Source organism: Diceros bicornis, chromosome 19 (genome assembly GCF_020826845.1).
Source record: "Diceros bicornis minor isolate mBicDic1 chromosome 19, mDicBic1.mat.cur, whole genome shotgun sequence".
Taxonomy (NCBI): Eukaryota; Metazoa; Chordata; class Mammalia; order Perissodactyla; family Rhinocerotidae; genus Diceros; species Diceros bicornis.
Window position 1 is genome coordinate 28,968,768 of NC_080758.1, and position 141,286 is coordinate 29,110,053.

The 141,286-nt window shown below is 53.4% G+C and overlaps 2 protein-coding genes and 1 long non-coding RNA gene across 4 annotated transcripts; all 3 read right to left on the reverse strand.

Annotated features, from left to right (window-relative positions):
* Window positions 1-3,416: 3,416 nt before the first annotated feature.
* ANGPT4 (angiopoietin 4) lies at window positions 3,417-45,545 on the reverse strand. The gene is made up of 9 exons (XM_058563020.1): window positions 45,096-45,545; window positions 23,932-24,087; window positions 22,318-22,439; window positions 19,168-19,400; window positions 15,388-15,503; window positions 13,187-13,288; window positions 11,327-11,493; window positions 5,810-5,940; window positions 3,417-4,846 (listed from the first exon to the last, which is right to left on the reverse strand). Exons 1-9 carry the CDS (start codon window positions 45,402-45,404, stop codon window positions 4,686-4,688), a joined length of 1,497 nt encoding a protein of 498 aa, XP_058419003.1. The 5' UTR covers window positions 45,405-45,545; the 3' UTR covers window positions 3,417-4,685.
* Window positions 45,546-60,976: 15,431 nt separating this feature from the next.
* LOC131418576 (uncharacterized) lies at window positions 60,977-66,810 on the reverse strand. Its single transcript, XR_009222921.1, has 4 exons — window positions 66,700-66,810; window positions 65,434-65,747; window positions 61,518-61,585; window positions 60,977-61,418 (listed from the first exon to the last, which is right to left on the reverse strand). It is a non-coding gene; the product is annotated as an uncharacterized LOC131418576 (long non-coding RNA).
* A 14,012-nt stretch (window positions 66,811-80,822) lies between these two features.
* On the reverse strand, window positions 80,823-121,222 carry RSPO4 (R-spondin 4). 2 transcript variants are annotated; one of them, XM_058563031.1, is made up of 5 exons: window positions 121,027-121,222; window positions 90,676-90,864; window positions 89,823-89,963; window positions 86,309-86,494; window positions 80,823-82,599 (listed from the first exon to the last, which is right to left on the reverse strand). In XM_058563031.1, the coding sequence occupies exons 1-5, from the start codon at window positions 121,103-121,105 to the stop codon at window positions 82,496-82,498; spliced, it is 699 nt and encodes a 232-aa protein (XP_058419014.1). In that variant the 5' UTR covers window positions 121,106-121,222; the 3' UTR covers window positions 80,823-82,495. The 2 variants fall into 2 exon arrangements, with proteins under 2 accessions (XP_058419014.1, XP_058419013.1); XM_058563030.1 differs by lacking the exon at window positions 86,309-86,494.
* Window positions 121,223-141,286: the final 20,064 nt, after the last annotated feature.

The following is a 141,286-nucleotide window of genomic DNA, read 5'->3' on the forward strand; positions in this document are numbered from 1 at the left end:
GCTCTTCACCTGGCTGCCTCTTTCTCACCTTATTCATCCTCCATTTATGTATCACCTCTTCAGAGAGGCTGTCCCTGATCATTCTAAATTGGACCCTCTCTAATCTCTTATCTCTACCTCCTGTTTATTTTCTTCACTTGCAATATATTAATTTGTTAATTTCGTTAAAAAAATTTTTTTTAAAAATTTGGTTTTGGGGGCCGGCCCAGTGGCGCAAGCAGTTAAGTGTGCGTGCTCCGCTGCGGCAGCCCGGGGTTCGCGGGTTCAGATCCCGGGCGCGCACTGACGCACTGCTTGGCAAGCCATGCTGTGGCAGCGTCCCATATAAAGTGGAGGAAGATGGGCACAGATGTTAGCCCAGCGCCAGTCTTCCTCAGGAAAAAAAGAGGAGGATTGGCAGATGTTAGCACAGGGCTGATCTCCTCACAAAAAAAAAAAAAAAAAAAAAAAAAATTTGGTTTTGGCCAGTCTCTCCCTCTAGCCTGTTAAGCTCTATGAGAACAGGACCATGGATGTCTGTCCTGTTCACTGCTCCATCCCCATCACCCAGCCAGGCCTTGGTCCAGGCAGGTCCTCACTACATACCTGCCACGTGAATGAACGAATGCACGCGTGAACGAATAAATACATGAATGAACGTGCCCGGCCTGGATGTCCATCATCACCCTGAGCTCACACCACTTCCTCGTGAACTGGATTCCAGCCTCCCCACTGTGCAGACGTGGAAAGAGGCTCAGAGAGGTCTCACGGGGTAGTGCAGGAGTGTGTCGGGTGCTAAACACCATTCGATTCCCCTGCCCTCGGGGAACCTCAGCTACGCGACCCCACGTTACTGTGGCACAAGAAAGGAACACATTTACGCCGGATGTGGCCTGGACCACACTCCATTCTCTGACGGACTGCTCCATCAAAAGATGCTGATGCTGGTGTTGCCAAGGCAACGCTGTTAGCTTTCTGAAGCATCTTTAAAGGGGAGAGGTGAAGGCTCACACAGACACTGAGGGGGAAGAAAATCTGGAAAAAGGGATCAAATACCCAGCCAAAGAGACAAACCACTCTGATGCTGGTTGCTCCCCTACCCCCTGCAAAGGGCCACCTTCTACCTCACCACGGTTGTCCTCCCTGGAGTGTGCACAGTGACCTCTCTCCCCAGGGTGGAAATTGTTTTTGCTGGGAACATGCAGACATCTTGGGAACAATATGTTCTGCCCATCTAGTTCCATCGGGACCTATCAGGTGCCAATGGGAAAGACACACTGGTCTTGGAGAGCTTTCCAGAATGTTCCTTCAGCCCTTGTTATAGGTGGAGGGGACATCACATCAGCATTTTTATGGTCAGTGCCAAGATGCCTCCAGAGAGCTCTGGATGAGGGAGGCAGCTCATAGATGCAAGTGCCCTGGAGGTGGTGATGAGCTGTGCCGTTTTGGATGAAACCCTTTCCCTCTCTGAGCTCTAATTTCTTCATCACTAAAATGGGGAGAACGCTGGTCTGATGGAAAGAGAGGTGACAAGGATTCTGCATAGGAACCTGCAGATGCAGATATCCCAGAAGCCAGTTCCTGTGAGCAGCAGCTCCCAAGAGACCCTGCCAAGGCCACAGCCACGTCCTCCACAGGGCCTTGTGCTGCGCAGGGTCCTCCAGCTGGTCTTGTCTGTAGCCATCGTGAGTCAGCCTCACCGTCAGAGGGGCTTTAGAGGCCTGCAGGTGCTCCATCCTTACTGCACAGATGGGAAACGGAGGCTCAGAGAGGGCCAGGGGCTCTGCTCCAGGGACTGAGGCAGGACTGTGGACCAGGGGCTGACAGCTCTGGGCAGGACACAGCTGTGTCCCTGATAGTTGGGGGAACCCAGGGATGAGCTGGACCCCGGGGCCAGGCCTTGGGGCCAGGCGCAGTGAGAAGGGGCAGAGATGGAGAGATGAGAGATGGGAGTCAGAGAGACGGAAGGAGAAAACTGATCACCGGTTCTTACCTGCCCAGCATCACTGCTTCCTGAAACAGCGCCTCAGTGTCCCCACTGCTAGTCCACATGACTTGGTTGGGACTGACCCCACCCCCTGGTTCCAGGCATGATCATGTGACACAGGTCTGGTCAATCAGAATCAGTGACAAGTGCAGGGATAGGCACAGGACCAGTCCTGGCCGGAGAGAACCATGCCTTTGCTAGAACCACGGGGACAGGGGAGCTTTCTGTCCTAGAGATGCTGAGCTGGGAGGACATGAGCCTGGGGCTTGTGGGGCCACAGGGGTGGACAGGGGACGTCGTTTGAGTCCCTGGATCTAACTGTGCCTGAATCCACCCCTAGACCTCCTGGTATGTGAGTCAATCAATTCCTTAGGAGAGTTTCTATCCCCTGCGCTGGGGAGTCCTGGCATGGAGGAGGATGGAAGTGAGAAGGAAGGATGACTATTTAAGAACAGGTGTCTGAGGGTGCCCCAAATCAGCTTCTTAGCCTTTTTTAGGAAACTGGAGTGCAGTCAGGGATTTGGGGCTTCGCCGCAGGCAGAGGAGTCTGTCCCGGGGCCCACACCTTTGCCCTCACCTCTCCAGCATCCAGGCAGCCTACAAACTCTGCAGCACAAACATAAACGCTGGGGATACAAAAGTAAATGCTTACCTTACCTGGGTCCAGGAGAAGGGGTGAGGCGCACCCCACTCGCCTCTCTGGGAACTAACATTTATTAGGCACCTGCTTCACGCCAGGCTCTGTTAAGAGTTGACATACGGGTCTCATTTCCTCCTCGCCACAGCCCAGTGAGGAGGGAGTGGCATCATCCCCACTTCACAGACAAGACAATCGAGGCCTCGAGAGGCTGAGCCACTGGCCTTGAGTCCAAGAGCCGGAGCAGGTCTGTTTGACTGCAAAGGCCCCGCAGTACCATATTGCACACAGCAGGTGCTAAATAAAGGCCTGTCAGCAAATACTGTGTAAGGCTGGGTGAGCCCTCTGGGCCAACCTGCCCCTACGTACTTCCCCCTCCTGCCTGAAATGCCACCATCAGCAGCCACATCCCTCAGTTTTCCCGACGGAACTCAGCGTTAACCTGCGCTGGCTCTACTCGGGATTGGCGGAGGTGACTCAGGGGCTGGGCAGAGCCGGGGCGGGGGGGGGGACACGAAGGGGCCTTGTTCCCACCGCCCCAGCCTAATCCAGGAGAAAAGCTTCTGAAGCCAGAGGTGCATCCTAGCCATCCTGGCAGGGCCCAGGTGTTAGCTGAAGATGCCGGGACTGTGGTGGCCTCATCAGGGCTGAGGAGGGTGACACAGTGAGGGGTGGTGCCAGCGTGGCTGTGGCCCCTGTCTGACCCCGCGCTCTGAGAGAAGCTCACGAGGAGCCCCTGGTCTCACGAAAAGGCCCAGTCTCCCCCACACTCCCTCCTCCCGCGGACCCCCAGCTGCAGCATCGCTGCTGGACGAGGCTGGAGGAGGGGCTGGGGTTCCAGCTTGGAGGGGAAAGATCTAGACTGGAGAGTGGTGTTCTGCACAAGGCAGAGTGGACAGTCCCCAACAGTGCCTGAACTTGAGCCAGGGTGAGCCAGGGTTACAGGGAGAGCTGAGGGGCAGCCCCAAGCAGAGATCCGGCTTCCTAGGGCCAGAAGGAGTCCGGGAGGACACCAGCCCACAGCACAGACAGGGAACTTAGTCCTAGACCCTTCTTCAGGGATGGTGTGTGTCTGCTTTAACCCAAAGCTTCCTTCAAGCTGTTTTTAGAGGCTGTTTGAGACCTTCATTGTAGCCAGAAAGGGTGAGTGCAGATGGGGGTAGGGGAGGGGGCCCTGGACCTCCTCTTCAGGACGTGCGAGGACCAGCTTTTCCAAGGGCATCCACAGCCCTGAGAGATGCTCTGGGATGAACAGGGCCCATTTTCAAATAAGTATATTTGGAGAAAGCTGCCCACTCTAGCTCCTTCCCGGGCGGTCACAAGGCACATGACCACATTAAAGGCTCTGACAAGTCCTGCAGCCAAGACGGCCTGTTCACATTGATTTAACCTGGTGTTTCCCTCTCTCACTTGATCATAGGTACTTCTAGAGGGGAGCCTGAGTTCTTCTTTCTGGAACACATTCGAGGACACGCTAGGGGTAAAGGAATCCCTCTTAGATCTCCTGAAGCCCCTGAGAGACCAGATCTGAGCTCCAGATGCTGGGGCCGCAGAGGGGTGGACAGTGTGGGGGGAAATAGTGATGCCCATTCTGGGGTGGACGCTGCCCTTTCAGCCGTGAACAGAAGTTCAAGGACGTCACAAGGCTGAGAAAGCTTGGAATAGATGACCTTCCTACTAACCCCAGGGACAGACTCTGGGCCTCCAGCTCTGCAGTCTCCTGCCTGTAAATACCTTCCCACCTCCTGAAATTCCACCATTAGTCATGTGTTCCTTTGAGGAGCCAAGTTAAGTCTGTTCTCAGCTCATGCAGGGTACTGTGAGCCTCAGCAGGCAGGAGACGGGAGGGAAGAGGAGAGAGGCACACCGCAGAGGCAGGATCCCCCAGCACCTGCCATTTCACAATGAGGGGCACAGGGAGGTGGCTGACTCCTCTGGACTCCTGGGGCGAGGAGGGCTGGCTCAGGAGACCCAGGGGGTCCCGGACAAGCCCTGGCCTCGTGTCCTGTGTTTGTCCAGCTCGTCTGGGCGGTTCCGAGCCCCAGCTCTGCCTGTGGTCAAGCCTCCAGGCGCGGTTGCCCGTCAGATGCCCGCGGGACGCACCATCATGCGAGTGGCGCGCAGTGAGTAGCTGGGGCCCTGGAAGTAGTGCCAGCGGACGCCGTTGAGCTTGCGCACGTGGTGGTGGGCCGGGTAGTAGATGCCATTGAGGTTGGAGAGGCCGCAGGCGTCAAACCACCACCCTGAGGGGGGGGAGGAAGAGGCTCTGGGGAGGTGGGGGCCCAGTGGGGTGAGGGCAGTCCCCCACCCGAAAGACTAATCAGGGCTGTTGCCTCCTCCAGGAAGCCAGCCCCTGGATCCGAGGCTGAGTGGGAGAGGGCATGGGGGGCAGGAGACTCCTCTGCTCAGCCTGGGGCCTTGGAGTGCAGCTCTCTGATGGTCTCCGTGCTTGTGTCTGTCTCTGTGTGTGTCTCTCTCTGATGTCTCTGTCTCTCTCTTTGATCTCTGTTGTCCTGCCTTTCCGGGTCTCTGTCTCTCACACACTGTGTCCACCTGTCTTTTGGTGGTCTGCATTTCTCTCTCCATCTTTCCCTCTGTACTCCTGTCCCCGTGTAGCTCTCTATCTTCACTGCCCTATGTTTGGTGTCTGGTGTCTCCCTCGACTCCATCTGTCTCCATCTCTCTTGTCTCCGTCTGTGTCTCAAGAGGTCTCTCTTCCTATCTCTGTCTCTCCCACTCTGTCTGTCTCTGATTCATTCTCATCTTCCACTCTCTGACCTCTGTTCCCCCCAAAGAACACTGCCTGAGCCTGAGTTGGCGGGGAGCCGCCCCTCTGCCCCTGCCTGGTGTCCCCCATGTTGGTCCTGCTTGGCCTGGGGGGTGGGAATTCTCAGGCCTGGGGTTGGGACTCATGGGGCATGGTGCCTCCTGGGCCGCACCCTCAGTGTTCCTCTGGCCTGGTCTCAGGGGAAAACTGGTGGTGCCCGTTCTAGGAGGAGGTGAGACCCTGGAAGGGACCTCAAGGACTCGGTGGGGGAAGGTATGGATGGGGCACAGCCAGGCCAGCCCGTGGGTGGGGGAGACCCCGACCTGCACCCCATCCCGAGAAGCACCGGGCTGCACAAGAACCTCAGTCGGGAGGGAATGGGGGTGTCCAGCCAGGCGAGCCTGTGGGTAGGCGGGGCTCTCCCCCACCGCGCACCCACCTCCAGACAGCATCTGGGCGCACTTGCAGAGACAGTTGTCGTTGTCTGCGTCACGAGTGCTGAAGTTGGTGCCTTGCAGGACCAGGCTGCTCTGGCGCCCTGCTGAGCCGCTGTACCCGCTCAGAGAAAGCCTGGAGGCCACCCGGAGGCGGTGATAGGAGAGGGGCCCAGAGTCAGGTTGGGGCTGGTGCAGGAAGGGCCTGCCCAGGAGGCTCTGTCCCAGGCTGGGGCTCCCCTCTGGTTGTTAAGGGAGGGGGAGGCCCCAGCCTGGGGTGCCTGGGCTGTCTCTTCTCTGGAATTGCCCTCCCTGCCTGCTGCCTCCCAGGGACAGAGCACCTGCTGTGTGCCAGGCCTCTCATCTCACTGAACTTGAGGCATGGACAGGAGTGAGAAGATCATGATAATACTAATAATGAGGCCAACGTCTAACATTTTTAAAAACACCTACTATGTGCCAGGCATTGTTCAAAGTGCTTTACATGGGGGTTAACTCATTCTCATTTAATCCTCACAACACCCTTATTCCCATTTTACAGATGAGGAAATTGAGATCCCAAGAGCCACAGGAGCCTGCCCAAGGTCACAGAACGAACGAGAGTGAGAGCCAGATCCCAGCCCAGTGTGGCCTGACTTGGGAGCTGTGTGCATTTCCCTCCCCAGCCCCGTCACACCTCCTCACATCCACCCACCTCCGGGAAGCCTTCCCTGACCACACTAGTCCTCATGGATCTGTGCCCCGGGGCACCCCTGGCCCTGCGACTTCCACATCTGCTGCCAGCTGGGGAGGGTTTGTATTTCTCTGCCAGGCTGTGAGGCGTGGTGGGCACGTCCAAGCCTGTGTGATGACTATGACCACGAACTCTGGGGGCAGAACACCTGGATTCAAGTCCCAGTTCTGCCACTCGTCAGCTGCACGACCTTCGGTAGACTGCTTCGCCTCTTGGCGTCAGCTTCTTCATCTATTAAAATGGTAACGATAGTAATATTGACAGGGACAACCTCATTCAGCTCCTGTGATTGGATGAGCTCAGTGTGTGATGAGTCAGAGCAGGGCAGGCCCATGGTAAACGCTCAGCACATTTAGTGCTGGTTGTTATTCGTCTGTCCTGTGTTCCCAGCCCTTGGCACACGCTGGCACAGGCTTCCGCTGAGCCTGGCTGGAGAGCGTGTTGGGTGCCTGTAGCAGGGGAGGGGCGGCCCTGGCAGCTGAGGTGGGAAGACGGTTTAGGAGCAATTAAGAAGGTCCTACGGGTGGAGGCAAGTGGAGCCCAGATGCAGCCTGGGCAGCTCAGGGCAGCACAGGGCAGCTGCTGTTCCCCAGGGCAGGGCCCGGGGGGATGCCCCATGGGATCCAGAGGGTGGGGCCCGGGCATGTGGCCTGGCTCAGTCCCTGCACCTCCCACTCATGGGCTCTGTATGTCTGTGGTGAGGCAGGGGCATGGCCTTCAGGGTCCAGAGGGCTGTGGCCAGCCGTGAAGCCCCAACTATGTCCTTAAACGTGCCACCCTGGGCTCGCTTGACTGGTATTACAAATCCGCCTGCCAAGAGGCCCGCCTGGCCAGGGGCTTCCCGGGGTGGGGACCGGCAGGCTGGCCCACCCGTAATGAGGTCCTGGCTTCTCCTTGTGGCCATTGAGGGCCCCTGGAGGTTTCTGTGACGTCAGTTCAAGGCCAGGCTCGGGGCTCAGGCTGAGGTTTGGGCTCACATTAAGTCTGGGGCTGCGAGCTCCCAGGGCTGGACAGAGCTGACGGGTCTCACGAGGCCACTCCAGCAGCACCGGCCCCTCTACTGTCCCCAGGGCCTCAGCTCAGACTCTGCCTCTCCTCCCCTCCCCCCTGGGAGCCAGAAAGGGGATGTGAGACCTCTGACAGACCCTCAAGTCAGGCACCAGGAAACCCACTGGATCTGCTGATCAGATGCACCTGGAACATGTTCACGGCTCAGGCCCGGGGAACCCAAACACACAAAGGAGTCTCTGGGGTTCCCCAAGTTAGACACACGGCTGTGTTTTCCACATGTCCATATATCTGTGCGTGGGTCTGTGTGTCTGCAGTGGTGAGCATCCGGACACGATTCTTCACACCTGCACGCCCCTCTGTGTCTGTTTTGAGTTTGTGCAACAATATCGACAGTGGGTCTGAGTGTGTTCTAGAATCTGCTCCATGCCTGGGATTGTGTGTGTGTTGATCTTCGAGGGCTTCTGTGAGGCACATTTGCACATGTGTCTGGGTGTGTGTTTGTGCTTGTTTGTACAGCTATGCACTTCTGTGAGTCTGTGTGCTCTGTAGGCCAAGTGTGTACCCCAGGGGTGTGGTGAGCCCTCCACATGTGCATGTGTGCTGTGTGTGTCCCTGTGTATCTGCGTGTATCTCGCACTTGTCATTGGGTCTGGGGGTGTGGGCGCCCCTGGGAGGCAGATGCCCTGTGTCTGTGTGTGCCTGTGCCGTGCTTGTGCCTCCCCCGTCCTCCCCATGGGCTGCCTCCTCTGCAGGCTTATGCATGCACCCCAGCTGGGCTCCAGAAGTCCCCCAATATTGTGTCTGACAAATGTGGCGCCCCTGCTGCTGACTGCCCCTGCTTCGCCGCCTCTGGGCTTCCCTGTGGGGATTCTCCTCGCTTCACCAACCGGCTGACTCTGTACAGTGGGGGCACAGGGACTAGCGTCTATCCTGTCACTCTCCTCTTGGTCTTCTCCGGCATTTTCCAGGCCCTCCTGTGCTTTCCAGGATCTCCACCTTCAGTCTCCCAAGCTTTTCCTGAATGAGCGGAGACTCTTCTTATGATCCCAGCAGCCCTTGAAAAAGTCTTGCTCAGGTTGGGGTATCTGTGGCCAGCTGGCTGTCAACTCTCTCTCTGCCTTTTTTCAGAACATCCCCACTGCCTGAGATGCCCTTCCTATCCTCTCTTCGTCTGGAGAATGCCCACCTTCTATAGGTGTCACCTCCTCCAGGGAGCCCTCCCTGATTGCACAAGCATCTCTGTGCCTCTGTGCTTTCCCCTTAAGCAGCTCCTCTCTCCCGGGGGTATAGGATTGTCTGTGGACTCGTCACCCCCAGACACACACAACACACTGGGCTGTGAACAACTTTGAGGGGTGGGGCCCAGGTCTGATTCTTCCTCAAATGACTAGTTCCAGCTCATGCCTGGCACAAGGCGAGTGTTCAATATACTGTTATTATTTAGGGCTCTGCAGTCGGTCAAGTAGATGTGGGCCCTTAGAGGCCTGGGCGTAGTAGTCTGGAACCACGGGCAGGGAGCTCACATAAAAAGCCAGAGGCAGTGCGTCAAATTCACATATGAGAGTGTGGCAGGGAATTCCAAATTTAACATACATATGTATGTTTGTCTAGATGGACAAAAGAGATATACATAGATGCAGAAATATTATATTTCTGTCTCTGAATATATTAGTTGTATATCTCCAACATTTATTTAACACTTACCATATGCTAGATGTCTTTCAACAGATTATCTCAATTATGAAATAGATATTATATTTTACAGATGAGGAAACTAAGGCACAGAGAGGTTAAGTAACTTGTCTAAGGTCACGATGCCAATAAGTGGTAGAGTCGGGATTCATACCCAGACAGTCTGGCTCCAGGGCTGGGTTCTTTTTTTTTTCCCTTGTGAAGAAGATTAGCCCTGAGCTAACATCTGTCGCCAATTCTCCTCATTTTTGCTGAGGAAGACTGGCCCTGGGCTAACATCTGCGCCCATCTTCCTCCACTTTATATGGGATGCCGACACAGCATGGCTTGACAAGCAGTGTGTTGGTGCGTGCTCAGGATCCGAACCCTGGGCCGCCTCAGCAGGGCACGCGCACTTAACTGCCACCAGGCCGGCCCCAAGGGCTGTGTTCTTTAGTGCAATGAAATACTTCTCTGGATATTTCTTTCCCAAGACAAACGGCAGATCCTGGACTTAGGGCCACAGAAGCTGCTGCCCAAGAATTGGGTCAAGGAGATGAGGCTGAACTGCTACATGTACAGGAGAGATTTAAGAGGCTCCTCTAGCTTCCTGCTATGCACAGTACCAGGCACTGGGGACGGGAGCTGAAGTGACCTCACACAGAGCAGGCCAGCCACGTGTGTGAAGGGCTGCTCGGAGACGCGATTATAATATTATCTGCAGAGCATTTACTAAGGGCCAGGCACTGTGCCAGTGCCCCAAGTGCAGCATCTCATGCAAGCTTCTAGCACTGTGAATATGGGAGGTATACACAGGGTACCCATTTACCAGATGTGAAGGTGGAGGGACCTGTTCAGGTCACTCAGGGAGAAAGGGACAGAGTCAGGACTTAAGCCTCGGCTTTGGTGGTCAGTGGCTTAAATAGGAGTCAGCAGGGCGTTGTGGCTACTCACTGGTCAGCTTGAGGAGTAGGGGGCATCTGGCTCAGCCCAGACCCAGGGGATGTTTCATTCAGCTCTGAGCCTTGCAGTTTAAGGAGGAATATTATCAGATTGGGGTGGGTCCCGTAAGGAGGGATGTCAGAACCACCTCGCTGGAGGAACCAGGGGCACTTAATAGAAGAGAGTGGGGTGGAGACCCATCATTGAAAAGCCCCCAGAGGAGGAATTAGGCATAAGGTGCAGGGGGACAGAGTCATCAGGGATTCCTTGGGAGGAAGTGACCTCCCCATCAGTGGAGGGATTCCAGCATGGCTGGATGGTGACTGATTCTAGCATCACATGAAGAACCAGATGACATGTAAGTCCTTCACAGCCCAGTGAGTGTGAGCCTGTGAATTCAATTCTGTCCTGGTTCAAAGATAACCAGGACCAAGGCTTATCTTCAAGATCCTTGAGTTTCTCAGAGGGGCAACATCATGTAAACGCCGTGAATTTTGGCAGCAGGGAGACCTGAGCTCGGTGCCTCAGTCTCTACATCACTACAAGAGGTACAGTAATGCTTACCTTGGAGTGTTGTGGGGAGGATTAAATGGAGTAATGTGCCTGGGACACAGTAGGTGCTCCATAAATGCTCCTTCCTTCTCGGGAACAGAGCCAAGAGCCAGGCTGGGGGGCGGGGTGAAGACCTTGATGATTTTACAATATACTTATATTTAAGCCCGTCCTGCAGCTAAGAAGCAGAGGTGCGGAGAAGCCAGAACCTTGACTCGCCCAAGTTCACAGAGTGAGCTGGAGAAGAGCCAGAATGAGCCCAGGTCCCCCGATTCCCAGCCCAGGGACCTTTCCACCTCACCCCACAGCACAGGACAGGCTGGGCAAGTCCCCTCCCCCCTTCTGGGCTTCTATAAAATGACTGACTCAGGGTGATGACCTTGGACGGCCCCTTCCTGCTCCTGGGATGGTGGCGTCAGTGACCTCCTCTCCACCCCACCCAGTGGCCGGACGTGCTGAGTGCTAGCCAACCAGCTCCAGATCCCATGACGTGCACCCAAACGGGGGACAGATGGTAGGAACAGGAGACGCCCAGGGACTGCCCTTTGGTGCAGACTCTGTAGCCCTAGCCCAGGGGCCCCAGCCCGCCCACCAGCATGGGCCCCGAGCCCACCTGTACAGCTGCCCCTCGCTGCCCAGCTGGAAATGCTCATACTGCGCGTAGGCTTCGTTGCCCTCCCAGTCTTGCAGCTCCACGCGCAGAGAGTAGGCTGCCCTGCTGGTGAGCTGGTGCACCACTTCATTCCCCAGCCAGTGCTCCCCGGCTGGGTCACCAAAGCCCTAAGGGGAGGAGAGGATGACGTGGGCTGCATGCCCAGGAGGGAGGCTACATCCCTGGCTGAGGAGCTGGGCTGGGCCAGGCTCCGGGGCTACTTATCCAAAACCACCTTGCCTAATGACCAAGCTCATGAAGTACAGTGTGGGCAGGCCTGGGGGTGGGAGTGCCCCATCTCCTAGAGCAAAAAGACTACGACTTTTGTCAGTGTAAAGTCCTGTTAAAAATAATCGAAATCACATTTCTATGAAGCTCAAGAATAGGCAAAATGAATCGGTGGTGATAGAAGTCAGAATAGTGACTACTTTTGGGGAGTATTGACTTGGAGGGGGCACAAGAAGGGCTTCTGGGGTGCTGGAAGTGTGTGCTTGTATATCCAGCTTCGAATGGTGGTCACATGGGTAATACATATGTAAGAATTCATTGAGTTTACACTTAAGATTTGTGCACTTAGCTGCATGTATTTTAAATCTCAATAAAAAATTGAAGATTTTAATCAGATGCATAAATCGTAGAGCAAACTTTGTTCAGTGACATGGCAGGTACTGCAAAATTTCAGCAACATAGACTGGGAAAGCTAAGAGCATTGGGAGTCACCATTGTCCCAGGGTGATGGGAAACCAATGCCCTTGGCCAGAACAATTATTCAGCACCAAGGACAGCAGCACACCTAAGACGCCCCACTTCCCATTTCAGTCATGCTGTGCCGCTGGTTTCCTAATGGTTAATGTTCAGCACTCTTTTGTGTATTTCTGCATCTGACCACCCTATTTCTCTTTGCCATTTTATAATTTTATTTATTTATTTTTTCCCCCAAAGCCCCAGTAGATAGTTGTATGTCATAGCTGCACATCCTTCTAGTTGCTGTATGTGGGACGCAGCCTCAGCATGGCCGGAGAAGCGGTGCGTCGGTGCGCACCCAGGATTGAACCCAGGCCGCCAGCAGCGGAGCGCGTGCACTCAACCGCCAAGCCACGGGGCCGGCCCTGTTTGCCATTTTAATGATGGTTTAAAACCCAACTGGTTTAAGAATACTCATAGCTTAACTTGGTATTTATTTTAAAGCATTTATCAAATGAACAGCAGGCAGACACAAATAATAATATTGTTGTATTTCTGTGTATCTTTTTCTATTTCTCTTGCTTTTGAAAACTTTAAGAGCTTTTAAGTCAGCTTGCCAAAATTCCTGTATTCAAAATTTAATTAAAAAATTGGAAGACAATCGGGCACTATTGCTCATCTTGTAAAACGCATGGGGTCTTTGAGCCAACAATTCTGCATTAAAGAATCGCCCTTGCAGATGTGGTCACATACGTGTCCAAAGACAAGGACATTCATTTAAGCGCTGCCGCCAGGGGTGGGCGGGGGAGACGACTTTTTTTCTGTTCCCTTTTTTTGTGTTCTTTAAAACTTTTTAGCAATGTACATGTATTATCTTTCCAAAAATTAAGACAAAAATGAAGTTAAACTTTCATTCTTAGGATATATATCAGAACCTGCAAAAAGAAGGTTCAGTTCCAGGTGATAGGGTCTCCTGACAGGGAATGTGCCTGGGCAAATCTATTTGAAGGTGGTTGGTTTTAGGTGGGCTGAGTTTTTTCTGGGAAGGGTTGAGGGCAAACCAGTCCCCTGCCTACAACCCCCCTCCTGCCCCAGGTTTTAGGGCCGAAAAGCCCCTCCCCAGGGCAGCAGCGTTACCTGTTTGTAATCCTTCCAGTTCCGCTGGAAATTCACGCTGCCATTCTCACGGCGCTGGATGAGGGTCCACCCACCCCCATTGGCCTCCATGTCACAGAACACCTAGAGAGAATTGGGTGAGAGGGAGTTGGAAGCACTTGGAGGCAGCCAGAAGCCAGGTCTGGGCTGGCCCAAGTGTAGATTTGGCTGACAGAACCTCACAGAGCAAAAGGTGAACCTGGAGGTCAAGGGCATCAGAAAGATCCAGGTTCAAATTCCCCACCTGTTGTCATCATGTTTCTAAAATGGTAGGCAAGTGATGCCCTCTCAGAGCCTTCCTTTCCTCATTTGTCAAATTACCATCTTAATACCTTCACCTTGTTGTGCCTCAGTTCGTCATCTGCAAACTGGGGTTGCTGTGAGAATTAAACGAGATGAGTCATCTAGAGAAGTGAGCCTGGCACTTTCTAGGAACTAAATAAATGGAGGCTCTTCACTCACTATTATTGCAAGGTTGCTGTAGGGATTAAATGCTGAGAGGTGTAAAGTGCTCGGCACACAGTGTAGATTCAGGAAATGCTCTTACATTCAGTGGACAAATGTTTTCTGAGCACCTACTGTGTGCCAGGCTCCATTCAAAGCACTGTGGATGCCGATATGGAAAAGACACAAAGAGTTCTCTCTCTCAAAGAGCTTCCTTCCATCACAATCACATCTTTCAGTCTAAGCTTTGTTCACTTTGTATTACTTTTCCAGCCAGTTCAGTACATGTTCAATGTTCAGTGAGGACAGACTTGGTGGCTGGCCCTGGACTAGATGAATCAGAGATAAATCAACACTTGGGGCTGGCTTGGTCTGGAGGAGGCTATGATGGGGAAGGCAGACTATGGATTATGAACAGCTATTTGGGCAGCTACAAGGAGAACCCCCAAGAAGGAGTCACTGGGCAACCCTGGAAAGCTTCCCAGAGGAGGTGGCACTGGAACAGGGCCTTGGATGATGATGTGCCTGCCAGGTAGAGATGAGTGGGAATGGCATTTCCAGTGGGGACAGCAGCAGGAGTAGAGGCTCTAAGATGGTAAAGGCCTGCTCAGGGAGACAAGACAGTGGTATCTATTGTGGGGGTAGCTGAGGGTACAGGAAGGGAAACTGAGGCCCAGAGACGGGAAGGGACTTGTTCAAGGCAAGTGAGAAAAGTAAAGCTGAGGTTTGAGCCCAGATCTCTTGCCTCCCAGGCTAGCTCTTCCCTCTCTATCAGTGTTCCCAAATTTCAGCCATTCATAGTTTCCCGAATTCCACCATAGCTGAATTTACTTAATTTAATATAGCCTATTTACTTAAAAAAATGGTGTCCTTTTTTTCAACTTAAATAAATACTCTGATTAAGTATATTTTAAAAGGAAATCTTATCAGTACCACAAAGGGAAAACTAGTAATATTTGCTTTTATTCAGATAATTGTAAAAATGAATATAATGAAAACAAACTAGTGTTGCAAAATTCCGGCTAGAAATTGAGGGCCTGATCTCTCTTTGTTACAAGGGGAGTTTAGCAGGTGTGCAAGGAGTGTTAAAGAAATTCTGGAAACAAATGGAGCCATTCTCCTCGATATATTGAGACAGTTGAAAGGAAACTGAAAGGGAATTATGAGGTGGGAAGACTGGCTACTTGTTCTCCATGCTCATCCACTTCTGGGCCTGGCCCCCAAACCCACCCTCCTGACATCCGCACTTTCCCTTGACCTCGCCCCCCATCTGACAACTGCATCTCAAAGCTCAGAGCAACCTTGGGAGCCACTCACTGAAGATGGTGGGGCCTCCATCAGGCCCGGTCCCTGATTTCCCACGTGGAGCAGAGCCCCCATACCTGCCTCCAACTGGACTATAGGTAAACTAGAGATAAACTTCTCTGTGTTAAGCCCCTGGCATTTCAGGATTTATTTGTTATTGCAGCTAGCATTACCTGAACCAACATAGAACTATTTCCTGCTATTCCAACTAAAGGCATCTCTGGAGAAGATGCAGAAGGATGTACTTCCAACTTTGGGAACTTTTGCTTTAACCCCACGATCTGACCCCTCACTGAGTTGGGGCACCAGAACGGCCACCCCATGTGCTCTGGTATCTCAGATGTTGGACAAAGCCTGAGCTGATGGGGGATCTGTCTGGGAGGCCCTTGGCTCAGCACCCTCTGATAGGCTCAGCCCCCGGGAAGCCCCCTAACCTTCCTGGGCCCCGTCACATTGGCCACATGGATGGTGTAGATGCCACTGGCATTGGCCCCGAAGCGCTGGATCTCTGCACAGTCCTGGAACACCTGCTCGGCTGCCCTCATGGAGGCTGCAATGGGACAAAGCAAAAGGGATTGGAGGTGAGCTAAGGAGAGAGGGAAGGGGCCAGGTGGGAACTCCTGCCTGCTCTGTGCCAGGTGCTGGGCAAAGGGAGATGAATCAGACCTGGGAAGGTTTCCTAGAGGGGGTGACAGTGAGCTGGGACCCGGATAAGGAGCAGGAGTCACCCAGGTGGAGAAGGGGAGGGTGTTCCAGGCAGAGGGAAGAGCATATGCAAAGGCTCTGGGGCGGGAACAGTCCTGGTGTGTGCACGGAACAGGGTGCAGTGAGGGGAACTGACTGAGGCCAGGGAGGGGAAATGACTTACACCGTGGGAGCGGAGCTGAGGCCCGAGAGCTCCAGCTGTTTGATGAACCTGGAGGAGCAGGGCGAGGCTGGGACAGAGAGGCTGGGACAGCAAGGAAGGAGAGAGGAGGCTGAGATTTCAGCCTTGGACGCCAGGCCAAGGAGCCCAGACTGTGCCGAGGAAGAGCACGCTGGCCAGAGTGTGGAACAGAGACTGGAGAGGATGAGACCCAAAGCAGGGAGGCCAGAGATGAGGCTGCTAGAATCTTCTGGGGGAGGGTAATTGGGGCCAGAATTCCAACGAGGTACTTCCCCATTTCACAGACCAGGAAACTGAGGTCCAAGAGTGAGGTAACTGGCCCAAGGGCACACAGCTTGGGGACAGAGCCTTCCCACTCTCCAGGCCTTTGTCTTTGGAGCTCCCTTGGGTGGGAGGCCCTGGTCCCCTCCACAGCCCATCCCTCCAGCTGGATATCCTGGCAGCCCAGGAGGTGGTCCCGCTCATTATGCCCTCGCTGGGAGCTGACCACTGGCCTTAAAGGCCCATGGTTCTTCCCTCTAGAGAATATTAACCTAATGACAGAATCCCACCAGGGCCCTGGAAGCCTCCAGGCCTGGCCTGAAAAACATGACCGCTGATAAATCAACTACAGGGTATTCACATCCCCTCTCTGGCTCCCTTAGTGGGATCCAATCAGAGGGTTGGGCTGTAATTCCACCAGAATCCAATCTCTGGGTAGGTGGGTATCCAGGGATAGGGCTAAAGTTCCAGATGGATAGGTATCCTCACCAACGAGGAACCAGGAGGCTACCAAGGGGCGGGACTTCCTGTTTTGGCTTCACACTTGCGCCTGGATCCTGGGTCCTGGAGCTGGGGCACCTGTGCGAAGGAGGCTGTTATTCTCAGATTACAAATGAAGTGACTAAGGACCCAAATCCAGCCCCGCCTGTGCACAAATGTTCCCTGGGCAGGGTCTCCATGGCCCCACCTGTCAGCCCCTGGTCTGTGGGGAATGGGAGTCTAGCCAAGCACAGGAAGGTGCTGGCCTCAGGCGAGCAGGGACAGGCCCAGCTTTACCCAGGCGGGCGAGGGCAGAGCTGGGAGTTGGCCTCACATCCCAGCCTCCCTTCCCAAGGCTCTGTGCACTACTGTTTTCCTTAGTCAACAACATAGCAATGACGACAACAACAATAACAATAACAGTGAAGTACCCACCATGCATTGTAGTGTGTCTCAGCCAAGTACTGCCGGGGCAGTTTGGGGCCAGGAAAAATATTTTCAGGGAGCATAAGAGTAAGGATGGACTGGTACTGATATGCAACATCGTTTGGCCCCAGCCTGGGCCCCCTCTGAGTCTCTGGGCTGGTATTTTGTACCAGATTTTTCCCCCTTTTGGCCCTAGGCACTGTGCTCAGCCCCTCCCTGTGCACAAACGCATCTGATCCTCTGTGAGATGGGTGCTATTATTATTCCCATTTTATAGGTGAGGAAAATTGAGGCTTTGAGACGTTAAATGACTTGTGCAAAGTCCCACAGCTAGTAAGTGATGGGGCCAGAGCTTGAACTCTGGTCCATCTGAATGCAAAGCCAGTGTCCTTCCTACCACCCACCCCCTGGGTCTCCAACACCGAGCCTGTGTAAGGCCGGCAAACAGACCACGTTAACTGATGCTGCTTCTGATACTGTGCACGGGTTAGGTCTTTTCTCCCCATGTCCCTGTCCATCTAACCTTCCGAATGCCCTGAGTTCTCCACTCTTGGCCAGCCTCCACCAGCCTAGGACAAAGCTATGCAGAGAGGGGTGTAGCCTTCCTGCTGGCTTCACGGATGCCTGGTTCCTGGGCTTGTCTCTGTTTGGTGACCAATCCTCTTTCAGTTTCTCCATTTACACAGGGCGGGAAACACGACTTGGGAGTGCCCTTCCCTGGAGACAGTGGGGCAGGAGGACAGGGCGTTCGGGCAAAGGGTGCCCAAGGCGAGGTGCGCGGGACAGCCTCCCACCCAGACTGGTGAGCAGACATTTGACCACAGCTGGGACTGGGTGAGCGGTCAGCCTATGGGGAGGCCTTGGGCCCAGGCCCCATGCCTTGGGCTGAGCGACAAGAATCCCACATGTGGAATGGATGTAGGGAGCCTCACCGCCAGGGCTCTGCACAGGATGGTGACGGGGTCAGGTCTCTCCCCATCTCACAGTTTGGAAAGTATCCGGCTCTCCCACCTCATGCCTCACACCTCTACCCAGCAGGGCTTGCCCAACTTAGATGGAACCATGGTGCCATCCTCTGTCCCCAGATTGCTGCCAGCCACAGGGCCCGGAAGCCATCACTACTGCTTGAGTCCTAGTGCCTTTCCAGCTCCTCCTATGGCGACCTGGCAGCAGGCAGAACCCTTTCCTCCGTCTTGCTCTCTCACCAAGCCATTCTCCACTCCCTGCTTCCAATCAGGCTTCCTAAAACACAGCCCCACCCTGCTCGACACCCTCCTGCGGCTCCCCACTGCCTCAGGTTAAAGCCCCCTCTCCTTAGCCCAGCCTTTTAGGCCTTTCACGGTCTGGAAACTTCAGGAACACTGCAAGCAGAGCAGCTGGCACATAGTAGGCACTCAGCAAATGTGCATTTCCTCCTCCTTCCCTCAGAGACCCACAGACCGCAGGTGGGGCACTTTTGCAAGAGACCATGCGGCACCACTGTGCTATTCACAACTGTGTCCCCAGCACCAGCACTGGGCTGGCACACAGTGGGTGCTCAGTAAGTGTTTGTTGTCTGACTGATTGAAGCTGGAACCCGGAATGCCTTGGCCACCCCCAGTGGGCCCCATTAGAAGGAGCCAGGGAAGGCTGGGAGCTGCCAGGGCCGGGGATGCCTCCTCACTTCTGTTTGGCCCTCTTGGGCGTAGAGGCAGGGGCGTTAGGGTGAGAGAAGTCCTCGGGGAGCATGGAGTCCGACCTCCCCATTCTATAGATAGGGAAACTGAGGCCGGGAGGGGTGGGGTGAGCGCAAGCAAGTGGAAATGAAGGGTGGATCCTGGAACTCAAACCTGTCAGTCTGGTCTAGTGGTGTCCTTGTTACCACCATCACCTCCATTAAACAGATGGGGAAACTGAGGCCAAGAGAGGGACGGCGCATGCCGGAGGTCAGTCATGGAGTCAGCCAGTAGAGTCTGGATTGGTTCCTCTCAGGACTGTTGTCGTCACCATTATTATTATTGTTTGTGGTTATTTCTACTTCACAGTCGGTGGGAGAGGGGCGAAGGCTTCCCCCCGGTGGCCTCCAGGCCCTGGAGTGACCCCGGGCGGGCGGTGAGCAGGGCCTCTCCTCTCCCGCCCTTCTCCCGCCCTCCTCCCGCCCGGGGCGCGCCCGCTCGCTCACCCGGGCCCTGGCCCACGACGCGCACCAGGCGCTGCACCGACTCCAGCAGCTGGTGCTGCTGGCGCTGCAGGAGACTCGAGTTGCTGCTGGCGGCGCGCAGGCTGCGCTCGAGGCCGGCGAGGGCGCCGTTCTGGCGGCCCAGCAGGCGCCGCAGCCGCTCCTTCTCGCCGCGGAGGCTGGCCAGCTCCGCCTGCTGCTGCGTCTCCAGGGCCTGCACCCGCGTCTCCAGCGCGCTGCGGGGCGGGGGCGCACAGAGGTAAGCCCGCCGTCCCCACCGTGCAGTCACACTCGCGCGCTGTCCCCTGCGTCCCGGGCTGACTCCGCGGTCAGACCCGCACTGAGGCTCAGAAGGGTAGAGCGTTCCGCCCGGGCTACACAGCCCGGAGGGCCGTGCCTACCCACGGCACAGAGTAAGGAGGGGAGGAAAGAGAGACCAGGCCCTGGAGTAAGATGGGTTGGAATCCAGTAGGGGAAAGAGGTGGAGGTGGGAGGGACATGCCAGCAACCAGGTAGCCATTATTAAATCCCAAATATGCTTGCCCTTTGACGTAGCGGCCACTCTCAGAAGATAACCTCCAGGGAGCATGGGCAAGAACGCCCCATGCTAGATTGGTTGTAATAGGGAAAAATGAAACAGTCTAAATGCCCAACAGCCAGGACTGGCTGAGCCTGTTCTGTTTTGGTGTCCCTGGAAATGTTCTGGAGCCGTGAAGAGGAAGGAGGCAGAGCACGTTTGCACAGAGTTGGAAGGATGCCCAGGACTTGGAGTGGAAAGCCCTGGCACATGAACACCTCTAGTCTAACCCCACATGTGGGAAGATAAAACAGAGAGAAAGAAAAAAGATATTAATGTAGGGACGGCCCGGTGGCGCAGCGGTTAAGTGCGTGCACTCCACTTTGTTGGCCCGGGGTTTGCAGGTTCGGACCCCGGACGCGCACCGATGCACCGCTTGTTAAGCCATGCTGTGGCAGCGTCCCATATAAAGTGGAGGAAGATGGGCATGGATGTTAGTCCAGGGCCAGTCTTCCTCAGAAAAAAAAAGAGGAGGCTTGGCAGATGTTAGCTCAGCGCCGAACTTCCTCACAAAAAAACAAAAAAAAGAAAAAAGAAAAAAAGATATTAATGTAAATGGAGAGGGATATGGGTGAACTTCTAGGAAAAGATGTGAAAAGACACGTGGAAGGACACAGTGGTGCCTGTGTTTATAGAGAAAGTGAAGAAAACCTGCAAAGTCGGTTACTTCTGCAGAGCAGGTCGGAGTGATGGCGATGGAGAGGAGGCTGGGGGAGGGGACCGACTTTCCCTTTCATCTTGTATAGGCCTCTATTGTCTGATGATGTAACAAGCATGAGGCATTTTTGTAATGACTTGGGGACAAAAAGGGGAAAAGTTTTAAAAGAGAAAGAAGCTTTTGACTCAGATCTTCCACTTTAGGCGTTTTACCGTCCAGATTTGCTCACACGTGTGTGCAATGAGCTATGGGAACGTTATTGTCACATCACTGGGTGGAGTGGTAAAAGACTGGAAGCGTCCTCAATACCCACTAATTGGGAACTGGGGAGATAAATTCGGGGACAGCCATACAGCGGAACATGATGCAGTGGGAGAAAAGAATGAGCAAGTGTGTCATGCAGGTATAGAACCATTTCCAGGACAACTGAAAAAAAGACAAGGTGCAGAAGAGCGGCATGCTACATTTGGGCTTAAAAAGGCCCAAAAAGGGCCTATACATACCTGTGTGTTTGCATATTCATAAGAAACCCTGGAATATGAGCTTATAGATGTCAGCTCCGCGAGGAGAGGGATTTTTGTGTATTCGTTCACTTCTGTAACCCCAGCGTCTATAATAGTGCCTGACACATGGTAAGAGCTCAAAAAATAATCATGGATTGAATAACCGAAGGACATACGAGAACTAGGAACAGGGTGACCTCTGCTTGGGGGGGGCGGTGGCTGAGGGAGAGGGGCAGGAGGGAGACATTCCCCTATGCATGGGGTTATGCCGACCCCTTCTCCAGACTAAGAAAATGAGTCCAGCCAGGGCAGAAGAAACTCCCCCTGGGCCGCACATTATGCCGCAGGAAGAGAGAGATTTTGGGCACACTCGGATTCTAGAATTCTGGCTGTCTCCATGGGCCAAAAGCTTACTGTCGACACCCTCCATCTTCACTGATTTCTAGGCACCTGGTGCCAATTCAGAGTGAGTGCCTTGGGATGAGGGAACCAGAATACGAAGGTGGACAAGCTATTATTAACTGCAGCCAGATCAGAGGGAGCTGGTGATCCTCAGAGCCTTATCTGGACCCAGCACGTGAGCAGCAATAACACCTCGCCCCGTGCACAGGCCTGTGGCTGCTTCAGTGTGTGGACAGGCCTCCCCCGGCACCCTGACCTTGGCAGATTTTTCTCCACTCAGCTGGAAACCGAGATGAAATCAGCCTCGGATGTCTGTTTCTCCACCTTATCTGTACCCCATGACTCTTTTTCCCTTTGTAATTTAAAGGGTGTTCCCGTCACGCGTATTTGCTCATAGATGCAGAGCCTCTCTGGTGCAGGCCAGAAACTGGTAACTGCGGTTGCTTCTGGCAAGAGGACTTGGTGGATGAGATCAGATTTGTTGATTTACAAATAAGGGGATCAAATTAAAATTTACAAGGTGAATTGTATGGCATGTAAATTGTAGCTCAATAAAGCTATTAAAAATTTATAAAATAAATAAAGAAAGGAAGAAACGAAGAAAGAAAAGAAAGAGAAAGACAGAAAGAAAGAACGGAGAAAGAATCAGGGTGTCCTGAGCCCCAGGAAAATGCCTGTCCCTTGTCCCCGCCTGGGGGCGGGTAGCCAGGCCCTGTGCCTGCCTGGCCCCCAGCCCCAGCCTCAGTCCAGCCCCCGTGGCCACCTTCACTCCCAGCTTCAGTCTGGTCTCCCACCCTGGCCTCAGCCCTCACCTCAGCTCTGACCCAGTCCCCGCTCCCGCTCCAGCCCCGGCCCCCGCAGATGCTCGCTCGCTCCAGCAGCCGGGCCTGTCGCTCTGGCCCCAGCCCCTGTCCCGGGCACTAGCCCAAGTCCAGCTTCCAACACTGGCCCTGCCGCAGCCCAGCCCGGCTCCGGTGCTCACTCTGGGTCCCAACCAGGGTGCCGGCGCCCACCTGTTTTGGCCCTGCAGCCGGTGGAGCTCACGGCCCTGCAGCAGCAGCTGCTTCTCCAGCTTGTTAGTGGACAGCGAGGTCTCCAGCAGCTGGATCTCCATGCGCGATGTCTGGTTCAGGACCTGCCCCAGCAAACAGGAGGGGGAGGGGCCCACGTAAGCCCCGCGGGAGTCCTGCCCAGCAGCTGCCCACCTGCCCGTGGGCCCTGCATTCCAGACGCTTGCTGACCTATTTCCACCCTCCCGGGAGTTAGTTCCCATGGTCGTTCATTCATTCATTCGTTCGTTCGTTCACTCACTCACTGAGTTTGTAATCTCTCCCTAAATGTGCTCTTCCCCATCACTGCACGCAGTAGTTCCACTCTTCTTCCTGCTCAGGCCCCAGAGGAGTCACCCTCGACCCCCACAGCCAGTCCATCAGCAAGTCCCGTCAGCTCCGCCTTCCATATGGGGACCTGACCATTGCCCCCCACTCCGCGGCCCCCGCTCTGGCCCTGGCCTCGGTCATCTCTGGCCCCGTGTCCTCTCCAGCCTCCTCACAGGGCTCCCTGTTCCCACCTTGTCCCCTAGAGCCCATTCTCTGCTCAGCAGCCTGAGGCAGCCTTTTAAATGTGGCCTCTCTGCTTGGAATCTTCCTGTGGCTCCCACGTCACGCGGTGGACAAGCCCCAGGCCTGACCATGGCCCACAAGGCCCTGTGATGCCACCTGTCCCCATCGCCCCTCGACCCCCTGCCCCCCACTCTCCCCCAGTCACTCCAGCCACACTGGCTTCCTGGTGCGCCTAGAGCTTGCCAGTACGGTCCCACCTCTGGGCCTTTGCACGTGCTGTCCTCCCTGTCTGGAAGGCTCTCCCAGGAAGCCTGGCTCCAATCCTACTTCTCAGTGGTCCCTTCCTGGCCTCACTGTCTGAACTTGCAGCTCATGCCTTCACCCATCCCAGCACACATCCGTGTCGCTCTCTTGTCCGTGCTGTTTTGTCCGAGCACTGTCACTATCTCACATGCGTATGTTATTCATCCTGGTCGTTTTCCGGGTGCTCATTAGGAAGGAAGCTCTGTAGGGGAGGGATGTGTGCCTGTTTTGTTTACTGCTGTAAACTGGACGAGGGCACCTCCAACGGTGCCAGGCACATAGCAGGGGTTCAACACAACGTGCCCACTTGTCGGTCGTCTTTCATCCATTCACTCACTCACTCTCCCACGTACACACCTGTTCCCGCCCTCCCTCTCTCTGCTCCCAGTGCCTCCTCTCTCAGCATTGTTGGCCCCCTGAGGTCTAATGGCTTGTTTATTACCATCTTCCCCAGGAGCACTGTGAGCCGCCTGAGAGTAGGGGTGGGGGCTCTGCCACTACCCTCTCACCCCCGTGCCCAGCACAGTCCTGGCGCTGGAGTCACAGAGGCAGAAGAGCCAACCCAGTGTCCGCCTCCAGGGCTTGGGACGTGGCGGGAGACAGTTCTGTGACAGGCTCATCAGGGAGGGGCCCCAGGGGGCTATAGGCCCAGAGGAGGCCCTGACCTCACCCAGGGACAGAGGTCAAGGCGAGATGACCCGGGCTGTGAGCCAGCCTGGCCTGCCACAGGCCCCTCCAGGGCCGCCGCTCACCCTCGGGTACCTGAGCCTCCACGTCGGTCAGCTTGCGGGTCTGGGCGGTGGTCTGGTTCAGGAGGCTGGTGCCCAGCTCCAGCATGGTGGCCGTCTGGTTCTGGACCATGTGCTGCTGGGCCTGCGCCAGCTCCGACCTCAAGTTCATCTGGATGTACCTTTCTAGCTGTGGGGAGACCATGGGCTGGGGTCATGGGTAGGGCCTGGGGGAAGGCTCCTGTCCCTTCCATGTGTCCCCATGGAAGTACACAGAGCAACCAGGGAGGTTCCCTGCCAGGCCAGGCCACGGTTACCTCTTGCCTGGACTATTCCAGTAGCTTTCTCCCTGGCCTCTCTGCCTCCATCCTTGTCCTATACAAGTCCATCCTCCACTGGGCAGCCAGAGGGCTCCTGTTAAACCTAAGTCAAATCACGTTCCTTCTCTGTTCAAAACCCTCCCAGGGTCCCTATCTTACTCAGAGGAAAAGCCAAAGTCTCCTTACAACTGCAGCTTCCTCCATGACCTGGTCCCTGCTACCACGCTGATTCCCTCTTCTAGTCCTCTCTCCCTCATTCTGTGGCAGATGCACTGGTCTCTATGACATCCCTCCAACACAGCAAGCATGTGCCTACCTCAGGGCCTTTGCACATGCAGTGCCCTCTGCCTGGAAGCCTCCCCCCCACCCCCATGTGCATGGCTCACCCTCTCATGTCATTTCAGGTTGCTTCCCACCACTTATTGCTCCCCGACTTTATATCGCATGTTTATCTGTCTGTTGCCTGGTTCACCTTCTGGAACGTCAATTCCATGAAGCCAGGGGCTTGGTCTTGCTCACCACTTTATCTCCATGTCTAGCTCAATGCTTAGCACACAGTAGGTGCTCAATAGATACCTGTTCGATGAGTTGATGGAAGAGGGGGAGCAGCAAGGGTCAGAGCAGAGCCCCCAATATCACGCCTGTTACCCAGTTTCCCAGGGGGAGCCAGCCATCAGGGAGTGGGGACGCATCTTTCCCTGTACAAGGGTTTTCAGATCCATCTGCCAAGCTGAACTTTCTATTTTCTGGCCCCCTTCCTCTGCCAAACGGGGCTGACCCGGCCAGTCTCCAGGGGTCCTCCTGGCTCGGATGTTCTGGGATCCGACAAGCTAACATTCATTTCTCTGACAGGGTTTCTCTCTTTCCCAGGAGCAGGAGAAGCTTGTCTGGCGCGAGACCAGGATCAAGCTGCAAAGGTGAACAGCGTGTTCTCAGGGCTCAGTGCCCGCGGGCAGGGAGCTGGCGCCCCCCCTCCGCTCCCTTCCCTTCCGCACACAGGCTGGCTCTCACCAGCGTCCCTACCCCCGGCCCTGGCTCCTTTGCTCACCCTCTGGCTCAGTCTTCCCGGAGGTCTGACAGGGCAGCTCCCAGGCTCCCTGGGAGGACTGGTGCTCCCCGGGGAGAGGTGGTGACCTTGGCTGGGGGGGCCAGGGTCCAGCTGTTTCCTCCTTGGTCTCTTCTCCCCTCTTCCATGTCAACTGTCTGCTCCCATCCCTTCCTCCCCATCCCTTCCTCCCCGCGAATGCTTATGAAGGAGCACGTACGACTGTAGTGCAACGTCAAATCCTGAAGGGGGCGCACGTGGGCGACGCTGGTATTGAGAGCAGTGGTTCTCAGATTGCGGTCCTTGGAGCAGCGTCACTCCGGAGCTTGCTGGAAGTGCAAATTTCTAGGTCCCACCCTAGACCTACTGAATCAGAAATTCTGGGGTGGCTTCCGGCCCTCCAGGTGAAGCTGATGCTCGCTCAGATGTGAGAACCTGGGGTGTACGGGTCACAAGGGACTGAGCACCGTGGAGACCAGCACATCCGAGTTTCTCAAGCCTTTGTCCCCTTGGCCCTTTCCTTCCTCCCCGGCATCACCCCCCACCCCCAACTGTCCCCTGCAACACACAACGTGCTCCAATAGCTCCTGTCTAAGAATTCAAAAATATATATATATCCTGAGCCCACAGCGCCCTCCAGCTGTCTCTAATTTCTCTGCTCCCCTCAGTGACGAAACTTGGACAAGTTGTCTCCATATTCTCACCTCCATGCCCACCTTCACCTTTGAAAAAAATTTAATAATATTATCATGGTGTACTTCACACAGACAGAAAAGCGTAAAGAACAATATAATGAAATCTGTGTATTTACCACACTCAAGAAAAAATATAAACCAGACTGTTGAATCCTATGCCCCACTCCCCCGGCCTGTCTCCCCAGCCCCAGGAGCCCCTTCACTCTTTAACTCGCCTCGTGGTGGCCTCCTTGACAAGGGAGGGCCAGGGGACACTTCTATGTCCCCTCTTCCTCTCCATCTCAGCGCAGGAACCCAGATGGCCACGCCCTTTTTCTGGAAGCACTTCCCAGATGCAGCCTCTCCTAGTTTTCCTCCTACCCGCTCCCCTGGTCACACCCTTCTGACTCCCCCTTCGCCAGGCTCCCACATGTTGGGGGGCTCTCCTGGCCCAGTCCTGAGCTCTCGTCTCTCTGTACATTCTCTCCCTAGGTCAAGAGTCCTTCATGGGGGCCCACAGGGTCTGTGAGGAGAATTCAGGTTGTCTGTGGACTTGGATGAGGAAAAAATTACATTTTTATTCACTAACCTGTAATTAAAATTTGATATTTCCTTCAATTATGAGCATAGGCCACAAACCATAGCTCTATTACGTGATCCTGCAACTTTATTACCAATAGAAATCACAAATATTTCCATATCACAACACAGGTGTTATAGTATCTTTAAATGCTGGGTTTTTAAATTTTTTTTTTAACTCATCATGACTTCAGAATTATGGACATTCTCAAACCCATCACTGGATAACGCTAGCATTATAGCACACATTTAATTTTTAATACTTTGATTACAATTGCAATATCACTGGGGATTCTTATACTTTTATTTTATGCATTTTAAAGTATTATTCTGAAAAGGGATCCATAAGCTTCACCCAGGACCAGACAGAGGCCAAAGCGTCCGAGGCCCCAAATGCGTGAGGGCCCTGTTGGAGGTGCTGCGGCCGGTCCTAGGACTTTCACATCCCTGCATGCTGACGGCACCATCTCCGTCTGCCACCCAGACTGCTCCCCCGAATGTCCCCCCAACTCGCCATCTCCACACAGGTTTCCAGCAAGCGTCTCAAGCGAAAACATCCGACATGGAACCCTGGCTCCTCAGCCCCCACCGCCGCCCTCCCTGCATGCCCACCCCATCCTCCTCTCGTCTTTCCATCTCAGTAAATGGACGCAATCTTAGTCCCCAGCCCAGACCTCATCCTTGACTCTTCTCTTTTCCTCAACTGCCACCACTCGATCCACTAGTAAGTTCTGGCCACTATGATCCTAGTGTGAGTTTCAAATCTGTCCACTTCCCTCCACTCCGGGCCAGGCTACCATCATCCCCCCAGGGCAGCTTCTCATGCTCTCCCTACCAGACCTCTATCAGCCCCCGGGGATTCTAACATGTGGCTGGCTGGGGGGCACCGGGGTGGATAAGGGTAAGTAGACCTATTCTGAGGCTGCCCTCGGACTTTCCTGTGAGTCAAGAACCTTCTGGAACCTAGTTTAAAATGCAGACTCCTAGGCCCTGAGCTTCTGCTCCACGCAGTCAAACAGCAAGTTCATTCCTGCTGTGAGACCTTCTCAGGCATCTCCTCCAAGCTTCTTATCTGTAGATGGACCGACTGAGGCCCAGAAGACTTGCCCAAGGTCACCACCTGGTGGGCTAGGTTCCAAGACTCCTTGCCCAGGGGCTTCCTCAGGTCTGCAGAGCTGGGCTGGGGCCTCAGGGTAGCTTGGGGTCATCTTGAGTGATGGGAGCTCCCTAAGCACCCTCACTGGTCCCCCACTTGTCCAGCGGCTTCAAGTGGCTGGGCGGGGCAAAGGCCTCCCATAGCTGGGGCCCATCACCCAATTTGCCACCCCCGCCCACCAGCATGACCCTGGGATGGGTAAGCTGGGCCAGACGGGCCTGGTTGGGCCAGGCTAGGGCTCTGGTGACTACTGTCGGCTTGTGTAGTAGGGGTTGGGTCTGGCCTAGGGCTCAGGTACCAGCTGGAAGGGTGAAGGAAGGATCCCAATGGAGAAACTGACGCAGGATGGGATCTGCCAGAGATGCCCCCTCCTCCACAGGATGGACCTGCCCCTTCTCTGTTACCCTCATGCTGGCAGATTCTCAGGGCTGAGATGGCGGATGGAGGCCTGACCTCCCACCACCCCTCCAGCCTGCAAAGAGGCTGATCTTTGGCCCTTGGGCTACCCCCACTCTCCCTGGCCCTGGGTTTGAGCTCTGGCTCTACTATACTCAAATTGTGGGCCCTTGGAGAAGGCTATACTTCTCTGAGCCTCACTTTACAAATCTGTGACATGGGGACAGTAGACTGCTCCTTGTTGGGGAGAGGGCGTTTGAAAAAAGCCTTGAAGGAAAGGAAAGGATTTTTGACAGGCTGGGGCTGGGGGAGCATGGAAGGGTGTTCGGATAGACGACAGGGGAGTATCTATGGATGGGCAGTCTCGGGGGCCCAGGAAATCTGCTCAAGCCTGCTTTCTCCTGCATTATCTATATAAAAAGACTTCAACATGTGAACAGATAGACTACTGTGGTCCATCCGTCCATGGACTCTACTCAGCAATAAAGAGGAATGAACTATTGATGCACAACGTGGATGAACCTCACATGTGTCATGCTGAGAGAAATAAGCCGGACTCAAATGGCTACATACTGTCAGATTCCATTTATGTGACTTTCTGGAAAAGTCAGAATCCATAATTGCCAGGGACTAAGGTCTGGGGGTGGGAATTGACTGCAAAGGGACACAGGGGAACTCTCTGGGGTATTGGCCATGTTCTATACTGTGATTGTCGTGGTGGTTACATGACTGTATACATTTGTCAGAACTCATAGAACTGTACATTAGAAGGGTGAACTTCACTGTATGTGGACTATTCCTCAAGAAAAAACAAACCCACCAGAGGTTGGTCCCGTGGTGTAGTGGTTAAGTTCACGTGCTCCACTTTGGTGGCCTGGGGTTCGTGGGTTTGGATCCCAGGCGTGGACCTACACACTGCTCATCAAACCATGATGTGGCAGCGTCCCACATATAAAGTAGAGGAAGATGGACATGGATGTTAGCCCAGGGCCAATCTTCCTCAGCAAAAACAAAACACAAAAAACCCACCAACACAAGTTTCTATAAAATGTCCCACATATAAATATGTTTATAATAATAAATACGTTTCCTCAAACTAATCCCTCACCCTCTGAGTTTCATTCGAGTATTCACTCAGGAATGATTTCTTGAGCACCTACTGCGTGCTAGGCCCTGTACTAGGGACTAGGGAATCAGGAATGAACAAAATTGGCAAGTTTGCAGATTCCAGGGTACTTCCTCTAAATACTTCCATTAAATTCCAATAGGGATGTGGGCTATGAAGACAATAAGACAGGGTAATGAGCGGGGTCGGGGGCAAGTTTAGCCAGAGTGGTAGGGAGACCCTCACCAGAGGGTCCATCTGAGCTGAGAGGATGAGAGAGAGCCAGCTGTGGGAGAGTCAGGCAGAAGGGAATTCCAGATGGAGGGAAAGGTGAGTGCAAAGGCCCTGAGGTGGGAGAGTGTCTGGTGTATTTCAGAATCAAAAGGAAGCTCAGTAACAATAATACGCCTTGCCTGTCTCTTTCATGGAAAATGGTGCATGTAGCTCATATTTGGGAAAAACATTTTGTCAACTAAAGATGAAAGTCAATGCAGAAAGAGTAGTGCCTTGCATCTGAGGAGCCTGGGTTTGAAACAGAGCTGTCAGCTTAGTGGCTGTGTGACCTTGGGCAGGTACCTGTCTGGGCCTCTTCTCTAGAGTGGGGATAATCATAGCTTCCATCTTCAGGTCATAGGGAGAATTCCTGAGACAACCCACGTAAAGAGCTAGGTGCATAGTTATGGAATTGACACATAACAAATTCCAGTATGTCCACGTCATGGGCTACTACGCAGCGGTTAAAAAGAACATGCTGACCTGAAAAGATGCCCCAGATATAGTCTTGAGTGAAAACAGCAAGATGCAGAACATTATCTATGCTGTGGACCCATCTGTGTGTAAGAAAGACCCAAATAACGTATTTTTCTATGTATATATGTATGATGTATTTTTATATGGATGCCTAGAAGACACAAACTATTAACAGTGATGATTTGCTTCAGGGGAGGGGGTTACAAGCGGGGTGATGGTGATGGTGTTTTCTTTTTACATCACATATCTCTAAATGGTTTAGATTTAAAGACTAGAATGAGATGTATACTGATATAATTAATATAATATTTAAAAACCAGTATACAAACCAGCTGTTCTTAACGGATGTCCCTAGACTCCTCAGAGATCTGTAAATGGAAAAAAGTTACAGTTTATTTTTTGTCACCAACCTCTAACTGAAATGGTCTTTTCCTACAGTGATGAATATAGGCCATCAACTGCCACGGTGGTGGTGGCAGTGCCCGTGACTTTTTCACCAGTAGAAATCACAGATGTTCTCACGTTTCATCACAGCAGTCGTGGACCCCTACAACATACTGCTTATGCTCATCATGACCTCGAAATAATAGAAGGTGCTAGGTCCACCACCAGGTCTTGTTACATACTGAATGTATTAATTTATTGTGCAATGTATTTAATGTATTAATACAGAGGCAATCTATGAGTGTATCACAAATCTGCTTTAAAAAATATTTTGATATCTATATCTCAAGGCGATTTGTTTCCTTTGTAAATCTATGCATTTAATTTTACGTTTTTAAAATAATTCTTCTGAGAGAGGGTCCAGAGCTTTACCAGATGCCAGAGGGGCCCAGGCACAGGAGAGGGTAAGACCTCTGAAGACCCCTCCCACACAGGTCTCTGCGACGGCGCCCTCCCAGCGGGCCACCAACTCCAGGAGTGCAGGGGCTCTGCCTGCCTTTCCTTCTGGTGCCTGGAAGGGCGCCTGGCAGCTCGTAGGTGCTCATGGATATTTGTCAAGTTGAATGAATGAATGGGCTGGACTCCGCCTCCCCCCCCGCCCCCACCCCTGCAAGAATTAGCTTTGAAATAAACTACATCATATGGCTGTGGTGCAGCCACTGGTCCCAGCTCTGCATATCTGAGACTTTGGTCAAATATTTCATTTCTGAGTAAACGTCATCCTTCCAGTTGTTCAGGCCCAACCCCTTGGAGCCCTCCTTCACACCTGTCTCTCCTACCCTATATCAAATCTGTGGTCTCTACTCTGAATCCCATCCAGAATCTGACCATTTCTCCCCAGCCCACCACTTCTACCCGGGGCCCAGTGTCCATCATCTCTGGTGGGTTTCACAGCCTCCTCGCTGTGCCCTGGGCTTCTGTCCATGCTCCCCGGCCCCCAATCTATGCCCCTCACAGCAGCCCGAGAGACCCCAGTGAGCCTAAGTCAGGTCACAGCATCTTCTGCTCAAACCCTGCCGCGGCTCCCAGGTCACTCAGAGAGAACCAGGCTTCTTTGCAAATTCCTTTCCAGGAGAAAAAACGGTCTTTGCTTTGGGAACAGGCAAAACTGCCCCAAGAACAGGATCCAAACCAGGTGGTACTGGAGGTGGGGTGGGAATTAGGGTAAAACCAGGCAGGCTGAACCCAGGCACCAGGGCAGGAGGGGGTGGTTAGAGCCTGGCCTGATGATGAGGGGGAAACGGCTGCAGCAGGGGTCCCCCAGGCCTGGGGCCCAGGCAGGGAGGGACACGGCAGCAAAGACATAGAGAGCCTGGAGGACCTACAGGGAACCCGCAGCCCAGCCCCGTTCCACACACGGGGAAACGGAGGCCACAATCAGGAAAGTAACTTGCAGGAGGCTGCACACAGTTGCTAGTGGCTTGATCTAGCCAGACTGAAAATCTGGAAGGTCAGAGCTTCAATGGCTTTCTGTGGGTGTTTTAGTCTAAACGTAAACTTTTGTAATTTTAATTTTTTTTAATGGGTGATTATGAGCACATTGTTCAAAATTCCAAAGAACAAAAGGATGTGGCGTGAAAACAAACCTCCTCCCACCCCTGCCCCCGGCCCGCAGTTCCCCTCCCACAGGCCACTTAGGGGCGTTCCGCGTTTCTTTCCAGAGAAACGCTGTGCATGGACCAGCAATGCTTATGTCCCCCCGCTTCAGTCTATAAAAACGTCCGCTCACCATTCTGAACCTGGCTTCTTTTTTCTTAATATAATTTGGAGATTGCTCCACATTCATCCAGATAGACTCCCCTCCCTGTTTTAACGGCTGCATAGTATTCCACCTGTGGGCCACCACTGCTTGCTCAGCTGGTCCCCTACAGCTGGGCCTGTAGGTTGTTTCCAGGCTTTGGCCATCACACCAGGGCTGCTTGTCCACTGGTCATTAAGCGGCCCTGCAAGGCTTAAGGTGGGGATCAAGCCCTTCACGCAGAACTGCCGAGTTAAAGGGTTTGTGCCCTTGTGATTTGAACAACATGCCCTTGGCAGAGGTTGTGTCTGTGGGTTGCACACCGTGTTTGGAGAAGGGGCCCTGGGGTCTGCAGCAGTGGCCACGGGAGCCAGAGAGTTGCCCACCGGTGTCCCCCCAAAACACATCCACACCCCCCAATTTCAGAAGCACCCAGAGCTTCTCCCGTCAGCCTCCCTCTGACTTTCAGGTCTCCCCGCCAATGTCGCCTCCTCTGAGAAGCGTCCCCTGGCCACAGCACTGAAGGTAAGCACTGCGCCCCCCAACCCCACTCCACCCACGTGACCGTCTGGTTTCTTCACGCAAGTGAAATCGCCACTGTCATTGGTTATTCGCCTGTTTCCGCCGTGGGAATATCAGGCCCAGGAGCGCAGTGCTGCCCATGTTCACGGCCACATCCTCTGTGCCCAAACAGCGCCAGGCACGTAAGAGATGCTCAGCAAATATTTGTTGAAAGAACAAATGGGTGGGTTTTATGTAAGGGGTGCCCAATCTCTACTGATGAATTGTTCGGCTGCTAGGAATAAGTTTTGGAACCCCAACACAGCCGCAGCTGCTGCCGAGGCCCTGGGAGAGGTGAGGCAAGGCCACAGGGGCCGGGAGACAGACATCGTGAGAGACAACTGGTACAAGGGCAGGCAGGGAAGGGAAGGGATGCCAACACGGAGGCTGGAGAGTGGAGGGGCAGAGGGAGGCCCACAGCAGGGGAGGGAGCCAGCTCGGGGTGTCTGCAGGAGGAACGTTCCAGAAATGAGTATGACGTAGTCTCAGCGCTCATTCATCTGTTCAACAAACTTGTTCAGATGTGCTAGGACCGGTGCTAGGCGCTGGAGAGACAGCAGGGACCACACTAGACCTGTTTCTGCTCGAGGGGTGAGCTGAGCTCTGCCCAGCTGCCGGGCTCCGAAGGCAGATCCTGGAAGCGCTCAGCGTGGCCCCGAGGGCCTCGCAAATAGATCATTTATCCCTTGGCTCTCCCATCCTTTCCATTTTACAGACGAGGAAAAGAAGGCACAGAGAAGATGAGCCCGGCGCCCACGTCACACAGCTTGTGAGTGGCAGAAGCCGGCCTGGAATGCACACCTTCGGGTCCTGAGACCACGCCCTTCGCCACTCGGGTGGGCTGCTGTGGCAGCCAGACTCCCAGACGGCCCCAGTGATCCCACCTCCCGGTACGCATGCCCATGTGCAATCCCTCCCTCACTGAGTCAGGACCGGCCCATGTGGCCCACAGGATGTTATAGAAAGGTTGGGGTGGATTTCCATGGCTACGTCATTATGGTGTGGTTTCTGCTGCCCCTCTTGGATCTCTTGCTCTGGAGGCAGCTGGGCACCGTGTCCTGAGGACCCTCAGCAGCCGTGGGGAGGGGCCCGTCTGGAGAGGAACCGAGGCCTCCCACCACCCCCCGGCGCCAACCTGCCAGCCCCATGAGTGGGCCACCGCCCCTCCAGCCCCGGGCCAGCCTTCAGATGACCGCAGCCCGGCTGACGGCTGAGGGCAGCCACTCAGAAATAACCCGAGTCAGAACTGCCTTAAGCTGCTCCCGAATTCCTGACGCTCAGAAACCGTGAGCGATGATAAACGTTTGCGGTCATTGTAAGCTGCTAAATGTTTTAGAATAATTTGTTATGCCACGATGGATAACTCACGCATCGCTTTTGCGGAGGTTGCAGGGGTCAGACCCCCTGCCCAGCTGCTTGGCTGTATCCCTACCCAGCCATCCCAGGACTCGGTTTCCTCATTTGTACAGAGGGGCTGACTTGGCGGCTTGCGAGCGCGCTGGCCCGGGCTGGGCCCCCTCCTCTGCCTTGCCCAGCCCCTCCCAGCCCCTCGGAGCCCACACAGGCCCTGACCCTGTGGTTTCACCCAGACCAGGGTTCTGTGTCTTGTTTTCTCTGAGCAGCCAGGCCCAGCCTTCCTCCGCTGTTTTCCTCCCCGCAAGAGATTCCATTGCTTTTCTTCTGGGTCAGGGCTCAGAGTGGGCAGGGAGCCAGGAGTGGAGAGTGTCAGGGCCCAACGGGCAGTCGAGGGGGGCTGCGCTTTTCAACTGTCAGCTCGACCACAGTTCCCGGCACAGGCCTGGCTGTGCCACACTGCCTGCTGCGGCCAAGTCCACGTGGGCCTGGAGCAGCGCGCCGAGTCAGGCACGGGTCCAGGCCCGCTCGGCCGTTTTCTTTCCGGCCAGCGTGGCCGCTCTGAGCCTCAGTGGCCTCATCGGGAAACAGGGCTCACTGTGTCCCCCTTGCAGGGGGCCTGAGGGGAATAAAGGAAATGGGCACTGGATCCGTGCTCCGCGGGGGCTGGGATTCTTCTGTCTTGTACGAGGCCGTAGCCCCAGGGCCCAGTGCAGCGCCTGGCACACAGTAGGTGTGTGTATCAACATTTGCTGAAGATTTGTGGCTGTCCTGCCTTCTGAGCCTCATCTCGCATGAGGAGGCAGGTACCCAGTGTCTGTCCAAAGCAAAGGGGCCACAGGGAGAAGACAAGGAGGGGAGGAGCAGGTCCAGATGTCCATGGCCACTGCCCATTGCAGAGCAATCCTCACTGGGGGCAGGGCAGAAAAGTGGCCACATCAGTTGCCAGCACCCTGAGAGCAGAGTCAGGCCTGAGGATGTCTGGTCTGGCCCCTGTGAGCCCTCCAGTCTCAGCTTGGCCACCCTCGCCTGGCTCTCTGTGCTCCAGCCACACTGAACGCTTTTCACTTCCTCCAAATCCCCTTGCTCCATTCCACCCCAGGGCCTTTGCACTTGCTGTTCCCTGTGCCTGGAATGCTTTTCCTTTCCCTCCCTTGCCTAGTAACTGCCAATTTACCCTTTAGATCTCAGCTCTGTCCTTCTTCCTAGTGCCCTCCCTCCATCCAGGTCAGGCTTCCCATTATTCACCCCTAGAACAGGTGAGCCCTTCCTTCACAGCATGTATCACGGTCAGTCATTACACACGAGAAATTAGTACGCTAGTATCTCTCCCACTGCTCCTGGAGGGGAAGGGCCGAGTCTTCCATGCTCAGTGCTGGATCCTCCGCACTGCACAGGGCCCAGCCCAGTGAGCTTTCAATAAACACTGGTGGAAGGGATGGTTGAGTGAGTGGAGGAATGGGTACTCGCACCTGGCAAATGAAGTTCAGAACTGTGCGTGTGAGCATGTGTGCGTGTGCACACAATCCCAGAACTTTGTAAGGCTGCATGGATTTGTCATGAGGTTCATGACATTCTGTGTGTCTTGTCGCCATGGGGAGGAGACACAAGATGTCCTCAGCTGTGTGTCGGGAACCCTGGGTTCTGTCTGACTCCTGCCACTGACCCCGGAATGAATGTAGCTGAGTGACTGCCCTGCCCAGGGTCAGTGTCCCCACCTGTAACACGGGGGCAGAGAGAGGCGGTCTGTGTAGTGGTTCAGAGTGTGAGTCTGGAGCCAGCCCACCTGGGTTCAAACCCACCTCCCTCACTTCACAGCTGTGTGAACTCTCTGGGCCTCAGTTTCCCCACAACACATGGAGCTCATAAGAGTCCTCATCTCTTAGGGTGTCATGAGGTTAAATGAGTCAGCGTTTGTAAAACACATATAATAGTGCTGGGCACAGAGAGCGGCCCATAGGTGTATCAGCACACTCACCCCCAAAGAGAGAACAAGCAGTAACAGCTCCTCCCACTTTCCTGCGAGCAGAAGCAGCGCCAGGCACGTCCCCAGACCTCGGCACGCGCTGGTCATTGAGGCCCCACAGCAAACCCAGGCATGCGCCTACCATCATCCTGGGTTTACAGACGGAAAACTGAGGCTTAGGCCTTTCCCACATCTGCAGAACTATAAACCTCACAGATATAAGGTTGAGCGAACAAAAGCAAATTTTAGAAAGATATAATAGTGTGGTGCCATTTATATAGGAAACAATATCCGTTGGTCAGGGAGGGATAGACAGAGTGAGAGGTCATCAACGCTGAAGTCACAGCAGCTCTCGGGTAGGGGAGGAGGCAGGAGCGGGGCAGGGGCTTAAAGGTATTGGTAAGGTTTTGTTTCTTAAGGTGGGTTGTGGGAACAAGGAATTTTATTTGATCTTTCTATCTAAAACATTCAGTACAATTTTAAAGTGCATAGAATAAACTGTAAGGAAACCAACTAGGAGATGATCAGGTGTTTGGGATAAGTGATTTTTTTCCTCTGCGTCTTCGCACATTTCCACGTTTCTCGTAGACTCCACAAGATCTCTGCATGCTCCACTTTGCAGACGAGGAAACTGAGGCCCAGGGAGGAGAAAAAGGGGACTTTCCCAAACACATAAGGCAGGATGTAGAGAAGCTGGAGTTGGATTCCTGTGCTGTCTCCAGCACGGATTCCCTTCCTGCGCCGTGCATTCCGGTGTGTGACCAACAGCCGACGTTTACTGGGCCCCCTCTATGCCAGGCGCTGCACCAGCCCTGTGTGTGCACTAACTCACTCAACCTCCACCGTGACCTGCACAGTGGCTTCTAGCAGTGTCCCCATTTCACAGACAAGGAAACTGAGGCACAGAGTGGCAAGCGGCTGAGCCAGCAAGCAGCGGAGATACGATTCAGGTTGAGTCAGCCGGGCCCCAAGGCCATGCTCTGTCTCTGTGGGGCTTCCCCAGGCCCCGGGCCAAGGATGGGTGCTGTAATGGTGAGGACGCCTAGAGGGAGGTTCCGGGTCCCCTCAGCTTTCAGGGTTGCCACAGCTGGCTGAGGTGCTGCCGGAGTCTTCCGTGCAGAAGTCCCTAGAGAAGCTCTCCTTGGCTGAGGGGCTCCCGGGGGGAGGGGAAAACCTAGCAGCTGTGAGCGTCCCCTTTGGTGCCCGGGGGCCTCTCTGTTCCCAGGCCCCAGCTGGATACCCAGGGGCCGGGTCACAATGGACACAGTCGTTTGTTAGCTAGGACACTGGCCTGCGTGCTGAGAGTGTGGGTTCTGGCATCGGAGCCTGAGTGTGACTCTGACTCACCCTTCCTGGCTGTGTGACCTTGGGCAAGTCACTCACCCTCTTGGTGCCTCAGTTTCCTCATCCGTTAATGGGCAAACAGTCCTACCTCATAGGCTCATTGTGAGAATTAAATGCAATAATCTCACAAGGCACGTCGGACAGTGTCTGGCGCACAGCAAGTGCTCAGTCAGTGCTGGCCACAAATTCTGTTACCTTCCATTTTCCAACACTCTCTCTGGGAGACGGGAGTATTTTGAGCTCCACTGTCCAGGGGAATCAATCAATGCAGGTGGCTTCTCCAGAGCCCCACAGCTGGTCAGTCGCACCTCTGGGACATGACCCCTTGACCCAGCTCAGTCTGCCTCAGACCCCACAGCGGGTTCTGGGGTCCATTCCAGACAGTTCAGAGCCGACTCTGCGGTTAAGCAAACGCTCGGAGGCCGGCGTCTGGGCAGAGGTGCAGGCTTAGGGGGCCTGTTTTCTCATATGTCTTGCCCCAGGAGAGAAGGGGAGAGGGTCTGTGCACGTCCCAGCCCGGCCAAGCTCTGGGGCCTAGGAGGAGAGAGCCAGACACACGTGGCCCTGCCCCGTGGGATGGCCTGGCCAAGCCCTTGAACAGATAAACCTGTCCCTCTGGCGGAAGCCGTGCAAGGGGCCGCTGCTCCCTGGTCATCGCTAGGCCGAGCGCATCTGGGCCAGCCGTCACAACCCCATTCCTCCAAGAAGTAGATGCTTTTCCCCCGTCCCAACCCCCATCCCCAAACAGAACGGAGCCAGCGGTGAAGTTAGGAAATCAAATCCCAAGACATTTTGTTCGGCAACCGAGATTCATTTCTTGTTTGGATAACCAGAGGGCGAAAATGCCAAGAATTTACGGGCAGCCTGGGGAGGCCGGGGCAGCTGGGAGGCCTGGGCCAGTCAGGGAGAGTCTCGGGCTGGGCCAGGACCCCACACTGCGCTCCCGCTGGATGTGCTTTTGACCCATGTCCAGCCAGGCGAGGCCTCGAGAGCACTGGGCTGAGGGGTCGAGTTATTCTGAGGTTTGACGTCAGGGACCTGGAGCGGACGGCAGAGGCTGGGGGCAGTGCCAGGCCGGGAGGCTCCTGCCCATCCCCGGACCGCTCCCGCTTGGCTTTGGGTGTAGAAAGGGAAGAGAGGGAGGCCCCAGCTGAGCAGCCCGGCCGAGGGATGGGCACTGGCCATCGGCCGGTGTGTCCCGGGTACTCCAGTGTGGACAGAGCATGCGGACACCTGGGGAGGTAGAGGTGGGAGGGACAGATGGCCTAGGGGGCAGGGGAGGACCTGAGAGAGAGACAGGGGTGAGACTCACGGAGATGCCAGCCAGACAGGAGAGAGAATCCGAGTGACGGAGACACCTACAGAGTCAGAGAGGTGAGTCAGCGCCACCATGAGAGAGACCCGCAGGAGGCAGAGAGATGCGGAGCTGGAGAGAGGCAGAGACAGACAGGGAGACAGGTAGAAAGGGCCCGGTGCCGATGCAGGCAAGAGAGTGGGGGGCCCCACAGTTTCGGGGTTCAGAGTCTTCCCTGCCCCTGAGACCCCAGAGACTCAGAGGAAGCTGTGCTGCCCTCGGGTGCGGGGGGTGGGCTGGGGTGCCTGAGGGTTTGTGTCAGCCCTGGTGTCCTCACTTCCCTCATCTGCAGAATGGAACCCTGTGGGGGGCGTGGGAGAGGGCAGAGTGTGGCACCTCCTGGCGGGGAGACCTGGGTAGCTGAGGGAATGACAGGAACATGAGGAGCCTCCACTGAGCGCCTGCTGTGGGCAGATGCTCTCCCGGCTCTGGGAGAACATCTCCCAGACGGGAGATGCTCTCCACAGACGAGGCACCGAGTGCCAGATGGGCCCCGGGAGGCCATGTGACTAACCACTGAGCTGCCAGGCCCAGCTACAGAAGCCTGCTCTCCAGCTGGCTCTGTCCTCCCACCCCCTCAACATTCCTGGCTGTGGGTTTTCAGCTTTTCACCCAGATGAGGGGTGGAGCAGAGCCAAGAGCTGATGTGCACCCCACAACACCAACTCCAGACGTGAGTTACTGGGGCAGAGGCCTTCCAGGAGGAGGGGGAAGAGAAGGGAGAGAGGTGGAAGGAAGGGGAGAACAGTAGAAGGAAGGAGAGGGGGAGGGCTGCAGAGGAGAGTGGTAAGGAGGGGGAGAGGGAGCAGGCACCCTCTGCCCCCTGCACTCTGAGCACTGGCAGGAGGGCATCAGCCAGCTGCATGCTGGGAGGAGACAGTGGGTATCTTGGGATTCAGGAATTCTGATGCAGAAGGAAACAGCCCATTGTTGCTCAGATCTTGCCTCCGCCATCTCCTTGACACCCTCCAGAGTTAGGAGAAAGAATATGAAGTTTGGAGTGAGAATCTAGGCTGGCTCTCGCTGCTGTGTGACTCTGGCAAGTCCTTTCCCCTCCCCAGCCTCAGTTTTCTCACCTGGGGGATCAAGGAGAGGGGTTGGGGGCATGGGCTGGGTAGGCATTGGCTGCTGGGAACTTGCAACAGCGCCCCTGCACCCACCCAGATGAACGGAATCTTGCTGGGTGCTCGGTCTGGCCAGGCACCGCCCCCCTCCGTCATCCCTGGTCACCCCAAGTGGTGATGGTGATGATGATGATGCTACTAGATAAGAATATTTTGAAACTAGTTTTTTTTCTCTTCTGGGATATTATAGCAGAAGCCAAAAAGAGGCCTTCAAGTGTCAAAGACTCAGATGTGCCCAGACCAAGAGAATGCACGAGAGACAAGCCAGAGGAAGGTCACAGCCTCAGAAGGTAGCAGGCATCCATGACAGGGGCCCGGGGGAGTCGGAGGGATGACTGTTCACATGCTGTGTATCCCTGAGCCAGGGGCCACATGTCTCAGCTGGGGGAGGAAGGACCCAAGGATTGCAGGACTTGTGTTTCTATTTCTAGGAGAGCCTCTAACGGAAACAGCCAGCATTTATAGAGAATTTACTATATGTCTGGCACCAGGCTAAAGACTTCATGCACATCATCTTGTTAAATCCTCACAGAGGTGAGTAGTGTTGTCATCCCGTCTTATAGGCGAGGAGACTGACGCTCAGAGAGGTGAAGCAATTTGCCCCAGGTCACACAGCTAAGAAGGGGCAGGACGATTCTTTAATCCCAACAGCTGGGTTTCAGAGTTGGGGCTCTCACCTTCCAGGCTATGCTGCTCCCCAAGGAGGACAGGACCCAGGGAAAGTGCCTGCCAGGTGTGGTTAGGCCGATGGGTCTGATCTCATGGCAGGCTCCACGGGCACCGGGTGACCTGGCAGTGACCCGAGCACCAAGGGGCATGAAGGGAGCGCTTAACCCCAGGGGCCCCTTACCCAGGAGAAGTCACAACGAACAGCAGCTTGGACCCCACCAGCAACCAAGCAGGACTGGGGACCCCTCGAGAACACCATCTTGGACAGTGACACTCCCAGCCCCGAGGTTACCTGCCACCCTGGGACTGTCTTGATCAAGACCGAGCTTCCCCACCCGGGGGTGCAGGGCTCGAAATAGAGATGATGTTGAATTCAATAAAAGCCCATCAATCTACTGCATCCTTGCCCACATGGGCAACCTGACGTCATCCCGAAGCCTGACCTGCAGCCAGGCGGCGGCTGAGAGCAGCATGTGAGCGTCCTCGCAGGTCTCCCCGGCCACCCCCTGACATCCTGTCATTTTCTCCATTTTGCAGATGGGGAAACCGAGACTCGCTCATCCACAGCCAAGTGGCAAGTAAGCCCAGGGCTGGGATGTGAACTCGGGTCTGCCTGGCTCCCACAGCAGTGCTCTTTAGCCCCATGGCGCTCTATGGTGACCGCTGCCCAGGACTGTCAGGCTAGGTGGACAAACACCTGGAGAGGACATTCCACTGCCGGCTGAAGACGTGAGCTGGGTGGCCTTCTGACTCAAAAGCCACCGCTTTAAATCCATCCCTTGGGTCAGCCAGTGTTGCCCGAGCACCAGGCACCCAGGGGAGTCGCAGATGGTTGAGAGGGTGAGACTTAGGGTAGAGGAGCCAGGTGGGAGGTGACGAGGCCTGAGCCAGGGCAGCAGCCAGGGAGACAGGAGGATGGAGGCCAGTGAGAGAAGCTGAGGTGACAGGATGGACGGGACCTGCTACCCGGGGGTGAGGTGGGGTGAATGCCACCCCAGGAGCATTCACCTGGCTTTGGCAGCAGGAGGCCTGTTGGCTGGGTGGTAATACCTCAAACAGAGAGAGGTGGGCAGGGGAGGGAAGAGCTGAGTTTCAGGCAGCTTTGGAGTTGAGACACCAGGGGCCCTCAGAGGGGAGATGCCCGGCGGCATGGGGGTGTGGTCAGGGTCATGGATTTGGGGCTCAGGAGTCCATAAGATGCCAATCTGATGTCATCATGGAGCAGGCTGGAGAGGTGCTGCAGGAGTGTTGGGGACAGCCCTGGGGGCAGTGCCATGAAGCGTGGGAGGAAACGAAGCCTCAAGACTACGTCCTGGGAAACACGAACATTGCAGGAGAGGAGGAGGAGTGGGAGTGACCTGGGAGATTGGAGGAACGTCCATGAATCCGTGCATCCATGATCCACGCACCCACGCATCTACGCATCCATGCACCCCCATATTCACGCATCCATGCACCCACGCACCCATGCGTCCATGCGCCTACATATCCATGCATCCATGCATCCACGCATTTGACAGCCATGTATCGAGCACTACTGCATACCAGGCACTGTCCTACACCCTGGGAACCCAGTAGGGAACAACACAGATGTGGTCCCTGCCCCCTTGGAGCTCTCAGACCAAAAGAAATGCTTTTAAGAGTAGGTGGGATAAGTGCTAAGAGAGAAAACCAAAGCCAGGTGAAGGGACAGAGAGTGACAGGAGGTGACTATTTTAAATGGGGTGGACAGGGAGGGCCTTTCTGAGGAGGTGACACTTAGGCAGAGACCTGAGGGAGGCCAGAGGTGAGCCACGTGGGTGTCTAGGGGGGTGTATTCCAGCCAGTAAGGATTTTTGCTCTTCTTCTGAAGAGATGGGAGCCCCGGGAAGGTTTTGAGCAGAGGAGGGACAGGATCTAACTTAGGTTTTAATGGGATCTTTCTGTCTACCGAGTGAAGAACAGGCCTGGGTGGAAACAGGGCGGTGGCCGTGATGACCGTCGAGGTAGGAGACGGAGGTGGCAGGTCCAGGGTGGGGCTGTGGAGGTTGGGAAAGTGGTCCCAGTAGGTATGTTTTGTAGATGAGGACTTGCTGATGGAGACAGTTTCTGGAAGGATAGTGTTGGTCAGCAATGTCAAATGCGCCAAGAGGTCAAGTCAGATGAAGACCGGGCCATGGCCATGGGAAGCGGGAAGTGGATGGGGAGGCGACCTTCAGGGAAGGAGGCGGTGGGAAGTGAGGAGGCGGAAGCAGAGTGTGTGTACTCCTGAGAGCCAGGCCAGAAGTCCAAGCGGCTGTGGGTGGAGAAGAGGCTTCTTCCCCTCCTCTCCCTCTTCCTTTTCTAACAGGGGAGATACTGGGATGCGAGTAAACCCTGAGGCGAAGGACCAGCAGAGAGGGAGGAGTTGTCAGGCACACAGGAGAGGATGGTTGGTTTGAGGGGTTGCAGGGCTGCAGGGGAGGGACCCGCAGCCTAGGAGGGAAGAGTGGCCTTGGCCCATGGAGGAACCCCTTTCCTCTGGGCCAGAGAAAGGCTCTGGGGACTGGCAGGTGCACTGGTGAACCTGCAGTGTGGGGCAGCAGCTGAGAGGCGTCTCTCCCCTCGGCTCCATTTCTTGTTGAAGTAGGAGGCCTGTGGTCCGGTGAGAGGATGAGGGGGGTGAAGATGGAGGCTTGAGGAGGAGGAAAGATTTGGAATGACCCTTATGGGACTGGAAACAGCTGCCTGAAGAGATACACACAGATTTGAGAGCTCCAGTGTGTGAGGCCAAGAGCTCCCTCGAGGGGGATCTGGGGTGGGATGGTGGCAGGCTGGATGTGCTGCAGGGCAGCTGGGTAGAAGGGCGAGTGGGCAAGATGGTGAGTGAGGGGCTGAGGAGACAGTGGTCGGGGCAGGTATGAGATAAGATGTTAAGTGTGCACGCACACGAGTGTGTACACGAGTGTGCATGACACAGGTTGGTTAGATACGTTACGCCTCTGCATCTTGGGAACAGATCGTCTCAGGGTGTGCACAGGGCCATCCTTTGGAAAACAGGAGGAAACTACCAGACCTTCAATTCACATGATTTCTTGTCATCTTTTTTAAGTTCTATCTTCATATGTGTTGTACCCTGTACGTGTTATATGAACATGGGTCCATGTGCATGAATATTAAACAAATCTGCAGGCATCAGGGGAGCAAACGTTGTTTGCTGATTGGGAACATGATGTGAATAATTTGGAACCCGTGGGGTAAGAAGGGACTGCTCCTCAGAGAGGCACTGTGGGCTGCCTCTTCCTCCTCTGCTCTCTCCTTACAGTCTAAAACTCGCTGTCTGCTGGTTAACACATTCGAAGCTCCGGGAGCTGGTCCACTCCCCTCCCCATCAGCCGCCGCTCAGGCTGCTGCTGTGCCAAGTGCCCGGGCCCTTTCTCTCTCTCAGCAGCTGCTACTTAGGGGCTGCGGCCAGCCCCTTCTTGGACCCCGCAGGATGCCTTTTCTGCCCCCATGCCCACCCTTGGCTAAGCCCGCCTCCTTCACCTCTGCACCTCAGTTCCTCACCCCGGCTGGGAACACAGTGGGTGCTCAGAGTGTTTGCTAAGAGTGAGACAGAAGATCCTAGAGCGGCCTTGGGCCAAAATGGTGGTGGAGTCCTCAACTCCTTGACCTCTGCCACCCCATATCCAATTCATCAGCATGGCCTGTTAGCTCCCCCTTCAGAATACTCCAGAACCTGACCGGCCACCCCCCTCCCTGGCCCATCCCGCTCCAGGCCTCCATCATCTCTTGCCTGCGGCTGCAGTGGCCTTCCTCTTGGGCTCCCAGCACCCGTCCTGCCCCCTACAGCCTGTTCTGTTAAAATCAAATCAGGTGTGTCTCTCCCGGCTCAAAACCCTGCAGTGGCTCCCGAGATGCTCAGAGCAAGACCCAATGTCCTTCCAGTGGCCTCAAGGCCCAACATGTGCCCTCCCCTCCCTGGGCTCTCATCCCTCACCCCTTCCTCCCCCTCTTTCTCTGTCCCAGCCCCTCGGCTGCCCTGCTGTCCCCCAGGTGCCCGACTGCGTCCCACCTCACAGCCTTTGCTCTTGCTGTCCATTGCCGGGAATGCCTCCCCCAGATACCTGCACGGGCGGCTCCATCACTTCACTTGTTCTCTGAATTCAAATGCCACCTCCTCCGAGAAGTCCTCTCAAATTACTTGACCTCAAATAGCCACCCCGGTCACTCCTTGCCCTCTACCCTCCTTCATTTTGCTTCACCATCTGACGCAGCAGGTATTCATCGTTCATCTCTTTCTCGCCCCTTTCCCCCACTAGTCCAGAAGGGCATGTACTGTTCTGTTTACTGTGTATCCTCCAGCATCTAGGATGGGCCAGGCCTGTGGTCAGTGCTCAGTGAATTTCTATCAGATGAATGAATGAATGGCTGTTAGGGAGCCAGGTTTCCAGTCTGACCCTGCCCAGTCTTGCTGTGTGGCCTCAGGCCCATCCCTGCCCTCTCTGGTCCTCATTATCCCAATCTGTACAATTCAGAGACAAGGGTCCCATCAGCCTGGCCCTCTGTGCCCAGGGAAGGCCTCTGGGGCGGACACGCCCCCTGCCCATCGAGACAGACCCCAGAGCCCCCCAGCACCCCCTCTGCAGGCCAAGCCCTTACCTTCTGCAGCCACTGTGTGTTGTTCTCCAGCACCTTCTCCAGCTGTCGCACCCGCTGGGCCGGCCAGTCCCCCAGGCTCAGTGCAGCGGCCGGCGAGTCCCTCTGGAGGCTGTTGGAGCCCCCGAAGGCCTCAGGCTCCGGCGGGCAGGGCTCAGGCTCGGGCAGCACGAAGGTGTAGCTGCACTGGCCATGCTGGACTCGGTGCGCCCGGCGGCGCCCGCCCGCCTCCTGCCCCCTCCGCTGGGCTGCAGTCATGGTGGCCACCGTGAGGAGGAGGCCGCCCAGCAACATGGCTGGCCGGGAGAGCATCAGGAGATGTGGCGATGGCGAGGGGTGTCCGGTCAGAGCCCCCAGGGGCTTTGCCTGCCCACTGCCCAACTCCGTGCCCAGGACGAACCCGTGTGGCCGACAGTGGACCGCCTGCCCGCAGGGCTGCAGCTGCAAACCACTGTTTGGCCGAGCTCGTCCAGGCGGCTATTTATACTTGCTCCAAATACCACAGCTGCTCGCTTCCTCCCACCGCCTCCTGCTCCCGCCCCCAGACACCCCCGCACCTCTATTTTCCCCCTTCCCTTCCTTCCTCTTCACTCTTGCCCTGTCCTGCCGTCCATGCACCGGCCGCCTCTGGGTCCTTTGATTATCCAGTGGGGGCCCGGCCTCCCTGCGAGAGGCCAAGACAGAAAACAACACACACAGACACGGGCGCACACACTCACACACACGCAGACACCCACCCCCCAGTGCTGTCCGCCTCGGAAAACCAAAAGCAACTGAAGCCTCTCTTCCTGTCTCTGTCTCTCTGTCTGTCTCTCTCTCCAGCCTCCCCCAACCGAGGCGGGGATCTCAAGTTTCAGCCCCCCACGCCACCCCCTCCTCTCCCCCTCCCCCTTCCCCCCTCCGGTTCCATGTTAGCACTTGGAACAAAAGCAAAGTGACCCCCCGGAGAGCGAAGGGAGGGGGCAGAGGGGTGAGGCTGGGGAGGAGGCAGCCAGTCCCGCCTGTCTCCGGAGGCACAGAAAATCCTCGAGAGGCCAGGGAAGTGGGCGCGCAGCTGGGAGCTGGCTCCTGCCCTCCCGTCCTCCCTTCTCCCTCGGGGCCTGGGGGGACGTTGGACTCTGGGGTGGCCCTGGCTCAGTTGCTGTGACAGTAATGAGAGGTTGTGCTGTCCTGGGGCAGACTGTTCCGGGGCCGCCTGTGGCTGGAGCAGGGAGGTGGAATGCGGGGAGAAGAGCTCGGGGGTGCAGCGGTCTCTCGGCCAGCCCTGGAGTCAGAGGTGGCTGGTCTAAATCCCGCTCCCAACTGCTGGCCGTGAGACCCCGGGCAGGCGGCTTCGCCTCTCTGGGCCTCCACATCCCGACCTCTAAGCCAGGCAAACCCCATCTCTTGCATGAGGAATGTACGTGAGTCCTAAGCATAGAGACTGAGGAGTTTTTAGTTTACTTGTTTACTGGTTCAAATCCTGGCTACACCACTTACCAGCTGTGTGACTTTGGGCAAGTCACTTAACCTGTCTGTGCCTTCTTTTCCTCTTGGTGAACTGAGGGAAATAATACCATCCACTTCACAGGGTGTGAAAATTAAGTGAGTCAGAGCAGTGCTGGCACAGGGTGAGCACTAAATAAAGATTTTTTATTGCTGTTGTCAGCGTCATAGTTATAGTGTATCTCCCCTCCCACAAGTCGCTGGAATGTAAACCCCACGAGGGCAGGGACTTGTTCTTGGGTGACGCGTCGCTGGGCAGGAGGCGCCAGGGAGTTGGTTGGGCCTCTCCTGGGTGGGCTGCCTTCCGGCTTTCTCTGCTCATTTTCCCAGCATGGGGGCCAGGCCAGCTGCTTGGTATTGTTTTTTTTTCCCTTTGTTTTCCCAAATGCTGATGGAATTTTGAACCAGGCAGGCTGCTTGGGGCGGCGGCGATGTAGAGGCTCATCCGGGGGACTGAGGACATTGTACCAGGTGTGTGGGGCTTTGGCAGGAAGAGGAAAGGCAGCTGGTTATCAGCCACTGGAGTTCCCTGAGCTTCCCGTGCGCTCAGAGCCCTGCCCGCCCGCCTGGCCTCAACTGTCTCAGCTGTAAATGGGGTCACCCCACCTCCGACCTCTCAAAGAAGAAGCGCGTTAATGCAGGCCAGGAGTATATCACAGAGCCTGGCACAGACGAGCCCCGAGGAGAGGGCGGCTGTCATTAGCATGCGTCAAGAGCCGTGTGGTATCCCGGGAAGGCCAGCGCCGCTATCGTCCCCATTTCACAGATGAGAAAACCGAAGAGCAGAAGAGTGATTTGCCCAAAGTCACACAGCATGTTATTTGACCCAGAGCTGAGAAGGTGGGCAGGCTCAGCTGCCACGCTGACCCCAGAGCCCCTCCCACTCCTCCCGGGTATCCCCGGGGCAGTGGGCGAGGACACCCACCCTTCAGCCTCAGTCTCCTCATCCGTGCACTGGAGAGGGCATGAACACCTCCTCTGGGGCACCAGGATGACAATGGGAAGCTCCTGAGACAGGCAATGCCTTTAATCTTATTGATCGAAAGAATGAATGAATGAAATGTAGTCTCCTTCCCTGCACAGGAAGGCTTAGCACAGGCTTAGTTAAACAGACATGGGCCCCATAATTATGCTAGCAGCCCTCTGCCCGGAAGAGGAGACAGAATTACCTGTCCACAGAAGAAATGTAGGTAGGATCCAAAGAAGAGTTCTGGAGAGCCTGGGATATGGCCCTGCCAACTCTGCACCTCCATTTCAGCACCTCCTTCTCACCTCAGGACCTTTGCATATGCTGCTTTCTCTGTCCAGAACACTGTTGTCTACCCACCCTCGCCCCCACCTTTCACCAGTGTCCCAGTTACTGTGGCTGCCAACAAATTACCCCAATAGTGAGCAGCTTAAAACAAACAGTATTGTCTCTCAGGGTTTCTGTAGGTCAGGAATTCGGGAGCAGCTCGGCTGGACGGTCTGCTCGAGTCTCTCATGAAATCGCAGTCGGGTGGTGGCTGAGCTGGGGTCAACCCACAGGCGTCTCCCCTCGCCTGTCAGCACCTGGGCAGCCCATGCCCACCATGGTGTCTTCAGGTGGTGTCTTCAGCTTGGGGGCTTCAGGCAGCCGGGCTTCCTACATGAACTCAGGGCTACAAATGTGCGCATCCCCAGAGAGCAGGTGGAAGTCACATCGCCTTCCTCTAGGACACCCTGACATCCCCTAGGCCATGACCTGGCCTTGAAGTCAATCAGTGGAACATCTACCACATTCCATTGGTCGGGGTCTGCCCAGGATCCAGGCAGGGAACACAGACCCCGCCTCTCGATGGAGCAGTGTCATCGTCACAAGAAGTCTCGCGGGATGGGAGGTGCGTTGCCGTAGCCATCTCTGGGAAGTGCTACGGCAGCAGAACTGATCCACGCTCACACGGGCCCTCGGCCCTGTGCAGGTGTTAAGTCAGGACCTCCCTCTTATAGTCCCCGCTTTATCCCGGCCCTTCTCAAGGGGCCGGGAGGGCCATCCCTTGTGCAGATTCTCATCTCTCTCTGTCTGTCCTCAGCGTTTGGTCTACAGTGTGTTCTCAGTCCAGATCTGCTGAATGAATGAATGAATGAGTGAGTGAGTGAGTGCAATGCCCGAGCCAGGCTCTCCCCGTTGGGCTGATGGGGAGCCGCTGTGGGGCTGCACTAACAGGGCACACCCGGGTGGACACAGACGCTGGGCAGCCTTGGGCAGATGGCTGACCACTCCAGGCCGCAGTGTCCTCTTTGTCTTCCGCAGTGTCCCACGCCTTCCCGTGGGAGGGCGCGAACAGGCTCGACCCACGTCCCCCCGAGATTTCGCAGAGGCCAGCTCTCGGGAGAGTTTACAAACTGCCAGGCCGCTGAGGACCTTTAACCCAGGTCCCAAAGCCAGTGTCCAAGGTGGCTTGGGCATAAGTCTAGCGCAGAGGCTGAGGGTTTGCAAAGTGACCTCTTGGCCTCAGGGGAAACCGGAACCAGCCATTCCCACGAGAAGCAGCAGGTGCCAAGGTGGCAGCAGGTGGGAGGAGCTGATGGCAGGACCCAGAGAGGGAACTGGGAAGGCGCCACCTGGGGTCAGCTGGTGAGCTCAGGGAGCCCACGTGCCGGTACCCGAAGGCGACACTGAACTCTGGACCCGGAACGGCTCTGTGTGTGGACTCGTGGCCCCGACCTCACTTCTGAGAACCAGACGCAGGACCACCCGCCTTCTGGACACGACCCCCAAGGTCTCAAACAGAACTCCCCATTTCCTACCCTCCCGACTCCGCCCCGAATGAGCTTCTCCTGGATTCTTCCATCACTGGCATCGCCCAGCCTTGACCAGGCACCAGGGACAGAAGCCTGGGAGCAGAGTTGCCACCTCTGCAGTTGCCCAGGGCCCCGTGCTGGGAAGGGTCTCATGCTTTGTTTAATGCTCTGCTGTCACCGTCCTGAGAGTCTTAATAAATTCTGAACAAAGAGTCCAGCGCTTTCATTCCGCACTGGGCCCCTCGAGTTATGCAGCCGGTCCTGCAGGGAGACCTGAGCATCTCGCTCCTCCCTTACCTGTCCCGGCCCTGCTGCCCAATCAGACCTGCTCTCCCAACGTGACCCTTCAAATATTCCTCCCACTCTTCATTACTCCGGGCACACCGGCGCCAGCCTGTCTAGACTGGAGTTCTGCTGTCCTGCCTCCCAAATGTACGGTCTTGGCCAATCTGCTTAACCTGCCTGTGCCTCAGTTTCCACTTCTGTCAATGGGGTTGATACTAGTCATTACCTGATAGGATTGCTAAAGGGTTGAAAAGCTGATCCCTGGGAAGGGGTTAACACAGAGCCCAGCATATGCTAAGTGCTCCATAAATGACAGCCAACCATGTCCTCATGTCCCCACTGTCACCCTCAGCCCGGGGCGCTCCATCTCTGCCGAGGGGACAAGATAGAACTGCACTCTCGTTGATCCATCTTGGATGCTGCAGCCGGAGAGATGTTTCTAAGACACAAATCCAGCTCCTGACTTTGCTTAAAACTCGTCAGTTTTAAACTCCAAGCCCTTGACGTGGTTTACAAACCCCTGCAGGACCCGGCCTCATCGCTCTTCCCTTGGACTCTGTACTTGTGATGTGGAATTGGTTTACTTCCAACACGCTCTCCGCTCTCTCCGACCTCAGTGTCTGCTCTTGTGGTGACGTCTGCTCGGACCATCCTTCCCACTTTATTCACTGGCTTCTTTCTACGTGTCTTTCAGGTCTTATCTCAGGCGTTACCTCCTCCGGGAAGTCTTCCCTCATCCGCCTCCCTCCTTTGGTGGGAACAGGCCCTCTACCTTGGGGAGATCAATGCCCCTTGCCTGTGCATCCCCCGTAAAAGCACTCACCCGCATTACAAAGGCCTGTTTGCAGGCCTGTATACCCCTCTAGACGGGAAACCCTTCCAGGGCATTGACCACACTTTCCCCTTCTGTGTCTGCTGCCTGTCCTAAGGTCAGGTTCATAGCAGGTTCTCATGGGTGTTTGTTGAAAGATTAGTCTCCACTAGAGAGTGGGGGCTGGAGCTGCAGTCCCCAAGTAGAAACTAAGGAAGTCATCCTTTTCTCTCCAGGGCAGGGGCAGCAGGAAGTTTCTGTTTGGGGTATTTCAAGTGTCTTGTCTCCAAACACTGAAAACAACCCCCATTCCCCCTGGTTTATTTTCCCTTTACTAGCCTGTTATTGCCTTGGAGGCAGAGCATGGAGAAAATGCATCTGGAGACTTTGGCTTTTGCTCAAAGGGCTTGGGCAAAAAGAGAGCTTATTGGCCAATGTAACCGAAAAGTGTAGGGGTGTCTAGCTAGCTTCAGGCATAGCTGGATCCAGGTGCTCAAATGATATTAAGAATCTTTTTTTTTTTCCTTTTTCTCCAGCTGTAGGCCCTTGTTTTCCTCTGTTGGCTTCATCCTCTGACAGTTTCCACCACCATCACCTCCACCACTGGCAGCAGATCCAATCTATTAACTTACCAACCCCCTAGAAATGGAGTGCTTTTTTCCTGATATTTTCGGGGAAAGTTCTGGCTTGGGTCACATGGACTTTCCCAAACCAACCACTGTAGCTAGAGGAATGGGATGCTCTGATTGGTCAGGCTTGGCCATGTGCCCAGGCCTAGAGTAGGGTCAACCTCATAGGACCCAAAAGGATTGAAGGAAGGGTAGGGTGGTTCTCAAGGGAACCTGGGGTAGAGTGACCAAGAGGGAGATGGATGTTGATGGGTGCAAAACACCTGCCCATCTGCTTCCCTATCCTGGCCACTCACCGAGTGAATTGGCTTCCTCTCCAGAGCCAGTGGAGCCTTGGCATGACCGTGGATGCCATTGATCCTTACCTTGCGGTTAGCTCATGAGGAAACATACCCAGAGAGGGAGGCGACTTGCACAAAGTCACACACTGGAATCTATTTTCCTGGAAGAACTGATCTTCCTGCTCCTGAGAACAAAGGCAGGGAAACGGGATGATTCCTGGAGAGTCACTTGCTGATTTGGGGCTCCTCAAGTATTTCGATCTGTTAAAAACAAGACAACAGGCTCAAAATGGAGTCACTTATGCTAAGACCCATGTCACCAAACCGAGACTTGATGCCTAACTTGATTACAGTTTCGGCTTTCCCAGGCATGGAATCCTAAACCAATCAATCAGGAATAACCTGGTCGGCACAGTGAGGCAATCTGCCTGACGGACCCCCGCTGTCCCCTAAAGGAAGGTGACTTGCCACAATCAGTCCGCTTTTTGCTGCTATAACTTCCTGGTCCCCTCCCTTCTGCCTGTAAGTCTTCCATTTTGCACAGCTCCTCGGAGCTCCTTTCTGTTTGCTGGATGGGACGCTGCCCAGTTCATGAATGGTTGAATAAAGCCCATAAGGTCTTTAAAATTTACTCAGTTGAATTTTGCTTTTTAACAGATCCAAAGAGAAGATTAGGCCACAAGTCTGAGTCTCCCACTCCTGGCCTCATCTCCACAATCCAGCACGTCCTCCAGCCCCTCCCTTTTCAGCTCCCTGCTTCTCAGCACCCAGGGCGGTAACCGAGGATTGCAAACCGGGCAGCTTATAGCGCGCCCCAGCCTCTTGTACTGCTCTGTTCACGTCCCCGAGGACAGTACCTGGGCATCTCCTGGGGCCACTGAGGGCAACGTCGTGAGGTCTGGCAGGAAGCTCTGGGGCAGCTGACAACCCTGGGGATGATCCATCAGTGTCCCTGGGAGGTCGAGGGGTGAATCTTGTAGAGCAAGAGTCACGGGGTCCCCATAAGACTTTCCACCCGAGGCAGTAGTCTGTTTGTCAACTGTTCCCCGTCTCCTCTTTCCTCCACACCAAACCCAGAGCCACAACACAACTGATGGATCCGAAAGGACCCCAGGCTGGGTTTTGAGGTCACCCCCGTGGCCGAGGTCCAGCGATTAAGAGCCCCTCACTCCTGGCACTGACTCCTGATTCCACTGCAGTAGGTGAGACTCGGTCTCCTCGTCTATAAAATGGAGAGGATGGTCTCCCGCTAGCAAGGCGTAGGGGAGAGTCTTCCAGTTCCCAGAGCTGTGTAGCAAAGTACCCCAACACTTGGTGATTTAAAACACTGGGAACACCTACTTTACTCATAAATGTGCAATCTTGGCCTGGGTCGGTGAGGACGGCTTGACTCTGCTCCGGTCTGCATCAGCTGCAGCCGCTTGAAGGCTGGAGCCCAGAATCGTCTGAAAGCTCACCCATTCACATCGCTGAGGCCTCAGCCGGGACTATCAGCCGGAACAACTAGTACGGCCTCTGCACGTGGCGGGGCTGGTTACACAGTGTGGTGGCTGGGTTCCAAGGGCCAGCATCTCAGGAGAGCAGGCTGGAGGCGTATGACCTTTCGTGACCTGGCCTCACAAATCACACAGGGGCGATTCCTGTACATACATTCATAGAGGCCTCACAAAGTCCCACCCAAGTTCCAGGGTGGGGGAGCAGGCTACCTCTTGATGGGGAGTGGCGAGGTTTCAGAAGAGCGTGTGGGCTGGGAGATGTTGTGGCCATTTGTGGAAAATACAGTCTGCCACAGGAGGGCAGGATGAGAAAACGACATTTCAGTATTTAGCCCCTAGGTGCTCGAGAGTTGGTAACTGTTATTATTATCCCTGCTATTGTTGGAAAGATCCAGCATCTCTTGGCATGAAAATGTCCTTCAGACCCTCTGATAATTTAAGGTGCAGCAGGAAGCAGGATTATTGCCATCGGGGCTGCCAGAGACATTGGCCCAGAGACGCCCTGGGATTCGTCCAAAGTCGCCCAGCATATCAGCGCCCAGTCCAGTCCCAGCCAGATGGGCCTCCAACACAGCTGCCTCTGCTGTTAGCAACACTTGTCTCTCCCCCGGGGTATCTACTCTGGCCTTGGTTTCCCCTCTAAACAATGGGAGTGTCCTGGCTTTTTGGCCCCAGAGGCCGAGGGGACTAGCATGGAGGACACGCAGCCTCTTGGCTGTGCTGCTCAGCCCGGGCCACCAGCCACGCCCGTCCCTTCTCAGGCCTAGGGAGCTCGGCCGCCTCTGAGCCCGCATCTGGCACTCACTCCAGGACGTGAAGAACGAGCCTGCCAGGTCGGAGGGCAGATCTATTTTGGAACCTGGGACCCCAAGGAGGCCCAGAGGAGCCCATGACCCAGAGAATCCACAGGCCCCTCTATATTTTGTTTGTTTTTATTAAACAAGCACAGCATGTCCCTTGTATAAAAGTCAGAAAATACATATTAGCAAGAGGAAAAAAATAAATGTTGCCTGTGCTCTTGGCAGCCAGAGGCAAAAACCACAGCTAACGTTTTGGAGTATTTTTCCCTAATCATTTTCCTCTACATATAGATATATATATTTTTTGGTGAGTTTTCCAGAAAAAAAAAAACAACTTAAAGGAACATTCTCTAAACCATTTTTTATTTTATTTTACTTATTTTGGATTTACCTTTTGAAAAAAGAAATCAGAAAAGCGCACAAGATAACATAATACAACCCCATTTACCCATCACTCCAAATGGGCTCATGTCAACATTTTGCAAATTTGTCCCAGATTTTTTAAGAAATGAACTATTATTATAGGTAAAGTTAGAGTCCCTCACATCCTCTTTCCCAGTCTCATTTTCTCTCCCTCCCTGCCCATAGGCCCATATATATGTATCCATAAATAATTTATACTCTTTTTGTGTTTACAAAACTCAAATATATGCTATTAAGCTCTGGCAGTGTCCCACTTGCCCACTATGTTTTCTGGATCTATCCAAATGACACATATAGATCTTGTGACCCAGTCATTCTCTTTTCACCACTGTGCAGCATTGCATCATATAATGATGCCACTCTTTATTTATCCAGTCCCCAGAGGATAGACATTTGGGTTGATTCCTAACGAGGCTTCTGTGGCTATCTCATACATGAGCCCTTGTGCCCATGATCAAGGGTTTCTCCGGACTGCTCCTCCTGGGGTTTCAGGTCTATGTACTGCCAGCTTGAGTAGATTGCCAAACTGTGCTTCCAAGCGGCTGCACCGAGTCGCCTCCGACCAGCAGGGCAGGAGAGCTTCCATTGTCTGCACTCCTGCCCTCCCACAATGCCCTCCCGCGGCGTTGTCAGGCTTTACTTTGTGGCAATCTGATGGCTGTGAGACGGTACACGTATTTTATAGCTGCTTTGCCTACTTAATATATTGTCAACTACTTTCCTCAGCAGGAGATTCTTCTATAAGTACATGTTTAATGGTGATTTAAGCTCCACTGGCACTGACGGATTTTCTTAGATGATTCCCTATGGCTGGACACTGGGCTTTCTCTTGGCGGTGAATTGCAAAACTGACTACAGACTCCTCCCATCCTGCAAGCAAGCTCCTTGGCAATGTGACTTTGCAGCTCCTCCCATTAAGAGGCGGAGTCTATGTCTCCACCCCTTGAATCTGGGTTTGACCATGTGACTTGCTTTGGCCAATGGGATCTTTTCAAATAGGAGGCTCCAGAGGCTTGAAAGGGACTCTGCCCTGGGTCTTGCTCTGCGGCTCTCGTGGGTCCCAGGGACCACGTGGGAGCAAGTCCAGGCTAGCCTGCTGAGTGCTGAGAGACATGTGGCCAAGTCATCCAGTCACCCCAGCTAGACACTGAGCCAACCCCAGATCTGTGGGTGAGGCCATGCCAGACCACTCAGCCCAGACTTGACCCACAGGAACATGGGGAATAATAAATGTTTGTTGTTTTAAGCCAGTAAACTTTGGGAATGGTCTGTTAGACAGTAAGAGCTGATACAACTCCAGTCAGCTCTCTCCTTTGCTCAGCTAATTCCTGGCTGTGACCTTGGGCAAGTTGCTGTCTCAGTTTCCCCCTCAGTGAAATGGGGCATGATATCTACCCCTCAAAGTCACTGTGAAGATGGGATGAGAAGACGCATGTCAGTATCACAGGCGAAAACTCCGTATCCAGGGGGTCCTCTTTCACATCCTGGTGGTCTTGGATGTGACTTGTGACCTTTCTCCTCTCCTCTTGGTTCTCTCTACTGCCCCTTTTTATCCAAAACTTACTCATCCTTCCAGGTTTTCTCGAAGGCGTCAATATTTAAAGGTGAATGCACACTCAGGACTTAAGTATTTAATGGCGGTTGTGCGGACACCCCTAGCGCTGGATTTCCAGGTCCCCCCCGGACACGCCTTCTTGAAGTTGGGCGTGGCCACGTGACTTGCTTTGACTAATGTGGATACTTTTAAGAACCGTGTCTGGTTCTCCCTGCTTCCTTCCCTACTGCAGAGACTGGAAGCCTTGTGTTGAGAGAGCTGCAGCGTCAAATGGTCGAAATTCCATCAGCCTTTGTCCTGTGAGGTTGCCATGAGCTTACCTGATGATCCCCATTGGGCAAGAGGCATGAGAGAGAAAAAAAATCTTTGTTGTATTGGCTGTTGGTTATGGCAGCATAACCTATTTGGGGTTGAACTCTGTCCCCCAAAAATACATGTTGAAATCCTAACCCCCAGAATGTGACCTCAGAATATGATCTTATTTGGAAAAAGGATCATTGCAGATGAAATTAGTTAAAAGATGAGATCATATAGGAGTAGGTATGCCGTTAATCCAATATGCCTGGTGTCCTTATAAGAAGACCATGTGAAGATACAAGGGCAGAATGCCACGTGAGGAAGAGGCAGAGGCTGGAACCGTGCAGCTGCCAGCCAAGGAACTCCGAGGATTGATCCACCACCAGAAGCCAGGAAGAGGCCAGGAAGGATTCTACCCAGAGTCTTGAGGGAGCATGGCCCTGCTGACGCCTTGATTCCTAGCCTCCAGAGCTGTGAGAGAATCCGTTTCTGCTGTTTGCTGTGCTTTGTTATGGCAGCCCCAGGAAACTAATGTGACAGCCTACCCTGGTTAATACAGCAGTCAAGGAAGGTGACCTCCTACAGTCATCGCAGCGTCTGTTCAGTGAGACTTCTGTGCATCGGGCGCAGTGCTCCGTGCTCCACATACAATGTTCATGCATTTTTATTATTTGTTATTTGTTTATTTCATTTAGCGTGTGCCTGCCGTGCACCCAGCGCTTCTCTCTGGGCCATAGGGAATCAGAGTGAACAAAACAGCCTCCGCCTCCCAGAGCTGGCTGACTAGCCGGGCAGACGCTGAGCAGGAGGACTTTGTGGTGGGTGTGTGGCTTTTCTGAGGAGGTGGCATTTGGACAGAGACCAGGAGGAGGCCCTCCAGGTCCAGCCTTGGGGATATAGAGGCCCTCTGCCTGGACGCTCCTCCTCCAGAAGAGAAATAGGAAACTGTAGCGAGCTCACGGGCTGCAAACCCAAGGAGCTGTTATAAGGGAGGTTGTAGAAGAGATTCATGATTTATTGTGAAGTTAAAAAAATAACTTCATCCATGATTTCTTAGAGAGGACACAAATAGCCTGAATCATAAGAGAAAAGACTGATAAATTGAACTTCATCAAACTTAATTGCTTTCATTCTTCCAAAGACATGATTAAGATAATGAAAAGGGGGATCACAGACTAGGAAAAAATATTTGCAAAATATATATCTGATTAAAGATTTACATCCAGGATGTATAAAGACATCTCAAAACTTAATAATAAGAAAATAACTAACCCCCAAAATGGGCAAAAGTTTTGAACAAACTCTCAACGAAAGACGAGACACTAATGGCAAATAAGCGCAAGAAAAGGTATTCAGGATCCTTAGTCATTAGGGAAATGCAAATTAAAACCACAGTGAGGTGCCACTGCACATTCACCAAATGACTGTAATCAAAAAGACTGAGAATGTGCACTGGTGATGTACGGAGCAGCAGGAACTCTCATTCATTGCTGGTGGGAATGCAAAATGGGAGAGCCATTTGGGAAACAGTTTGGCAGTTTCTTATAAAGTTAAACATATACTTACCTTACAACTCAGCAATTCTCCTCCTAGGTATTTTATCCAAAAGAAATGAAAACGTGTGTCCACTCATTTGCACACAAATGTTCCTATGAATAGCATTATTCATAATTGCCCCAAACTGAAAATAAGCCAAATGTCCATTAACAGGTGAATGGATAAATAGATTTTGGTGTATCCACCCAATGGAATACCACTCAGTAGTGAAAAGGAATGAACTATAGATGCATAGAACAACATAGATGAATCCCAAAAACATTATTCTAAGTAAAAGAAGCCAAAACCACAAAAGAGTTCATACTGAGTGATTCCATTCATATGAAACTCCAGAAAGACAAATCTAATCTATAGTGACAGAAATCAGATCAGTGGTTGCCTGGGCTGGGGGCTGAAGGGTAGAGATTGACTGGGAAGGGGCACAAAGGAACCTTTTGGGGTGATGGAAATGTTCTATACTGGATCAGAGTGGTAGCTACACAGGTGTATAAATTTGTTAAAACACAAAAAACTGTAAACATAAAATGGGTGAATTTTATTGTATGCGAATTATACTTTAATGAAGCTGATTAAAACAATAACAGGTAGTGTTGGTAAGAAGGAAGTTGACTCTTGGTGGTCACCAAAGTGCTTGACCACTGCCTGCCTGTGAGACCAAGTGCAAGTCACTGCACCTCATCAACAAACGAGAATCACCACCCTCGTAATGCGGTCCTTCATGGGGGTTAGAAATGACACAGGGAAAGAGCTCAAGTGATCATAGTAAGTGATGGTGACAATTATTATCTTTAATGCATAAGGATAAGTCAGGCTCCTTAAGGAGCCTTAGCATCCTTTCTCCATCTACTAAGAATTTATCCATCTATCCATGCATCCATTCGTACTTCCACTCATCCATGCATCCATGCACTCATGCATCCATCCGTGCATCCATTCATGCACTCATGTATCCATCCATGCATCCATCCACCATCTATCCATCCATCCACGCATCCATCCATCCATCTATCCATCCATCCATGCATCCATCCATCCATCTATCCATGCATCCATGCATCCATCCATCCATCTATCCATGCATCCATCCACCCATCCATGCATCCATCCATCCATCATCTATCCATCCTTCCATCCGTGCATCCATCCATGCAGGCATCCATCCATCCAACACCTATCTATTGGACACTTGCTATGTGCCCAGCACTGTGCTCGGCCTTGTGGATTCAGGAACACACAAGAAGAAATGCTTGTTGGTTTACACTTTAGTGCAAGAAAATAATACCAAGCAAAGAATAGACAGAAAATGAATTCCAGTTGCGAAAAATGCTGAGAAGGAGGCTCCAGGGAACCCTGGGCTAGTATAACGGGGTCAGGAAACGCTTCCTTGATAAAGGAACATTTGAGCCGGGCCAGAGGGTTGGTGAGGAGTTACTCAGGCATAGGGTCAGGAGGAAACTTCCAGCAGGAGGCGCAGCACAGGAAAAGGCCCGGAGCAGGGAAGAAGCCACATAGAGGGAAGACCTCCCTTGGGTGTGGGTCTGGAAGGTGTGGACTGCTGATGGGAGCAGAACGGCCCTCTGTGCCTCACCTCCCTGCAGCGCTGCAGTCTGGCAGGGCAGGCGGGGTGGCTGCTCTCCAGCTTTCTGTCCGAGAGCCCCCCCCCCCCCCCCCCGCCTGGGGAGCAGCGGGAGTCAGAGCCAGGAAGCTCTGCAGGGCGTTGGGGGCCTCAGGGGGCCAGGTGGGGGTAGGAGGTGGGCTCAAATCCGGAGCAGGTACGTAGGCGGGGACGGGAATGGGGGAGCTGGCAGCAGGACCTTGCCAGGCCTGGATGCCCAGGCAGTAGGGGAGTGGGGCTGCAGGAGAGGAGGGAGTGATGCCACGGCTTTGAACTTGGGCTTTTCAGATGGCCCTGGGTTCGAGTTCCACCTCTTCCATTATAATTACGAGAACTTGGGAAAGTCGATTCATTTCACTGAGCCTCCAATTCCTCCTCAGAGAAAGGGGATGATTTAAAAAAAAGAGAAGTTAGTAATAGGATCTCCCTGGCCAGCTCAGAAAGCAGCGAAGCATAGGGGTCGGCCTGTGCTCCCGTCACGTCTGCTCTGCTGACCAGCCATGTGACCTTAGCAAATATCCTTAACCTGTCTGTGCCTTGGCATCATCTCTAAAATGATGTCTCAGGGAGTTAGAAACCATAGGTTCTTCCCAATAGCTATACTTCTCTTCTTCATCAGTAACAGAACCCCTGAATTTTAGCTAGGCTCATGTCTCCTGAGAATAAAGATTGCGTTTCCCACCCTCCTTTGCATAAATTGTGGTCTGGTGATTAAATTCTGGCCAATGAGTTGTAAGCCAAGGTGTATATAAACTCAGAGGTAGGGACAGGGCTCATTTTCCTCATTTCCTTTTTCTCCTTCCTGCTGTCTAGAATGTGGGTGTGATGGCTGGTGCTGGAGCAGCCACCTTGGACCATGAGCAGAACCTGGGAATTAAGGCCACGCATGGCAGAGCAACAAGATGGAAGGCCCAGACCTGATTGTCTTCTCTTGGCTTTTAACTGAGAAAGAAACAAAATTCTCTGTTGATTAAGCCAACCCACTCAAAAGGCTGTAATTTCTACCTCGTGGAGGTTTTGTGAAGACTAAATGAATCAATACATGTGACAAGACAGAGCTTGGTTCAGCATGCTGCCAGAAAGTGCTGCATTACTGTGATTACCTACGGGCAATGCTGGGAGGAGTAAAGGAGATAGTGACAACAGCAGGCCTAGCACAGCATCTGACAAACAGTAGGGCCTCCATGAAGGATAGCTAGTATTATTATTGGTGCTGATGTTATTTCGTTATTGTTGCCCAAGTCCTCCAGCCTTTTGTGGTCACACTTTAACAAATGAATAAATAAAAATAGGAATAACAACATATTGATATAATAACAATATGATATTTATTGTGTTCTCTGTTCCACACACTGTTCCAAGTGAACGTGCTAACTCATTTATCACACTTTGTCTATTCTAGGTCAGCAAGTGTTTACTTTTTAATATCCTCCAAATCAGGACGTGCCTTATAATTGTTGGCATCTCAGATTTGATGGGATACACTAGTAACGTTTAATAAAATCACTGCAGGATCCACGAGGCCCATAGTCTTGGGAAGTCCAGGGTGCTCTTCGGTGCCCAGAGAGCAGGGCTTACTCTCTCTAGGAGGTTCCTGCTGTCACATCTCCCCCTGACCTGCTGGTTCCAACTCCCCAGGGTGTCTACGGCCACCTCGGGGCCCCTGGGGACCCTCAGGCCTTCGCCCGCTGGCTGCACCGTCTCTGCCAGGTCTGCTCTGCCTCACGTGGGTGAGTTCCCCATGCCCCCCTGCCCTGAGCCCTGGAGGTGGGGACGGCAGCAGGGGGACCCAGCCTGGACTGGAAGCAGCAGGTGTTTGGCCGTCTCGGCCACAGGGGCCCCCTATCCTTCCTCTCCACCCCCACCCTGCTGCCCTGCCCCCACGCTGTAATCTGAAACTTCTCCCCAGAAACCTGTCCAGGCCTGCAAATAGCCCAGTCGGCACCCCTTTTCTTTCAAGCCAAAGGGTATTGTGCTTCCTGACAGAGAGCTTCCCGCCCGACCCAGGTGAATCTGGCAGCTGTCCTTGGCTGGAAGCCTGCTTTTCACAGGACTCCTCTGCCTGTGATCTGCTGTCCCTGCCGTCGGAGTGGGGGTGGGGTAGCAGTGCTGCGGGGCCGTGAGGCAGCGGCTGAGCAGGAGGTGTGTGAGCAGAGGGACTTCCCCGTCCTTCGCGTCCGCATCCTCCGGGAAGCCGTCCCTGACCCCTCCTTCACCGCATCGCCTCTCCTGGTCCTCATCTGGCACTGAACACATGGCCCGTAATCGCTGAGGATGCTGCTGCTGATGACAAGTAGTAACCGCATTGACAAGACTGACCGCATCAGCACTGAGAGATGGAGAGGTCAAGAAAACAGACTCGAGTTAGTCGGATTGGGCTTCTCTGAGCCTCAGTTTCCTCACCTGTAAAATAGGTTTAACAGCTAACCCCGGTAGCTGCTGGGGGATGACGCAGGGTCAACATACCACCCTTGGCACTCAGAGCAAGGGCTTAATCTGCAAGGGCAATTGATGTTATTATTACTGTTGTCACCACTGCAAGGAACATTCACCAAGAGCTTACCACAGGCCGGGACCTGCACCTCCTCCTACATGATCACCCATGAATAACAGGGTGTTATGATACCCATTGTGTGGTTGAGGAAAACTGAGTTTTAGCGAAGTTAAGAGATGGGCTCAAGGTACCACAGCTGGTGTGTGCAAAGCCAGCATTGCGTCGAAAATGTGGGTGACACCACAGCCTGGGCCCTGACCCAGCAGACTCTGAGCGCCCGAGGGTGGAGGGCCCGTCTCAGTCCACACTGCTGCACACACCGGCCGCAGGAGGGCGCCAGGCTCACTGGGCTCTGGCCTCAGACATCCTGGGCTCATTCCTGCTTCCCACTGAGTGGTCCTGGGCGAGTACTTCACCTTCCAGAGCTCAGGGTTGCCTTTAGAGGTGAGACAATAGCCCCCACCTCGCAGGGTCGTGGGGGGATTAAGTGAGTACGTAGATGGCCTGGCACACAGTGGGGCTGAGGCGGAAGGTAGAAGCAAGTAGGCCAGGCCTGGAGATTCTCGGGGGCAGGCACGTGTCCCCCGGATATCACCTCCTTGGCAGAAACGGTTCTCTGAGAGCTGGCAGCAGGTGAAGTTCTGTGAGTGACAGAAATTCTCAAATTGGCCTGTTTTCTCAAGTGGGGCATTTTTTCGTTCCACACGGGGGCGAGAGGAATGTTCTCAGCCCAGGAGTTGCTGTGACAGGTTCGTTCATTTATGCAGACATTTCCCGCCACAGGTCATGTGAGGCCACCCTGGGGGTCTTTATATCCGCTGTTTGCTCCGCCCCCATCACTGTTCCCTCACGGGTGTCTTCTTATCCTTCTAGCTAGGCTGGAGCATCTGCCCTCACCAAGCCTTCCCCAGGCGCCCCGTGGACATACTCTGTAGCCCTGTCCCCTGTGGTTTCTTCACGGCACTTTACTACCTGATGTCGAGTGTTAAATTTATTTGTCCGTTTGCTGTCTGTCTCCCCTGCTAGATGTGAGCTCCTGAGAGCACAGACCGTATCTAAGGCACTCGCTTCTGTGTCCCTACCGCATACAATATACCTGGCATACAGCAGGTGCTCAATAAATGTTTGTTAAATGGATGAACGAAGTATTGTACCCTCTCATTCAACCATTTCCTGAGGCCTATGAGTTGGGGATTTGCAAATAAACCAGGCATAGCCTGTGGCCTCGAGGAGTGCTCGGTCTAAAGGAAGAAGAGAAAATGTGACAAATGCAAAACATAGCTGGGAAACTCATCTCCAGCTTCCACAGGCTTCACGGAAGTGAGTGGGAGGCAGGAGGGAGGCGGGTACTGTGTGCTGAGGCCTGCTCTGTGACTGGACATCTCACACGCCACATTGGCTCAGGCCACACCACAGCCCACTTCACAGAGTAAGCATTGGGAATTCGGAGGGGTGAAATGACTTGGTCCCAATCAAACTCACGGCAGAACCAGGATTGGAACCCGGCGGCCCGCTTCTAAACTCTGAGTGCTGTTTCCTCTACCATGAGGTCCGTCCTGCCCAAGAGACAGAAGTTAAGCCCAGCCTAAGGGCACTCAAGCCCCCTCATATATAAAATATATAAATTATATGTTTTCACATATAAAAATACTTTATAAGGTATTCTATAAAATGTATTTTTTATATTTTAAATTTTTTACAAAATAAATTTTAATAAAATATAATAATATTTTATTATTATTATTATTTTGCTCATGTAATGGCTACATCCAAGAGTATCAGCCTTCAGGTGTGGCTGGATCTAGGGTCTCAAACAACATCACCAGAATTGGCTCCATTCTCAGCTGGCCTCTCAAGTCTAGTGGCAAGATGGCTGCCTTCAGTGCCAGCCCTCTCATTCCCTCCCCACCTCCCAAAAGAACCAAGTCATGAAGGAAAAAGAAGGTCTCATTACAGGCCTTGGTGTTGGCTAATCCAGTGCCTGTTGCCATCAGCCTCCTCCCCCGATAGAGGCTGTGTAGCCAAAAATCCATCTTCCCAGCCTCTCCTATAGCTGGGGGGCACATGACACAGTGCTGGCCGATGGAGACGTAAGCCCGAGTGGGCTGGCAGGAGGAGGGGCGTTGCTCTGATAACGGGGCGCTGTGGCTGGAGCTGCCCCTCCTCACCGTGTCTTGTCTTGAGCACAAGATGATGACAGAGCATGGACCATCTTGCATCAACGAGGAAAAGGCCAAAAGTCACCCCACTAGCCCTGGCATCGCTAGGCTGGTGAACTCCTACTCCCAAACTTCTTCCTAAGAGAGAAAAATAAACCTCTATTGCTTGAGCCACTGCATTGCATTCCCTGTTACGTGCAGCTGAAAGCTCTCCTCTCTGTCCAGGCCCCAGACAATCCCGGGGAAGGCACCACGTTGCTCTGTCCTGTTCAGGGGTCCTGTTCCCACTGCTGAGCTGACACTGGTGGCCAGCAGGGGTGGGATGTGCCAACTGCCCACTCCACCCACCCCCTCGCCACGTAGGCTGAGAGTAGGCAGGGATGGTCCCCAGTGGAAAAGTGAGGGGCTGTCAGCAGAGGAGGAAATGATGGCTGTGTTCCCTATCCCCAGGGTCCATGGAGAAACAGACACCTTGTTCTTGGCCTAAGCTCTCTTCCATCATTTCCTGGAATGCGGAGATATTGGCTTGTTTGATCCTCCGGGGTTTTTATTGGGGCGGTGGGGGTTGGGGGGTGGGGGGATAATTCAGTGAACTGTCCAGCTAGGGGCTCTTCCTGGGAAAGGGACAAGCTGTAAAGACTGCATTAAATGCACTGTGCACGGCGTCCTTTCTGTGCCCCAGGACCGCGCCATGACCTTGCTCGCGTTCACCCTGTCACATCTGGATCCTTGCTCCCCTGAAGGAGAGGAAGAGAAACCTCGCCCTCCTCGGTGCTCTCTGCTTTCCCTGTAAGGCTTCCGAGCCAGGCAGGCCTGAGTTCAAGCCCGCCTCCCTCACGCCAGCAGGTGGGCTGCCTCAGGCTGTTACCCTGCCTCTGCACCTGCGTCTCTCATCTCATGTGGGGACAGATGGACCCTCCGTGGGGGAGGACGGCAGGAGAGAGAGTGAAGCAAGCACCGGGCCCACGGTGGCCCTGAGGCAGCAGCAGCACGGAGCGTGCTTTCTCCGCAAACCCTTCCCCGACAGTCCCAGGATCCCAGGTGGGAAATCTGCTCCCTGAGGCAGGAACCATGGAGTGGTGACAGCCCCGCTGCCGCTCTCTCCCAGGCGCGTGGCCAGGCCACGTTCCCCAGCCTCCCTTGAGGGTAGGAGCAGTCACGAGGCTCAGTTCCATTTCACCACACGCCTTCCCCTTCCGTGGGCTTCACGCACACAGGCCTGGAGACCTCGGGAGCCACGGCGGGAGGCGGAGTGTGGCTCCTGGACTCTCTGCTCGGGAGAGCCGCTCACTCGCTGGTGACACCGTGTGAGACTGTGGGTGAGTGAGAGGCAGACCTGCATGGTGTCTGGGGCATTCCGCCTTTTGGGCTGACTCTCGTTATCCACTGCCTGTTGTGTGTGTGGGGGTGGTGGCTGGAACGGCTTGTAGGGTGGGCGATGGGTGGCCCATCAGGGAGGGCATTCCGTGTGGGTGTCGGCAAAGGCAGAAGGCCGGAGGTGGGGAGGCCTGAAGGGCCAGCGGTGACCACACTGCCTGGTGCTGAGACCAGACTCTCCTCGAGCCCTCCTCCCTCCCTTGACAGACAGCGGCCCACGACATCAAGCCTGGAGTCGGGGTAAAAGACTAACAATAACAATGACAAGGACGGTAATAATAATGGAATCATTGCCAATAGTCAAGAACACTTACCACTTGCCAGGCGCTGGGTGACTGCTCCATAGACCTGACCTCACTCAATCCTCGTGATGACCCAGAAGGAAGACTGTTGTGTCGATCCCATTTTACAGATGAGGAAACAGAGGCCCGTGGGGCATCCAAGGACACTTTCCAACAGGCAGTGTCTGTGGAGGGCAGCACTTCCCTGAGATCAGCTTCCTTCCTCAGCACAACCTTTCCTCGGGGTTGTGCCTTCAGTCTGCGGTGCGCCAGGCACTATTTATGGGGCTGAGGACACAGCGGGGAACAGACGAGATGAAAATCCCGGACCTTGTGGAGCTGCTAGCCTAGTGGGGAAAACGGGCAATAAACACAGACACACAAACAAGAGGCATGATGACAGGGATGAGTAACATGAAGGCAACAGGTAGGGAAGCTGTGGGGGACAAGCAGAGGAGGTGGCCCCGTGAATTTAGATGCGAGAGGAAGCCTCCCTGACACTGAGCTGAGGGCAAAAGGAGTGAGCCACACGAAGGTCTGAGGAAGGGTGTTCCTGGCAGAGGGAACAGCACGTGCAAAGTGCAAGTGCAAAGGCCCTGAGGCTGGACTGAGCTTGTCTTCAGGGAACAGAAAGGAGGGCAGTGTGGCTAGAGCGGACTAAGCAGGAGAGGGAGGGGCGTGACGAGGCTGCGGGGGGGTCCAGGATGGGACAAAGGACAAATTTGTGTGGGCAGTGGTAGGAGGGGCAGAGGACTGCCCTGGAAGGACTCATCTGGGTGCCAGCTCCAGGGGTGCATGGAGGGGGTATCCATGGAGGAGAGGAGACAGGAGTCTCAGCCCAAATTTACCCCCCGACTTGACTTCTCTCATTCTTGCTCTTTCTTGGCACAAGTGGAGGCTGGGGCCTTGGGAGGGTGAGGCCCAGGCCTGAGTCCATGGGCCCCGGGAATGACGAGGCGCACTCCTGCCCTCCTGGAGAGCCTGACCGGGAGCAGAGGAGAGGGAAAGAGAGCCCTGAGAGTCAGCGCCCTCACAGCGCCTGCCCTGCCTCTGCTCTGCTTTGTGGCCTGGGGCTGGTCCCTGCCCGTCTCCAGGCCTCCCTGTGCTCCTCTGTTTGAGTAGCGGGCTGGTCTGGCTCCACTGTTGTCCAGCTGTCAGTCCTTGGGCAGGCTATTTAACCCCCTGTGCCTCAGTTTCCTCATCTGCACAGCGAGGACGCCCGGTCCCTGGGGTTATGGTGAGGAGTAAACGGACAGTGACTGGACCTCAGTGGCTCTCCAGGAATCACTGTTATCTTACCTTCTATTGCTATTGTTCCTGTGCTGTCAGCATTAACGCAGATCCTTTCTGAGGCACCTTCCGGCTTTCAGACTGGCCTGGATGTGGCCGTCCTGCCCCCTGGGCCGGTGTTGAGGGGCAGCGTACATCTTCCTCAGCGATGCTCTGCCTGGAGAGGGGTGGGCAGCGGGCTTGACCTCCCCTCCACGAGATGGGCCCCGTCCCCTCTTCCTGCCCCAGCCCTGCAGCTCCCCCTGCCCAGCCCCCTTCTGCAGGGACCCAAGCGTTACTGCCCTGAGAAAGGTGGTTTCCACCAGGAGGAGGAGTCAGGACCAGGAGTCATCCCTCAGGCCTAAATGACCATTGCGGGGGGTGGGGGGTGGGGGTGGGGGGGTGGGTTTGTTTTTGAGCCTGGAGGGAGAGGAAGGGGTGGGAAGGAGCAGGGGAGGAAGTGGAGATGAGCCCCCAGCTCAGCTGCGGCCTCCCGGAGGACGGTCTTGTCAGGGCCCAGGGCACCGGGCTCCCCTACACCCCTGGCGCTTCCCTGCCCACTCCGGCTCCTGCCCCAGCCTCCCACTGCTGCCCTCCCCTTTCCTGAGGGGGTGCTCCTTCTCTCCCCAAGTCCCGCCCCCGCCCCGCTGGAGAGCAGCAACTTGGGCTGGCCTCTTGATGCCCCGCTGATTAAAATGCAGAAGGGGCCTCTGTCCAGAAAACGTGACTAGGCCTAATCGCTCCCAGCCTTCTTGGCGGAGCGGCCACCGGCTGCTGGCTGCCCTCACCCCACGCTGGAGGGGACTTGCAGACAAGAGAGCAGAGCCCAGCGTGGATCACGAGCCGGGCTTCAGACTCCTGGTCCAGTGCTCGGGCAGGCGGGAAGGGTTGTGAGTGGAGGGTGGGGTGGGCAGCCCCTTGGTCACTCCCTGGGCTTCAGTTTCTTCATCTGCAAAATGGGGGTGATAAGGGAAGATTTCCTGCTTAGAGGGCGCCTGGGCCACTGTGAGCACTCGGTAAATTCTCCATGAGCCCTCAGCCCTCAGACTCCCGCTGTCGCCCCGTCTCGGCTTTCCCGCCCTCTCCTTCCACCTCTGTGAAACCGCTCTCAGCAGGCACTTGAGGCCACAGTCCAGGGCGGGGCCCCTGACTGCCCTCTTCGCGGCTCCACCCCAGCACCAAGCGGTCACCAGGGGCTCAGGACGCCTGTGTCAATTCAGTTGATCTCTCTCCCATGCGGCACGGTGCCGTGTACTTCTCTCTTATTCTGATAAAACAATTACTGATGCAGGGAAAGAGGTTCTAGAAGGATACAAAGCAAAGAGTTAAAATTATGCCTGGTCCACCCACGCATGGCCCCCTCCCGCTCCTCCCCCACTCTCTGTGCAGACGGCTCCCGGGCCGCGCCCTGCACACGCTGCCCGGCAGCTCCCCTGTCCACCGCCCAGGGGGGTCCGGACGGAGCCCCGTCAGCACATGGGCCGTGCGTCAGCCTTTTCATCACTGCATAGTCAGCCACCGCGTGGCTGGGCCACCGCAGTGAGCCAGTGTCCCTGACGGACCTTGGGCTGTGGCCCAGCTCCTCTGTTTCTAACATGGACGCGGGAAAAGCGGTGCAGGGGTTTCTCTAAGATTCCTGGGCATGAGGCTGATGGATGGCATGTGCTCTTTGTGTGTGGGGTACCGTCAACTCCCGCCTCCCCAGCAGGCTGTTCTGGACTTGCACGCCCTCTGCCCCCAGCCCGTGTGTGAGGGTGCCTGTCGCCCCAACTCCTCCATCCTGGCAGTCCCCACCTGCTTGCCTCTCTCGTTTTCTTGCTCCGTTGGAGGTGACTAGAGGGTTGAGCATCCTCTCGTGGCTGTGCTGTTGGCGCTTGTCAACCACACTGGTTGAGAGCAGGGTTTGTCTCCTCTCTGTCTCAGGGGACACCGTCACAGGCACCCACAGGAATCAGGGATCACTAGGGAAGAGGTTTGGGTCCACAGAGGCAGTGTAGGGAGAGCTTTGGAGTGGAGGCTCTGGAGCCAGGTGGCCTGGATTCGAATCCTGCCCTGTGCCCTTTGCTAGTTGAATGACTCTGGGCAAGTTACTCAACATCTCTGAGTCTCAGCTGGGTCATCAGAAAAGCTGAGCTACTAGGAGCATCTAGCCCAGACGGCTGTTGTGGCTTTTGGATGAGCTCGTACATACTCAGTGCTTCAAGCAGTGCTGGGCACACCAGCTGTTGGTGTTGTTATTCAGGCACCTGAATAGTAATGTGACCTGAAGGGACATCAGGAGACAGTAACAGCTACTGTTTGTTGAATGCTGACTGCGCTGCGAGCTTTGCGTGAACTGGCTTATCTAATCCTTACAACTAGGGGAACCTAGAGCTCCGACAGGTGGAGGGACCTGCTGGCCTGGAACTGGACACCCGCGGCCTGCTGCTCTCAGGGCTGTTCCCCACCACGCACCCTGCTTCAGGTTCCAGTGGGCAGGGTAGCTGGTGTGAGAGTGACCCGGCCTGGCTGGGAAATGGGATTTCCGGGGCTGGAGCCTGGTCCAGAGCATGAGCCTTGATGAGAAACAGCTGCACACAATCGGGGCCCCCACCGGCCCCTCCTCTGCAGCCCGGGGTGAGGGGCGGCGATAGCTTCCAGATGGGCTCAGCTCTGAGCCGGTACCGTAAGTGACTCGGTCTGGGTGCCCAAGGGGCGTTACTGCATGCCTCTTCCCTGGCTCTGGGCCCCTCTGGCCCTGCTAGATACCTGACGAGGTACCTTGGTTTGGGCCAGGTGACCTCAGGAATGTCTGCCTTGCTCTGAGCCTCAGTTTCCCCATGTAAGAAATAGGCATTCTCCATTCAGCTGGCCTGGCAGAGCTATTGTGTGCTGGGAAACCTGAGGAGGACCAGGAGAGGGTTTCCCCAACTGTGGAGGGCTGTGCACATGGGACAGAATCTCCCAGACCAGGAACCCCAGGAGAAGTAGGGCTTTTTCGTTTGTTTTTTATTTTCTATTTGTATTATTTTTGGAAAATATAATACATAGCCATAGTACAAAATCTCATAGGTACAAAAGGGTCCATAGTGTAAAGGGAGTCTCTCTCCCACCCCTGCCCTCCAGACGCCCAGACCCCCTTCCCCGAGGCAACTTATCACCAATTTCTTGTGAATCTGCCCAGAGATATTTTATGCACATGTAAGGAAATACACAGGAATTTTTTACCCAATGATGGAAAACTTCACACACTCTTCTGCACTATCCTTTTGTTATCTAACAACACACTTTAGGGATCTTTCTACATCACTCCATAAAGAGTGCATCATTCTTTTTGATGACTGACCAAGATGATATTCAAAACATCACACAACTGTTCAGCACGGACATTGACCAGTCAGAATGGACCCAGCAGTGAGCAACCCCTACAGCTGTACAGTGCTGGTGGCTGGTGCCGGCTTTGTGGCTGTGCAGTTTTTCCTTGCGTGGATGTGTCAACATGTACTCACCCAGTCTTCAGGTGATGGGCGCTTAGGCTGTTTCCAAGGTTTTACTTGATTTACTTTCAATCAAGGTGGCAATGAATATCCACTTTATACATTTGTGGGAGGGTATAAAGAGGATAATTTTCTAGAAGAGAAATGGCATTCTACATTCATTTGTAAAAAAATTATTTTAACCTGTACCTCACATCATACACAAGAATTAACTTTAAATGGACCATAGATCTAAATGTCAAACCTAAAAGCATAAAACATGCAGATAAAAACATAGGAGAAAATCTTTGTGACTTTGGGTCAGGCAAAAATTTTTTAGATAAGACACAAAAAGCATGAACCATAAAAGAAAAAAATATATAAATTTGACTTAATCAAAATTAAAAACTTCTTCTCTTCTAATGACACTGTTAAGAAAATGAAAAGACAAGCCACAGATTGGGAGAATATATTTGCAAAAGTCATATATTATAAAAGACTTGTATCCAGAATATATATAAAGAGCTTTCATGACTTAATAACAAGAAAACAAATAATCCAATAAAAAATGGGCAAAAGATTTAAAAAGACACTTCACCAAAAATAGATATTGATGACAAATAAGTACATGAAAAGATGCTCATTATTATCAGTCATCAGAGAAATGCACATTAAAACCACAGTGAGGTACCACTACATGCTTATTAGAATGGCTAAAATTAAACATATCTGATAATACCAAGTGCTGGTGAGGGTACATAGCAACTGGAACTTGGGAAAACAATTTGGCCATCTTTTAGAAAATTAAACATATACTTCCATATGACCCAGCAATCCTACTCCTAGGCATTTACCCAAGAGAAATGAAAATTGTATTCACACAACAAACTGTATGAATATGTTTATAGTGAGTTTTCTCATTATCACCAAAAACTGGAAACAATGGTTCACCAACAGGTGAATGGATACACAATAGAATATTACTTGGCAATGAAAAGGGATGAACTACTGATGCAAGTAAAAATATAGATGAATCTCCAAGGCATTAAGTGAAATGAAAGGAGACAGACTCAGAAGGCTACATACTGTAGGATTCCATTTACATGACCTTCTGGAAAACCATATGGACAGAGAGCAGCCTGATTAGTGTTTGTTGGGGCAGATGGGAGACGGGGGACGAGATCCACTGCTAAGGGGCATGAAAGGACTTTCTGGGGTGACAGAACCGCTCTGTATCCTGATGGTGGTGGTTTTGTGACTGTATGTTTGTCAACACACAGTGGACTTTACGTTTCAGAGAAGAACTTTATTTACTGTAGTAAATTATATTTCAATAAATCTGATATTTAAGAAACTCACACATATGTCTGTAAATTTGATAACTTTCCAAATGCCTCACAGAGTTAGAGGGTGTGCCGGTTTATTTGTTCCTCATAGTGTGAGAGTGAGGGCAGGGCTTCAGAGGGCCAGGAGGGAGTGGGGAGCTGGGTTTGATGACCAGACTGGAAGCTGTGTGCTGGAGCCTGGGGGCAGTGGCTGGACGCGGACCCGCTGCAGCCTGCGATGGCAGGGGCAGTGGCTGCTGCTGTCAGGTAACACCTGATCTCCTCTTGCCCAGAGCCACTTTGGGGTCATTCATCCATCCGTTCAGCAGTGACTGGGTCCCACCTTGTGCCAGACTGGGACTGGGCACTGGGACCCGGAGATGAGTCAGACACAGGCTTTACCCTCATGGGGCTCCAGTCTAGGGGCAAGATGACACACACAGTCAGGGACCACACAGTCATGTGAGCGGGGAGCCAGGGGGGGAGGCTCCTGGCCTGCCTGGGGGCTGTCAGGGAAGGCTTCCAGGAGGAGGCGGAGTCAGAGCTGAAAGCTATAAGATGGTGGGAGTCAACCAGGTGAAGAGGAGGAGAGCACAGCTGTGTGGAGGAGGAGAGGGGGCAGGCAGGGCAGGACCTGCAGGGGGGGTGCCCCACGCTCCAGCCGTGGGCCTCTCACCCTCCCCTGCAGCCACTTCCTCATCTGAAGGATGGGGTCGTCCCCCGCCCTTCCAGAGTGGTTGAGATGAGTCAGGATAACGTGTGTGAAGCGACCGATGCAAGTTAGGTCTGCAGCCACCACAGGAAGAAGAGCAGGAGGTGGGATATTGGGGGCCCGGATGGGGGGATGGGCGGAAGTCTGGTGGCAGTCCTCTGAAACTGGGTCGAATCCGAAAAGGGGGCTCTCGTGCTCTCAACGTCAGGGAGTTTCCTCAAAGGAAACAAAATCTAATATCAGTCCTTTACTCCTTCGTGTGAAGTTCTCCCAGTGTTTCTTCTGTCCGGGGTCTGGGTCTCTGACCAGGAGATAAAAGTGTCTGTCCCTGGAGGCCAACCCAACTCCATTCCCACTTGCTGCCTCCCAGCATTGGTTCTGGACGATGAGACGCAAGCAGAAGTTGCCCTTGTGTGTGTGTGTGTGTGTGTGTGTGTGTGTGTGTGTGTGTGTGTGTGTGTTGTGGGGGGAGGGGCGGGAGGGAGCAGGAAGTTTCCTAAGAGAGCTTTCCTGGTACAGATATGGCCTCTCCCTGTTGTTGCCTCTTTTTTCCTGCTTGAATGTGTGTGCAGAGGCAGCCATCTTGCAACCATGAGGGACAGTCCAAGAGAATCACAGAGACACCAGTCCTGACATAACTGGATCACCGAACCAATACCAGCGGCCACCTACCTCCAGACTTTCTATTATGTGTGGAAAACAAACCTTTATTTGCAGGAGGTGATTTGAAAATATTGAACAATTGGCATGAGCATACATGTGTGTGCTGGATGCATATCCACACTGCTTATTTGCTGAAGCCTCTATGGGTTGGAGTTTTCCCATACTTATAGTCAAAAGCAGTCCTGAAAACCCAATTAACAGAGTCTTAAACAATTAGGGGCTTATTTTCCTCATGTAACAGAAGTTTGGAGATCAGAGGCAACAGGTGCAGTTTCAGTGGTTCAACAAAGTCAGGGCTGGCAGCTTTTCTCTCTTAGACTTTCCTTCAATTTGACACCTCATGGACACAAGATGGCTGCTGCAGCTCCAGACATTACATCTACATTTAAGGCAGGAGTAAGGCAAGGAGAGAAAGAATAGTTCCATCTATTCCCTCCTAAGCAGACCTCCACTGAGGGCTCATTGGCCAGATTGTATCACATGGCCACTCCTGGCTGCAAAGGAGGCTGGGAAAGTGAGTATCTGGCAAAGCCAAGAGTAAAAGTGTGTTCAGTTAGCAAGGTGGAAGTGGAGGATGGTACTGGGTGGGCAGTGCCCAGTACTGCCATAGTCCAGTGTCAGGAACAGGTGGAGAGGGATTGTGGAAGGTACGCTAGAATTCATTAATTTTTTAATAGGAGCATAATTTACATACAGTGAAGTGCACGGATTTCAAGTGTACAGTCAGATGAGCCTTGACAAATGCACACGCCAATGGCACCACCGTCCCCAACAAGATATAGAACATTTTCATCACCCCCAAAAGTTCCCCTGTGTCCTTGGGGAAGGAGAGGTGGGGGGCATTCAGGATGGAGAGGGTCTTTGCAAGTGGTCACAGGGCTCATGGTGCCTCATGACGGGGTGCCCGCCGGCAGGGGGCAGGGACAGGGCGATGAGGCGGGTAGGGAGCTGGACAAGAGGTCTTCCTAGTGCAGAATGGAAAGCACGGGACACTGGTAAAATGTGCAGGCTAAAACCCAGGCCTCTCACCCCTGAGCTGTGTGACCTCAAGGAAGTCATGGACCCTCTCTGTGCCTCAATTTTCTCTTCTGTAAAATGAACACACATACCACCCATTCTCTGCAGGGCTGTCTGAGGACTGAGCTGCGCCGGGCACAGAGGGAGTGCTTAGAAAGTGAGTGACCTGGGGCCCTGGAACGCGTTCCTGCCTTCCCTCTTTCACTCACCCACAAATACTGCTGGGGTGTCACCATGCGCTGGGTTCTCTTCTGGGCGCTTGGGATACGGTGGTGCACGCAGCAGATGCAGTCTCTGCACATAGTCTGGTGGGGAAGACAGGCACAGTCAGGTGAGGGGGCAGACACAAAGAGGTCAAGAATTAGATAAGCAACACCATTCTAAATCACGATAAGGGCTATGAAGAAAAATTTAAAAGGTCCTAAGTAGAGAATGATTTGGGGGAGGGGCATGATATTTAGACAAGGTTATCGGGGAAGAAGGTCTCTCTGAGGAGGTGACATTTGAATGAGACTTAGAGGAGGAGAAAGAGCCAGCCATGTGGAGATCTGGAAGGAGAGCATTGCAGGCAGAGGGAATAGCAAGTGCAAAGGCCCTGAGGCCAGAATGAGATTGGTGTGTTTGAGGAACAAAGGAGGCCAGTGGGGCTGGAGCAGGCAAGGAGGAGAGGGCAGGAGATAAAGGCAGAGAGGGAGTGGGGGCCGATTAGGTAGGGCCTTGAGGCCACCACGAGGAGTATGGATTTTATTCCAGGAGTAGGGAAATATTTAGGTTGCACCAGCCCTGACACAGTGCAAGACGCCCTCCAGGTCCTTGTTCCTGGTGGCCCCTGGCCTCCTGTGTCTTCCTCTGTGTTCATCAATGTCAATGGGCATGTTGGCCATCCCAGGATCCCTCCCGATGCCCTTCCCCCTGGCCCGGCCCACCCAGCAGTGAGGCCCACCCTCCCTGAACCCCCTTTGCTCAGGCTCTGAGGCGATCCTGAGATCATGAAGGGACCAGACAATATTTGTTAACTGAACGGACGACAATGCATTCTTGCTGCTGTTAGAGGCGGCCCAGGGGAGGGCTCCCTGTTCTGCTATTTGGGGGCTGAGTCTCAGTTGTGTCACTGTAAGGTGGGGGAGAATGCAGCAAACAAGTGTGTGATAGATGCTCGTACAACCTCGGTAGTAACCTGAGAAATGTGAGTCAAATAGTGAAGAGGGACACCCTTTACTGCCCCCCCCCACCCGGGCACAAATTAGAAAGTCGAGAACTACCACATGTCAGCGAGAGTGTGGGAGGCGGGAATGCGGTGTCCTGCGGGGCGTTTGGACCGGTGCAGCACCTAGGGACGGTGAGCAGGAGCCCGTCTAGTGACCCAGCCACCCTCCTCCTGTGTGTGCAGCTCAGAGAAGTTCTCCCACAGGCGCGGAGGGGACCCTGGAGGCGATGCTGGCTGTCCTTGTGAGGAGGTTGAGGAAGGCAGCAGTGGACCACAGTCCACGCCTAATGCCAGGGTCGGTGAACCGCAGCGGGCAGAGGCACACGGCTGGATCTAAGAAACACCAGGCGACTGGGGAAGAAAGGCAGGAGGAAGCCTGCAGCACGAGGCCGTTTCTGTAAATAAAGCCTACACAGCATCCCTACGTGGTCCACAAGGACTCACGTATATTCGAGGGCACTGCACGGACTCGTGAGAGTGGGCGCTCGAGCGGGAGGGGAAGAGGAAAGGGCCGGGGGCACCAAGAGGGAAACTAAATTAAATAAAACAAGAGAGGGGTTTGCACAAACTGAGAATAATTAACTCAATTCTCTTAGCACCCACAGTCTAAAAAAAGGGAAAGATAAAATGGGGATGATAGAAGGGCAGCCACGTAGCACCTTCCTCCAATGAGCTGCAGCATACGGAGTGCTGAGCGCGGCGCCTGGCGCACAGTAGGGCTTCGCAGATGGGAGCTAGATTGTCTCCAGCCCCAGGCCCTGGCATTGAAGCCTCGCTCCTGTGGCTTCCTGGGCAGTGCTGCCCCCTCGTGGCTTAAACAGTTACAGGACTCAGGCCGCTCCCGGGCTATCAGAGGAAGGGTGTGGAAGGGGGGAGGGGATGGAATCTCAAGAGGAAGGAGACCTCCAGTTGAGGAAGATATCGCGGATCACTGAGGCTTCCTGGAGGAGGAGCGTCTATGCTGGAGGATAGATACGATTTGGAGTCCAGGAGATCCATGAGCGAATGAAAGAATGAATGGAGTTACCAAAAGCTACCCTTCCTGAGCCCTACTGTGTGCCAGTGCTTTACACACCCCAAATCATTTCATCCTCTGCCACCCCTAGGATGGGTGTTATTGCTCTCAGCCTCATCTGCAGCTGCGGACAGGGAGACTCGGGGGTAAAGTGACATGTCCGAGGTCATGTGGCCTGCTGGGCACAGAGCTGGGGTACGCACCCGGGTCTGTGTGACTTGCTGGCATGTTCACCCCCACTTTGGGGTGGACCGAGAAACCCAGGGAGCTCCGGCACAAATCACCCCTGAGTCTTGGTGTCTGAACAACGGAACATCTCAGCAGAATTCCACACGAGGTTTGCACAGGGGGTGGAAATGGAACACGCGTGGACAAAAGAAAGCTCGTCACGGGCTGGCGTGCGGGGGCTCACCTCGAAAGCTGGACCCTCACTCTTTGGCAGGCAGTGGGGGCACCCACACTTGAGGGTCATAGGTGGCACCTCACTCCTTGGGCTCAAGGACATGTCTCTAAGACACTGTCTAAAAAACGCTTCATTTCAGAATTGATGTCAAAGCCATTTGAGTCTTTATTAAGGTATTTAAAGACCAGTTTGCAAATGTCTCCAAAGTATGTCCTTTTTATTTTTGGACTTGGTAATATATTCCCACCTCTTAAAAGTCAAAAAGAACTAAAAGGAAAAGCCAGCCTCTTTCCACCCTGTCCAACCGCAGCCCCACGCACCCTGCACACTGTTGTGCAGCTTGCTTCTCCCCCTTCCCAGTGCGTCTTGGCAATTGCTCTGGGTCAGTATGTCGAAGCTTCCTCGAGACGCCCCTCAGCTGCAGGGCGTTCCCCTGAGTGCTATGAGATTAGATCTTAGATCTCCTACAATTAGGATGTTCCAGTTTTTGTGATCACACACAGGCTACAGGAACAGCCGTGTACCATGAACATTTGTCATTTTGCACGTGGGCGAGGATAAATCCCTAGGAGTGGATTGCTGGGTCAGGGGACATGTCACTGTAATTCTGACAGATGTTGTCAACTCGCTTTCTGTAGAGTTTGGACCACATCCTTCCCCCGGGAAGGCAGGAGGGAGCGCCGCCTCACCCACAGCTCAGGCAAAGCCCTGGGGTTTCAAATTTTGGCTCTTCGCCAATCAGATAGGTGAAAAATGGTAGCTCTGTGTGATTTTATTGTCATTTAATGTGAGTGAGGTTGACCATTCTTTCCGGTGTGTGTGTATTTGGAGTTCCTATTCCAGATGAATTCCAGAGCAATGCTGAGTGGAGACAGCGGTGCAGCTCTGGACGCGTTTCTCCCACACGATGCTCATCTCCCTGGGCTGAGTGGGACGTGCCCCGGTGGGTGCCTGCGCAAGAAGCGGCCCCCTGGTGAAGGGCAAGGTTGTGAGTTCCTATTCTGCTACTTACTTTCTGAGCTTTGGATTCCTCATCTATAAAAAACAGGAATAACAGTAAAATCCACTTCAGAGGGCTTTGGGGAGGATGAACTTAAGTTTTCAATGTTAAGTGCCTGGCACAGTTCCAGGCTCAGACCTAGTGCTTAAGAAATGTTTGTTGAATGAATAAACGAAATATATGTAATAATAAAAAGTTTTATTGAGTACTTACTGTGTATATAAAACCTTTCTCATGTATTAACTTATTTAAACCTCACAGTAACACCACAAAGGGATACTTTTATTATCCCCTTTTACAGACAAGGAAACAGGCACACAGAGAAATACAGGATCTTGCCTAAGGGCTCCTATCTGGTCAGTGGTAGTGACAGGATTTTCGGCCTTGCTGTTCTGCTCTTCCCTGCCTCAATTCCCCGCCCCTCCACCCGAGGAGTGAGGTGCTGCTATTAAGCCCTGCTACAGTTGTCTACTGCTGTGGAGCAGACCTCCCAACCTTCGAGGCATAAAGCAACAACCATTCTCTTATGCTCCTGGGCTCTGAGGATCAGGAGTTCAGACAGGGCAGAGTCTTGTCTCTGCTGGGGCCTTCACTGGGAAGACTCCACCGCTGGGGGCTAGGACAGCCAAGGCTAGAGAACCCACTTCAGAGATGGCTTCTTTACTCGCAGGTCTGGCCGGATGGTCTATTCTGCCTTGTGGGTAGCAGGCTGAATGGAAAGGCAGGACTATAGGTGAGGCCTGCATGGGCTCCAGCAGACTCCAGGGCTGAGTCCCCATGTTCCAGGGCCTGGCAGCCTAGGAGGCTTGGAAATTCTGGGGTTGTCACCCCCATGAATAGCCTCTTATCCAGGCCTTTGCACATGCTGTTTCCTGTAGCTGGGACCCTCCCACCCATCTCATTAACGCCTCCTCATTCTCAGTTCTCAGCGAGCTCTCTGGTCCTAGAGGAGGAGCTCCCGGAGCCCCCCAGGCTGTGGACGGATTTGCTGGCCCTCCTCCTGGGTCAGTCCTCTGTGGAGGGCCTTGTCACACCCTCGTAACTGACTCATCTACAGACTGGACGCTCCAGGGACAGGCCGGGTCTTCATCACAGCACCCAGCACAGTACCAGGCACACAGTGGGCTCCTTACGAATATTTGTTGAGTGGATGAGACGAGATTGATGAATTTTGAACGACTTTAACTTGAGCCTCAGTTTCCTCTTCTGTGAGTTAGCTTGTTGCTGTGAAGGTGGCGGGAGATAAAGGATGTGAAACTGTAGGGCACAGAGGAGGAAGTCAGAAAAATGGTAGTTATTGGATCTCTATCGAGGAGGGGAGCGCAAAGGAAATGAGATACTGGGCCTAAAGCGCTTAGCAGTGTCTGGCACATAGTAGGTGCTCAAGGCATATGACATTCTTATTATTAATCATTATCGTTATTACTATTATTTTTGTTATTATAAGAATTCATGTTCCTTGAATTAGAAGGATCACATAGGATGGTCTGAAATTTTCCTACAAGTGAAAATCACCACCTCCCCCCCCACGGTCATGGCGACTGGCTGTGGGATGATGGGCTGGGGTCCTCTGACTCAGTTTCCCTCCAAGCAAGAAAGGGCCTGAGCCTCCGATCTCTGAGGTCTGACAGACTCTGCGCTGCTGTGAATGCCACTCAGCGGAGCCACCCTCGCAACTCTCGTCTTTCAGCCTGAGGCGGGGGGCAGCCTCTCCCTCGCCCTTCACCCCGCTTTTAGTCCTGCCAGGAGAGAAAGTCCCCAGATTTCAGAGAAGAGCCCAGTTAGCATCCGGGCTGCTGCCCTGTGCCTGGTTGGGCGGCGCCCTCTAGTGACAGGACTGGGAAGGACAGGCGGGGCCGCCGTGCGGCGTCAGGCAGGGATGGGGACCGAGTGAGGGCCGGGGTGGGGAGTGGGCCTAGGGGAGGGCCCTGGTGTGGCCCAGCTGGGGAGGGGTCGGGGAGGGGTCTGGGAGGGGTCCGGGAGGAATTCCTCAGTTCGCCCCAGGCCGTGTCCCCTCCCACTGGAATAGCGTCCGGAGGGCCAGCGGCCGGAACCTCCCCCTGGGCTCTGGCGCGCTGCCCTTTCTCGCTGGGTGACCCGGGCGGCGTCTGGGCTTGTCTCTGAGCCTCGCCTGCAAGAGGCGGTGAGGCGGAGGGTCTCCTTCCCAGTAAGGCCGCCTCAGCCCCCGGGGAATGTGGGAGAGGCTGGGACTGGAAGGGATTAGGAGATGGGGAGCAGGGAACATCTGAGATCCAAAGGTTACAGGAGGGGCTTAGGCCCTGAAGAAACTTTCTCTCCTAAACTGAACACGTTTAAAAAACCTTGCCCATAGCCCTCAGTTGGGGACAGAGGACCAGGCCCCCTGAGGGAAGGAACATGGGCAGGGGACTGTAGGACTGGAAACTTCCACTCCTATCTTGGTATCTTAGAATTGTGGAATTTAGAACTTTCCACCTCCCAGAATTTCAATCTTATCAGAAACCTCTATGTAGAATATATATACACTAAACTCTGTCGAATCAGGTCATGGAGGCTTGAGGTCAGGATCAGAACAGCAGCCCCTCAGATTTCGACGCCGGCACTCTGGGGCTGGAAGCCATCTGAGAGCCCCCCTGTCCCGGGCCCGTCCTGGCGTGAATGTTTGCTCTCGCAGTCTGCTCCTAAGCTTGCTCACAATTAGTCAGTCTGGGCGGGGCCCTGAAATCTGAATTTTTAAAAAGCCCCTCAGAGGATGCTGTTGGGCCACCCAGATTTGGGCAACGGATGTAATCCTGTCATGCCTCCTCGTCCTCCATCAAATGGGGAAACTGAGGCTCAGAAAGAGGAAATGATTTGGCCTAGACCCCACTGACTGCTGATGACAGGCTGGGACTCCAACCTGTGCCTCCAACGCTGAGGGCACTCTCACCAGCAGCCGAGGGTGTTTAGATGTCTCCCTGGGGTTGTCACACCTCCTAGGTTTCCCTGGCCCCTCAGACATGTCTTACGGAGCACAGATGGGTTCCTGGGGCCACTTCTGTGATTTATGGGGCTTCAAGAGGCGCTGGTGATGGTGAATGCTCTCTTCTCCCTGTGGCTGAGCCCCTTTCTTGAGAGGGACCTGGAGGGGGCTAAGGGCCCCTCCTCTTCCTTCAGCATACCCCCAAGCTGAAGGCCCCCAGTCCCCGGCACACCCCGGCCCTCTCAGCCCTGAGCATTCCAGTGGAAACCACCCCACATGGTTTAGATTCGGCTACTCCAAACTCATCAGCATCATGGTTTTGTAACACCCGCTTGATGCCCACAAAGCATTTGCAAGTTTCTTTTTTCTTTTCCCTTTATTAAAAAAAAAAAAAAAAAAAAGCTGTGGTCTTGAAACAACAACAGAGCATTTCAGAGGCACAAACTTTTGCAGAAAAGAAGCTGTGGCCTGGCGAGGCGAGGAGGGGCTCTCGCTGTCCTCAGGGAGGCGAGGGGGGATGTGAGAGTGAGGGGAGCCGTGGGGGTCAGGCCCCCCCAGGGCCTGTCGGGAAGCAGTGCTAGGGGATCTCCAGGCGCCAGGCAGAGGGGAGCCTGAGCGTGGCATTCTCCTGGGGTGGGGGGGGCCATTTCATCACTGTAGCCACTCCTCCAGCCTGCCGACACCCCCTTCCCCAGGCCACCCCGGGCTCAGGTCTCAGACTCTTCCTGCTCCTCAACGCTGAGCCCTCTGATTCAGGCCAGCCAGCAATGCCAGCGCAAGTCAGGAGCGCCCCTTCCTGGGGATTCGGGGGAACAAAGGAGCAGGGGGGCTATGATGGTGGATGACGGGCAGTGAGGACAGACTGACTTCCGTGCTGGGTCTAACCTGAGACCCCTCCCACTGCTCTTCTGGCTGGCGTGTGTGTGTCACAGTGAAATGCAGATGCCCAGGTGCCAGTGGTGGTGCGGGTGAGGGGGGATCTTCCCTTGCTCCTGACCCAATAGCTCCCTTCATCGCCCCCCCCGGAGGCCCCAAAGTTCCCTCTCAGCTGTGGATGTGCTGAGTGGAGCAACCAACAGGCGGAAGGCTCAGCACTGGCTTCCCTGTGTGGCCTTGGGCGAGTCCCTTCTCAGGCCTCAGTCTCCCCTTGGGTACCATGGGCAGGAGGCGCCAGGGTGGGGAATGGAGTGGCCTGGATAATCTCAAAGCTCCTGTCAGCTCCCCTGGCCTCTTCCAGGATGAGCCGGTGGGTTCCCCAGGGATGACAGCCTAGCTGGGGCAGCGCTTGGGTCCCCGAAGGATATGGGAGTCCCATAGGCTCTGGAAACAGGGCAGGGAACTACCAGAGGGAGGGTGCCGCGGGAGCACTGATGGGGCAGCAGGCAGCTTCCAGGAGGGCGGACTCTGCTGCCACAGGCGGGCACAGGGCTGGCCGTCCAGCCGGAGGCCCCATGGTGGCTCCTCTCCTGCCAGCTGGGGGAAGTGTCCGGGCATCGGGAGGCCCAGAGCCTTCTCCAGGGCGTTTCTGGAGGAGCTGGTGTCCGAGGGCTGTGGAAACGGCCTCCGGGGACTGGCCAGAGCAGGCGGCGCTCAGAGCCCGGGGTTCGGGGGTCTGCTCTGGAGCAGGAGCCGGGCTCTCAGGACTCAGGAGCCGCCTGTGCTGTGGCCTGGGCCCCGCCCTGCGGAACCCCTGCTCTGCAAAGGTGGGGTCAGGACAGCGACAGGGAAGGGCCTAGAAAGAGATGTTTGCTGTCTTTGAGGAGCGGATGGAGAGAGTGGCGGTGGGGGGGGGGTGGCAGCAGATGATCTCTCTCCTGAAGTGTGTGTGAGAGAGAGAGAGACAGAGGACATACAAAGAACAGGAAGAAAGACAGGAGAGAAGGAACACACAGACACAGGAGAGAGACAAGAGAACATGGAACGGGGGGAGTGGAGATGGAAGCAACTCAGGAAATGAAGGGGGAAGAGAAAGGAAAGGTAGGCTGACAGGAGAAAGGGGAGAGAGGCGGCTGAAGGACGCAGGCAGCCGCGGCAGACAGCGGAGGGGGAGGGGCGGGCGGGAAAGAGCGGCTGGAGGCGCCCGGCTGCTCAGGCCTGCGGCCGGCGGGGCCTGGCGGGCAGCTTGCGGTCTGGCTTCCTGTCCTTGCGCGGGCGCTGCTCCCTCCGGCCCTTCTTCTCCCCGGGGCTCTTCTCTGCAACGAGAGCACGGCCGTTGTTTCTGAGGCTGCTCAGGCCCTGGGAGGCCCTGAACCCTGAGGATGAGGGTGTCCCCACCCGCCCCCCGCCCATGGCGGGCTCAGACTCACATCTGGGTGCTGACGGGACCATCGCTCCTTTCTGGAGTCTGGACTGCGGTGACTTACCCAAAGGGACCACTTCTCTCAGTTCCTTAGGGGGTGAGGAGGGGCCCCCCAGGCCTGGAGGTTCACGCAGGCCCCCAGTCAGGACTCGGGGTGGCCTCGCGGGATGCCCATGACCCTCCCACGTGCACTCACTTCCCAGTTTACAGGGCGGTTCAGTGGAGACTCGACACCTTTTACCTGGTTGGTCCCCGCACCAACTTCCCCACTCACCTCCAGGCCCCGCTCTGCCCCTCAAAACGACGAGACCTCAACAGGAGCGGCATCTAGCGAGTGCTCCCGCATGCCAGCTGCCTCCAAGTGCCCTGTGTACCTTAAACTCGCGACAGCCGGGGAGGCAGGCACAGCCCCACTGCCCCACAGGACAGGCGTCACGGGGTCTGTACCTCACCCGGTTCCCACTGTGCAGAGTGGATGCAAACCCCACACCTAACCTAACTCGGAACCTTGACCCCATGGTGCCCCCCCACCCCCCGTGGAGCTGGGGTGAGCTTCTATCACAAATGCCAGATTAGCCCCATTTCTCAGATGAGGTGACTGAGGCCCAGGGAGGGGCCTCGCTTGCTCAGTGGCACAGCCAGGGCCGAGGCTCTTGGCATCACTTTCAGTGACTCCCAGCTCACTTGGAAGAAAAGACCATGTCCTCCCCGCTCCCTCTTACCCCCCGGGCCTCCCCTCAGCCCCCTCCTCCTTGCTCACTTGGCCCCAGTCATTGGCCTCCTTGCTGTCCCTCCAACACAGCAGGTCCATGCCACCTCCACACCTTTGCACCGGCTGTGCCCTCCACCCGGAATGCTCTTCCCAGCTGTTGTTTGTCATATTATTATCAAAACAGGAGAGAAGACCAGGCTTGGTTTGGGAGCCAAGCCAGCCCTAAATTTCTGGTTTACAAAGTGTCTCCACACCCCGGCCGCTTTCATACATTGCTCTCCCAAAGGAGCTGTATGCCCACGTGCACATGAAGAAACCCAGGCTCAAGGAGTCGCCTCCCAAGGTCACACGGCAGTTAGAGGTGGCAGCGATGAGGGGACGGCAATTTCATTTCTTGAGTGTCACCTGTGTGCCTGTCTCTCCAGGAGTCAGGGCTCCCCCTCCTCAGAGCAGGCTCAGGGTCATCCCCTTAGACCAGGCCGCCCACCTCTGGGGCTCCCTGCACTCACCCCCAAGCCCTCAGGGGACCCTGAAGCCAGGCTCCCTCTCTAAGCTCCGGGGCTGATGGTATCGGCCCTCAGGTGAGGCAGCATCTGGGGGACGGGGTGTGGGTGCTGCCTGAGTGGCCCCTGCCAGCTTTGAAGGTGGGAACATGGGGTGAGTGGCTGTGGGTCCCCATCCCTTCCCTCTGCTTGCCTGATATCTGCCCATCCACCCACCTACCCACCCATCTATCCTCCTATCCACCCACCTACCCATCCACCCACCTACCCACCAATCTATCCTCCCACCACCCACCTACACATCCACCCACCTACCCACCCACCTACTCATCCACCCATCTACCCACCTACCCATCCACCCACCCACCTACCCACCCATCTATCCTCCTATCCACCCATCCGTCCACTCATCTAACAAGTGTTACCTGAGTACCTACTATGTGCCAGGCCCTGTTGCTGGCACTAGAGAGGCAGCCACGAATAAGGCAGACAGAGCTAGCTCTCCTAGGAGATCACATTCCAGTAAGGCAGACAGAGATTAAATGAGCAGACACAAGAATGAGCACCATCATTTCCGGAGGCTGTAAGTGCTGTGACATGATGTGATGGGGAGTGACTCTTGGTCGGGGAGGCTCAGGGCCTCTCTGAGGATGAGACCTTTGAACTGAGACCTGGATGAGGCAGGAGGCCCCAGTAGGGTTGTCAGGAGGATTAAAGGAGTCGTAGTTACAAAGCACTTAGCACACCGCCCAGCACACGGTGAGTGCTTTATGATGTTCGCTGCTGCTGCTGTTGTTATTATTATTGTTATTATTATTATTGTTATTATCTGGGGGAAGAGCCCTGTCTCCATCCTTCCACAGCCAACCACCACCAGCTCTCAGGTGCCATGAGAGGTGTGGCCACAGGAACTAGGGCTGTACAGGACTATCTGTCTGGGTGCTTCCCTGGGTCTGGGGTCTCTTAGTTTCTCTGATCCCATCTCGACCTCACCTTCTGTCCCCAACTGCCCACCATGACTCCCAGAGGCCCCCATCTCTGCTATCTGCATTCTCAACCCAGACTCAAGTCCTTCTGAAACCAGGGGCATCCCTGGGTTCAAGTCCTGGCTCCACCACGTCCCAGCTGTGGGTTCTGGGTGGCCTGGCCACAGGTCCCTCACTCTTAAGCACAACTGTAGATTCCTCTTTGCACACAGACCCATGTTTGAATTCCAGGTTCATACATCCCTAGCTGTGTGACCCTTGGGCAAGTGACTCAGCCTCTCTGGGCCTCAGTCTCCTTGTCTGTAAAATGAGGATAATACAGTCATGTGTTGCTTACCAACTGGGATACGTTCTGAGAAATGTGTCGTTAGGCTGTTTCGTCATTGTGTGAACATCACGGAGTGCACTTACACAAACCTACGTGGTATAGGCTGTATGGTACTAATCTTATGGGACCACCGTCATATGTGCGGTCCGTCATTGACTGAAACGTTGTTATGCGATGCATGACTGTAATAATACCAACCTAATAGTGTCGTTGTGCAGATTAAATGACTTAATGAATGTAGGGAATTAGCACAGTGCCCTGCACACAGTAGGTACACAGTCAATGTTAGCTAATTCACTCTGTGTGGTGACAATGAAGAGGGCCCAGTGGCATTCAGTGGACAGGGGTTGGGGTGCTGAATCGGACAGTCCCCACAGAGAAGTCCCCGTCCCATCCAATTCTCTAGCGGCCTGCCCCACCCTCACGTAGCTGAGAGATCTGCTGGCTCAGAGCCGAACTCCGTTTTGTGAGTTTTGAACACTGTCCCCTTCACTGAACATTCCAGGGCTGCCAGGGTGCTGTCAAGCAAGAGATCAGAGAGTTTTGTTGGACTTGATTCAGAGTTGGTCACCACTTGGGAAACCGCATCCCTGATGGCAACGCGGCCGTGCATCCGAGGCCCTGACCATGGCCATCACTTCTCTGTGATCCTACTTCATTCTCTGGTGTGGCCGAGCACTGCCAGACGACATCTCCTTATTGCCCTTTTATATTACAGTTAGGGCGCTATCCTGATTTAAAAACAAACAACTGTGCAAGTGGGTTACGTTATCCGTGAATTCCATTTCAGAGTAGGAAAGAGGGCGTTCCGAAATCCTTGTTATTGACAGGGAGGTGGTTAGTCTGCAGGGGTCAAGAAATCCTGATGTTAAGGACAACTCAGTCCTCCTAACGTACCTGGGACTGACCCCAGCAAGGAAGACCCTCCTCTGAAAGCACAGCGAGGAGGGCAAAACTTCCTGCACAGGAAGGGATGGCTACTGGTGGACTTTCAGGCAGCCTGACAGGTACTGCTGAGGTGGCAGTGTCCCAAGGCCACTCAGAGTCACCCAGGGGCCCAGCCTGGTGCTCACCTCCCGGGCAGGGCCTCTGGATGGAACATTTCCGCGACTCGGACAGCACCTGGCAGGTGGCTGCCTCTTCCTGCCCGGCCCGGCCTGCCTCTCGCACCCGGGTCTCCAGGCCCCAGGCCGAACCGCAGGTCTTCCCGTTGTGGGTGCAGGGGCTCCAGTGGCCCCAGGGGCCCAGCTCACACTCCTCTGTCGGGCGGAGAGGGAAAGAGACAGACAGACCGACAGACGGGGTCAGCGGGCAGTGAGCGTCGTTCAGATCCAAGCGCAGGGTCTGAGGGTTCAGTTCTCCACGTGCAAGGGACTCACAGGCTATTACAGGGAGCAGAGGGGAGACATTTACACAGCCATTTATGAGAGCCTGGGGTGCGAGCTATACAGTAGCCCGCCCTTAGCCGCAGTTTCACTTCCCATGGTTTCAGTTACCCGTGGTCAACTGTGGTCTGAAAATATTAAATGGAAAATTCCAGAAATAAACAATTCATAAGTTTTAAATTGCATGCCATTCTGAGTAGCGTGATGAAATCTCACACTGTCCCGCTCCATCCTGCCTGAGACGTGAATCATCTCTTTGTCCAGCACATCCACGCTGTGTACACTGCCTGCCCGTTAGTCACTTAGTAGTTGTCTGGGTCATCAGATCGACTGTCATGGTATCGCAGTGCTTGTGTTCAAGTCACCCTTATTTTACTTAATAATGGCTGCAAAGCACAAGAGTAGTGATGTGAGCAATTCCGACACGCCAAAGAGAAGCCATAAAGTGTTTCCTTTAAGTGAAAAGGTGAAAGTGAAAGGTGAAAGTTCTCGACTTAATAAGGAAAGAAAAAAAAAATCATATGCTGAGGTTGCTAAGATCTACAGTAACTTTTATAAGAGTATATTGTTACAATTGTTCTACTTTATTGTTAGTTATTGCTGTTAATCTCTTACTGTGCCCAGCTTAGAAATTACACTTTATCATAGGTCTGTATGCATAGGAAAAACACAGTATATACAGGGTTCGGTACTATCTGTGGTTTCAGGCATCCACTGGGGGTCTTGTACGTATCCCCCGTGGATAAGGGGGGACCACTGTACTGATACATAGGCTGCTGGGGGCCAGAAGCCAGAGTGACCAGTTGGCTTTAAAGGGGGGGCCTCCCCGAGGAGGCGACATAGGGGCAAAAGGGAGAGAGAGAAGTGCATCAGATGGAGATGGAAGGACGCACGTTCCAGGCAGGTGTGCAAAGCCCTGGGGGCCGCAAACCACGTTGGAGGTATGGGCAGCTAGAGAGGGGGTGAGGTGGAGGTTCGGGAGGGGAGGGGTAGGAGATGAGGCTAGAAGGTCACACAAGGGTTTTGAAATGAACATGTGCCTTTGATAAGCCATAGAAGGCGGCAGCTACGCAGTGCTGTTGTGAGGAAGATGAGATCATGGGCATAAAATTTCTTAACAGGCAATAATTTTAAAATATATATAAGTGTATATATTCTTTCACACTTGATTCTTTTAAGAGTCCCTGAGAGGTAGGCAGAGAATAAGGGCAGCTATTAATACCCCCTTTTGCAGCTTGGGACACTGAGGCCTAAAACAGGTAGGGGGCTTGCTGAGGGAACATGGAGGGGGTCGCACAACAGGACACAGCCAGTTTATGATCCAGTTGGGCCCGGGAGCCAGGTCTCCAGCCCTTAGCACAATGGTCCTTCTGCTGAATGCATTCATTTGACAAGTAAAGACTGAGCAACTGCTGTGTGCAAGGTGCTGTGGTGGGTGCTGGGTGCAGTGGGGACAAGACAGACCCGGGTCTGCCTCCTCGAGTTCACTATCCAGAGAAGTCAGGCTGGAAGAGCAGGGTGCTCGTGCAGTAATGGCGGCAACACAGGCAGCCGTGGGAGCCCAGAGGAGGCAGGGGTCCCAGCCTGGGGGACCTGGAAGGCTTCCTGGAGGAGGAGACTCCTGATCTGAGTCTTGAAGTATGTGCGGGGAGGTTAGCCAGGCTCAGGGAGGGCAGGAGGGAGAAGTGCTCCGGTGGAAGGAATAACCCCAGCAGAGTCCCTGGAGACGACTCGGCCCTTGACACTGGCCTAGAACTCAGGACATTAGAGCATGGACTCAAACGGGGGAGGGAAAAATGATAGCGGCAGAGAGGCTGGCAGTGGGGACCAGAGTGCCCACAGCCTGGGAGGGCTCCAGTGAGGACAATGGGAGCCACTGAAGGGCCTTGAGCAGAAGAGAAACCTGATCAGATCGTCATGTTGAAATAAGCACTCTGGCTGCCGGGATAAGAGCCAGTGCAGGCTGAGGGCAGTGGGACCTGAGGCAGGTAGACAGGCAGGACGCTGTGCCGTGATCCCAGTGATGGGCAGAGGGTCAGGAGAAACAGGCGTTTGGGGGCGGGGTGGGGAGAAGGAGGCGGGTTTGGGAGCTTTATTCTGCTTCATTTTTTCCCCTAAAGTTCTTTCTGCCACGTGACGTCTGTATTTATCTTGTGTGTCTCCTCTGCCTTCCCACGAAAATGTCACATCCACGAGGGCAGAGGCTTTGTCTGTTCTGTTCACTCTACGTCCGGAGCTCCTAGGAAAGTGCCGGGGGCACTGCAGATGCTCTAGTAAATATCTCCTGAGCGAACGAATGAGCAGATTGGATTACATGTCGGGTGAGGGAGAGAGACGAGTCGACAGTGATGCCCGTGTCTCCAGCATGGCCACCCCATGGTTTGTGGAGCTGGTAACTGAGAGAGGAAGCCCAGAGGAAGCACCAGGCTGGGGATGGGGAGGGAGGGAAGGAGGCATCCACAGGGCAGGTGGGGATGTGCGTCTCTGGTCAAGGAGTGAGGGGGCTGGGACAGCGAGTCAGGAGCCGTCAGCTTTGGGAATGACCACGAACATGAGCCCAGAGAGCAAGTGTGGGCAGAGATACACGATTCAGGTAAGAACACCAGGGACAGCCTCACGTAAGGACAGACCACAGAAGAGGAGCTCACACAGGAGTCTGAAAAGGAGCAGCAAGAAGACAGAACAATAATAATGACAGCTGACACATAGTGAGCACTTACTGTGTGCTAGCGACTGTATTAAGTTCTTTCAATTGTATTAATTCATTTAATCCTCATAATAACCCTCCCCCCACACAAGGAGGTAGGTTCTATGTTCTACTGTAATTTTTGTTTAACATTTTGAGAAACTGAGGGACAGAGAGCTTAAGTGACTTGCTCAGGGTCATTAATGGGTACATTTTAGAGCTAGGATTTGAACCCAGTTCTGTCTTACTCTAAAATCAGTGTTCTTCTTCTGTACTCTGCTGCCTCCCTTGGTGATAATAATGACGCCGATGTTGGGAGTACCAGTCATCATAATAATGGTGCTTATGATGGTCCAGCGTGTTGAAGGATTCCTATGTGCACCTGAGGTGGTGATGCTGGGCCTCCCATCACCTGGTGACATTCTGCTATGACCTCTCCCAGGTCTCCTGACACCCCTCCCCAGGCCCCAGCTCCAGGGAGGGGAGGAGGGGCAGGGCGAGGAGGCCCCCACTCACCCTGGCACTCCCGTGTGCTCTGCTGGGCTGTGGTGCCTGGTGGGCAGGTGGGCAGACACTTCCCCTTGTACAGGTAGAACCGCCTCTTGCACTGGATGCAGAAGTCCTGGCTGAAGCAGCTCTCACAGGTGGCCCCACATTCTGTAACAGAGCCAGGGCCACCCCTGGTGAGGGTGACTGCCCAGGGAGGGGCGGGAGGGCCTCTGAGCAGCCCCAAGCTCTGTAGCACTGGGATCAGGACTCAGTGTCCCCTCTGAAGCCCAGACTTGCCCAAGGTCAGACTGGGCTGCGTTCTAGGAGAACTCCCTTTCTCATTGAACTGAGGCTCAGCAGGGGCAGGTGACATGTCCAAGGTAACATGGACATACCTGAATTTAACATATTTGAATTTAAAGGTCAAGATTCCCTTTCTCATTGGAGCTGTGGCTCAGAGAGGGCAAGTGGCTTGTCTGAAGTCATACAGCAATCTGGGCGGGGAGTGAGGACTCTGCTCCATTTCCATCAAGGCTCAGAGACGATCATGATTTGTCCCAGGTCATGGCGAAAATTAGAGTTAGGAGTTAGGACTCTTTTTCCCATTTGAGCTAGGCCCAGGGAGGGTGAGTAACAAGCCCAAGGCTACATAGCAAACTAGGGAAGAGGTGAAGATTCCCTGCCCCATTAGTGCTGAGACCAGAGAGGGCACTGACTTGCCTAGGGTTTCAGAGCCAGCTTGAAGTCAAGCAAGTATCTCCGAGTCTGGGCTCAGGCGTACGCCTGCTTCCCTGTGGCTGTCTTGGGGTGAGAGGCGGGATGTGGGCCACAGGCACCCAGGAGAGCAACACAAGCGCAGGACAAGGGAGGAGCCACGTACTTTTGCACCTGTTGACCTCCTGGCCGCGGATGCCGTAGTAGCCGGGGGGACAGTCGTGCACACACTTGCCGTACTGACGGATACCTTCCCGGCGGATGAACAGGAAGAGCCTCTGCTGGCAGGTGGAGCAGCCATTCTCCTCTGAGCAGATGACACAGCCTGTGCAGTTGCCCCCCGGACCAGTGCCCACTGCCAGCCAGACCAGGGTGGAGGGTGGGGGAAAGGGAGAGAGAGATGGTCAAACCATATGCGTGAGCAGCTCAGACTGTCTCATTGGGTTATTAACTGATCACGCAGCCAATCATACAAAAGACTACATTTCCCAGTTTCCCCTGCAACTAGATATGGTCATGTGACCAAAATCTGGTCAATGGGGTATAAGGTAAAGCAGTGCGTGCAACTTCTGGAAAGCTGCCTTACAGGGCAGGGGCATGCCCTTTGTCATCCTCTCATCCTTCCTGTTGGGTGGAATGTGAACATGATGCCTGGTGCACCAGCAGCTATTTTGGATCATGAAGTAGAAACTATGTGTTGAGGATGGTGGAGAAATAAGATTTAAAAAAGCCTGGATCCTTGAGGAAGGCAGAACTGCTGTACCAGCCCTGGACTGCTTCTGTGGACTCTTATATGAAAGAGAAATCAACGTCTATTTCGTTTAAACCACGGTTATTTGCAGTTCTCTGTCACTCACAGACAAATTTAATCTTTACTAAAATAGTCCGTATTTTGTGTGTGTGTGTGAGGAAGATTAGCCCTGAGCTAACATCTGCGAATCCTCTTCTTTTTGCTGAGGAAGACTGGCCCTGGGAAAACATCCGTGCCCATCTTCCTCCACTTTATATGGGACGCTGCCACAGCATGGCTTGACAAGCGGTGCGTCAGTGTGCTCCCTGGATCTGAACCTGCGAACCCCGGGCCGCCACAGCGGAGCGCATGCACTTAACCACTACTCCACCAGGCCGGCCCCTAAAATAGCGTGTATTTTTGAGTGTGTGTATGGTGCACACGCAGGTGGGGGTGGCGGGAGACTCTCACTCTCCTGCTGGGTTTCTGAACACTACTCCATTCCTCACTGTCACCATCACCAACACTCCCAACATCATCAAGCACAGCAAGCTGAGGGGAGGAACTTTTTGTTGCCCCAGAATTAGTGACCAGGACCCAAAGCTGGGAAGAAAGAGGTGGAAAATACCCTAGAACCTAAAGAGAGCCTCTACGAAGCTCACAGAAGCCTCTGATTAAGCTGACCACTTAGAAAGAGGGACTCACGGGAGCCAGGAGTAGTCAGCCTGGGGAAGGGGGGTTGCCGTGGCTTTCTCTCTGTTCTTAAACCCTCAAACTAAGTGCGGGGAGATTGCAAGGGAACCCCTCACAGAGACGGGGGGGGCTTGCAGGAAGGGGTGACCAGCATCTCATGCCCTGGTTGGACGTGAACTTGTGCTGCAGCCCCATAGATCTGCCCCTTCCCTCTGAGCAAAGAAGAGACCAGGAGAGAGAAGGGCCAAGCTGAGAGGGGAGGCAGCAGTAGGTGAACCTGCATGGCCTTCAGGGCAAGCCTGGGGGGCTCTCAGTGGCAAGGGCCCCCTAGAAGTAGCCAGGCTTCGTGCTGTGGCTGCTGCCTCGCCTAAGAGGGCTGGTTGCTGGCATGCGCCCCAGCAGTAGGAGGCAGCAGGGTATACCACCTGGGGTCGGAACTGGGGAGAGTCAGTGTGTGTCACTAAGGGACAGAAAAGGACCAGGCAGCTTCGTAGAGGCAGTGACTGGGGAAACAGGGAACTGTTTCAGGTTTCTACCCCATCAAGGTCACACTGGTTAATAAACCAGTTACACAGGGGCTCCCCTGAGCTCACGGCCACCCAGCAGGGGACATTCTTGGCTCTCCAGCTCCCAGCTCCTCCTCTGTTCCTACTGGTGCCCCATCCTCCTTTTAAAGGAATCCCCGTTGCATGAGGCCCTGTGGAAGGGCAAATCCTACCAGACACCAAGGTGAACAGACACCAAGGAGGCCCGAGCCGTCTTCGTTTCGACAGTTGCTGAGCATTGACTGAAACCTGGCCAGTCAGACACTCACTCCAGTGACCCCGAGTCCTGGGAGTGGGGCACAAACAGCGAGGGGACAGGTGGTTCACAGTGGAGGCAGAGCTGACTGTGCCCAGTCCAGCCTGGGTCCTCTCTGTCTCCCCTTCCTCCCTCCCTTGCGCTCTGGGATGGGTACATTTCCCCAAGCCTGATCTCCAGCTCCCTGGACTCTGGGAGGCCCCCACACCCTGCCGATAACTCCCATCGCTGTTGCTTACACCTGGGAACCCGACCGATCCAGCAGGCTCATATGGAGGTACAGAGTAACTAACATGTACCCTGGGATCCTGCCCCCAGGCAGCAAGCAAGGGTGGCAATGTTTCAATGCCCCTGGGAAGACAAACTGCCACAGGAGAGCAGAGTAAAGGCTGTGTGTTTCCAAAGCTGCAGACCTGGCGGGGACCTGAGGGCAGAGAGAAAGTGTGATGTCATAAGAGGGATTCCCAGGGCCAGAGAGAGCATCAACTGAGAAGTGGACAGAGCCCAGACTTCCCAGCCGATCGGCAAAAAATGTAAATTCTAATGATACCAAGGGCTGGCAAAGATGAGAGGAAACTTTCACTTCTGGTAGGAGTATAAACTTTGGAGAAAAATCTAGCAGCATCTAGTAAATTTAAGGATGTGCCTTTTCTAAACACGGCAATTTGGCTTCTGGTATAAATCCTACAGTGGCAGTTCTCAAACTCCAGCATGCCTCAGCATCTCCTAGAGCACTTGCTACAACACAGATAGCTGGGCTCCACCTCAGAGTGTCTGATTCAGTGGGTCTGGGGCAGGGCCTGAGAATTTGCATTGCTAACAGGTTCCCAGGTGATGCTGATGCTGCTGGTCCTGGGACCACACTCTCAGAACCACTGGCTTAGAGAAACTCTTGTGTATGTGCATAAAGAGACAGGTACAAAGATGTTTATTGCAGCATTATTTAATAGCAAACAATTATACAAACCTGTCTATCAAAAGCATAAACACATAGTGGCATAGTCATCTACCACAGCCATATACTGCTTATATGACCCAGCCATGCTAAATGACTGAGGGAAAGTAACAGTTGTCATCGTGGATACACCTCAGAGACGACAGCAAATTGCACAATGAATCATATAGTGAGAAGCCATTTACATAGAGTTTGCAACTTTGCAAAACAATACGCTGTAACATTTACGACATAAATTTGTATTAAGAGTAGAAGACATAAAAGGGACTGATAAACACTGAATTCAGGATGGTGACATCTCTGAAGTGAGAAGTGAGGAAACGGATTCAGGAAGAAGTCTGGGGATTTCACTCGTATCTGTAATATTTAATTTCTTAAAATCCGAAGCAAATATGGAAATGGCAAGATTTGATAAAAGTGGCTGGGTGGCACACAAATGTTCATTGTACTATTTTTTTATTCTTGACTGTAGGTTTAAAATATTTCACAATAAAAATATATTTAAAGAAGAAAGAGTTTAGCCTCTATTATGTCCTGGGGGGAGGGGAAGGGCACCTCATTCTTTCTACGCCTTCTCCCCCCGCACCCATCCTCAAGTTGAAGTCTTGGGCAGAGGAAGGTGACAGAAATTCAGAAAGTAATGGAAATTGGAGCCCCTGAGCTCCATGCTACTCGTCCCCCATGTTCACTCTCCCCCTCCCCCTCCTCCAATCAATAATGGAACCCTGATTTTTAGCGGAATTTTTGTCGTCCAAGAATAAAGACTACATTTCCCAGGCTCCTTTGCAGGGGTATGTGGTCATGTGTCTAAGTTCTGGCCAATGGGCCTCTAGTGGGCGTGCCCTGTGCCACTCCCAGGAAGTGCCCTTCAAAGGAAGGGCCGGGCTATCCTCCTCCTCTTCTTCCTTCCACCTGCGGGATTGCGGCCTTGATAGCTGGAGCCATGGCAGATCAGAGGGCAGAGGGACCTGACAGAGAGACACCGTGGTGCGGCCATGCTAACCCAGGGCTGTCTTCCTCAGAGTCTTTTATAGGAGAGGGAGGAAAAGTGTCCCTCGTGTTTAGGCCACCCGGCCTTTCTGACAGATACGGAGGACTACATGATAATGACTGATGGTGTCGGGTCTTCAGCCACGCAGGTGGGCACAGAACGATGGCAGTGGAGACCAGGGTGCCCTCCTCAGTGCCCCGGGACTTCATAAGCCTGCTGGACCTGAGATGTGACCCCACCAACAAAGGGCAGGGGGGGCCCTCATTTGGCTTGAGGGGATCACTGCCGCCTGGCACAAGAGGAGTTCAAATTAGAAATTATGTTCAGTTCCAGAAAAACAAAATGGTATTTCCTGCAAACTGAGTTTGTGGACTGAGACTCGCACCCCAACATGGGTGGTGGTGCCCATCTTGCAGCTGAGGAAACAGAGGCTCAAAGAGGTGAAATGAGACGCCCAGGGTCCTGCAGAATCAGTGGGGGTAGAGACCCAGATCATTTGGCCCCGCACTGCCCTCTTGGAGCATTTGTTCAGGGTCTTCTCTGTGTCAGGCAGAGCTGGGGCCACAAGGGTGAGCCGCACACGGCCCCTGCCGTCACAGCACCTCACAGCCTGGTGGGAGGGGCGAAGCCACAGAAGTGACTGATAGCAGCACAGATGGGGACAAAGCAAAACTCTCACCACTGTCTCTCAGAAGGGCCTGACCCCTGCAGTTTCCCTGGGGACCCTGAGGCCAGATGGAGTGGAGCCTTCCCAGAGATCAGGCAGCCAAACAGCAAAGAAGCCCCAATTAGAGCTACAGCCCTATTTGTAGAGTGATGTTTCTACATGCTGAAGACAAAAGAACCCTACGAGGGCCCTCCCCTGACCTCGGAGGGTGTCAGGTGTGTGTGTGTGTGTGTGTGTGTGTCGGGTGTGTGTGTGTGTGTGTGTGTGCGCACGCGTGCGCAGGCAGGGGCTGGATCTCAACTAGCATCTTTCAACCCCAGTCTTAGAAGAGAGGTAGCTCTGCCTCCTGCATCCTTGGTCCTGGCAGTTGCTAGGACGCCCTCTAGTGCCCCTATGTTGTAACAGCACTTCTGACTGAATTCTGATGGTCTCTGGCTTTTCATCACAACATCTCTATAACTCCTTAGAAAGAGCAACACTATCCCCCCCGCCCCCCCTCCAAGGTCACGGGTGTAGAGACTTGAATGCTAATTTTATGAATAATAAGTGATGACAACTAGAGTTTGTACAATCCTGCTTTAGATAGATCCAAACTTGATGGTTCTTAAACTTGGCTGTGCATAAGAATCCCCAGGGAAGCTTGTACAGTGTCTGGTTTGGGCCCAGGAATGTGCATTTTAACAAGTCCAAAATAAATGTACTAGGCATTTTGGAAGTGTCTCCCCTGCTCACAGTTTCCTTTCTCCGAGAAGCAGACTGGGCAACCACGCCTGTACTACATGACCCTGCCCCCAGCCAGTGGTGGACAGACTGCACCAGGGACCAACAGCTCATCCAGGCTGGGCCAATTAGACCGTCTCTCTTAGAATTTTGACTCTGGGCCGACAGACAATGGTCTGGGATGGGCTCTTGACCTAAGGACATCTGCAGGAGGGCAGGGTGGCCTGTTCTGGTGCACATGTGTGGGAAGCTACGGTCGGCACTAGCATCTGTGGCCCCTCTCTTTGCTAACAGAGGCCTCATCCCCCCGTACTCTCTGGCCTTGAGGTTCTTGTGGAGCCTTCTCCGCCCAGATGCACTCAGCCTGGGCTTGGCCAATTAGAGCATCAGGTCTCCTTGACTACAGTGGCTGGTTCAGACACAGGCATGTATCTCAACAAGAGTTAGTCTTAGGGTTTTTTGGGGGGGCATCAAAGGGTATGTGTATGCGTGTGTGTGTGTGTGTGTGTGTGTGTGTGTGTGTGTGTGTTTTCTTTTCCACTTTATTTGGATTTGGGAAGATGTAGGCCAGACCTGGTGGGCACCACATGAGGGGAGAGTGTCCCTAGGATGTAGGCCACACTGGCAGCAGAGCCCAGAGATCGTCTGTGCACCTGGATCCACCCCTGGGGAGCATCCATAAATTCTCTTCTTTTCTCCAGCCACTTTGAGTTAGGTTTTCTGTCACTTGCAGCCAAAGACCCTCGACTAATACAGGAGCAGAGAGAGAAAAATAAACAATCAGGTGCAGAGAGAGGACAGCAACCAGAAACCTCATGTGCCCCGAAGGACAGAGTTTCTGACCATCTTCCCAGCCCAGGTTCTGGTCCCTCCAAGGCCTGGCTCACCTCACAGCTCCAAAGAAAGTCATGTTGTCATGTGAGCTGGCTCTCCTCCTGTCAACTTACAGTCAAAATGACATAGCTCACTAGACAGGAAACAGGTCATGGGGGAGCAGCTCTGCTTCAGCAAGGACGAGGGCCTAGAGCACCGCCCACCCAGCTTGGCCGCCATGGACCCCAAGGGGCCCTGGGGCCCTGGGGACACACTTTGAAAACCCCTGGGTCCTTCTATACCTCAGCTGGGTCCTGGCCTTCATGGCCACCCTCTCCCAGCTCAGAAGCACGTTTCTGAGTGAAAGCCTTTGAGCTCTAACGGCAACCTCCCCGAGTTTCCTTGGGGCGTCAGAAGGGATGGCACCCCATGTAATTCTTCTTAGCAACTGCATCCCATAATTGAGACCACCCTCCCTCAGTCAAAATGCCAGTCAGCCCAAAGAGTCTGGCCCTATGTTGCTCTAGCAGCTGGAGGGGCTTGGAATGACATCTGAGTCACTTTGTCCTTCCTGGCACCCAGGGGATGAGCTGGGCCTGCATATCCATTTTATGGAGAAAGACAGTGGAATTTATCACATCAGGCTTGGCAGTTTACAGAGGGATGTGGGCTTATAACAACCCTGAACACGTGCATCTGCCCAGGGTTGAGAGACCCATTCATTCACTCATCCATCCATTCATTCAACAAACAGTTGCTGAGCCCCTACCCTGTATCCGGTCCAGCGCCAGGGGCTTGATGGTTATGAGCTTTGGGGGGCAGCTGTGTGATCACGGGCAAAGTACGTGAATTCTCTGAGCCTCAGTTATGCTAGCTGTAAAAGGGGGTAATAATGCTTATCCCGCAGGCTTGCTGTGATTAAAGGAGATGGTACATGGAAAGCGCTTGGCTTAGAGCCTGGCACATAGCAGGCCCCCCCAAAATCGGGGCTATTGTTATTATATTGGGGCAGATGATGTGTTTTCTGTCTTCATAAATCTAAGGACATGTGTTGTGGTGCAGGTGCCCAGGTTCAAATCCTGACTCCACCACTCCCTGAGTGAACTTGGACCAGTCCCCTCATCTCTATGGGCCTCAGTTTCCCCATCTGAAAAACTGGGGCAGCAATTCCTACCCCCAATTCCTTGTTATGAGGTCTGTGCAGACAAACCAGCAAGTGCCTGGCACACAGTAGGTGCTTCTCCATAAACATTCGTTCCTTTCCTGCTCCCTCACTGTCACGACACACAGCGGCATTGTCAACCCACATTTGGACCCCCTCTCTCCTTTCACAGGGGAGCGCACAGAGGCCAGAGCTGCTGGTGGACGGCAGGGTCCAGGAGACAGTCTTTCGCCCTCTGGAAGGTGAAGAGCTCAGGGCAGAGATGAGGAGGCAGCTTGGGTCTTGGGAGAAGGGAAGGTTTATTCTTTCTGCTGGGATCAGGAGATGACCTGTGCTCAGGGTCACCCACATCCTGGGGACAACCCCAGGCACCAATGGCTCAACGTCTGCAAGTGATCTCTCTGTTTTTCCATTTGAGGATTTGGAGTGGATTCAGGGTCCTCTCTGCAATGTCATGCCTCCTACCCATCTTCACTCTGGAGAACTTTCCTTGACGGGGTCCACAAGCACAGGGTGACATCAAGGACCCTGGAAATCACGTGTTCTCCCAGACAGGTACATCTCCTCATCAGCCCACAGCAAGTCTGTCACTGCAAAATCTTCAATACCCAAGTCAAGAACTTCAGCCCCACACTTTAAAAAAAACTAATTTGGATAGATTGCCAACATTTAAAAAACCAGATTTCACATAAAAAGCTGGAACTTAGACTTCTCTGGAAAAAGTCAGAATATCTGCCAACACTGGGCCTGAATTCCTGCAGGGCAATAACTGGTTGGAATTACATAGATGGGGCACAGGCTCTCCAGTTTGCTGCAGTCCCCACCACTCCTTAGTATTACCCCTGACCCTGAGGGCAAAGGTCAACTGTTCCGTATCACCCTTGAGCTGCTGTTTATCTAACACCCACGTCACTCACTCACAATCGAAGACAACATAGAGCAGGTGTTCTCAAACTTGGGCGTGTGGCGAACTCACCTGGAACGCTTGTCGAAACCCAGACGGCTGGGCCCCACCCCAGAGTGGCTGATTCAGTAGGTCTGGGCGGGGCCTGAGAATCTGCATTGCTAACAGGTTCCCAGGTGATGCTGATGGTCCTGGGACCACACTTTGAGAGTGGAGTAGGGTTAAGAGCCAGACTGCCTGGGTTCAATCCCGGCTCTGCCCCTCACCCTTGCCCATGTGACCTTGAACTAGCACCCTAACCTCTCTGTGTTTCAGTTTGCCCACCTTTAAAACAGGAATCATACTGGCCAACCTCACAGACCCTTGAGGCCCTAAGCAGGCCTGACATGAGGGTCTCAGTAACGTGACTGTCACCACCTGCCAGGCCTCCGTGGGCCTTTGGGATTCTGGCCTTGCTTTCGCAATCAGTGCAGGACTTTTTATTCTGATGTCAACACTTTTGGGGTAGAGTTTCTTCATAATTGGGGTGTGCCCAGGGAAGTGTGTCTCGCATGAGAACATCGTGTGTCACGGTGGACTTGGGATTTAACACGGCTGTCCTGAAGGACTCCTTGGGGGTGAGACGGATAGGGAGGGAGAGAAACAGACCACTGTCCCCTACCCCAAGGCAGTGCAGCCTGAGGAGGGCCAGGCCCTGCCCTGGGCCCTGCTCTGTCCTTGGAAGGACCCAGAATGATGTAGAAGGGCCCCATGCAGAGAGTGCTGGGCAGTGCATCCTCTGATCCCTGCCTGGCAGCGGGGGACACATGTCACAGATGACCAAGCGAAATAAACAACATCTGGGCTCCCGCCTGCCCACTGAGACTGCCGCATATGGGAGACAGTCACTGCCACTGGAGGCTGGCTCCGAGGAGCCCCGGGCACATTCCTGCCTGGGGGGCAGATTGCACCATCCCCCACAAGGGGTGGGCCCTGGAGATGACTCCTGGCTTGGAGACTGCCCAGGGGTGCGGGGCTAGAGGTCTCCAGCCCACTGGGCCCTCCTCAGCACCTGGGGCTGGTGGGGGAACCTAGAGGGCTTTATGTGCAGCGGAACATTGAGGTGATCTTAGCTTTCCGGCCTCATGAACTACCACTTCCTGGCTGGGTGATCTTACGTGGCTTCACTACTCTGAACCTCAGTCTCTTCTTCTGCAAAATGGGGACAATAGTAGCAACCACCTCCCAGGCACTTGTGAGGATGATGTGAGCTCATCTATGCAAAGTGCTTAGCACAGCTCACAGCAGATGAATGAGCACTATTTCATTACTTGATTCACGGGAGATGCATGGAAGTCACCCCGAGGTGCTCCCTCAAGGGCTGGGCCCAGCTTGTCTTGTTCTTCTTCAAATTTCCATAGCCTTGCACATTGTAGGTGCCCGTGAACTATTTCTTAAATGAATGAACGAATGATGACTTAATAAATGTTCTCAAAACTGTTCTCAGGGAGCCTGCACTCTAGTGGGAGGACCAGGCTCACACGTGGCAATGAAAGCTGATGATGTCCACCCAGCGGGGCTCAGAGCCCAGCGGAGGACCCAGGCAGGCGGGGGCTGGGCTCAGAGCCTGGAGTCATGGGGATGGTTCTCCAGAGAGGCAGATGTGGGGCCAGGAGCAGGACTAGTCTGTGTGGGAGGAGAGATGTGAGGACAAGGTGGTGTGTGAGTTAGCAGCAGGGAGGCAGCTTGTAGAAGGAGCACGTAGAGAATCCCTGCTAAGGCGCCCATACCCGACCCGAGAGGTTAATGGATGAGACCCTCCAAATGTAACAATAATCGGCATCCAAAGTGCAAACTGCTTATCCTTTTCCCCCAAACCTGTGTCTCCTGTCATCTCACAGGAGTCAATGGCTGCTCTGCTCATGGGCAACAGCCTTGGAGCCATCCTGCCTCCTCTCCTTCCCTTATTCCCACGTGCAGTCTGCTAGAAACTGGTCAGTCCCGCCTCTGAAAGATGTCCACGATCCGACCACTTCTCTCTACCCTGACGCTGTCACCTGCCCCCTCCAGCACCACCCCCTCACCCCCGCCCCAGCCAAGGCCACCAGCGCCCTGCAAAGACCTGGAGGCCCCGGTGCCTCCTGCGCTGACCCGTTCTCCCCCGTCCCTCCCAACCACTTGTCCTGCTCCAGTGACGCCAACATGTCCCTGCTGTTCCTCAGACAGGCCGAGACCACTCCCACCTCAGGGCCTTTGCACTTGCTCTGCCCTCTGCCTGGAATGCCCCTCCCACATTCATACACAAGTCCCACCCCCTCGGGCCTCTGCTGGAATGTCCCCTTCCCTGTGAGACCCCCTGACCACCTGACCTGAAGTAGCACCCTTCTTCAGCCCCCCTCCCTGACCACCTGACCTGAAGTAGCACCCTTCTTTAGCCCCCCTCACCCAGCTTTGTTCCTCTTCATTTATCCCCACCTGGTATGTGATATGTTTGGGTTTTGATGTCTCTTTCCCACCACGGGAAGGTGAGCTCCGGGAGGGCAGGAACAGAGCCCAGCACCCTGCACACACTGGTCAGCCCCCCGCTTTGCTCACTGAAATGATCCTTGTGAGTGTTGCGCATCACTGCCTCGTTCCTTTTTACAGCTGCTTACCATTCCGTGCAGAGATGCCGTAAAATTCATTTAGGTGCGTTATCACACCCAATTCAGAGAGGAGGAAAGTGGGGTTCAGGGCAGTGACGCTGTTTGCCTGAGGTCGCTGAGTCAGAGGTGCAGGGGACAGTTGGACCCAGGCCGTGTGACTGCAGAACCCGAAGGTTTCCTCCCGGGGCCACCCCGCCTCCCGGCTGCCAGTGCACCCCTGAGCCTCCTTTACTCGTCCACCCAGATTAACAGGTCCCTTACGAGGCCTCGCTAAGTTCCCAGTGCAGTGCCGAGGCCACTGCCTCCTTCAGTGTCCATGTGACGTTGACTGAGACAGGAACTTGACCAAACAGTGGCGGTACACTTGTCCCAGGACTGACCCCCCACCGTGTGTCTCTCTCGTTCCTTCTCCCCCCTCCCCCAACGGACATGGAGCAGATCAGCACGTGTGTGTTCAACCAGGAGAGACGTCCGGGTCTCTGTCCTTCAGGTCCCTCCAAACTCTCCAGGGGTGATGCTCTTCCCCACGTGGGCTCACGGAGGCGGGGAGTACAGGGGGGGAGCCAGGGCTCACACCCACATCTGTGGCTTCACAGCCAGTGGAGACCCCCCGATGTAAATGCACATCAGAATCGCCAGGCTGCTGACTGAAGCGGAGGCACGGCCGCCTCTCATGCACGCTGTTGGTTTAATACCGACGGTGGGGTGCCCGGTGTCAGGTGCATGAACTCGCGTGATCTTCAGAAACCCCTCTGCCAGCCTTCCCAAACCGTACCGTGCACACAAGGTGCCCAGGGATCTCGGGCTCAAATGTAGATTTGATGCTAACAGTCTCGGGAGAGGCCTGCGATTCTGCTTTTCTGTGAAGCTCCCTGGGGGATGCTCATGGCTCTGTCCCCAGAGCTCATTTAGGAGGCAGAGAGGTGGGTGCTGTTATTACCCCTCATCTTACAGGTGAGGAAGCTACGGCTCCAAGGCCAACAAATGTAAGTGGCAGAGCTCGACAGTGTCCTCAAACTGATGACACCTGATGATGGACGGGAGGTGCAATAATATGTGGAAGGGGCAACCTGACTCTTACCACTCACAGGAGGGGTATTTTCCCAAGGGGCCCAAGTTGGGGGCAGTCCCTGCCAAGCTCAGCATGGCGGGAAGGGGAGGGGCCAGCTTCATGTGTGCCTGAGCATGTGTGTGCCTCTGGGACAGCAGTGGGTGTGTGACAGTCTGGCGGCTGACAGAGGAGACCCACATCAAAAGGACTCCAGTGCCCGGGGGTTGAAGCGTGGAGAAGGCCTTGCCCCGTGCTGCCCCTGTCTGGCCTCCTGCTCGGTTGGGGGGTGGACACGGTCCAGAGCAGGCTGCTTGTGCCCCACATCTCTCCCCAACCAAACCAAGCCTCCGCCTTCCCCGTCCCTACCCACCCCCCCTGCACCCCCCAGAGGCATTCTGCCCTCCATTAGCTCCTCACTAAGAGCAGTCACATTGGTGTTCCTGGTGGGAGCCCTGGGGGCACCGAGCAGCCCAGAGCAGCCACCAGTGACCTTCAGAAAATCATAGTTTTTTTAAAAAAGGATTGTTACTGGATTCCTCATCATTCAGCAGGCTGCCCTAGGGTAGGAGCAGCCGGCTGAGACCGGGACCTGGAGGAGGCAGTGAAACCCTCCAGCTGGCTTCTCCGGGACCCATCTCCCCAGAGCTCGGCGCCCTGTGATCCGTGAACACAGAATTGTCACCAAGCTGCCCCGAGTGTGAAGCTGTCACAAAATCTGTCTGTGGAATTGTCACACAACTGTCTTGTGTGTAAAAGTGTCATAATGTTGTCAAGTGTGTGAAATTGTGTAAGAAATTATCTCGCAATTGTCCCCTATGTAAAACTGTCATGAAATTGTCAGGTACATGTGGTTGCCATTCTTTTGAAAAAATATTGAGAGGACAGTTCCCTTTCTTTTCATGTCATAGGGACAGGCTTGCTGTGTGTGTGGCCTTGAACAAGCTGCTGAAATACTCTGTGGCTCAGTTTCCTCTTCTGTACCCACCTCAGAGGGCTATTTTGAGGATCGAATGCATTATGCACAAAACAGTGCCTAGCACACAGTAGGTGCTCAAGTGATCTCACAACCCCCCTCCCCACCACACACTAGAATGGAATCTCCCTGAGACAGACCTGATTCTGGCTTGCTCACGGCTGTAGCCCCAGTACCTGGCAGAGTAAGTGCCTGGCACACAGTAGGCGCTCAATGGGTACTTGTGGGCTGGAGAGTGGACTCAGACAGGTTCTGGCTCCTTCCAGTCCCAGCTTTGTCCCACAGTGGGGAGGTCTGGCTGTGTGACCTCAGGCAGGTCTCTCGGCTCTCTGATCCTCTCTAAGCCTACCTCGGCTGCTGTAAAGTGCCCTGGAAGCTGTGTATAAAGTGCCTGGTGACACTGCGGGGGGCAATATCCTGAGCTAACTCCCTTCCCCTCCCCTGGGAGTGTATGATTCCTGGGGGCTGCTTAAGGCTGTGGAGGCCTCTTGTGACTCTGTGGGAGGCTGTGCAAGCTTCAGCTTTGACTGAGTTGGGGGAGCAGCAGTTAGGACCCCGGTGGGACACGTCTGGCTAATCCGGAGACCCAATGCCATACATGGGGGGGTGGGGGGGCAGAGGTGATGCCACTGGTTCAGAGGTGATGCCACTGGTTCAACCAGGAGCCCCGACGAGCCCTGGGGAGGATGTGGGTGCCAGGATTCTAAGAAGAACTGGAAAGTCTGTGATTCCTAAGATTAATCCAACTGAGGAAGGCGCCAGGTCTACCCGTTTGCTCTACAAACGACCTCCTTCATGTGGTCGTGTTGAGGTCCTACGACTAACCGAGCTCCGGGCAAGGAACTAGGAGCGTGGTTCCTCACTTGGCATGGATTCAGACTCATTGTGTAACCTTTGGCAAGGAACCTAATCGCCCCATGCCTCAGTTTCCCTAGCAGAAAGACAAAGGATTGGTTTTGATAAAGGGCTTTCAAACTTTTTTCCAGCCACGGAAGCCTTCTTTTTCCCGAGAAGAGCTGATATGGGGCTCAGTTAACAGGGCAGGTGGGAGCTGAGCCGCTTTGGGGGAGGCCTGGATGGGGGAGGGGGAGCGTCTCAAGCCCAGCCATTTTGGTCCGCTTTGCCCACTTCTGGAGGCTGCCCCTAAGGGCTCGGATAATCTCTGAGAACCCTGCAAGCCCCAAAGTCCCACAGTGCCGATGGCAGTAGGAGAGGCGGTGGAGCAGGTAAGAGCACAGGCTCTAGAGGTTCCCACAGGCCGGGCTTCAAGTCCCAACCAGCCTCTCTGAGCCTCAGTTTCCGCATCTGTGAAATGGGGATAATGACTGTCCTCACACGTTGCTGTGAAGGTTCAGTAAGCTGGTGTGTGGGACACGGTCAGAACAGGGCTTGGCAGATGGGAGGTGCACAGCAGTGGGAGAGCTGCGGGCAGCTGTGGATCTCTGACCCGGCCAGACTCTGGCTCAACGACCCTCTGAGGTATTATCGTCTCCCCTTACACACAAGGATGGTAACGCCCAGAGAAGGTAAGTAAGTTGTCCAGGATCACACAGCTGGTAAGTGGCAAGTTGAGATTTAACGCCAGGCAGTCTTAGTAACTGGTAGTTATTATTAAGTATTGGGGAGAAACTAGCCCCCAGAATAGGTCCAACATAAACACACCCCTCACCTCATAAAATTAAGCCCTCAGGAAGCTTTGGGTATACGATCAGCTCCCAGCACAGAGAAAACCTGGGGCCCCACTGCCAGCGAGCATTAGGGAAGAAGGTGGGGTCGAAAGGTCAGGGGTGCGGAGGCAAGCCTGAGTCTGCCCCTCAGCACCGGGCCCCGTCGGTGTTCCCGGGACAGCCTCCGCCTCTCAGCCAGCACCCCGGGGACGTGGAGGTTCCAAGGGGTGACAGACAGTCAGGAATTCAGGTTGGGCCTCCAGCCACAGGGTGAGCATCTTCAAGGACTCTATTCTGGTCTGGTCTCTCCCCACAGGCTCCTTCCCCTCTCAAATCCCAGTAGAAGGGAGAGAGGCCCAGATGTGGACTCTAATCCCAGTTCTGTGGGTCCTCAGACAAGTCCCTCCTTGTTCCTGTGCCTCAGTTTCTCCTTCTGTCAAATGGATCATTAAATTCAGTGTTTCTAAGGGTCCAATATTCATTTATCTATCCATCCATCCATCTGTCCACCCATCCATCCATCTATCCATCTGGCAGCATTTCTAGGATGCCTACAAGGTTCCAGGCCCTCTTCTAGACTCCAGGAATATACGGGTGAAAACAAGAAACAAGAAACCTCCCCTTTGCTTTTATTTGATTTATTAAACAAAGTTAAAAGACAAACCATAGACCTATAGAAGCATTTTAGAAAGATACATAAAATGCCACTAGGCTGGGAGGGTAAATTTCCCAGGCACCTTGTCTCGCTCACCCACACTGCCCAGCGCATGCACAGTCGGGGTACTGGGTGCTCTGTAAATGTTTGTTGAATGAATGGATGAACAAGACTTATCTTGCTGCTCCAAAACTTGTGACTAAGAGTAGAAATGAAGTCTGAGTCCTCCCTTCCCCTGTCACCCTGTTCTGAAGAGAACTGCCTCCTGAGCATGAAATTGGGGCCAGACATCCCCTCCAGGACTTAGTGGGGGGGGCAACTATCTCTGCACCCTCCAACCTCTCCCCCTCCACCGCCTCCTCAGCCCGTGTAAACCGATGTCTGAAGAGGATCCAAGAAGGATTGTCCCGCAGTGGCTGGGACAGGGCAGGGCGCTTCCCCACTCCCTAAACCCAGGTGGGGTGGGAAAAGAGTCACTCAGAGAGAATCGGAGGGCCCTGAAGTTCACGGCAATGGGCATTTCACCCCCTAACTGAACACACACTTGCTGATCTCCCAAGTCTATGGGGGGAGAGGGGAGAAGGAATGAGAGAGGCAGCAGGGGCGGGTCAGGCCTGGGCAAGCCTGCATGGCCACCATTTGGCAATTCTCTGTCCCAGGCAACTGGATGCTGAAGAAGGCAATCGAACTTGATCCAAGCTGCAGATTCCCAAACCAAAGGGGCAAGAGGCTGTGGGGGACCGTGGGTAGTGAGGGAGCTGGGAAGATCAGAAGAGGTCGACCCCATGTTCGTCCCCAGTAAATCACACCTGCACCATTGTTAGGCACCTGCCACACACGGAGGGCGGGCATGGAGGGAGGCGTGGGAACGTTCAGACCCGTCCCCCTTCCCTGCTGCTCACTGGTGGCGGGCCCCACGTTTTCTTGTGCCGGGAGTTGTGAGGCCACAGCAGCACCAGAGACGTAAGAAGCTGCTGTCCCTCTCCCCATCCCTCTGCTCCCCAACACACAGAGGACGGAGGGAGGGAGAGAGTACGACGCATCTCCCCACAGGGCAGATCAGTGGAGCCAGGAGCCACGTCAGCGACGAGGAAAGACAGAGCTTTGGATTAGACCTACGTTTGTAAAGTTTAGCACTAGACTGAGCTTTTTAATACCAGAAAGCTCTGAGATCTTCCCAGAGTTATTAAGGATTGGGTTTTAGAGACATAACAGAGAATTAGAAGGAAAAAAAGCACATGCTCTGTTTTTAACCCTCTGGAACATGTTCAGTCTGATCACTAAGCCGGTTACACACAAAGCTAGCCAAGGGCTACCATCCTCAGTACACTGCGAGCTCCTAGGAATCAATAAGAAAAACAGGAACAGCCAAGGTGGGAAAATGGGCAAAGATATTACAAATAATTCAAGGAAGAAAGACGAATGGGCCAGCGACCACATGAAGAGCTGTTCCACCTCACTAATAACTTTCAAAATGAAGATTAAAACAAGGATGAAATATTACTTGTGACCTCCCAGATGGGCAAACTGTAAAAGGCTGACGGCATCAGAGCTCCCTCTTACGAAGGGAGTTTGGGCAGTGTCTGTAAAGTTTAGAATCTGTAGCACGGGGGTAGGAATATCATTTTAGAGACGGTGCCCTGAGGCTCAGAGAGATCCAGGCATTTGTTCAGAGCCACACAGGGGGTGACTGGAGGGCAGGGCTGGAACCCTGGTCTCTGGATGGGTGCCTTTGGCCCTTTATCTCTGGCCAGCTGGTCCTCTCCCTGTGGCCTTGTGAACAGCCTGGCCCCAGGTCCCTGAATGGGGAGCCCAGGCCTGCTCTACCCATCGCTGCACCTGCTCTGGGGCTGAGGACGGCTGGGGCCTTGTGTTCCAAATGACACGTGTCCTATCGTCACCCCTTCCCCACCATAGATGAGGCTCCCCCTCAGTCCTGCTCAGCAAGGGGCAGAAGGTAGAGGTGGGAACCCAAGGCTTGGGATCAGACAAAGCTGCTCTCACGTCCCAGCTCACACCTGACTCCCTGGGACAGTTATGTACCCTCAATTTGCTCACATGTAAGATGGACACAATCGCCCACTCAGTGGAAAGCTTGTTCCTTCCACAAAGACTTGTGGAGGGCCTACTATGTGCCAGCCACCGCTCTCAGCACTGAGGAGCCTTCAGTGAACAAGACAGTCCTCCCCTCAGGGAATATGCACTCTCAAGGAAAGAGAGATCATTGGAGAGAATGACAGGGAGTAAATGAAAGTTAGCAGTGATGGGAGGAGGGCCTGGGCCGCCAAGAAAGGCCTCGCTGAGACGTACAGGAAAAGGAGGCACCAAGATCCAGGAACTGGAAGGAGCTTGGCACGGAAGAGGGTGAGGTGAGGCCAGAGTGCAGTGACCAAGGGACAGGAGTAGGCGAGGAGATCAGAAGGGTGGATGGGACCAGACCCGGGTGTGTGGGCTCAGAAGGAGTCTGGACGGTGCTGGGTTTTCCTGGAAGCGAGATGGGTACAGGCCGAGGAGTGTCCGCCTTGAAAGCTCCCTCTGGTGCTGAGGGGAATGGACTGTAGGGGCAGGAGTGGGAGCCAGGAGCCCGGGGCCGAGGCCTGTGGGCAGCCAGGTGGTCTGCACGAGGCTGGTGGCTGTGAGGAGCAGGGAGGGAGGACAGACAAGCTTTGCTGGTGGGTAATTATGAGAGTTAAAAGGTAAATAGCGTAGTCGGTGGTGTAGCACGTAGTTGGTGCTTCGCAGATCTGTTACTCGCCCTCAGCTCTAAAGAGACCTAAATGGAGAATCCCATGACCATGTCTACCCCATAGCCTCCTCCATAAACGCCCCAATCGCTCCGCTTCTCCCGCCATCGGTTGTGGTCCTGCCTCCTCGACCTGCTGCTGCTGTTGACTTTCACAGGCTGTGGGGACGAGGTGCCTGTTCTGGGTTCCCTGCTTGTTTTTAAGTAGCCTTGCCATTCAGCTACGCTCCCTGCATCTGCTGCACACCCGCCTCCAAGCTGGGGGCGAACGCGAGGCCCTGGTGGCTCCCTAAGTCACTCAAAGCTGAGAATAAGTGGTGTCACAGTGACATCTCTCCAGGCCAGGACCCCAGACCAAATGCCCAGCCCCAGGAAATGGGGGGATGGGAGGCAGCGCCGGGCAGGCAGAAGCCCAGGTCACACACAGTCTGGTTTGAATCCCAGCTCTGCCACCTTGACCCTAGAAGGCCCTTTGACTTCTCTGAGCCTCAGCACCTCATCTGCAAAATAGGAATGGTGCTCTCCAAGGGTCCCCTGGAGGGTAAAGGGAGGTAGTAACTTGCAGAGCACCTGGTTGTGTGCCCAGCTCATCTGCCAAGTACTCACCAATGGGAGCCGACCTTATCCTGTGCTCTGCCCCGGTTTAGCTCACCAATTCCTGGCACAGTGAAAGAGGTCCCTGGCTTCAGAGCCCCACCCTGGCTTCCAACTGACTCTACAAGGGCTATGGGAACCTGGGCAAGTGACGTCACCTATGTGGGCCTACTTTCCTCTTCTGTAAAATGGGTCCAATCTCCTAAGGTTGCAGGTAATGCCCACCAAGTGCCTGGCACACAGTAGGTGCTCAATAAATGGTATGATGCCGGTAGGAGGAGCTGAATGGAAGAAGGGAAGACAGGCATGGTGTGTGGTGGGGGCAGCAGGAACACAGGGAGGTGGGGGCTTCCACGATCCTGGCTCTACCTTGGAAACCTCTTGTGGCCCTGGGGTACTATCTCCACCGAACTGAAATCCAGGTGATCGGAGAGACCAGGGCTTGCATGGGCCTGGGAATTCTGCACCCACTGTCAGCGGGTCTCAGTTTCCTGATCTGCAAAATGGGAACCATAATCCTTCTGGCCCAGTTAAAACCAGGATTAAGGGCTGGAACCAAGATGAGCAGCTGCAGGCAGGGCTGCTGGTCTCTGTCAGCTCTGGCAGACCCTCTGAGGGACCAGGACTGCAAACGGGCAGAAGGAGGCTAACGCTGGCTGCGTGTCTGCACGTGCAGGACGCTGTGCTACCCAGGTCCTCGAGTTATATCATTTCTAACCCACCACAGCCCTACAAAGCTGGGGCTACACTTACCCCACCTTCATGGATGAGAAAACTGAGGCTCAGACAGGTGAAGTGATTGACCCAAGAACTCACAGCGAGGAGTCAGGTGGGATGCAAACCAGACACCAAGCTCCTAACTGCTGGGGGCCACGCCTCCCTGGTGACCTGCTGCCCCTCCCTGCTGACTCCTGCCTGGTGGCTCTCCAAAAGCAGAGAAGTGCCATTGAAAGCCATACATCTCTCAGGGCCCAAGGCCCACCAGAGATGAGCCCCAAGCTGTTTGCGGGGACAGACAGGAGGAGGAGTTATTCTCTGCAACATCAGCGGGCCATGGCGGGAGGAGAGAGGACCAACTCAGTCGTCTCCAGTCTGAAACCGTCTGCACTGCAGGATGGAGCCCTTAGACTCCCCAGACCTTTAATAAAGTCCGCTTTATGCACAAATGTCCTGAGTGCCTGTTTTCTTTTCCTTTCCTTTTTTTTGGGGGGGTGGGCAGGAGGCTCCTTGATGTGAGAGAATAAGATGATCCACAAACTGAAGCGATTCAGCCAAAGCCGCCCTGGGAGAATGTCAGCGCCTGACTGGGATGCTCAGCCCACAGGGAGGACTGAGCCCCCTCGGGGGGCCTTTCAAGCCCACTTCACCTGTCTCCAGTGGCAGGGCTCTCCAGCTGACACCGCTCCTACTCTAACTAAAACTCACGCTGTTGGCCTGCCTCCTCCGTCAGTCTGGGACCCCCAAGGACAGGGGCCGGCTGACGGCAGGAGTTGGACAGATGTGTGCTGACTGGGATGCAGCACGGGGCACCGTCAGGAAAGAGGGTGAGCAGAGAAGCGGCGCCGCATTTGAGAGTCCAGCAGTGTCCTCAGGAAGGGCGGGGCTGCTGTGTCAGGGCATCAACCCTAGTCAAGGGAGAATCGCTCATGGGAAGCGGGGTCCGCTCGAGGGATGGAGAATTGGGGCTCACACCCTTCTTATGAAACCTTCTTATAAACACTTTTTATAAGGTCAAAAAGCCAAAAAGCCTAGGCCATATGGCAGAAGAACCCCCTCGCTCCCCCAAAAAACCTCAAGGGATTTGACGACATGAACAGTGTCATAAATAACGATTTATATTCTCCAAAGGACAAAGTTAGCAGATGGGTTTCAGACTCAAGAACGAGATCTTCAACGTCCAAATCTACAGGGGATGGGGGGCGAGCCCGGTGGTGCAGCGGTTGGGTGCGCGTGCTCCACTTTGGCGGCCCGAGGGTTCACAGGTTCAGATCCGGGGCGCCCATGCTGTGTTAGGCCATGCTGTGGTGGCGTCCCATATAAGGTAGAGGAAGATGGGCACAGATGTTAGCCCAGGGCCAGTCTTCCTCAGCAAAAACAGGAGGATTGGCAGATGTTAGCTCAGGGCTGACCTTCCTCACACACACACAAAAAAAATCAACAGGGATGAATACGTAAATAATACAAGGAAGTCCTATACACTGACAAGAAAAATTCAGGACACTCAATTAAAAAGTGGGCAAAATAAAAATAAAATATAAGAAAAAAATGAAAAAAACTAAAAAGCAAAATAAAAATTTTAAAATAAGGGGAATAAAAATTGAATAAAAATAATTAAAATTAATTAAAAATTTTAAATAAAATAGCATTTAAAAACTAAATTAAATGATAAAAATTAAAAATAACTTAGAAAAATAAAACGGAACAACAAAATAAAAAATATAAAGTGAATTTAAATAAATTACATTAAAATTAATAAAAATAAATAAAATACATTTTAAGTTAAAATAAAAATAAGAAATTTAAAAATAAGTGAAATAAATTTTGAGTAAAATAAAAAATCGGTAATTTGTAACAACTTAAAAAATAAAGAAAGAAAAATAAAATAACACAACACGAGAGCAGGGTCTTGTGGGACGGATGCTGATGATGTGCTGTGAATTAAGGAGTCCGATGGACCCAAATGCCTGCCAGAATGGGAGGAGGGGAGGAGGAAGCAAGAGCATATCCCAAAGGCAGCGTCTGATGGGGTTTTCCAGCCTGCTGTGGGCAGAGGGTAGGACATCAGCTCCACCTCGGCCTCATCCACAAACAGCCATCGCATCGTTTATACATTTATCATGTGCGGACACCACACACACACACACACACACCCTTCCATCCTCACTGTACCCTCCGAGGGCTGCTCTCACAGAGGAGTGAACAGAGGCTTAGAGAGGGTGAGTCACTGGGCCACAGTCACACAGCACTCAGGACCACCCTATCCTCTGAATCCGGGCTTCTCAAAGTAACCTTTCGACGAGTTAGGTCTGCTGAGGACTTTCAAACAGAGGCAGGGGCATGTCTGACATCAGGCTGGAATGTTCTGGACACTAGAAAGAGCCAACCCCCATGACGCATGACCGTTCTCTCACGCATGACAGTCGCACCGACTGTCTCCCAGGTGGGTTACATGCATCGTCTCCATGATCTTCAGGACAAGCGTATGATGTAGATGCTCTGATGGTCCCATCGCACTGAGAGACGGCACTGAGATCCAGGAGGGAAATAGTTTCCCCCAAGTGTGGCAGTAGCCATGGCTGGGAGCTGAGCCCAGGCCTGTCACAGCCCAAACCCCACACTCCCGCCTGGCGCTGGACACTCTTCACAGTCGCTAACTGACCACTCCCTACGTGCTAGGAACTCGTTTCATGCCCCATTTTGCAAATTAGCCAACAGAGGCACAGAGGGGAGAGACCACCTGCCCGAGGTCACTCGGCTAGTGAGTGGCAGAGCTCACGGCCTTCGTGACAGCCTGCCGGCCTCCCACTGCTCGTCTGGGACTCGCTAGACACAGCTGTGCCCACTTGCCAACCCCACAGCAGTTTCTGGAAGGGCAGCCGTGACATTTCTTCTCTGTGTGTCTCCACCCCTGCGGATGTGGGCACTGTCGTCAGGCTTCAGGGAAAGTGAAGGCTTCTGGCGAAAGGGAGTGGTTTTCCCCTGTGGTCTGGGTCCCTCAGGCATGGGAATGCCTTTCTTTTGAGCTGGTGAAACAGAACCCCCACCCCCGACAGGGAAGTGGAGTCCCCACCACAGGCCACAGAGCCGGGACCCTGTGAATCACATGGCATCACTGAAAGAAATCATGCTAGGACAGGCAGTGGTGGCCCAGCCTGGCACAGCAGCACCGAGAGGACTCAGCTTCACCCACCAGCGATGGGGACCACACCATTCCCCGTGGGACCTGAAGGAAACCCCAAGGGGGGGGCCAAGGGCGTGTGTGTCCTGGCTGGTGCTCACCGTCACACAGGGCCAAGAAAGGAGGCTCTGGCCCGTGGAGCCCTGGGGGCACATTCCAACCTCTCCCCGTCCTGGCTGTGTGCTCTTGGCAAGTCGATTGCCCTCTCTGAGCTGGGAGGGCCTTCCCTGTGGAATAACAGGATCAAACCACCTCATAGGCTATTATGTGGATGCACTGGGAGAAGGTCCAGCATACACCCAAGCTTTGGGACCAAGTGTTTGGGTTTAAATCGTGGTTCTGCAAAACTAACTTTGCCAACCTACTAGACTGAAACATACAAATTGCTAATATTGGGCTGTTTTCAACCTACAAAAATGGGAATTTCACATACTTCAACTAATGCTCCTCTCTCTTAATTCAGTTTCCTCCTCTGTAAAATATAGATAAAAGCAGTCCCCTCACAGGTTGCTGTGAGGACTAAAAAAGGCTGGGAGGCAGCTGAGCTCAGTATTAGAGCTTGGGCTCTGGGACCAGGCAGGATATGAACCTTGGCTGTGTGACCTTGGACAAGTTACTTAACCTCTCTGCGCCTCAGTTTTCTCATCTGTGAAATAGGGATAATAATAGTACCCACCTCATAGGTTTATTAGAAGAATTTAATCAGTTCCTATGTATAAAGTACTTAGAACAGTGCCTGACATTGTTAAATAAAATAAAATAATACAGGTAATATCTGACATAGAGTAAATGCTCAACCACAAAACCCAATCAAAAAGAGACTTTTCTAAACCTTTGATGCCAGTGAAAATTAAGGATTTTTAAAAAAAGAAAGAAATATATATATATATGTGTGTGTGTGTGTGTTTAGGAACATATATTGTGTGGATACATAGGTGAGGAGTGTGCTCCTGGGTGTCCACCAAGCCCCGGGCCATTCTGTGTCCTGACAGTGTCCACAGCCCGAGGCCTCGAGGCCATGGTGGGTCTGTGTCCGTCCCAGGCCTCCGCCAGGTCCAGGTTGGAACCACACAGCCGAGCCACAGACCCTATGTGGCACTCAGGTAACTCCAGAGGCCCTTACAAGGCTCCCAACCCCGGGCTGGCCTCTGGTTGTGAAGAAAGCTCGACAGACAGCCTTCAAGCTGTGAGAGCCCTCTTGGTTGCCTCCTCTCGTCTGACATTTATCCCCGACCTGGGAGAAAGCAAAGCAGGCAGAGCATTCCCAAGTCACATGAGGAAACTGAGGCTGTGAGAGGCTCTAAACCAGACTTTCAGGCTCTGGAGCAGGCTGCTTTCTTCTACCTACCCAAAGCCGCCCTCACCCCATGATCTCCCCCGCACCCTCACCTCCACCCACCACAGGGGGACCTTGGGTGAGGTGCTTCCCTGCTTGAGGCTCCATTTTGACAAGTGTTGGTCTCAAGATCTAAATTGGCCTTTTCAGCCCTAACGTTCCATTATTCTATAACCCTTCTCCAGAACTCCAGAGAGAAAATGAACAGTGAACTGCTCTGCAAACTGTAAAGCACTGTGCAAACGAGAGAGGGCTTAATGGCGGCATTAGATGGGTTTTCTGGAGAAGTGCATAGTAGGCAGGATTTGCTCCTGTGGCTCTGGAATCAGGAAGACCTGGTCACACACACACATTTGCTCTGTGACCTTGGACAAGCCAGTCCCCCCTCTCTGGACCAGGCTTTCTCTTCTGTAAGGGGCGAGGGGGCCACCATATCCACCTGGCAGGGCTGGGGTGAGGATCAGTGTGAAAGACCAGGCCATGTCTGGTGCTCACTGGCTGCTCAGGGGTGTCTGACACAGGAGGATATATTTAGGGCCCCGATGGATCATTCTACCTTCCAGGGGCTGAAATCCATACGCCTCTGGAAGGACGTGGCCACCAGATTCAGGGCCATTAGGAAAAACACACATGAACTAAGGACCTGCGAAATGTGTCGGGGGCAGCTGCTTCTGACTGAGGCAATTTGGTGTCACATTTGAGCTCTAGAGCCAGACTCCCGGGATTCATATGCTTATTGCTTTGTGACGCACTGGACCTTAGTCTCCACATCTATAATATAGGGACCCTCCTAGAGCCCGCCTCTTAGAGATGTCGTGAGGACTGCATTGGGCTCAGCTGATACAGTGGCCTCCACACTTCTTTGACAATGGTAAAAATTACATTTTTATAGCAGTACACACAGAGTACACAGATCACACACACAGTCATTCACACACTCTCACACATAGCCCACCCATGTGCACGCATGCTCACCCACTGGTACACACATACATATGTAACCCAAAACACATTTCTCATAATAATTAATCTTAACACTTGCAATGCACTCTGATATTTCCTAAAAAGGAGGTTGGCAAACTATAGCCCATGGGCCAAATCTGGCCTACAGTCTGTTTGTACATGGCCTGTGAGCTAAGAATGGTTTAATATTTTAAAAGGGTTGTTAAAAAAATACAACAAAAACAAAGATGAGCATGTGACAGATCATGTGTGGCCCTCAAAGCCTAAAATATTTACTATCTGGCCCTTTACAAAAAAAGTTTGCCGACCTCACTCTATTTTATTCTATTCTTTACTGTTTGGTTCTATTCCATTCCATTCCGTCCATTTCATTCAAAAACGCTGGCTGCACTTACTAAATTTACTTCCCTGATCTGCTGATAGGTGGAAAACCTCAGTTTGAAAAACTTTGAATTAATTCAAGCTTCAGTTTGTTCACTAGACGGAAGGATGGAAAGATGGAAGGATGGATGAATAAACAGTGGACCAATAGACAGAAAAGACAGGCGAACAAAATGAGTAAGGTCACCGTATCCAAGCGACACTTCAGCCAAGAAACGCCCCCTCCTTGAGCCTCAGATTCCTTTGCTGTGACTAGGAGCACCACCAACCTGCTTCTCAGGGCTGCGCTGGGGGCACCGGGTCCTGTCCCTGTCAATCTGTCAGGCTCCGTGCCTGGCATCTCAAGGAGACCCTGGGCACTCTGACGGCAGGGATGGTGGAGTGCATCTCTGCTATCCTCATCAACACCTAGTCCAGGACCTGGTCCAGAGGAGGGGCTCAATAAATATTTCTTCGTGATGATGGTGACAGGCCAGCGGCATCCGAGGCCCTCCATGACTGGACTCTGGCCCTGTGTGCAATCGGACCTCCCCTTCCTCTGGCCACACAGCTCCCCGGACCCTTCCTACCTGACCAGACCCTCTCTTCCCCTCCCTCCCCTACCCTGCTGCCACCTCTGCCTGGCAAAATCCTGAATGCTACCCCTCTGATGAGGCTCCTCTCAGATGCCTCCACCTTGCAGCCTTTGGCAATTCACTAACAGGATTCATTTCTATTTCTGTGCCCAGTCTTTGAAGCCTCCAGAACTCTGGGTCCACACCCCAGCTCAGCTGTCGGGAGCTCCTGGGCAGGTCATTGCCCCTTTCTGAGCCTCATTTCCCTCATCTGGGAAATGGGTGTAACACAAGGCAGTGTCCTAGTGAGGATTCACAACCCATACGCAGAGCTGCTGGCACAGGGCGGGCCCTCACTAAGTGGCCTCAAGGGCTTCCTTTGGTGGCTGGATTGGGGCTGGGAGGTTTCCATCTATGGGAGAGGGAGGTGGTTTCCCCCCAGGGGTGAGGGCCATGTGAGGTGAAAACAGCATCCCCTTTGAGCCGGAGCCTGGCTCCAGAACTGGCTGCAGAGGGAGAGGGCGGGCGGGTAGAGCTCAGTTTATTGAGCACCGACTGTATGCCAACTATTCTGCTTCCCTTCTCTCAAGTGGCCCCTACTTTATGAGGAAAGCCGCGCCCAGAGGGGCAGAAACACTTGCCCAGAGTAGCATTCTACTGAGGCACAGAGCACCTCCCTGAGCCCTCTGCAGGCAGTTATCGCCCCCTATCCTGCCCTTTCCGAGTCCGTTTTGCATTTCTCCCTGGTGTCACCTGGACACCAGTGTTTAAGAGGGCACACCTTGTTCTCTGCCCAGCCACAGCCCCAACCTGGAGACAAGAAACCTGGGTCCTCCCCCATCTCTGCCACTGCCAGCAGCTCTGGGCACCTGCTTGCCGGGTCTCGGTTTCCCTGTCTATGCATGGGAACGGTCCCACCTTCCCGGCCATCCACACAGGGCTTTGCAGTTACAGAGAATTATTATATTCACTCCACGTAACAGGCCTCCGCAGTGGGTGCTGCCACGGTCCTCTGACAGATAAAGAAAAAGAGGCTCAGAGAGGGGAGAAGGGCAGAGGTGAGATTCAACCCACGAGGGACCCCCCGCCCCCCAGTCCAGGGAGCATCACGCTCTGCCGTCAAATGGGAGGCAGAAGTGGCTGAATCCTTATGAAGCTCCTACTGTATGCCTTCGGCACCTTCCCTCTGGGACTGTGGGGGACCTTCCCAACCACCAAAGAGGTAGCTACACCTGTTCCCATTTCACAGATGTGGACCATGGATGGGAGAAGGCACGCAACCTGTCCCAGGCCACACATCTACGCAGGAGAGGGCTCAGGATTTGAACCCAGGGCTATGTGAATTCCTGAGCTCTGCCCTCTGCCCCTTGCTGCCTCAGGTCTAGAAGGATCTAGAAGCACCATGCAAGTGTGGGGGACTCTCGCCTCCACCAAGCCCCCTCCCCAGGAGGCCTTGGATGTTGGGGAAAGTCAGTCATGGCCTGTCTTCTCCTCGATGCCTACATGAGGCTCCGTATCGGGGTGGGGGGCACAGACCCCTCACTCTGCCCGACTGTCCCATTGCCAGGACACCCCAGCACATTTCAAGAGAAATGTCCCCATCTGGTTCTGACTCGTTTACCCTTAGTTAATTAAAATGTAGTTTTGTAAGAGACACTTGAGATCCAAGAACCTTTCTCAAGCCTATTCTTTCATTCTTTCTTGTCTTAGAAACAGAAAAATTGGGTTTCATCAAGCAACAGCGACGCCGGTGCTGAGGAAGCGCGGGTCTGCGGGAGCCAGGCCCTGAGGGTAACGGCTCAGACCGGGAGGCCGCTGGCCCAGCGAGTCGGGCAGGGAGGGCAGGGAGGGGGCACCCCTCCACACCAGCAGCTCCTCACCTCAGCACCCCAAGGTTCCCAACACAGGCCTGGCACAGGGGCTGCCCTGCGACACTTGTTGAATGAACAAGTGAAAGGAAAGAAAGGAAGGAAGGAAGAAAGGGAGGGAGGGAGGGAGGGAGGAGGAAGAAAGAAGCACTGTAATACCCGGGTACCTTCAGGACACATTCTGCGAAAGTTAGACCAGAACGTCAAAGCTGGTAAGACACTCAAGGATCTTGTGTGGAATTCTCCAAGCAGCTGTCTTATGAAAAATGGTCTCTGGTGTGTAATTACTTTGGGAAAAGTCCTGCTGTCTATTCCCAGCCTCTTCACCATGAAAGCTCTGATAAGTCCTGCAGTCAAGAAATCTGCTAAACCCAGCATATCTCAAACCTATTTGGTCAGGACTCCTATGACCACCTTGCAGAATACGCTACAGGAAGAGTTTCTCTACTCCCCGCCCCCACTCCAGTGCCAATGGGGAAACTGAGGCTGTGGGCAGGAGCGGGGGAGTCCACGTACCCAAGGCCACACAGTACAAAGGGGTCGGGGTGGGACTGAGATCCAAGGCTGTCTCCACCGCAACTGATAAATGGAGCCACAGGCCTCTCTCTGGGAAGACACAGGGCTGGGCGTGCGAGCGTCCCAGACTCAGGAGATCAACCACCAAACTGGGCAGTGTCAGGAGCAGCCGTGCTGAACTCCTCACTGAGCAACGGGGGGTGGGGGTGAGCTGGGGACAGGGGAGGGTTTGGAATTTTTCATTTCCTTTATTCTTTGTTTTAGAACTAAGAAGCACCTTAAAGATCTAAACCAGCTCCTCTTCAGATGGGGAAACTGAGGCTCCGAGAAGGGGAAACTGAGGCTCCGAGAAGGGAAGACCAACACAGCTCAGGAGACATCTTCTCAGCGTCCCATCAGATGGATTGGGATTCGAGCCTGCTTCGCTATGTGCAACCTTGGACAAATCAGTCTCCCTCTCTGAAGCAGTTTCCTCATCCAGAAAACAAGCATACCTCCTCCCTCTGCTAGGCTGTTACGAGCAGCCAAGGACACAATAGGCAGGAAGTGAGAATGACTAATGCAAGTGCCCACTAGGAGCCTGTGTACCCGGCTACTCACTTAAGATACACAGTAACTCATTCGTCTCCCCCACATCGGCCCTGTGAGCTGGATACTTAAGATTACCACTCCTATGTTAAAGAGGAGTCAATGAAGAGAAAGTTTTCATTTTTTGGTCTTTTTTAGAACTGAGAAAGACCTTAGAGATCTTCTAAAAGACTCTCAGATGGGTAAACCGAGGTTCAGAGAGGCAAAGTGGCTTCCCCAAGGTCACTCAGCTGATACCCGGGGAAGCCGGGATTTGAACCTAGGCAGGCTGACTCCAGAGCCCATATACTTAACCTCTATACCAGGGCCATTCACAGAGGAGTGTCCCCAAGAAGTCCCAAACTCCCCGTGCTGACTGAAGCCCACCCATCTCTCCACTCCCTGGGTCCCTCTGTGCAGTCTCACCGGGGTTGGAGCCCTTCTGGCCGTAGTCTCCCTGCCGCACCCAATCCCACCTCCCAGCTCTCCCATAGCCCCTCACTGCTTCCTGCTCCACTCCAGGAGGGACTGTGTCCATGTACGGCTTTTCTCTCTAATGGACTAGAAGCCCCCAGAGGGCAGACTCTTGTTCTCTTTCTTATGTAGCTTTGCTCAGACCTAACACTAGAACTGGAAAGACAGCGGACACTGGGTCTTCCATTCACCTGCTGGAGAACTTAGCCAAGTTACTTAACCTGTCTGAGCCTTGGCATGTGGCTTTAGAAAATGGGATGACCCCTATGTTAGGAAGATGTAGCAGGATTCCACGAGACAGCGCATGGAAAACCCTTGGCACAGTGGTGGGTATTCAACTGTTGATTCTCAAACAGGCATCCAGAGGCCGAATGGCTGCCCGGCTCAGGCAGGAGACTTACTCACCGGCTCACCCTCCTCGGCCCCGCCAGCTCTGCCGCCCCCGGCTCTGCAGGGACAGCCTCAAACCCACCTCCTGAGGACGTTCTGATTCTGGTAGTGAGGGGCGGTGACATAGGACGCCAAGGTGAGACTGCAAGGGTTCCCTGGCTTAGTGCCCCAGGTACGTTTATAGTTTGAACCTTGTTCATCTTCCCCGTGGCCAGAGGAGGCCAAGATGGAAAAACTGAGGCTCTGGGAGGGGCTGGACTTCTTCCAGGTCACCCCCAAAATAAATGGACTTGAACTCAGGTCTCAGGTCTCCCTGACCTCTGCAGCTCATGCCCTCCCCCGAGGGGGCCCCACCAAAGATCACCGACTTCTCTGAGGTGACACAGTGTGTCAGGGTCGGTGATCCTACTGGGGCATATGGACTCCCAGCCCAGAGCTCTTTGTCACCTCCTGGTTCAGCACCGATGCTTGGGATGGCTTCTAAGCTACTGACTCTGTCCCCTCATCCCTGTGCCCTCCAGCCGGCACCTGGGGCTTTCTGTCTTTGCACAGAGCCGCCCTGCTCCCCCGAGCAATGCTGCTACCATAGGGAGTGGGCTCAGTGAGAAAGCCCCGCCAGCCCCTTTCCTCCCTGGAGAGCTTCCCTGCTCTAGCTTGCTCAGTGGGTGCCCTGGGGCCTCAGTGTCCCCATCTGTAGAGTGGAACTGAGAGCTCTCGGGAGAAGTCAATGGCCCAGAGCGCCGGGCACCAGGCAGATGCCCCAGGGGCCCTTCCCCTTTCTGTCCCGCTGCGCCCGCCCAGCCACCCTGCCGGGCTGCCCCTCGTACCTTGCTTCTTCCTTCGGTTCAAGGGGAGCATGTCCACGGCGTGGGCGACGAGCAGCAACAGGCAGAGTGGCGCCCGCATCTGGGCAGCCTGGGGCGGGCGCCCGCGGGGGCCCCGGGGAGGCCCGACGGCCGGCGACCACCCGGCGGCGGCGCGGCGGGCGCGGGGGCTGCTCCGGGCGCGCCGGGCGCATCCGCGGGGCGCGGGCTCGGTCCCGCTGTCAGGGACCCTCCGTCCGCCCGGGGGCCGGCCGCCAGGTCGAGTGAGGGCGTCGGCGGAGCCGCGACACTGCCCCGGCGGGGAGGAGCCGGCGCGGCGGGGGCGGCGCGTTAACCCGCTGGGGGCCGGCGCGCGGTGGGGCGGGGGTCGCCCAGGCCAGGGGCCGGGAGGTCGGTCTGTCCCGCAGTCCGCGGTCTGGCGTCGTTCCGCCCCGGCACTGCCCTGCTCACACACCCACCGCCGGCCAGGCAGACACAGGTACAGAGCCCCCCCACCACCACAGGTGCGGACGCCCGGTGGCCCCCATCCTTCTGCCCTCAGCACCTCCCTGCGCCCCACTCCCCGCCCCCGATTTTCTTTCTCCTGCTTTCTCTGTATCTCCTTTCTCCTGCGCCTGGCCCGTGAGGGCCGCTGCCTCGCTTCCTCTGCTTTTCTGTCTTTCTGTCTCACGTTCCCCTACTCGCGGCCTCTTCCTTCGACGCGACCCCCGTCTGGTCTGTGCCCTCTCTGCTCTGTCGCCTTTCAAGAGATTCCTAAGTCCCCTCTGGCCACTGACCCTGAATGTTTCCGGCGCAGCCTGGGGGAGCCCCTAGTCTTTGACTCCAAGTGACCAGCACCTCATAAATTCGCTTGTGAAGGGGCTGAGGACCTGGACTGTGTTTCCTCCAATCTTATCTACAGGACTGGGAGCAGCTGGCTCCACTTTAACCCTTTTGGAGCCAAATCCCTCCTCCTACCCAACAAACAGCACACGCCGGCCTCCTGTCGCCCTGCCCAGTAAAAACAATAACGATAATAATAATGCTAGCTCTCAGTTTTGAGGCCTCTGTGCTTGGTGTTGTGCTAAGCACTTTACACGTAATATAATCTTCAAAACAACCCAGTGATGTTCTATTCTGATTAGTCCCACTGCGGGGCGGGGGGGGGGTGGGGGGGGTGGAGCTCAGAGAGGCAGAGTGACTTGCCTAAGCCCACACAGCAGGTCAGTGGTCTGTCTGGGTCCAGTGCCCACCCTCTTAGCCACTACTTGGGGCACAGGGGACCTTACCCTTGACGCTCTCTTGCTGAACAGTTGTCCTTCCTTTTTCGTGTGTGTGTGGTTTGATCCAAAAGCAAAGGAAGGTAAACGCTGGTGTGTCCTCTCCAGCCCTTCTCCCCATCCTTAGGGAGTCTCCCTGAGCAATGAGGACATGTGAAGGTATGTCAGGGGGAGTGAGGCAGCCCTGGCCTGGCCATTCTTCTGTGGAGCTCCGTGAACACTGGCAGACAACGTCCTGGGGATCTCGGTGAAATGTCAGAGCCATCCCACCCAGATGGCTCCATTTCACAGATGGGGCCACTGAGGCCTCGGGATTGGGAGTGCCTAGCCCAGGTAGCCCAGTAAGTCTAAGACAGAAGTGGGATGGGCATCCAGGTGTCCCAGCATGGTCCCCTCCATCATGGCCTACAAAACCCTCTTGTTCTGACGTCTCTGATCTCAGTCTTCCCCACCACCGCACCCCTCACCCCTTTAATCCCAGAGATCTCCACTCCTTGTGGAGTGGTATTTCACAAACACCTCCAGGCCTGTCATACCTCTGAGTCTTTCATGTGTGGCCTCTCTGTGGAATGTTGGCCTACAGCCCATCCCCCTTCTCCACTAACTCATTCGGGACCCAGCCCTGGATCTGCCCCTCTTTCAGGAAGCCTTCCCTGATTCTCAGGCCAGGTCTAGTGCCTCCTCTGGGCTCCCACAATCGCTTTATCGCAGCTTTGATAAAACTGTAGTAACTATAGATGTGTCTGTCCCTCCTTCTAAACTGTCAGCTGTTTGAGTCCAGAGATGAGGTCGTATCTGGGTCCCTGGAGCCTAGCACATAGAACAGGACTCAGCATGTTTGTAGAATGAATGAATGAAGAATACATGAATGAGTTCTCCAGATGCAGGAGTCTCCCAGCTCATACATGGAATTCAGGTACTTGGAGAAATAAGGTGACCCCCGAAGATCAAGCTTTAGGAAGTTGGAAAGTCAGCCCCTACCCAACCATCCCCAGTCCTGAGGTCTCCAAAGTGCAGAGCAGGACAGCCCCCAGGTGAGCAGAGGCGGAGCACTGTGCATCGTGAGTCATGCAGAGGCTGGGGCCACTCAACAGCCACCCAGCTCTGTAGCCTCTCACCCCTTCTCCCCCCACTCCCTCTGCTCCAGCTACTCAGGCCTCCTCCTGTTTCTCAAACTTGTCTGCCGTGTGTCCTCAGCAGGGCTTCTTGCTGTTCCCTCTGCCTGGAAAATTCTTCCTCAGATATCCTCAGGGCCTGTCTCCTCTCAGGTTACCTGCTCAGAGAGGCTCTCTCTGACTGCTGCAGATAAAATAGACCATCCATTCCCTGTATCCCCTCGTCCTGCTTTACCCTCCCTGGTACCGGGCACTGCCTGGCCTGCTCATGTTTGTAACTTGCTTGTCTGTGAGTTCCATGAGGTCAGGAATCTTCTATTTTATCCCTGTGCCTGACACATATAGTGCTTAATAAATATTTGTGGAATGAACAAATGAATGAAGAGCGGCCACTCATCCCTTGATTCCTTGTGGCTCCCCAAGTACCTCCTACTCTCGTAGGCTCAGTTTCCCCATTAGTTCAATGGCACAGAGGGGATTTTGTGTTCTCCGAGAGCCCCTCCAGTCCCTTCAGAATCCGATATTCCTGGGGTTCTAAGAGCCAGAATTCAGGCTCCCACCCCGCCCTGAGATGCTCAGAGGGTCTTGGGTTCTCTGTAGCTATAGGGGGCTGTCTGAGAATCCCAGCCTGCCATCCAGTCGCCCTCCCCCAACATAGGTGTCCAGGGAGGACATCGAGGCTAGGGGGTGTGCACACCAGCAGTCAGTTAAGGAACTGCTGAACACTGTCACAAACAGATGAAGATGGGTACGATGGCTGCAACATGTTATGCTCGTAGGATGTGTTCCTGATCAGCAAATCCTTCTCCCCCGTGGGATAGCCAGGACTCAGGTTACTTCCAGCTTGTGCTCTGCTCTCTTCAGTACATGGCTTAAAGCTTACTGCAGAAGGGTCAAGGCATGGAAGACCACCTATGGGAGGTACAGAGCATGTCCCCCCATATCCCATTGGCCAGAACTCAGTCATGTGACCACACTTACCTGCAAGGGTGGCTGGGAAATATAGTCTAGCCATGTGCTCAGGAGGAAAACTGAAAGTTTTATGATCTCTGGCCAGCCAGCCACATTGAACCACTCTCATTCTTGCCCCAGTGATGCAGGAGCTCCTGCCTGTGTTGGCTGTGACCCCTACAAGCTCTTCTTCCTAAGCAGCCAGAGGACCTGGATTTTCTTCCAAGTGAAACCCAAACTACTCCTCAGAGCAGCAAGGGCTGCAGGATGGCCCCTACTTGAGTGACCAATTGTCCCAGTTTGAGGGATTGAAGAGTTTCCTGGGATGTAACTTTATCTCATGTATAGCTTGGTGTAACCACCACTACCTCAAGATGCTCTATTGGACCATCACTAGACTCCCTCATGCCACCCACTCCCTCCCCTCCACCCTGACCCCTAACAACCACTAATCTGTTCTCCATTTCTATAATTATGTTGTTACACAAATATTATATGATGGAATCATGCGGTATATATCCTTTTGAGATTGGCTTTCTTCACTCAGCATAATTTCCTTGAGATTCGTCCAAGTTGTTGCACATATGAATAGTTGCCTTTTACTGCTGAGTAGTAGTCCGTGGTGTGGATGTACTATAGTTTGTTTTCCCATTCACCCATTGAAAGACATCTGGATAATTTCCAGTTTTTGGTTATTAAGAATAAAGCTACTATGGACATTTGTGTACAAGTTTCTGTATGTTCTCTTTGGTGAAATGTCTGCGCATGTCTTTTGCACATTTTTAATTGGATATTTTTGTTTTCCTGTTACATTTTAAACGTTCTTTATTCTACACAGAAATCCTTTTTTGGATATATGATTTGCTAATATTTTCTCTTAGTCTGTAATTTGTCCTTTCAGCCTCTTACCAGTGTCTTTCACAGAGCAAAGGTTTTTAATTTTGATGAGGTCCACTTCATCAATTTTTTCCTTTTATAGGTTATGCTTTTGGTGTCAAGTCTAAGAACATTTGCCTTGTCCCAAGTCTCAAAGATTTTCTTCTATTTTTTTCTAGAAGTTATATAGCTTGACATTTAAGTCCATGATCCATTTTGAATTAATTTTTATAGGAAGGGTGAGGTTTAGGTCAAGGTTTATTTTTTGCTTGTAAGATGTCCAGTTGCTCCAGTATGATTTGTTGAAAAAGCTGTCCTACCTCCATTGAATTGCTTTTGCTCTTTTGTCAAAAATTAGTTGGGCATATATGTGTGAAACTATTTCTGGGTTATCTATTCTGTTCCATGGACTATGTGTCGTTCTATCTGCCAATACCACATTGTCTTGATTACTTCAGCTTTATAATAATTACTTTATAATTACTGCAGCTTGAAATTGGGTAGACTGATCCCACTCACTTTATTTTTTTTCAAAATTATTTTAGCTGTTCTAGTGCCTTTGCTTTTCAATATAAATATTACAGTAATTTTGTCTATGTCTACAAAAAAATCTTGCTGGGAATTTGATCAGAATTGCATTAAATGTGTATGTCAATTTGGGGAGAATTGACATTGTTGACTATGTTGAGTCTTCCAATCCATGAAATGGTATGTCTCTCCATTTATTTAGATCTTCTGAGATTTTTTTTTTTTTAAATCAGTGTTGTCATTTTCAGCATACAAGTCCTATATATGTTTTGTTAGATTTACACCTAAGGATTTCTTTTCTTTTTTTCAAGCAATTGTGAGTGGTACTGTATTCTTAATTTTGCTGCCCACATGTTCATTCCTAGTATATAGAAATACAACTGATTTTTATGTGTTGATCTTGTATCCTGCCACCTTGCTGAACTCACTTATTAGTTCTAGGAGTATTTTTGTAGTTTTCTAGAGTTTTTCAACATAGACAACCATGTCACCTGCAAATAGAGACAGTTTTCTTCCTCTCTTCCTCCCTCCCTCCCTCCCTTCCTTCCTTCCTTCCCTCCTTTCTGTGCCTTTTATTTTCTTTTCCTGCCTTATTGCATTGGCTAGAACCGCTAGCACTGTGCTGAATAAGAGTAATGAGAGCAGACATCTTTGCCTTGTTCCCAATCTTATTGGGAAAGCATTTGGTCTGTCACCACTAAGTAGGATGTTAGCTGTAGGTTTTTTGCCCTTTATCAAGTTGAGGAAATTCCTCTCTATTGCTATTTTTCCGAGATTTTTTTTTTTTTATCATGAATGGGGGTTGAATTTTGTCATATGCTTTTTTTGCATCTATTGACACAATCTTGTGATTTTTCTTTGTTAGCCTGTTTATATGGTGCATTACATTGATTGCTTTTCAAATATGGAAATCAGCCTTCCCTCCCAGGAATAAGCCCCATTTGGCCATGTTGTATAATTCTTTTTATATATTGCTGAATTGTATTTAATAATATTTTGTTAGAGATTTTTGCATCTATATTCATGAAGGGTATTGATCTCTCTCTATTTTTTTGTACTGTCTTTGTCTGGTTTTAGTATCAGGATAATACTAGCCCGACTAACGCCGGAAGAACAAAGCAGACCAGAATACAGTTGCAAAGGCTCTAGAAACTAAACTGTCATCACAGCTACAGCCACCCAAAGTAGGTAAGCACCTACATACTGCACCTAAACAGTGAGACTGTCTGCTAAAATAAAAGATTTAAATAGGACCTGGAGCTTCCTTATATAATAACCCAAATGTCCAAGATATATAGAAAATTACCTGTCATACCAAGAACCAGAAAACCACAGTTTGAATGAGAAAAGACAATCAACCAATGCTAATACTAAAATGATTCAAATGTTGGAATTATCTGACAAGGATTTTAAAGCAGCCGTCATAAAAATGCCTTGACAAGAAATTATAAATTCTCTCAAAACGAATGGAAACAGAAAATCTCAGCAAAGAAATAGAAGTTTTAAAGAAGAAACAAATAGAAATTAGAAAACTGAACACTACAATAATTGAAAACAAAACAAAAACAGCTTGCTGATGGACTCAGTAGCAGAGTGGAGATATCCAATGATGGACAAATCCTCCGACTCCCTCCTTCAACGGGTGGGATATCCTGAGGCGTGTTCTACTCTGTCTCCCGGATCCCCCCGTAGGCCTGAGTTCTGGTTGTCCACAGTGGTAACTGGCTTGATATCCTACACTTCATGGGCTGCCTTCCCATCCTATTTCCCTCTTCATTCTCAGCCCATTTCCCAGGATCAATTGCCAAATAAACTTCTTGAACTCAAATGTGTGTCTCAGGGACTGCTTCTCAGCAACCCCAAACCAAGACAATATCTTATTAATTCTCATGATCACCTAGAGGTAGTGCAGGTAAAAACAATGCCTAATCCAGAGTGAGTCTGCACTAATAATTTTTATCATCTGTGCCTCAGTTTCATCATCTATAAAGGAGAGGCATTGAACCCCCACCTGCCTCCACTGGGCTTCATCTTTTTCGCCTCTTAAATCACAACCTCTGTAACCCCTGTCTTCACTCTTCACTTCGTCTGATTTTTCCCAAGGGAAGGCCAGCAGCCCTGTCCCAGGGATGCTCAGGCGAACAAAGGAGCTGCTTCAAGCCAGCCACCCCCCTCGCCAGCCCTAATGGAATCACAGCCTCCATGGTGGGATGGGTTGTTTTTAATACCAGTGTGAAATAAATTGAAAAATTACCCATAAAATACAGGTTTTCAGCAGCTGGCCTGAAGTTTCTTTCCATAAACAAACAAGTTTAAAGAGATGCCTCAATGCCACCCGCCAACTCCTGCCTTAGCCTTCTATGTCCCCGGGGGGGAGTGGGGTCTGCTGAGAGATGCAGCCTCCCAGGCGCAGGCAGGCTGCTGGGGGCCCTGGGTCATGTCTAGGCCTTTGGCTGACTTGCACCTCTCACCTTGTCTGTCTGCTCGATAAAGAATCCCCCAGACTCATCTCCCACCCCAGTTCCTACACTTCAGTGTAGTCTTCAGAGCCCAACTGCCTAGGTTTGCCTCAGAGATTTTCTACATATTAAGTGCGACTTTGAGCAAATTACTTCACCTATTTCTGCCTGAGTTTCCCCCTCTGAAAATAGGGATAATATCAGTATCTACTTCACAGGGCTGTTTGAGGATTAAAGTACATATGAAGCTCTTAGCACAGTGCCCGGCACCAGGCCATGCTCTATGATGTTAGCTATTATTAGTTTTACAGGTATAAGAGAAGTTAGGATAGAAGATGGAGCAGGGGGCTTAGTGACATTTAGACTTTTCCACAATGAGCCTTCTTTGGGATTTCCTCTGGGGTGTTTATATAAAAACTGCGCAACACCCTGCAGTTTGCAAAGCTTGCTGACATCCGCTATTTCATTTGGCCTGACACTTAACTGTGGAAGGATTCGGGACAGGGGTTACAATTATCCCCAGCTTCCAGAGGAGGAAACTGAGGCCTAGTAGGTGGACTGATTCGCCTATGGTCTCAGGAAGTGGTAGACTCCTTTTTGGTGGTTTGAGGACCCATGATGAATCCTGATCCTGGTCACACACCGAACCCTGACTCTTATCATAGACTGAGTCCTGGTCCTTCATCACACACTGAAACTTGACCCTGATCCTAGACCAAATCATAACCCTGGTCTCAGGTGGGGCTCTGACCCCATTCACGATCATGGACTGAACCTCAAACTAAGCCACCATCTTGGTCTCAGTCAGAACACTGAATGTTGTTTCACACTAAGCCCTGACTCGAGCCTCAGACTGAGCCCTGATCCTGATCTTAGATTGAGCCCTGGCCCTGTGGCACACTGAATCCTGATCCTTCTTATAGACTGACTGAGCCTTGATCCTTCTTATAGACTGAGCCCTGATCCTTCTTTTGGCTGAGCCCTGATCCTTGTTATAGACTGAATCATGATCCTGGTTACATACTGACTCCTAGCTCTGGCCCAGACGGAGTCCCCAGTGGAGACTCTAACCTGGAACACTACCTCTAGCTCCATCCTGGATCTTCTGTATGAACCCAGTTGCCCATCTTCTCCAGGTTTCAGTCCATCACCCAGGAAACGACGGAAAAGAAAACTTCTCTCAGCACCCTGTGGAGAAGGCACAGGCATCAGAGCAAGATTTACAACCCGTTATGAGAAGCGAGACCCCGTCTCATCTCCTGTGTTTGCAAACCCCCCAACCCCACTCCGGGGCAGCCTCAAACACCCAAGTGCCCCTGATGCCACAACTCTGAGGAGTTCTATTGTTTTGGTGGTTTTCAGTTTTGATTATTTAATGCAGTCGTTTCTGGTTTTACACTCACAGCCCTGGTGCACTGTGGTAGAGTTTTTCTTTCCTCTGTGGTTGAAGTTGTAACACTCTTTCAGACAAGGGAAAAATTTTAAAAACAACGGTGAAAATATTTCCAAAATATGTTCACAATCAGGTTGATCTCTTGGTAATTGGCTGAGGGGGGGGCGAAGGGAAAGACAAAGAGTTTTTCACAGTGAGGGGAGGCGGGTCTCTGGTGGGCAGGGGCGTGTGGGCAGCTTTGGCTCTGGGTCTACCCAAAGGTGGCGATGGGGACGGGGAGATGGAGGAGAACTGAGTGCAGGACGGTGGAGGAGAAAAGCCAAGGTTAGGCCTCCGAACGTTCCCACTCTGGAAGGAGTCGAGACGCAGAGCCTCTTACTGGCTGTGCGCCCTTCACTCTGAGCCTCTCTTTCCTCATCTGTGAGATGGAGACAATGACAGCTGCCCAAGGAGGACTCTGGAGATCAAAAGACAAGGTGGCTGCAGAGCACCCAGCACAAGGTCCAACACTGAGAGGTGCAAGTAATAGTGGTTACTGCCATTGTTATTATTTGTATCTGTGGTTTCTCAGCTGAGAGGCAGTAGAGCTTGGTGGTACATGGAGGCTGGAGTCAAACTGCCTGGGTTGCAGTCCTGCTTCTCCTGCTTCCTACCTATGTGACTGTGGGCAAGTTGCTGCACTCCTCGAGCCTCAGTTTCCTAATCTGTAAAATGGGGATGGTATTCAAGTTATTGTGAGCATTAAATGAGTTAATACGTGCAAAGCACTTGGAACTGTGCCTGGCATGTAGTAAGTGCCTAATAAGTGTTAGCTATTATTATCTGTTCAAAAAATATTTCATGCATTCCTACTATGTGCAGCTGCATAGATAGAAAGATCACTTCACATGAGGTGCAGTGAGGGACACTGGGCCCCCAAGTTCTCTATCCCCATGTTCCCTGTCTTGTTTCCGGCCATTAGTAGTTGATTAACTGGTGGGTTGATTGATTCATTCATTACCAAGCACCAACCGTGCACCAGGCAGCAGTGAGAGTTAAAGGTACAAGGCCCTCACAGCCTGGTGGGGAAACAGAGCAGGAGAGCAGGCCATTACAACAAAGTCGGATAACTTCTAAACTCCAGACTCGCAGGAGGGGGTGTGGGAGCCCAGGGCAGGCGCTGGAGAGAGGCCTGCAGGAGCTGATGTCTGAGCTGAGCCCGAAGGGCTCGCAGGAGTTAAACACTCATTCATTCAACAAGTATTTACTGAGCACTGGTCCACACACTGAGGACTCAACCGACAACACAACAGGTCCAAATCCAGCCCTCCTGGAGCTTCCGGTCCAGCGGGGGAGACAAGGAGCAATAAAGACACAGGTACATGTAGAATATGGCGTTGGTGATGGGGGGTGCTGTGAAGAAAGCTAGAGCTGGGTGAGGGGATGGAGAATGACGAGAGTAGTCAGGGAAGCTTCTTTGAGAGGTGATGCTGACCAGGGACCTGAGTGAAGTGAGGGATCAAGTTGGGTGGAGATCTGGGGAGAGCATTCTAGGCGGAGAGAACAGCAGATGCAAAGGCCCGGGGGCAGGAATGAACTTAGGGTCAAGGCAGTGAAGGGAGGCAGAGTGGCTGGAGTGGAGGAAGTGTGGGAGTGTGTGGGAAGGGGAGCAGAGCAGTATCGGGGGGGGGTGTTGGGGTGCAGGGCCTGAGTGTGTTTCCAAGGAGATGGGAAAGGGCAGGTGCTCAGAGGGGTGATGGAGAGGAACAGGGGCTGCCACCTTTGAGGAGGACAGGGGAGGGACAAGATTGGATGTTGGCTTTAGAAAGGCTGGAGTTCTGGTCCTTCCTCACTCTTGCCTTAATTCTCACAACAACCCATTTCACAGGTCCTGGAGAGTCACCCTGAGAGGAGGTAGATCTGGCTGCCTCCAGCTCCCAAGCCCTGGCTCCCTGAGCTCCCCCTTGTCTTCTCTGGCCTCTGCCTCCCAGCCCTAAGGACCCTCAGGACCCACAGCCTCCCCTGGCCCACCAAGTCCTTCTTCCCGGACAGCTCAGCCAAAATTGGACTGAGGAGGACGTGATAGGCACCAACCCTCTGGTCTTCCTCAGCCCCTTAATCCCAGGACCAGTCTCTGCCTGGGGCCTCCACTGCCCGCCTCCTATCCCTCGTGACTTTGACCAGTTTAGCTCCTGAGCAGTGTTGGCAAAGGTGTCCAGTCTCAAGTCTGCCTCTTGCCATTTCTCTAGCTCCCCCAGTGGGTGCCCTGCCCGTAGCATCTCAGCATTCACCCTTCAGGTACTGCTGGCCAGACCCAGGGCTCCAGCCTTCCACAGGGCAGGCTGGGAGTGCTGCTGAGTTAACACCCCCCAGGATGATGCTGGGAGCTGGCGGATAAGCCCCCAACTCCCTCGCCCCTTGGGTGGGATGACTCTGTCTCCAGACTTCCCAGTGGGGTGGAAGCCCAGTGGCCCAACTTGATCCTCACCCCTCCTTCTATTTGTTTCTTTCCTTTTCCCATCTTCCTTCACTTCTTTGCTCTCTGGGATCAGCTCCCAAGTAACCAGTTTGCACTTGAATTCTTATTTCCAGGTCTGCTAAGATAATCACCATGCCTAGTCGATTTTACCTGCAAAATAGCTCTCAAGCCCAGCCCCTTCTCTTCATCACCTCTCTGACTGCCTGCTTGGTCCGAGCCCCCAGCACCTCCTGCCTGCATGCATCTCCTCCCAGGCTGTCTGCAGGTTTTGCTCCTGCCCCTCCCCCTTCTCCCCACCCGAAATGAAGCCAAAGGGATCTTGATATAAAGAAACCAGGTCATCTCCTTCCCCTGCTTAAACCCTGCCCATGGTTGCCCCTTGTTCTTCCCTATCATGGCCCACAGGATCGGCAGCCCCCCTCACCTCTTCTCTACTTCTCTGCCCCAGGCCACACTGGTTGCCTCCCTGTTCTTCAAACACACCCACTCATTACCATCTCAGGGCCTTTGCACTTGCTGTTCCCTCTTCCCAGAACACTCCCCAGGTCTCCCATGCTGAGATCATTCTTGTCTTCCTGGCCTCAGCTCCAATGGCACCTCCTCAGAGAGGCCTTCCCTGACCACACAATCAAAAGCTCCCCGTCCCTCATCACCTTGCTCCATCCCCTTAGCCTGCTCTGTTCCCTTTATACCGTTTCCCACCATCTGAACTGGCCTTGTTGATTTGTTGTCTTGCTGTTTGTGCCCCCGAAGGCAGGGACCTTGTCTGCACATGCTGGGCATCTTGCCCCAGGCCCTATGCCGGCCTTGGTGTCTAGCTGTGATTTCGGAGATGTCCCTGCCCTCCTAGAGTTGACGGTCTGGTTGGACAGGTGCTGGGGGAGGAAGGCAGATCATGGACCAGTTGCAGAAAGTGCCAAAAAAGAAAAGAAGTGGAGAGAAAGTAACCAGCTGGGGGGCAGTGGGAGACCACGCTCACTTGTGTGGCTAGATTCTGTGTGAGAACAGAGTCGGGATAAGAATGATTCAGAAAGGTACCAGTGTGGCTGTCTCCCACAGCAGCCCAGATGTGAGCAGTGCAGCCTGGTGGAATGTCTGTGTGGTGCAGGACTGTTCCCACCTGTTAGCTCCATGGCTCCAAGACAGCCCCCAACACATCCATATTCCAGCGGTAGGATTGGGCAGCCCACAACCGCGTGGCCACGTCCAGCTGCAGGGGAGGCTGGGAAATGTAATATTCCACAGGGCAGCCACGTGCTCGGCAAAGAATCAGGGGAAATGTTGTTACCCAAGAGAAACAGAGATTGGATATGAGGGATGCCTGGTGGTCCTGCCTCAGGTGTCAGTGGGAAGCACTGGCCCCTCCTGTTTTCTGCATGTCCAGTTCTTGGTCCTTCTTTGTGTGAGGTGGAGGGGTAGCCTGAATCCCACCTCTGGGACCCCACACCCTCTGTTAGTTTCCTCCTTCCCTCGGTCCTTTCTCAGGGGGTCCAGCCAGGCTCTCCCCATGTCCGCCCTCCCTCTGCCTACAGTCTGTCCTCTCCTTCTCCTTTGCTCCGCTCTTCACTCCACGTCTCCCTCTCATCAGCAAACATCTTAGACTCTCTGTCCACACACGTGGCGGCTGCTTTCTCACTCCCTTCTCTCTCCACACTCTCGGGAGGTCTGGCCTCTTCACTCCCTGCTCCGAGGTGTAGCTTACTCAGCGGGGACCAGTCCCTCTCTGTCATGAGATCCACTTTTTCTCTCCAACCTCCCTGTGGCCCTCTGCCCTGCGGGGCACCCTTGCTGATGTTCTCTGTGAGGCTTCAGCACCCACTGGAAACAAAGAGTATTGGCTTTGCAGTCACGCAGAACAGGAACAAGGCTGCTTCACCTCTCTGAGCCTCAATTACCTCGTCTGTAAAATGGGGTCAAGAACATCCATTAAGAAACAGATTTTTACTTGCAGCCATGCCATTCAAGGCGTTTAAATGGACCCATACGGATGCATCTGAAATAGGGCTAACAGAGCAGCAACACCACTGCGAGTGCGTCACAGTCCAGAGCTGCGCTCTTCCCGGGGGTCAGCCCCGAGACGCTGCCCCTCCCACTGCCCCCCAACTGCCCCTTTTGCCCTCTTTTCTCCTCCTTTGCTAACTCCTCTTGCTGTTCATTCTCCTTGCTGCATTCCTTGCTGCATTCCACAGCGGGCCTTCTGCTCCGTTCTCTCTCCATCTCCGCAGCTCTCCTAAGTCCTTTTCCCAGCTTGACATGATGCTTCACCCCCAGTCTGGACAGCTCTGCTTGAGGTCCTGTGGGCATCTCAAACCCAGGGTGTCTGGGACCCAACTTAGCCTCTTCCCCTTCTGGCTTCCGACCCCGGGAAGGGCCCATCCACCCTGGGTCTCAGACTCGGACTTCTCCTCCTCCTGTTCCCGCCCACCTCACGCCCACAGCTGCTCAATTACTCCTTGGGTGTGTCACTTCACCTATAGCACACGCCGTCACTGTCCTGCCTATGCGCCCTGGGCGTTCACCTTTCCATGCCCAAGGAGCCTTCCACAAACACCTGTAACTCTCTGCCTGAGGTCAGAGGTGCTGGAGAATCAAGAGTCCCCAATGTCCCCCCAGCAATGACTGATGGGAGTTGGTGGATAAATACCCAGCTCCCCCGCCCTACGTTGGGACACCCGTGAAGTATGTTCTTCACTGTCTCCCAGAGGTCCCCAGTTGAGGTCCAATTGGGATTGAGCTCTCATGGCCACGTCAGCAGCTTGCTTGATTATGCATCCTTTTGGCTGCCTTTCCTCCCAGGCCTCATGTCCCCCTCTTTAGCGTGTTTCCTAGAATCACCTCCCAAATTAACCATTTGTTAGATTCCTCATCTCAGTGTCTGCTTCTTGGGGAATCCAAACCAAGCCCGTCTATGAAGACCCTTTGCCTCTGTTTGGGAAGCCCTGGTCTTCAGGATGACTCTCAAGCCCCTTACCAGGCAATCAAGGCCCTTAACATGCTGACCCCTCCACCATATGTCTGCCCTTCCGCACTTTGCTCATGCTGTTCCCTCTGGCCTGAACTGCTTGTCCTTTTGCTTAATGCTCATCTGAGTTGTACCTACCTTTCAAGATTCAGCTTAAGTTCTTCTCCTCCAGGAAGCCTTCCAGACCACATTAATCCTTGGAGTGTTCCCCCAGCCCCAAGAGTCTGCTCCTTACTTGTGGCACAAAGAGTGTCTTGAGTTTTACCTGGTTGGTTCCTCCAGCAAATAGTTAGGTTAGCATTTTCTCTGTGCGTGGCTCTGAGAGCTGGGAGAGCCAGGACATGGAGGTGAATCAACATAGACCCTGCCCTGAGGTCTGAGCAATCCAGTGGGGAAGATGTCTGGGAGATGGAGTTGGCATTTCAGGCAAGACCATCAACTCCATGAAGAGAGGGACCATTTTTATACACTATAAAAAACACATGCATCATTTATTCTAGTGGATTAAAAGAGGGGTTGGCAAACTATAGACCAGAGACCGAATTCAGCCCGCCACTTGTTTTTATAAATAAAGTTTTATTTGAACAGAGCCACATTTATTTATGTTTGCCTATGGCTGATTTTGCACTGTAATGGCAGAGTACTTGTGACAGAGACCACATGGCCCACAAAGACTAAAATATTTACTATCTGGACTTTTATAGAGAAATTTCGCTGACTCTTGGCTTAAAATACCAATAATTATTTACTACTTCCCACAGTTTCTGAGGGCCAGGAATTTGGCAATGGCTTAGCTGGGTGGTTCCGGCTCAGGATCTCTCAAGGAAGTTGCAGTCCAGATGTCACCGGGACTGCACACACCTGAAGGTTTGGTGGGGACTGGAGGATCTGCCTCCACGGTGGCTCACTCACACGGCCAGCAAGCTGGTGCTGGCTGTTGGCTGGGGATCTCCGTTCCTCTCCACATGGGTCCCTCCACAGGGCGCTTGAGTCTCCTCACAGCATGGCAGCTGGTTTCCCCAGTGAAGGATCCAGGCTAAGCACTTTACACACAGCCTCATTTAATCCTCACAACATCCGTAAGGGACAGAAGTGATCATTATCTACATTTCTCAGCTGAGGAGACCAGAGCTCAGAGAAAGGAAGCAACTTGCCCAAGTCAGGAACAGAGCTAAGACTCAACCTCAGGTCCCTCTGGCTCCAAAGCCATACTCCTAACTACTGGGCTGCCTCTCTGAATCATCACAAAGTTCCAGCAAACGATCTGTGGCTAAGGATCCAGGATCATTTGGGTTTGATTTACACCTCCCCTTGCTGGGGGCATGGTCCCACTCTGTCTCCAGTTACCAGCTCCACATGTGGGGTCCACCCTCTCTCAGACTCTCCATCAAGTGAGTCACTGGTCCTATTGAGCTTTCGTTCCCAATATTTTTGCCATCCACCTCTCTTCTTTTTCAGTCCACTGCTTCAGTCTTATCTTGAGCCATCTGTTCTCTCACTTGGAGACAGTCAGAAGAGGCAATGCTTTCTGCTGATGTTCCTTTATCTTACCACTTGGTGCACCCTCAGCTCTCCTCTGCACATCCTCTTGGAAGATAGAGATGCAAAGGCTGACCCCATGAGGCAGAATTCATTTTGTGTATTTTGCAGATGTGAGAACAAAGGGTTACAGAGCATGAGTAACTCAGCCAAGGTCAGATAGGGAGTGGGGAGAGGATTGGAATAGAAACCCAGATCTGTCTTATTCCAAACCCAGTGCATTTTCCATTCTACCCATTGACCCATCAACCCATCGACCCATCGTCCTATCCTCCCATTCATCCATTGATCCATTAACCCATCCTCCCATCCATCCATTCATCCATCCACCCACCCTCCCACCCATCCATCCACCCATCCATCCACCCATCTTCCTATTCATCCATCGACCCATCCTCTCATCCACCCTATTATCTTCCCATCTATCCCTCCTCCCATCCACCCAGTTCTCCCATCCACGCACCCATTGTCTTCCCATCCACCCATTCATCCTCCCACCCATCCATCCTCCCATCTACCCATCTGTCATCACCCATCCTCCCATCCATCCTTCCTCTCATCTACCCATCCACCCATCCACTAACCTATAATCATCCATTTTCCTATACTTCCATCCTCCCATTTACCCATCCACCCATCCTCCCATCCACCTATCCACCCATCCGCCTATTTATTTGATAGTTACTGAAAGCCTACCATCCACCAATCACTATTCCAAGGACTGAGATATGCCTTTGAGCTGGACAAAGTCCTGCCCTCATGGAGTTCACATTCTGGTTGTGGATGGCAGACAGCCAACAAATGAATACACATTGCACATGGGGCATAAGTACTATGAAGAAAAATAAAGCAGAGGAACAATGTGGGGAGTGACTAAGACAAGATGATAGTCAGGGAAGTCCTCTATGACAAGGTGACATTTGAGCAGAAGCCTGAAGGAAGTGAGGAAGCAATCCCTGTGACAACTTGGGAGAAGAGCATTCCAGGCAGAGGGAGCAGCTGTGCAAAGGCTCTGAGGTGGGAACAAGCTTAACTGGCCCGATGATCTGCAAGGAGGCCAGTGTGGATGAAGCAGAGTGAGGGAAGGAGACACAGGAAATGAAGAGGCCAGCTAGGGCTTGATGATGTCAGGCCTTGCCGGTTACCAGAAGTAACTGGATTTTATTTCAAGCGAGTCGGCCAACAGTCTACCCAATAGTAGGGTGATTTCTCATCTCCCAGGGAAGGAGCTACAGAGCTCTGGGGACCAGTGCTTCCTGGTCTCTCCTTCTTCAGTGACCCAGCCCAGTGGCTTTCACATCTGTAGTTGAAGCTGAGGCCAGGGGTGAGGGCTTGGGAGGCCGAGATCTGTGCATCGGCGTCCCCAGGGAATGAGTCTGCCCTTCACTGGGTAAAGAGGGGAAGAGTAAACCATCACCAAGCACCATTCATATTAGCCTGTTCCATCCTCAGCACCCTCAAAAGCTGGCATCGTCAGCTCCATGTACAGGAGAGGAAGCTGAGCCTCAGAGAGGTCATGAGCTTGCTTGAGGTCACATGGCCAGGAGGTGGCACCAGATTCGCCCAACTCTCCAGTCTCATATTCTACGTTGTCACTCTACTCAAGTAAATCTCTCAAAAAAATTACTTGAGTTCCCACTGGATGCTGGACTCAGAGTGAGAGACCGTTGTAGACTCACGGCCAATTCTGGAGGGGACCTTCACAATCACCTGGCAAAAGCCACCATTCTCCTGGTGGGAAACAGAGGCTCTGGGGAGGTTCATCCTTCAGGTCACACAGCTCAGAGAGGATGAAGCAGGATGCCCAAACTCAGCTTATTTTACTATAACTCTACGTGATAGGAAGGGAAAGAGCCCATATTTTTTTCCACACTTTTAGTGGCTTGACTTGGAGCTTGACAACAGACGTGTTCTCAGACTTGCTGGCTGTAAAGGAAACCGACTTTCCCCATTGATTGTCATTGTGTTTTGGGGGATGGAACCTAGGACTTTGCTGTGTCTACTCTGGGTCAATAACTGCCCCAAACAAGGATGTCTGGTAAAAGTTGGAATATGTTAATTCATCAATAGGTTTCCAAATCAATTGATCAATGGATTTCTATGTCCCTATTGTACAAAGGGTTTGAGGCAGCATAGGAAGGAAGCGAAGGGTGGAAACTTGTCATCTTCTGCGCTTCTCACATTCCACTCGTTGGAAACGTTGAGAAATGCAAAAAAAACAAAACAAAACAAAATATCCAGCTGCTACATAGCTGGGGAACAAATTCTTAGTATGGAAGTAATTCTGCTAAGGCTAGCCTCCTCAAAGTACATTCCAAATGCTTTTCCTATTTTCAGATTTAATTAGGAGACGTTTCTGTAGTGTGAGTCATCACTTAATAACGGGGGGTGTTTATTAGGGAGTGAGTGGAAAGAGGATGGGACAGTCGGCCAATTCAAATCCGAGTTCTGGGAGTCACTCACTGGCTGTGTGACCTTGGGTGAGCCACTTTACCTCTCTGAGCACCAGTTCCCTTGCCTATAAATTAAGATTTACCTGGCAGGGCTTCGGGAAGATCTAAACTAGATCATACACATAAAAACTTGCCACAGCACATATTCACTGCTTTCTCTTTCCACTTCTCTTCTCACTTAGTCTCCTAAACAACCTCAGGGGCCATGGTAGAAGTGTTGTTTGCTTTCTCCAGCATGAACTATAGTCTTCCAGAAACCATTCAGCCAACCCTCTGAAATGTTTCAGGTCAAAGATGATGCATCTTCTTACACTGGCACGTTGTTGTCTCTCCCCATAGAGCCAAGCACATAGTCATTGCTATAAAAAAAATCTTTGGATGGGGTGGGAAGTTCAGAAGAGGGAGACATCTCTGGGTTGGCGTCTTCAAGGAAGGATCCCTAGAGAAGAAATGCTAGGATTTGGTTAGGTGGTAAGAAGGGGGCACTCAGGAGGTGGAAACAGCAAAGGCCAGAGTGTGTAGGCAGGGCTGAGCTGAAAGGGGACAATGGTAGATTGAAGGTGATGGTGGCAGATTAGCCCCCAAAGCCACTGACAGCTCAAGAGCAGGAGGGAAATAGATGAGTTACCATTAAGGACAGACCAAAGTCACTCCTTAGCTGGTTTGTTCTTGGGGCGAGCATCTCTCTTCCCCCACGGAAAGATCTCTGTCTCCCTGGGACAATAGGCTTCGGTCAGCACAGAGGTTTGCCCACTACACTTTCTCTTTCCCTTTCCTCTGTCCCTGGGGAACTCCTCCCCATTCCAGGAGCCTGGATGGAGCTGTCAATCAAGATGCCTGTCACTCTGGCTGCAAGGGGAGGGCTTTGCAGTGGAGCCCTTCGGAATCTCTTCTTCCTGTTGGGGCTGTGAGGGAGGGTCTCCCTCTTCAGACTGTCAGGATATAGCCTTGGGGCTGTTGGTGTCGTATTTATGCCTCATGGAGTGAAGCTGTCTGAAGCAGGAAAGGATGATGCTACCAAGCAGAGAGCCAGAGAGAAGCCTGCCAGGATTGCCTGTGGCGTGGCTCCAGCTGTACTTTCTTTCAGCCCATTGCATTTGCCCTTTCTGGGAATCAATACATTCCCTTTGCTTGTTTAACAGGATTTCTGTCATAGGCAACTGGAAGAATTAGGATCGTTACAGTTGGCAAATCAGAGACAGGCCTCTTTAGAGACAGACAGGACAGGGAAGGCGCATAGCAGATGTGGAGAGGCTGAGTGTGGGTCTGGCCGCTGCAGACTCACTGTAGCGCTGGCTCAAGTCATTGCCCCTCTCTGGGCCTCAGTTTCATCATCTGTGAAATGGGCTGCTATGAGCAGGAAATAAGATCATTTATTTATGTCCCACCTTGTTGCAAAAATGATTTTAGGCAGCTTACAGGTGTTATAAATCTAGAGGATAAGAAGAGAAATGGATAATGAAGTTGTGAGAAGGGGAAAGAATGTAAACTCAAGGATGAGATCAGGTTACTGAATGCCTGCTGTGAGGTTCTGGGCTGTTGCTAGAGGTGAATAGATAGATAGGTTTGTTCTGAGCTTCCTTGTAGCTACAGCAAGAAAAGGAAAACAGTGACATGGATTCATAGGAGGGAAAACCCAAACCAGTTCCTGAGAAGGAACTTTTCCTAGAATAAAAGTCTGAAGTAAATTTCCTGTGTTTCTCCATCGTAAGGACATTGTGAAACACTGTGAACCAAGATAAAAGACAAGGAACAGGCTGGAGAAAACAGTTGCAACGTATATAAGTCAGAGGATGAAAAGCCGCCATAAATCAAGGGCTCCTACAAGTCAACAAGAAGAGGACAAAACACACCATCATAAAGTGGGCAAAGGGACTAAAGACACAATTCATGACAGAAGAAATAGTTATCAAATCAGCAAAAAATAAAATAAAAAATAAGTAACACCAGTGTTGGTGAAGGAATGGGGAAACAGGCATGCTCAGACACCACTATTCTTTCTAAGCGCTTCTCATCACTTGACGTATTATATATTTATATGTTTATTTGTTTGGGCTGTTTCCCTGACCAGACTGTGAGTTCCATGAGGGGAAGACTATCTCCTGTTCACTGTTGAATCCCCAACACCTAGAACAGTATGCCCAGCACAGAGTAGGTGCTCAATACATATTTATCCATCAAAGGCATGAATGAATGAATGAATGAATGGACAGCCTGTAAATTGGTGTAACATTTTTTGGTAGGTAATTTGGCAACATCCATTAAAATTT

Bases quoted from the DNA above. Each gene is read 5' to 3' on its own strand.
- ANGPT4 (XM_058563020.1), bottom strand. From the start codon at position 45,404: ATGCTCTCCCGGCCAGCCATGTTGCTGGGCGGCCTCCTCCTCACGGTG. The intron at 19,401-22,317 runs GTGGGCGCCGGC...CCCGCCCCGCAG, and splicing joins CGGCTGCAGGGCCAAAACAG to CGCGCTGGAGACGCGGGTGC. The intron at 13,289-15,387 runs GTTAGGGGGCTT...AATTCTCTCTAG, and splicing joins ATGTGACGGGGCCCAGGAAG to GTGTTCTGTGACATGGAGGC.
- RSPO4 (XM_058563031.1), bottom strand. From the start codon at position 121,105: ATGCGGGCGCCACTCTGCCTGTTGCTGCTCGTCGCCCACGCCGTGGAC. The intron at 90,865-121,026 runs GTACGAGGGGCA...TCTGGCTGGCAG, and splicing joins GAACCGAAGGAAGAAGCAAG to TGGGCACTGGTCCGGGGGGC. The intron at 86,495-89,822 runs GTGAGTGGGGGC...TCCGCCCGACAG, and splicing joins GAGCACACGGGAGTGCCAGG to AGGAGTGTGAGCTGGGCCCC.